Below are 144,179 nucleotides of genomic sequence, written 5' to 3' on the forward strand. Positions count from 1 at the left end.
TATCAGTTTAATATCTTCTATATGTGGCGACGCAGTGGCCCAGTAGGTAGTGCTGTCGCCTCACAGGAAGAATGTCACTGGTTTGAGCCTCGGCTGGGTCAGTTGCCGTTTCTGTGTGGAGTTTGCATGTTCTCACAGGGTTCGCGTGGGTTCCCTCCGGTTGCTCCGGTTTCCCCCACAGTCTAAAGACATGCGGTACAAGGTGAATTGGGTAGGCTAAATTGCCCGTAGTGTATGTGTGTGAATGAGTGTATGGATGTTTGCCAGTGATGGGTTGCAGATGGAAGGGTATCCGCTGCATAAAATAAATGCTGGATAAGTTGGCGGTTCATTCCGCTGTGGCAAATCAAATTCATTTTAATAAACTATTAGTATTACCATATTTTATCTATAACATACAGAAGAAAAATAGTAGTTAATACTAAAATACTTTTTTTAAATACATTTTAAAAAAACAACAGGCAAATAAAAAGCCATCAGCATTTTTTTTTCATTTGATTGCAACCCCTGTGGTGATTATATAATATTAAAGGCACAGCAATAGCGTCAGATGCAGAAGATTAATTTTTTGGCACCAGGTTAAACTTTTTGAGACCTTTACGGCACTCATATACAATAAAAATAAAGGCCACGACTGAATATGGAGGAAGATCTCAGAGTGAGGTTCAGATTATATGAAGAATAGACTTGGACCTATTGGTGTGTGCACTGTTGCATGCAAGTTTTGTATATTTATAACCGTTTCAGAGTAAATTGGGGGTCACGAGTCACTGGCATTGCTTTTTGGGGGCTGCAGGCTGAAAAGTTTGGGAACCTCTGATGTAGATGACTGGTTCTTTGGTAGAACAATAAAGAATATTTTGAGCTGAAACTGTGAAATCAAGTGCTACTGGCACTTTAGGAGTCGAAACATATGATATTCAGGCAAAATAAAATCAATACATTGACGTTTATTCACTGATGTTTTATAAAGTGAAATGTTCACCCTGTACAAGTTATATGTTAGGATTAGGCATATAGAATAAGATCATGCAGATTATGTACTTATAAGTACTAATTAAGTACTTATAAGCAGCCAATATCTAAATAATAGGCTGGCAATTAAAATAAAGTGTTACCAACAATTCTTATATTTATCAATTTTGACAGCTGAGCTGATTATTCATTTAATAGAACTTTTGTTTTGACCAACTTAAAGGGACAGTACACCCAAAATTGAAAATTCTGTCATAATTTACTCCCTTTTCACTTGTTTGATTTTCTTCCTTCAGTTAAACACAAAGCAAGATATTTTGAAGAATGTTGGAAATCTGTAACCATTGACTTCCATGGTGTTTGTTTTTCATACTATGGAAGTCAAGGGTTTCTTCAAAATACTAATAAGTAACATTTCATATTTGGCTGGACTATGCATTGTTTAATGCATTGTTCCTGATTATTATTAGTTTCTTTAAAATGATCTTTTGATAAATAGTGTACATTGTAAATGATCAAAAAGTAAAAAACAGCTTTTTTCACATCTATCTGTGCTCTCTTCATTTTTCCAGAATAACCCGAGCAACAAGTTGGTCAACAGTGGTACATTTGTGACAAAATCCCACATCAAGCGCTTCACTTTTGTTTGTCTGGCTCTTTCTATAACAGTAAGTTCATCCACAGTTTCAATCTTCAGCCTATGTCTGCTTTTAATCACACTTGTTTCATGTTGTGGAATGTCTGTTGTCTGCTGAAGTTCATGGAGTTTATAGGTGCAGTGGGAGTTTATTGTGATTGTGGGTTGCAGTTATATTGTTCCTGCAGCCAATCAGGAGAATGAGCTTCTATCTGTCATGGATAGCAGCCCATATATGGAAAAAGGGTGGAAGGAAATTAGTAATAAAAAGTGATTAGTTTGCCATTAATTTAAGATCTTTAATTCATTTATGCATCAAGCTACATTTTCAATCCAAAACTCACAGTTGGTTTATGGAGAGTCTATAATATAATAGGGTAAGTCTGGAAGAATCTGTCTAATCTTTGAATCTGTAACTCCAGAAATATTTTTTATGTTTCTTAAAATTCAATACTTCTCCTTATCGCAATTATCTGGTTAATGTTCATCAGTTTCATGCACATTCAAAGTAAGACAGTTAAACTTAAAAAATAAAACCATGTCTGTGTTGTTTTCAATTAGAATTACACTTCAGTTCCTATTAATTATCAGCTCTTCAGTGTTTGTTTTTCTCATGGACGTCTGGGTGGTATTTTGGTGGGAAAGCAAGGTTAATTTATCATCTGCTAAACCCTGAACTCTAGGTTGATGAAGCCTGTCTACTCCAGGTATGTCAGTTCAAAAACGCTCCTGAGAGCAAGTTCAATGAACTCAGAGTATAAGTAATCAAAGTACTAACCATTACACACACACACACACACACACACACACACACACACACACACACACACACACACACACACACACACACACACACACACTCACACACAAAACATTGTCAAAAGAAAGCCGAAATCAAGACTCACCACGGAAACAGATGCCAAAACATGTATTTTTCCTTCTTTTTAAGGGCGTGTTACATTCTTAAATCTTATCGCACCTTACTGATAGTTGTACAATTCATATTATTAATCATATTAATATTTATTTATTTGTATATTTTTATATATAATTTAGGTTTATTTGATTTTTTAAATACATTTTTATGTAAATGAGAATTATAATGTTTAAATTAATGATTAAATGTATTTATTAAAATTATATTATATATTTAATGTTTGGTTGGTTGGTTTTGCGTCCACATTTGTGAAATTTATTTATGTAATACAGTTGCATATGCAATACATTTTATTGAAAGCATCCTGTTACAAAACAATTGTTTTATTTATTATAAGGAATGCAGATCCACCGTGCAAATTAAGAATTAATTAAATAAATAACAGTACATATTAACCTTATTTTATAATAGAATTTTTTTAAGAACTTGCACACATTCTTAAACATAATACTTTTAATAACTCATTTCTAATAACTAATTAGTTTTGTCTTTGCCATGATGACAGTACATAATATTTTACTAGGTATTTTATTAGCAACATACCACTATTTAGCTTTAAGTTAAATTTAAAGGCTTAAAAAGGTTAAGTTAGTTAGGAAAATCATTGGACAACAGTTCTTTTTCTGTAGCCAGGCAAAAAAAAAGGCTAATAATATTGACCTTTGCAGTTTTTGCTTATGTTATAATTTTATACATTTGATTATTATTATTATTATTATTATTATTATTATTACCATTATTATTATTATTATTATTATTATTATTATTATTATTATTATTATTATTATTATTATTATTACCATTATTATTATTATTATTATTATTATTATTATTATTATTATTATTATTATTATTATTATTATTACTATTATTATATTTTTATTATAAATATATATACTGTATATACCTAGTTAACCTAATTAACCTAGTTAAGCCTTTAAATATCTAGTCAAATATTATTTACTGTCATCATGGCAAAGATAAAATAAACCAGTTATTAGAAATGAGTTATTAAAACTATTATGTTTAGAAATGTGTTGAAAATTTTCTTTGTTAAACAGAAATTGGAGAAGAAAAAATAATTCAGGAGAAAAAAACAAGACTTTCTTTAATTAAATAGGACATTCTATGAAAAACCAAATCCTTCCTTGGAAACATCACTTGGAGGGTTAATCATTTTGTCTTAAATGTATACATATAAACACTATTTTCTTTATATTTCAATAGTTATTCTTCCATATACAGCTTCTCAACACACCATGGTGAAGCCATAAGGAGATCATTAGGACAGCGTGTCTTGTTATTGTGAGTGCTTTTAGAGTCAGGCTAAATGATTAATTAATGCTCTGCCTCTGTATCAGGGTCACATCTTCCCTTCCTGACCTACATTAAAGCCTGCACTGTAGCATTACACTACATGATCATTTTCACCACTCTGTCAGTGATATGAAGGCAGAATCACATTTGAAGTGTTATTTATTTATGTATTTTAGCATCTAGATTCTGCTTTAAAATTTAGTGTAGTAAAAAATATCCCATTAGGAACTGATTGTAAATTAAATATAATAGATGTTAAAATGATGTTAATGGGTTGAGCCTTTTTGTCTGTGCTCATTCATATCTGTGCACAAACCTCCATTCCAGGGCTTTTATCCACATTTCACTGGCTCTTCTCCACCCAGATAGATCAACAGCTATGTGTAAATGATAGTGATTTGTTTGCTGTGTTAACAGGGTAAGTATAATATAGTTGCTTCCAGATGTGTGCTGGGTCTAAAATTAGCATGCAAACTGTTATATTATTTTCAACTATGAAATGAGTATTACCAGAGTGTCATTACAGATAAATAACCAGGAACTTTAATTTTATATTACTTCAATTTAATTTAATTTAATTTAATTTAATTTTATTTTATTTTATTTTATTTTATTTTATTTTATTTACATTTATTTTATTTTTTAGTTATTTTTTTCTTTTTTTATATGTTTTATTTTTGATTTCTTTTTATATATATATATATTTTTTTTTTAATTTAATTTTATTTGTATTCATTTTGTTGCTATTTTCTTTTATTTATATTGCATTTTATTTTTGACTTAGTTTATTTATGTTTAATCTTTATTGATACATGTCCTTTGTCATTGTCCTAATCTCATGTTACATTACTATGCGTGCTGTGGTCTGGACGGTTGCATTCAGGTAGTTTGTCTTTCTCTGTGCAGCTCTGTTTTATGGTGTTTTGGGCGCCACACATTTCCGAGAGCATCCTGGTGGACATCATAGGTGTTGATCATGCCTTTGCTGAGCTCTGTATCACCCCATTACGAATCTTCTCCTTCTTTCCTATTCCAGGTATCACACTTTCTGACACAAACGTTTTATGCAGTTTTGGATGCATGTCTGTATGCTGATTTTTATCATGCAGTAAAGTACAATTCTAAACAAATAGATTACTGCATTCTTATGAGTAGGTAAAATTATAATCAGAATACCCTAATTATTTAAGCACAGGACATATGCTGACGTTCACAAAATATTTAGTTTGTGAAAGACTGCATTTATTTTATCTATATAAAAATGTAGTTAAATCTGTAATCTTATGAAATAATACTACAATAATATAAATATTATTATCAGTAAATACCATGTTTATATTATCATTTTAACCTATCGTAACACATCATTTATGCCTGTCATGACAAAGCTGAATTTTCAGCAGCTATTACTTTCGTCTTCAGAGTCACGTTAACTCTTTGAAATCAGATTATTTATTTATTTATTTATTTATTTACTTACTTACTTATTTATTTATTTACTTATTTATTTATTTACTTATTTATTTATTTACTTATTTACTTACTTATTTATTTATTTATTTACTTATTTATTTATTTACTTACTTATTTACTTATTTATTTACTTATTTATTTACTTATTTATTTATTTATTTATTTACTTATTTATTTATTTACTTATTAATTTATTTACTTATTTACTTACTTATTTATTTACTTACTTATTTATTTACTTATTTATTTATTTACTTATTTATTTACTTGTTTATTTACTTATTTATTTATTTATTTATTTATTTATTTATTTATTTATTTATTTATTTATTTACTTATTTATTTATTTACTTACTTATTTATTTACTTACTTATTTATTTATTTATTTACTTACTTATTTATTTACTTACTTATTTATTTATTTATTTACTTATTTATTTACTTGTTTATTTACTTACTTATTTATTTATTTACTTATTTATTTATTTATTTATTTATTTATTTATTTATTTATTTATTTACTTATTTATTTATTTACTTATTTATTTATTTACTTATTTATTTATTTATTTACTTATTTACTTACTTTTTTATTTATTTATTTATTTACTTTTTTATTTATTTATTTGCTTATTTACTTACTTATTTATTTATTTATTTATTTTAATGAACTTATCACTTGAACTACCAAAATTATACTTCTAGAATGGCCATAGCAGTTTTTTCTGACCATTCTCAAATAAGACAACATATTATCACATTATATTTACATTCGAAGCTTTTACTGAGATATTAAAATTAAGCTTTGGGTGTCTGTCGTCATATTTACTGAATGCATTACTCTAAAAATACAACCTTTTCAGTAATACAGCCTATACATGTGTACGAGTATCTAGACCACCCACAAAGGTGCGTGACTCACTTTGTCTGGCAAGCAGGAGAGCAAGGTTTTTTCACCTCAATGAACATGTTGTTTTGAAAGGCATGTCTGAAGTACAGTTATGTTTTTGCTGTCAGAAGGTTATGTTTTTGTTAGCATATACTGGATAACTACATATGCATATTCAAAGGCTTGGGGAAAGAGTGGACACTGAAATGCATGTGATCAATTTGATGGCCATGGTAATTCAAGGTAGAAATACTCAAAACTGTCATTTGAAAGGGGGCCTACTATGCAAAAGTCACTATTATAAGGGGTTTAAACACAATTGTGTGACAATCTGTGAATATTACCAGTTTCTAATGGTAAATTTGTATTAATTATATTTATTATAATCACACTTGATAAAAACAGACTGCAAAAACACTTTGATTGACATTCTCCATTTGTACGTGTTATCAGAAGAGAAAAACCCCGCCCATTAGTGACCATCTCTCCCTCATTAGTATACGACGTTACTCTTGTTTTTGAATCTGTCACTATGCCGACACATAGGCATTTGAAGTTTCACCCCATTTTAAAAAGAGGGCTGGAAGCACAACCTCATTTGAATTTAAAGTGACAGTCACCAAAACGCCACAATTAGCATCAAAAGCCTAAAAGAGGCACTTTTAAAGAATTGTAAAAGATTATTTGTGGGGTATTTTGAGCTGAAACTTCACACACACACTTTAGGGACATCAGAGACGTATTTTACATCTTGTAAAAAAAGGCAAATAATAGACGTTGGTAGAACGTTGGTAGAATAAACGTTGGTAGAAAGAAATATACTTATATTTAGAACAAGTCAGGTTATTTTAGTTATATGGATTTCATTTAAATTACAAAATTTCAGAATGACCACCTCGATAGTTCTAGTGTTTATACATCCTTTCTCAATTTCAAATTAAAATATCTCTGAGCCCAGACATTTGAACAATAGTGTATTTTGAATAACGCATGTTCAAACTGTGTAAATCTGCTGAAGGTCTATAGCTGCAGATTCTCTGGAGGCTTTCTCATGACAAACTAAACCGCATGATCCGAGGTCTGATCTGCAGTGCATCATCAAATAGACAGGTGGTCTTAAGGGGACCAGTCGCTCTTTGAAAACGTCCATTTGAAAAGGCAAAGGTCAAGAGTGCTCATGCTTCAGTTACGATGCCTTTAGGCCTCAGAGAGAGAGAGGGAACTAGAATGAGAGCTCAAAGTACCATTGAATTTTATTGCACTTGACCTGATTTTTATGATGTAGCAATAGCGATAGCCTTGCAAGAATCAGCATGTAAAATATGATTGCCTCAGCTCTGACATCTGTTGTTTTGTTTATGATCAGTGACGATTCGCGCTCATCTGACTGGTTGGCTCATGACCCTGAAGAAGACCTTTGTTTTGGCGCCCAGCTCGGTCCTCCGCATCATTGTCCTCATTTCCAGCCTCATAGTGCTGCCTTACATGGGGTATGTCTGTGTGATTGGATTGATTGTGCTCAAATACCTTGTAGATGCTTAAATGTGCTCCTTATATGTTGAGGTCAAAAGTAGGATCATAAATTCATGGGTTTGTTTTTTATTTTGTGCTGACCAGAATAAGATATTTCACATAAAAGGTGTTTACATATAGTCTATAAATGTATATATTAAAAAAACAACCAAGTACAAAAGTTGACTTATACTTGATTGTTATTACAGGGTGTCCACAGGGTTTTAAAAGTCTTAAAGTGTCTTAAATTTCAAAACTAAATTTTAGGGCTTAAAAAGTCTTAAATTCACGAATGTGCTGTTACATTAGAGCATCTCAAAAATGGCATGGGAAGAGAATCTCGGAGCAGAAAATGAAACTGGCAATGGGAAGAAGCAGAAGAACAAGTTCATTCTAGTTCTGTGTGTATCAGGCATGGTTTAATACAATTTAAGATTCTGCATCGACTCCACTTGTCTAAATTAAACCTCCCTAAGATGTTCCCTTCCGTAGACCCACTGTTTGATAGATGCAGTTAAACCCTAGCATCGCTCGGTCACATGTTTTGGAGTTGTTCTAAAATAGTTAATTATTGGATTTTGGTTCTTCAATTAATATCAGAAGTGGTGGGAAACAAGTATACCCTGGGGCTAGTTTAGCTATATTTGGTGTCCGTGATGATGCTGAATTATCTAAAAAACAACATACAGCGATTAGATTTATAACCATTTTAGCATGTAAATTGCTTTTACTGAATTGTAAACTGAAAGATCCTCCACATTGCTCCATGTCTTGCCTGCAACTTGAGATGCTAAGACTTTCCCTTAAAAATAAACCGAAGAAATTCCATGTAATATGGAATCCGTTTATTGAGTACTTTAACAAGAGAGCAGTGATTGAACCCTAGTAGAAACACCTTAAATTCCCCCCTTAAATTCACAGAAATATTGTCTTGTAGGTCCTAAATAATTTTAACCCTTACAGTAATGTAAAAACAGTAATTATACAGAGTATTATTGATTTTATTTATTAAATTACCCATTAATTGTATTTTATTAACATCTATCCCAACCAAACCCTAAACCCAACCATCACAGTAATGAAAAAACAGTAATTATAATTTAGGGTTTAGGGTTTAGGGTTTGGTGGGGGTAGACATTAATAAAATACAATTAATGGGTAATTTAATTTATAATACAATTAAAATTTGGTATAATAACTGATTTTACATTACTGTAAGGGTTGAGTTTAGAGTTTGGTGGGGGTAGACATTAATAAAATACAATTAATGGGTAATTTAATTAATAATACAAATAAAATTCGGTATAATAACTGTTTTTACATTACTGTGAGGGTTTGTGGTAGGGTAGACGTTAATAAAACACAATTAATAAGTAATTTATAAAGTAATATAAATAATTCTTGTTAACTTCCGGTCGCAGCTGTATCCCTTCTGCAACAACCGCAACAGACCACTAGTAGTTGTAAATGAAAGTGTTGGACTGTGTTAGACCGCTCTCTGTGCTTGATTTGTGCAGGGTTCACGGGGCCACTCTTGGTGTTGGATCTCTGCTGGCTGGTTTCCTTGGGGAATCTGCCATGGTTGCGATTGCAGCTTGCTATGTGTATCGAAAACAGGTACAGTATTATTACTGTACACATGCAGGAAATACAGACTAGTTATTTCAATAACTACAGTATATAAGGTCTTGGGTCAAAAGTCAAGTTTCATAAAAGTATTTCCTCTGGAATTGCTTTTGTAAACTGGTTTCAAAGTTTAGGATTTTACAGCTGTAAACACAATAAAATGACACTACAATGTAAGTCAAGGGTTAACAATATCATATTCATAGTCTCTTTTGAATCGATCAGCTGATTTTTGCTCATTTGTATTTTAAACACAGAAAGCGCAAAGAAAGTTATAGAAGTCTGTGTACTGTGAAAGAAAAGTGTATTAATTGTTTTATTCAACTTTTTTTGTCAGTATTAGAAATAAAAGAGTATTAAGTGGTACATTTTGTATTATGAAACTTGACACTTGCCAATAGGAGTGGAGCTCGTATATAAAAAAATATATAAAGCTTATTAAAAATATAAATATATATAAACTTTTCATGCTAATGCAGTTTTCACATGATGCATTGAGTTTTAAGTTTTAATTGATGGTTGATTGAAGTTATAATAGGACGATTATTAAAATATGTAAGAAAGGAAAAATGTAGTTAATCACAAAAGTATAACTGTTTTCAGCATTGATAAAATGGACTTTCGGATAAGCACATCAGCATATTTGTATGATCGTACAACACTAACCCTTTAACTACTGCACCAAAAAAAAATCGATATTTTTTTCTAAACCAACAATGCTGTGTGTGTAAAGCATTACTTAAAACAGTCATTCTTTAAATGACTTTAACAATCATTATTTAAAATAGTCAAAATATGGTCAACCGTTTGGTAGAGGGCAGTCAAAGGGGTTAAAGACTGCACTATTTAATTGTAAAACCATTCTTAACTGTACATAACATGCCTTATGCCTTATTATTATTCAATATAACAAATCATAAAAGTATGATTTAATTGAATAATTTAACCCTTGTGTATTGTTCACATCTACACGTTTGTGGCTGTTTTTGCCCCATTAAAACCCTTTAACTGCCTGCTCTACCAAACGGTTCACCATGTTTTGACTGTTTTAAAGAATGACTGTTAAAATCATTTACACAACACAGCATTGTTGGTTTACAATGGTTTAAAAAAATCTAACTAACATAATCCTGTTGCACTACTAGACTTGATTTTGGTTTTATTGTAAAAAAACAAAACAAGAAAACATGTTACATGAGAATCTGAAGTATTTTATGATGTACTTTAAAAAATAAAGATGATTTAGTATTCAAAATGTTTTATTTTGATTATGATTTAAAATAAATTGGTCTTACACTTCATATTTTCAGATTTTTCATAGTATATGTATTCATTTTGGCATTTTTAGAGGTTGATATTTTAGAAATTATAGGAAGTGCATTGAGTGTGTTAACTAGCAGCGACATTAGGGGTTAAGAAATGCAATCAAAATTTTTTCTTGGTTGGGCAGTTGTTAAAATGCCATTTTTAATTGCAAAACCGACAGTATATAATCATGTATTTTTGATTGTTGGTGGTTTCCCTGTTGGGAAGAGGTAAAATTTCAAATTTTTACTGTTGATCATCACTAAGAACCATTAACCCTTTAGATAAGCCTGTGCAAAAAAAGGCACTATAATAATAATATATCATAATATGCGGCATGAACACACTTACTATGGTTACTCAGTTCTGAGATCTAAGAAGCTTATTTTGAAACACTATACTCCATTAAAAATCCAGAAACTAAGCTTTTTTTTAACTCTAAAATTTACAAGTTTTACCTCTTCTCAATAGCGAAAACCACCAACAATGAAGAATGCATGATTATATGGTGTCATGGCTTTGAAGTCAAAATATTTTGTTATTATGGAAGTCAATCGGGCACAAACAGCCACCAAAATAACGAAAGAGTAGAAAATATGGCCTTAAGTTTTTGAAAACTTTCAAAGCATTTTTCCAAAATATGTGTCAAAATTAGATTTGTCATTAAAAATCATCCTATTTGCTGAAACACAGAGAAAGTAGTGGTCAAATTAAGACTCAAAATCACCCCAGAGAGGATGAAAAATCTTCAACAGCACACAAGAGTTAAACAAATTAACTCTGCTCGTACTTCATCAATAAAACCCAGGCGCCGGGGAAATTGATTTGCATTTTTTTCTGCCTAGTTCAAGATGACAAAAGTTAATATAGCTATAGTGAAAGATTTAAACAAACACGGTCTGCTCATAACTCATCAACAAAAGCCAGTGCAGTGGAGGAAAATGCTCAACAGTTTCTTTCTGCATCCACAGAAGAAAAAGAAAGACTCTGATGAAGACATGACCATTGATGGGGAGGATTCAGCCCCTATGAATGAGGTCCGGTCCAGGGGCCGCATGGACGACATCGTGGAGCTGAGAGAAGAAGATGAAGAGGAGCTGGACGAAGACTAAGCAGGATGCATTGTGGAAATCAGGGCCTTGTTGCATTTTTCGGGCAGTGTTCTTCTTGCTTACTGTACCCTGCTGCCATGGCGAAAACTCAGCTCCCCTTTCTAGTGTGCACACGGTTGACATAAACACAGAGGAGCTGCAGCATATCTTTGTTACAGTCCACACGCGTCTTCCAGCTGCCCATGCAGGACAGTGAAGATACTGATTTGTACCAAAGCAATGTTGTGCATTAACTGCTGTTATTTTTCTTTTTCTCTATGCTGATCTTTAATGTGCTGCCGTCCTACATGTTTTGAATCTTCGGAGGAAAATGTAATTTGCTAAATGCAGTTACATCATCCGCTTGGAATGTATTTTCTTTTTTAATCTTTAATATTTAACAGAAGGGACAGACTTGATCAGATTTTTGAGGTCTGAGGACCAACAGCTTTTATCATTACAAGAAATGTCAACAGAGGATATAAGTATATATATATACAGAGAGAGAAAGATATCACAGATTTTTATTGGGATTGAGTATGAATTTGATGGACATCTTAGAAAATAAGTTTCCGAGTGACAAATGGTTGGGGTTTATGGGTCATCTAGAGGACCTATTTTTTTAAATATAACGTATGTTGTAGGTGTATAAAATATGAAACACTTTTTTGTATGGGTGATGTTGTGAACTCTGTACATTGTAGGGAATGAAAGAATCGGGACTGTGTTTTCATAACTTCGTCTATTGAAGTATTTTTATCTTAATTTATTTCAAGCATTTATTTTGTATCTCAGGATGTTTGTGATGGGAAAATATTAAAGTTATATAAAGTCTGATTAATTATCCCTCCCCCGTGAGCTGTTTTTCCACATTTCGCAATGATGCACAGATATTGAGGATGTCTTAAGCCGGTGTTTGTTTCATTTAGATTTAGACTATAGTGAAGTCTGGCTCGGCTTGTTCTGTATTTGAGATATTCTGGACAATGCAAAGTAACGATAGAAACATTTATTACGGTTTCACAAAGTCTTCAGTCCTCTCATTAAACAGTGAACTTGGTTTCAAGTGGTGACGTTCTTGTCTTCATTACAAGGAAGGAAATGTGTTTGTATTTTTACACAATGGCTACTACTCACAAAACGGAATATTATTCTCCTATATGTCATACACAGCTAGACTAGATGAAAGTAAACTAAAGGAGATCAATTTCGCACCTCATTTACAACATGACGGACGTAAACATGCAATTTACATTGACTTGATGATAGCGGTAAAAGGGCGCCCTCTTCTGTGGCAGTTTGTCACTGGCACCTGAACCCAAAAGCTGAAGGTGAGTGCTTCTCGGACGCCTTCACATTTGTTTTGTGCATTTATTTAGGCCTACTCACCCTCACGTGATTCCGATCTGTTATTACTTTCTTACATCTGTTGAAGACAAAAGAAAGTATTTTGAAAAATGTTGGAAACTGGTAGGCTTACAATTGACGTCCATATAAAAAACAAATATTAATATGAATAGTTACCGATTTTCAACACTTAAATGTGTTATTTGTCTTCAACAACCCTGGTGAAAAAACCAGCTGGGTGTTAGAGGGGGTTTGGCCATTTTCAAGCTGGTTTCCAGCCATTTCCAGCCTGGTCGTAGCTGGTCAGGCTGTAAAATGACCAGCTAAAACTCGCTAGACCAGGCTGGTTATAGCTGGATTTGTGCCAAGAGATTAGTAGATAAAGACAGAATTTTCAGTTTTGGTTGAACTATTTTATGACACTTAACAGGCCCTAAGCAAGCCTGGGGAAAGGGGTGGTTCGTTTTTCCTAAGCAGTGTACCTTTTGCAGTTATTCGCCTCATTTTCTATGTATTTATGAGGTTTAAATAGGTTGCGGTTTACAGATATTTTAAGCTCTATTCTTCGCTAGATATCAATTCATCAATTACATCATATCATTAGAAAATTAAGAAAATAGGAATCTGTTAAAGTTTTTAGTGAAAACTGTTGCCTATTGTTATTTAAATATCATTAATTTAAATAGCAAACTGGCCAGCACATTCAACTTTCCCCAGTCACACTGAAGCGACAGCCTACACATGATTCTGCTTGGTGTTTACAGTCTATGGTGTTAAAGCCTTTTTTTATTGATTATTTTCATAATTTACTAAAGCATAGCAGTCAAAATAGGACACATAAGCTCATGTATGTGACAAATTCTGGACCTTTGTCAGTGACGGGTGGGTCTTACGAACCACACAAACCCCTCCCTGGCTATGAGCCTGCTTAATGTATTACATTCAACAAAAGTGCTTATGAATGTTTTCGTAATATTAACATATAACAAGCATTATATGTGTTACAGTATTAATAGTTGTAAAGATTAATTTGTTAATAAAAAATATATAAAATTTATTTATAAGATATATATTTAAAATGTGTTCATAAGAGAATATATTTAGAGTAAAAAAATGATGAATAACAACATTTTTAAAACTTGTTAGAATAATGCTAAAATAAAAAATAAGATTAACCATAAAGATCTATTACAAAAAAACAAAAAAACAACAACAAAAAAAAAAAAAAACAGAATATTTTACCACTAGCAAAACACAATAATTACAAAAAAGATGAAGTTTCAAATAAATAAATTAGTCAATATTTGATTGAAAGAAATGAATGAACATTAGTTTAAAAGAAATACAAATTAATTATTAGAATAAGTGAAGGACAGGGGAAAGAGATAAATAATGACTAGAAAAATGTATTGATATAGTAATATTTTAAAATTATTACACTTTTGTATATACTGTATATGCTTATTTAATTCACGGGATCTTTATACAAGAAAAATTAGAAAAGCCTTTTGAATTTTAGAACGTGTCAACATTTTTAGAATGATCACATTTGGGAAGTCAGTGGCATTTAATCCCTGTTTAATGTGTTATTAACTAACTATAACTAATATTTAAAATATATTTTAAAATTATATATATATATATATATATATATATATATATATATATATATATATATATATATATATATATATATATATATATATATATATATATATAAATAAATATTTTTTCAAATGGCCGACTCAAAAAATAGTTGACTCAAATTTGAATATTCAGTCATCATTTACTCACCCTGGTGTTGTTCCAGTCATGTGTAGCCCAGTTTTTTTGCAAAACAAAACATGAGAAATTTTGTAGAGTGTTTTAGCTCTTCATGTCTATAGAGTCTAATGAAAGTCAGTGGGTTCCAAAAACAGTAGACACGTTCAACTTTTTTTACTTGTTATTTCTAGTTTTGGGGAAGCATTACAGATGCATTACAGTTTTAAAAAAGGAACTGAATGTATTACACAGTTACTTTTTTTTGGGAAGGTAATGTGTTAAATTACATTTGTGCCAGGTGTCCTTATTTGTCATAATATAATAACAAAATATTTCTATAAATAATATATAATAATAAATATATAAATAGAATGTATAAGGACCCATTACCAAAAGTAAAACGCAAAGTGAAAAAAAAATCAAGCTGAAGCAAATGTAAATTAATGTCTGTACAAATGAGAAGCTGTGCTGCATTTCTGGATTTCTAGATAAGAATAGGATGCATGAATACAGAAACACTTCTCAGAAATGAATATTCAGAGTTTGCCTTTCACTGTTTTTTATTCATTTTGATGGATACAGAATCTGTTTTTCAGCAAGTGAGATGACTAAATACATGTTCACATTTAAGCTAGAATTACAGTATCTTGTTTACACCATACAAGCACACCTGCTATTACTCACAATTTCTATCCATCAGTCAAACAAACAGGAAAACAAAGCAACTTAGGTTGTAAGTCAGATATTTTCTTGTAAATTTAAAAGTATTTACAAGATTATTTTAGTGTTATTTTTCATGCTGGGCAAGAATTAATTGCGATTTAATCACATCCAACTTAAAAGTTTTTTTTTTTTTATATGTGTTGTGTGTGTGTTATATTTATTTATTACAGTATGTTTATGTGATACATATACATACATAGAAACAAAACTATACAAAATAGTTTTGTTATATTTAAATATATATATCATTTGTACCATATACATATATATTTTAGATATAATTATAAATAAACATTTTCTCAAATATATGCACTGCATGCATGTGTGTATTTATACATAGATAATAAACATACACAGTACACACATTTAAATTTTGTCAAAACAAGCTGTTATTTTGGATAATTTGGATGTGATCGCCTTACAGCAAGAAGGTCACTGGTTTGAGTCTTGGCTGGGTCAGTTGGCGTTTCTGTGTGGAGTTTGCATGTTCTCCCGTGTTCGTGTGGGTTTCCTCGGGGTGCTCCGGTTTCCCCCACAATCCAAAGACATGCGGTACAGGTGAATTGAATAAGCTAAATTGTCTGTAGTGTATGTGTGTGAATGAGTGTGAATGGATGTTTCCCAGTGATGGGTTGCAGCAGGAAGGGCATCCGCTGCGTAAAACAAATACTGGATAAGTTGGCGGTTCATTCTGCTGTGGCGACCCCAGATTAATAAAGGGAGTAAGCTGAAAAGAAAATGATTGAATGAATTAATTGATGTGATTAATTACGCTTAATTTTTGTCCAGCACAAGTTACTTTATTACATTTACATTACATTTACATTTAGTCATTTAGCAGACGCTTTTATCCAAAGCGACTTACAAATGAGGACAAGGAAGCAATTTACACATCTATAAGAGCAACAGTGAATAATTGCTATAGACAAGTTTCAGGTGTGTAAAGTCTAAGAAGCAAAGCATTAGTAAAAATTTTTTTTTTTTTTTTTTTTTTTTTTTTTTTTTTTGGAGAGAGAGAGAGGGCACCATTAGTGGTATAGCCAGAGAGGCAGTTGAAGATTATGAAGGAAAGTGGAGACTAAACAGTTGCGTTTTTAGTCGTTTCTTGAAGACAGCAAGTGACTCTGCTGTTCTGATGTAGTTAGGGAGTTCATTCCACCAACTGGGCAGATTGAATGTGAGAGTTCGGGAAAGTGATTTCTTCCCTCTTTGGGATGGAACAACGAGGCGACGTTCATTCACAGAACGCAAGTTTCTGGAGGGCACATATATCTGCAGAAGTGAGAGCAGATATGAAGGAGCCAAGCTAACGGTCACTTTGTAAGCAAACATCAGAGCTTTGAATTTGATGCGGGCAGCAACTGGCAGCCAGTGCAAACGGGTGAGTAGCGGAGTGACATGTGCTCTTTTGGGTTCATCATAGACCACTCGTGCTGCTGCGTTCTGAAGCAGCTGAAGAGGTTTGATAGAACTAGCTGGTAGCCCGGCTAGCAGAGAGTTGCAATAGTCCAGTTTGGAGAGAACAAGAGCTTGAACAATGAGTTGAGCTGTATGTTCAGATAGGAAGGGTCGGACCTTTCTGATGTTATAGAGTGCGAATCTGCAAGATCGAGCAGTTCTAGAAATGTGGTCAGAGAAGTTCAGTTGGTCATCAATTGTTACTCCAAGGCTTTTTACCATTTTGGACACAGTGATGGTTGCTCCGTCCATCTGGATTGAAAAGTTATGGTGAAGAGTCGGGTTGGCAGAAACTTCAAGCATTTCCGTTTTCGTGAGGTTAAGCTGGAGATGATGAACTTTCATCCAGTGTGAAATGTCTGACAGGCAGGCTGAAATGCGAGCTGGAACCGAGGGATCGTCAGGGTGAAAAGAGAGGTATAGCTGGGTGTCATCAGCATAGCAGTGGTAGGAAAAACCATGTTTCTGGATGACTGTTCCTAAAGATGCCGTGTAGATAGAGAAGAGAAGTGGCCCAAGAACAGAGCCCTGAGGTACCCCAGTGTTTAGATGCTGTAGGTTGGACACTTCTCCCCTCCACGACACCCTGAATGACCTGTCCGAGAGGTAGGAACTGAACCATTGAATAACAGTGCCTGCGACGCCCTGTGACTCAAGCGTAGATAGCAGGATCTGGTGGTTTACAGTGTCAAAAGCAGCTGATAAATCCAGCAAGATGAGGACAGATGATTTAGAGTCTGCTTTAGCCAGTCTGAGATCCTCCACGACCGAGAGCAGGGCAGTCTCAGTTGAGTGGCCTTTCTTAAAGCCAGATTGCTTGTTGTCCATGAGGTTGTTTTGAGTAAGAAAGTCTAGGACTTGATTGAACACTACTTTCTCCAAAATCTTGGCCATGAATGGAAGCAGGGATACCGGTCGGTAGTTTTCAAGTAGCATTTGATCCAGGTTGGGTTTCTTTAGCAGTGGGGTTACCCTAGCCTGCTTAAATGAAGTAGGGAATAGACCAGAGTCAAGAGATGTGTTAATTATGTGAGTCAGTGTTGGTATGACTGCAGGAGAATTAGCTTGCAAGAGATGAGAGGGAATGGGATCAAGCGGACAGGTGGTTGCATGGCTTGATAGCACGAGATTGGACACCTCAGACTCAGAGAGCTGGGAAAAAGAGGTGAGTGTGTGTGGTGTTGGTGGTGTATCTTGCGTGTTTGTTGTAGGTGCAGCAAATTGAGCACTGATTTTTGCAGTTTTGGTCAAAGTCATCAGTAGTGAGTGTGGAGGATACTGGTAAAGGAGGAGGATAGAGGAGGAAGGAAAATGTTTTAAAAAGTAAGCGAGGATTGGTGGCACTGTTGACTTTCTGACGGAAGTATGTCTGCTTTGCAGAAGTAACCTCAGTCGAGAAAGAAGAGAGAAGAGTTTGGTATGTTATGAGCTGTTCAGGATTTTTAGTTTTTCGCCAAATTCTCTCAGCAGCCCGAAGTTTTGAGCGATGCTCACGGAGAACATCAGAGAGCCAGTTATTAGTTACTTGGAAAAAGTAATCTGATTGTGTGTTACTTTAATGCATTACTCCCAACACTGGTGTATTAATGGTGCCAGCAAGCTTTATTGTGTTTAAAAATAAATGTGAAATTGCCATCCAAACATGGCTAAAACAAGGCTACATTTGAGCTGTCATTTAAATCTAATAGACATCTAACAATAATCCAAAAATAGGCTATAGTCATCAAGTTGACAGCAATGTATGAACTTTGTCTAATCTGACTATTGATATATCTGTTTCACTGCAGCCCACATTTAGACTTGTTTTAGTTGAAATGTTTATATTTGTAAGTCTATTAAATTGTTTGGTTATGAGTTTTTTTCTGCAAAATATAAAAGTTGTTCAAATGTCAACACATTGCCTTTTTACAAGTAAATTAAATATTATCCCACTGTATAAACAGTATCACCGTTTGAGCTGTATTTTAACATGTTACCTGGCAAACACTGACAGACCTCTGAAGTGTGACTGTGATGAGGTCTCTGTACGGGACAGTGCAGTCATGGGTCAGGCTTTCCCTTCTACACACTTGGCTCTGAGACAAAAACCTTTAATAGTAACGTGCAGAAGGCCTGGCCTCAACCATCTCTCCTGTCATGCCTAAACATGGGCCTTTGACATTCTGTAAATTGCAGGAAGACAGGTTGCTAGTAAAGTAGAGCTGTGGTTTCGCAGAAGGAGAATTAATCTCTGCTTGGTCATTTATCACATGCCACTATGCTATGTTGAGTATGTCTTTGGAAATATCACAGAATATCAGCGCAAAAAGATTTATTTTTAGCAGAACGGGAAGAGCTGTCAGAGCAAGAGATTTTGTGCATAATGACAATATTTTTTTCTTTCTTCATCTGAAGTCAATCTATCAATACTAAGAAAACTTCTGTGCAACATTATGGGCTTTTAATATAATATAATATAATATAATATAATATAATATAATATAATATAATATAATATAATATAATATAATATAATATAATATAATATAATTAATATAATATAATATAATATAATGGGCTATTTAATATTTATTTATATAATATAATATAATATATCAACTATTATATATATTATATATTATAATATATATGTATATATAATATATAATGTCAACCTTGCCATAAAAAAATTAAGTTTTCAACCAAAATAGCAAAACCGTTTCTGCGTTTTTTTGTGTAGGCTTGTATTTTAGTGCTTTTAAAAATACTCAAAAATATCTGTCAGTGTTTTCAAACAAATATATTTAATTTACCAAAGTCACACAAGTGGCAATTTCACATCCGTCACATCCATAACAGAGAGATGTCACATCCATAATGAAGCTTTTCCCTCATAAATGCAATAATGTAAAATCAATCATGTTTGTTCTATAGTGATCCAACTCGTATCCTTTTGATTAGCGTCGTTTCTTTTGGGTTGTGCAGTTTAATTCACAGAATTTCTATAAAGTATGTAATATACAGCAAACTTGCAGACTTTTTTTTGCCACATCCATAATGTACGTTTATTTCCCCCATTTAAAATATAAAAATGTTTACAGATTGATGTTTTTCTGCTCCCACAACTAGTTGTTTTGAAAAATATAAAGAGATATTTCAATATAATGTTAACATATACTTCCTCTGTCAATTTATGTTATGAGATTTTACTGCAAATGTCACATCCATAACGCTGGAATTGCTTATATATATATATATATATATATATAAATAAATATATATATAAAGAGCTACAAAATATTATATTTGTGCAATATACATTAGATTAGTCATTACTGAAGCCAAATCTAAAGCTTATCTAACAAAATAACTTACAATAATTGTCCAAAAACTAGTACACCCAAATTTATTTATTGCAGAAAAATATTGAATACAAATTTAAAAAGAGGAAAAATCAAGAGAAGCAAAAAAAATTTGAAAAATTTAGTTGCAATTTTGTAGGCTGTAATTTTTGTTTAGCAATATTTTGCTTGAATTTATTTGTATTATCTTTCAATTTCTAAATATGTTTGGTGACTAAAATATTCTAAGGAGTATACCTATTTAATAAATCTGTTTTGTTTAAATGCACCAAAATACATTGCCTATATTCACTGAGAAAAGGATAAAAATATTCATTTTCAATAATTAAACATTTTGAATAATATAAAAGACAATTTATTTACTGCAGATAAACTCAAGATATTTAATCTAACTCAGTTTTTAGATCCAACCAGCAGAGGGAAGTACTAACCACGTCTGGAAGCAGAAACCTTGACAGGCTTGCTCCTTCATCAGGTCAAGATCAAACTCCACATCAGACTCATTCTGATGATAAGCAATAAAGCACACTCTAATATTGATTTGCTTTATAATTTAACATACATACGTGATATAAGGAGTAAATTAACATACAGTGGCAGCAATTGTTAAAAACAATACAATAGAAGAGTTTCTAATTCTAGAAAATGATGTTTTATTTAATCTTCAGAAGTCATTCATTAGATTTCTTTTGTTCGTTACATTAATATATATTGTGATTATTAAATATTACGTCATCCTTTCGACAGAGCTGTGTGTTGGGCTTGTCTCCGTGTAAATAAGATGTGCTGTGTGCGTTGCTGTACCGACTCAACTCCGTGGATTCTCGGAATCATCGTCAAGCACAGCTCAGTGTGCAGTGTTTTCATCTAAGCTCCGCCCCGCGGAAGAACACAAGTAGTTCCCTGTATAACTCGTCTTTATTAAACAAGCTCGCCTCTTAATGCGTTTTTCTTTATCTCTATATTCATGTCGATTTATGCTCTCACATGTCAATCAGTTATGCGTTTATAAAATAACTAATAAGAGACGCTGGCGTTGTGTTCGTCATTCTACGCCGTGAGCGTTTGGCGGGAACGGCGCATGGATATCAATACCATATCAATACCAGGGAGGGGAATAACAATCCGTTGTATTAAAACCCGCGGGAGCAGCTGTTCGAAATCTTGCAGTAAATGACAAGCAGCCGCACGGGTGCTGCAGAAGTGCGCAGGTTCAGCGGCGCGACCCACTCCCACTTTTGGACTTACTTTCACTTGATAGTTCACACTCACGCTGTCATCTGACCATATTGTCAGTTTTCATTCAGCTTTTACCACGGCTACGGTGAGTGCTCTGTTTATTTACCTACTTGTATCTGGCGGTTCAGATAAGTTTACGCGACTTGTCTGACGCATCATTAGTAAATCCAGGAGACGATTGCTTGAAGTTTTGTTTGGGATGATTAGTCACTATTTGTGTTAACATTTAAAAGGGCGAGACTTTAACCATGCTGTTTTCTTCACAGGCACTCATCATGCCGCTGAATTCAAGTAACGTTATGGCGTGTAAAAATTATGATTACGACTACGATTCCTACCAGCCCTATTTCTATTTTGACGACGAGGATTTCTATAACCATCAGCACGGACAGCCACCGGCGCCCAGTGAGGATATATGGAAGAAATTTGAACTGCTGCCCACCCCTCCGCTCTCCCCGAGCCGGCGACCCTCTCTGTCAGACCCCTTCCCGTCCACAGCCGACAAGCTCGAGATGGTGTCGGAGTTTCTGGGGGACGATGTGGTCAACCACAGCATTATTTGTGACGCGGACTACTCCCAGTCGTTTCTGAAATCGATTATCATCCAGGACTGTATGTGGAGCGGTTTCTCCGCAGCGGCTAAGCTGGAGAAGGTGGTGTCGGAGAGATTAGCGTCGCTCCAGGCGGCGAGGAAGGAGTCCTCCAGGACGGAGTCCGCGGAGGGCTGTCGGTCTGTCGGCTACCTCCAGGACATGAGCACCCCTGCCTCCCAGTGTATTGACCCGTCAGTGGTGTTTCCCTTTCCGCTGACAGACAGCACAAAGCCGTGCAAACCCGCGCCCACGCCGGCTCCCACAACACTTCCACTGGATACTCCGCCAAACAGTGGGAGTAGCAGCAGCAGCAGTGACAGCGAATCCGGTGAGTGTTATTTAACTGTGATTAAAACTATCAACTTGGTGGTTCAGATTGTATTTGTATAGTTTTTAATGTATGATACATAATTGCCATTTTACTCATGAAGTTGGTGGCGGTTAAAGCGTTAATTCATGACTGCAGCGTGAGGGGACGCTCCCGCCCACTGCACTTTCTTCTACGCTAGGTTGTCAAATTGACGCATTTTTTGCTTTTAAACCCTAACAGATGACGAAGATGATGATGATGACGACGAAGAGGAGGAAGAAATCGACGTGGTCACGGTGGAAAAGAGAAAGTCTGTGAAAAGGTCTGACGCGAACGCAACGCATCAAAGCCCGGTCGTCCTCAAGCGGTGTCACGTTAACATTCACCAACACAACTACGCCGCCCATCCGTCCACGCGGAACGAGCAGCCTGCAGTCAAGCGGATTAAATTCGAGAGCCACATCAGGGTGTTTAAACAAATTAGCCATAACCGAAAATGCGCGAGTCCCAGGACGTCGGACTCTGAGGATAACGATAAGCGGAGGACTCATAACGTGCTCGAGCGGCAGCGGCGGAACGAGCTCAAACTGAGCTTCTTCGCGCTGAGGGACGTCATTCCTGACGTGGCGAACAACGAGAAAGCGGCCAAAGTAGTGATCCTGAAGAAGGCGACGGAGTGCATAGCGAGCATGCAGGAGGATGAACAAAGACTGATCTCACTTAAGGAGCAGTTGAGGAGGAAATGTGAACATTTAAAACAGAGACTCGAGCAGTTGAGCAGTTCTTAAGCTGCTTGGACTTAATTTATGAACTTGTTTTATGCATCCTTGTATGGTTATGCCATGAGTCGATACAAGGTCTGGCGAGGGTGTGGCAAAGTAATGAACAATCTTACATTGATTTATACAATTCACACTGCCTCAATTTGAACAGGATAGAGGTTGAATTTATTTGTATTTAATTTTATTTTTAAGTAATAACATGGTCTATGGTTCCATTTTACTGTTGGCCTTAACTTAATGTTTTTTTTTGTAAGTTTTGTACATAATGCACATATGTATTCAAGATTCTGTTGATTTCTTAAATGTGTTTCTCTATAAAATTGTGTTTTGACTAATGCTGTCTTCATTGTGGACTCCTTTCTTTTGCTTTTTCCTGTCATCATGATGACCCCCTTCAAAGTCTTCGATTAGGTTATCCATTAAGACCACCACCCACTGAGGTAATGCTTAATTGATGTGATGGATTACAGCGTACATAAGACTTTGTTTTGCTCTACATTTATCTTGGCAACACCATCATCTGTTTGTCAACTTGGAGTGACTGATGCTTGAGTTACACCATTATAAGCATCAAAGCTTTTGCCTTTAATTCACTTGAGGTGAATCGCACTTATACGTATTGATATTGTTGTCATCAGCTGTGGCTCAAACTCAGCTTTGAGATCCACAGTGAGTGGAGTTTTGGCTAACTGCATAATCTATCTGAAAATAGAGATGATTTAATGCTTCTCTTCATCTTTCCCAAAATACATAATCTTTCATAGTATTTTGGTGTACCTGCTGGACAAAAAGATGTCTCCTTCCCTTCAGTGCAGCAGTTTTGAAGACCAGGCTGCAATGTGAAATCCCAGAGGGAAACCAGCTCAGTCTTGGCCTCGCCTTCAACTCACACGTGTTAAATTTGTGTTGTTTAGTAGAATGCAGTGGATTTCTCCCTTTCACAACCGGTTTAAAACTTCAATGTGATTAAGTCCTGTTATCTGGGTGTCAGATACTCCTATTTAGTGTATGTCAAAATCAAATACATGTAATGTTTACATATAAAGCACACATACGTTTGTCAGGCATTCCTAAATTAGTTTCCTACACATGTGGAGCATAAACATCTAACATAAACAAGTAAACAGGCCTACTGTCATGTCATTTGAGGATCTGCCATTGCACAAGACAGCTTGCATGGAGGTATTCTCATTCTGCATACCAAAATGATTTCTAACAAATATATTATTAGAGCAACACTCATTATGGTAAATAAATGTTTTTATGACCTACCCTGCATCTACTTAGAGCAATAATCCAAGAAATGTGCTAAGGAGCCAAATGAATGGCTTAAGATACTGTGCTTTCTGTCAGTGACAGGTTGTCAGACAAGATGAAAGTTTTAGTGTCAGTCATTATTGTGTTGTTTACGTTTAATATTACCACGATAATGAAACTAAATGGACAATGTGTGATTTATATATAAGCACTACCAGTTAGTTTAAAATTGTTTTTATTTTTTTTTGTAATTAAAGTTGAAGTTGTCGCACGGTGACGTCAAGCCCTGATCTGACTCTATGCAAAGTGCCCACGATGCGCGTGCTGCTGTGAGCACATGGAGGAGAGAGGACGTTCACTTAGCAGCCTGGCTAATGTAGCCCGTGGCTCGCAAAATATTACGAAATTAACAACATTTTTCACCTGGAAAGTGAACTGACTTGCCTGGGGCGTCCAAAAATGGTAAGATTGTATTTCCGTTGTCACGTTTGAGATGTATCCTGTTGTTGTGAAACAAAATCTTAGCTTTAGCAAAACAATGTGCTCATGATTTGTGCCACAGGTGTAAAGATTTAATTCTGCTTCTGCAGTAATAAGTGTGAAATGATTCGTGAAACTATTCAGTTTAAATCATTGTTGATGTTTGTCGTGACCATTTAGTTATATAATTGTACATTAATTTGAGCTTTGAACGTTGCACGTTTATGAGCTGTGATTTATTGTTCTGATTTGTCATAGCTTTGGCTCGTGATTTAACGCTACAAAACATGAAACGTTTTGTTAATACAAATCTCGATGTGATTATTGAGGTGAAGTTGGTTTTATATTCGCACCTTTGTTCAGTGGCAACTTGTGACAAGCTCACTATATTGTTTACCATGGTTCTTTGAATATTCGGTCTGAAATCACATGCAAGTATTCAGACTACAAAACAGCATTAGCACTATATTCGATTGTGAATATAGTTCCAGCACCAATATGAGTCCACCATTTAGACACTAAAGAATGCTTTTCTGAAATTAAATTAAGGAGAAAATCCAAATGTGTGAATATAAACCAACTTTACCTCAATGATGTGAGTCATCATTGTAACAGTTTTGGTGTTTGTCCATCGAAAACATTGCAGACTTCATATGGAGTTTGTTTAAAGCTGTCTTCTAGGACTGGTTATAAATGATACTAACGTTGCGGTGCACTCAGATTTTTATATTTCATAAGAAGAAACATAATTTTGCCTCAGTTATAAGTGGTTATCCTAATTGGAAGCTTTTTTTTGCTTTTGTGTAATACTTGTATTTTACGCACGATAGTTTTTTAATGCAAGTCAAGTAGGTTCATTGAGAATTCTATGATATGAAAAATTTAAAAGACATTTCCAGACATGTGTAACATAAAGTGTTGTCAGGTTTGATGATTTATTCTTAATTTGAAGACCTTGTCATTGTCACTGTAAGCGGTGCCTGTCATACCTCAGTAAAGTGTGTTGACAGAGTTCATAAATAATTTTTCGGAGCCTCTCAGTCTATCATTCGGTTTAGGATTCCCCTGTAAGAGATTTACAATTTGGAGGCTTGTCGTGGTCTACCTATTACTTCTGTAGGGGATTGAATAAGAAGATGGCCCATGAAGATTTCCTGCTTATTATCAAACTATTTTAATAATTATAAACTCTTTTAATGTATAGAAAGTTATTCTTACAACCTTTTACAATTCATTTATTGAACATATTTTGTCCTTTATTTGCTGGTATTCTTCACTGTCTATAAAAAACAAGAATTGTCTTCAAGGCATTGTTAATTTGTGTACAATTTTAGGAGTTTCCCTGTGAAGTCTTGCATACTATTACGAACAGCAGGTGTTGAGGATGGCATATAAAATACTAGGAGACAGCACACACCCCTTGAGCAGATATTTTGAGTGGATGCCCCTTGGGCCCCTTGACGTCAAAGGACAATAAGATGTTCCACAAATCGTTATGAATTTACTTTTGTGCCTGAAGCAATTTGGTTATGTAATAAATGTAGTTAGTCTATGGATTATTATTAGTTATTATTATCTATTATTATTATTGAATTCTTTAGTTTTTTCAGTTTTTTTTGTTTCTGTACTTGATGTTAAGTGTTGGTGTTTATTGTGTTAAGTGTGTCATTTTTGTAATGAAGCACCACCATGTCAGAATGAATTGCCCCAAGGGGATTAATAAAGTCTTAAACTAAACTAAACTATTTCATAACTGTAACGAGGCAAATCAATCATAACTTAATGTTAAAACAGCTGTCATACCATTATCAATAGTGGCTCCTTTTGGTTTTTTGGAAGCTATTGAAATTTAAAAATTAAAACAGGAAATGCATTGGGACCATTGTTTTTGTTTACATTCCTCAAAATGGTTTATAATACTAATAATACAGAGAAATACCTAGTGTTGATTATTCTCACCCTCATGTTATGACCATTAGCTGGATGTCTCATGTCGTCACACAAAGTGCAACTTCAGGATTTGAAAGCTGTCATCTCATTGGTGGATTTCTACAGGACTTTTGGGCGGTGTGTTGCATTCTTTACCTGGAAACAAAGTTCTTGTAATGCCAAACCCAAAACAAAGTCTTTGTGAGATGGCAAACCGATTGATGGAAGAAGAACGGTGTCGTGTTTACTGTTGAGACAATGAGTGCTTCATCAGGATCAGTTAAAGGCTGGCTTTTCAAAAGTTTGTGTGCATGGACTTTGTTGACTGAAAACGACTTTCTTGTATGGTTGATTGATTGTTGCGCACTGGTCTGTCATGCCCACAAAACATGAGGGTGAACAAAACAAACCATGATTGTTGCTTTACATGTCAGTCAGGTGCCCTCATGTTATGGCCTGTCTTGGACTAATGAAAGCTGCGATGGAGTCCAGACCTTCTGAAGAACACGAGTCTTCAATTAAGTGTTGATTGAGATTGATTACATGGGGAAAAAGCAGCTCAAGCACTCCAATGGCCCGTTTCCAACTGAGTGGTACGGTTCGGTTTGGTACGCTTTTATGGCCGTTTCCACTGTCAAAAGGCGCACTGTACCGTACCACTTTTCCGGCACCCTTTCAAAAGGGTACCAAACACGAGAAAGGGTACCAAAAGGCGGAGCTAGCAGAGCTGAACGCTATTGGTTTACAGAGTTTCGTCATTGGCTTGCGCAACAAGCCAGAATGAAAACAAAAAACCCGCTATGTTTGAAATAAACAGCGAGAGATTATAGCGGAATTCTATATACATATAATAACGAGCCATGGTCGATCCGGGCTCAAACAAACCTTGTTGTCGTCTTGATGAACAGCCACAAAACCATGGGGTAGAGCAGAATCTACCCTGTGCCTTGTAGTTTTTTTATGAGGCAGTCTGAAGTGCGAGCGGTTTCGCTTTCTTCCTTGCGTTCGCCGCGCGTCTATATCTGAAATACCAAACTTCTTGAGCTGCTGATAATAACGTGCGCTTGATTACTGACGTGCTTTTGAAACCCCTCTCGCGTCTGTCAGTGTCTGACAGGATCGGAAGCGCGAAAAAGCAAAGGAGAAGCCGGAAAAAATGGAGCACATTATTTTTCAGCAAACATGAATAAAATGCCATGTATAACTATTATCTTCATCTTTTGGACTAATATGAACTCAGAATGATGGAATTACTGTCTAACAGAGGCTACATGTGCTGCTAAAGATTACAGACACAGATGAGAGGTTTACACTGACTGTAGGCTATATTTTGTGTTGTTTTTGAAGCTTAATACGGACAAAATATATGCTGTGTGTAGTTCTTCTGTAGTTGGTAACATATCGGAGACTGTAAGGGTCTGTATGTGTTTATATGTTCATTTATTTTTTTTAAATATAATTACAGACGTTACAGTAGGCTATTTCGCACTGTCATTGATCTGCAGTTATAATCAACTCATGTTCATAGAAAAGTTAGTAATAAACATTTAAACACAAGTATTTATGTGTATAAAGCATCTGTTTTGTGAGAAGAGCTTCTCATATGATATGTGAGCGACCCGTACAGCTTAATTGTAGACAATTCCTCAAGCGAGAATGACGTCGACTGAAACTTTCTGTCATACACCACGTCCACCAAAAGGGTACCCTTGGTGGTGGAAACGCAAGCCTGATAAAGGTGACTCGTACCGACCCAAACCGTACCAGTCAGTGGAAACGAGCCACAAGATATTAGCTTGTGTTCTGCAAAAGATAGAAGTTTGGAATGACATGACACTTTTTTCTTTTTCAGGATGCAATTCCATTGGTCCTGTAGGTCTGCTGACTCTTTCAATGCATCTCATCACCCTTGCAGGTGCATCATACAAATTAATTACTTTTCAAAGCTGTTCCTTCGCTTTAACATGTCCCCCGAGAGTAGACTTGACTCAATCACAGAGCTTGGATTTCAGTCAGTTACGTTGCAGTTGAACGGTCATTGTGATTGAGTGCTCCATGCAAGGGCTTCTTTTTCAATGCAACTTAAATTTCCCGTTTAGGAGGATATCTGTAGCATACTACCTGCTGCCACAGGTCATCTGTGTTGACCTCAGGTCTAGTGCATGACCATATACGCAGGGAAGGTCTAAAATACACCACACCCTCAAGACTGTTGACATATCATTTGTCTCCCATATAAAGTATACTGCTGACTTCATTATTCAGTGGTCATGAAGCATGGATTCAAATGCACCTGGGGAGATGTAGCAGCTGGTGGAGCATGCAGAAATGATTGCTCCAGCAACATGGCTGAATTGGTTTTGATTAGATGAGCACGAATGTTGATCTGAATGCGCGGGATGGCACTTTGTTGAAGTTAATGATCCAGAAACAGAGCTGGCTGGTTCGTCTCCCATATGGGAGCCCAAGTTAGTGTTTACAGTTGGGTTTAGGGCAGTGGTCCCAACCTTTCTATCACTGTGGACCGGTCAAAGCTTGACAATTTTACTGCGGTCGGGGGGTCGTGTACGCAGATTAGGGTTGAGTTGATAGACGATGCCATCACCGATGGTCGATAGACATCACGATGCTGAGCCAGCATTGCGATCCTCCACCCCGCCCCCGTCGCAGCAGCAACCCACTCGCGAAAAATACACACTTGACATTTTAAAACGAAAACAATCCATGTCCACACTGACGTTTCATCTAGCATTCCTAAAAACATCTGTCCACACTATACTGCTGAAAATGCACATCATGTGACCACACACACACTCTGGCATGTGCTGCAGCATATGCGCACATCTGAGCTCCAGGCAGTCAGCGGGTGCTTTGAGCACAAAACCCCATAGAGCAGTACATGTCAGACAGTTTATCAAGGACGTATCGCTGGATCGCGTCTCATTACAGTTGTTAAATGTGATATTTAATTAATCTTGTCTCTATCTAACGACTCTTCGGTCTTTGAATCTATCTGGTAACTTGTCACAGCGTCAGTACACTATTTCAGTAGTTTCACGCTTGTACTTAGTAATTTTAGCAGAAACCTCAGATACGGTTGGTTGTGCACCTTTTTTACCAACCAAGTTTGTCGACGCTATTATAACGACACAGATCACTCTGCCTATGCATGCCAGAGTCCCGCAGAAAAAGTGATTGACCGGTGGTAATTTGTGTGTAACTTATTTTTATTTATTTATGATTTGCTCATGGCTAAAACAAAGACCATGCGGGTCAGGTTGTTTAAATGGTAGATAATTTGTTATGAATTAATTAATTGTTCATAATTAATTCACCATTGCCTACGATGACGATGCCATCCTCCATCGCGATGTTTCACATTAGACATTGTACGATGCCAAATTGGTCGACATCGCCCAACCTTAACGTAGATTGTTATCAATCGATTTACCATCAACCGTTTTCTCAGATGATGACAAGCTGACAAAACATTTCTGCAACTCTGATACAAGTTTTATTTATTGGGAAAATTAAAAAGCACTGCAGTGTTTGTCTGAGATAGTCTACAAAAATGTGTATATTACATACAAAATATGAAGCTGATTGGTCAGTTCTTGACACGTGACTCAAGGTGCGCTCGCAGCATTCTGAAGATGTTTTCACATGCATTCACCTAGGAGGCGCGAACATGTTGCGCCACTGGAGATTGCAAATGACAGCGGCCGTTCACATATTGCATCATTTCCGTACGCAAGTTTGTTATTTTCAAAGGAGCCACGATAACACGTGATATGTGAACGGTTGCTGTCATGTCTGATCTCCAGCAGTTGATTTTCTTCTTGCACCAACATGCTTGATTCACCTGAATGTTGACAAATGGGCTGCAAATCCTATCCTTGGCAGTTTGTGGGTCCTTCACTGGGCATTTTCCACTTCTCAAAGAAACTTTCCAAAGACGTCTGTTTCTTACTCATTTTGCTTCTTGTGGGTTAAATTTTGCCGCTTAAGTGACCTGATTTTTCTAAATTAAAAATTTTTCAGAAATAATTAATGATGTCTTATGCAGCCTGGTATTAATTGATTCACGGACCAGTACCTGTCCGCAGCCCAGAGGTTGGGGACCACTGGTTTAGGGCATCACCTTTCTACCAGATCCCGTTATATAGCCTTGTAAATGGATTTCCTGCTGTTGAATGGACATCGTCATATTGAATTTTTTTTTTAATGAGCTGAAACCCAGACCTTGCCTGGCAATAGTTGGTACTGAATTCAGACTGAATAGCGTCACGATTAGGTAAAGAAAGCTAATAAATAAGATGTAATGTATGAATAATATTGTAGATAAATATATGAGAGCCTAATGACTTCTATTAAATGACGCATCATATAATTATTAAGGAAAGATGTTTGTTGACTCATGGATTGAATATGCCCAAAGGATTAAAATATATAAAAATGAAAGGTTTTATTTTATAAGGTAAAAGATAAAGATTTGCTGTTCATTTACTCACATTCAGGCCATCCAGGATGTAGGTGACTTTATTTACTTCAGTTGAACAATATAACTGACGTTTTATCAGAAAGCAGACGTCTATTGTGACATCATAATGGAAACCTCTGTTGTGAAGGTCAGGCTGCGGTTAAGTTGATCACTCAGCCATAGGCTGAACTCATGTTCTCTTCATTTACATAACCAGAGACTGCGCATTTGTCTCAAAAACAAATCCCAGAGAAATCTTTATTTAAACTCTGTGCCCCTGCGGAGTGAATGAGTTGTAATTGTCTGTTGCGGACGGCCCAGTTTTTGGCTCTTAGCACTGAGTATTTAAAAGATGAGTGTGAGGCTGACATGGTGCTAATGTCACTGAGTCTCATCCTGTCCTCACACTGGGGTTCATTCGGGGCACTGGCAGCTTCCCAGATACTGAGAGAAGCAGCTCTGCTCTCTCTCTCTCTTTCTGTCTCTATTACTGCAGCATCCAGTGGCTCTTTAGGGAATGATATGAAACATAATCTTCAGTAGCAGCTTCCATAAGAGGTTGCGATATTTGTCCAAGTACTCAGCTGTTATGTTACGTGGTTTGTAAAAGATGTCAGAGACCCGAGCTGTGCTATCCTATTGCTCTTGCTCAACTGTCACCTAGTTCTGTGGTTCTCAGGTGAAAGTCATGATCTAAAAACGATCTGTCTGAGGGCAGAGAAACACAAACTATTGAAAGTCTATTCATCCAAGCCGCCTCTGATGTTTCAAAACTATTATGAATATGAGGTTTGAAGCAATGCCATAGAAGAACTGTTATTTCACTAAAGTACTTTTCAGTTATTTTTGTTTTCACCTGAAAGATATAAATGTTTTGGAGCAGTAAACATGTCAGGCCAAATAATTTAATTGAATCATTGCCTTCTGCTCTCTTCATTTGTTTCAAAAACACAGATTTCTTCACAATTTAAAATGGCATCTTTGGACTTCTTTTCTGCTGGAGATACTGTTGTCCTAAAAAACAAACAAAATGTAAATAAAAAAATCTTACACATACTTTAGTAGAAAATATTTGCAGTTTTAAAACCTTGACTTTTCCAAACCGAGGTATACCTTGAAAACGGTTATCGTCCCATGCCTAATGTGGAATAATGTTTTTAAACCAGGCTCATTGAAAATATATGCCTCAGCCTACATTTTTGCAAAGCATAAAATGCATTTTGTTGCACTTTTCATTTGAAAAGTCCACTAGGGCACTATGCTGATGTTTGGAAATCTGAAATGTGTTACTTGGGGTTACATTTTTGTATTTCTGTCTTGTACACATCCATGAGAAGGTGAGGCTTGTTGTTCAGATTAATAAGCAAACCACTGACCTAAATCCAACCAATAGTGTTTTTAAAAGCAAACGTAAGAGAAAAGTGCACTTTGATCACATAGCTTTGCCTTGATTTCACATTGCTTTTATCGCTGTTCTGGAACTGTGACTCGAACCTGAATGCTCTGCATCACAACTACAATGCAGAAAAGTTGTCCATAAGCAGATACTAAGTAAATGTCTTTGATTACAAACTATGGACTAGGGTTGGGGCGATGGCCGAAAGACGCAGCAGCAGCCCACTTGCAAAAAGTACATACTCAGGCCTCGTTTACACTAATACGTCTTAGTTTTAAAATGATATTTTAGAATGAAAACGATCCACACTGGCGTTTCATCTAGCATTTCTGGGAAGCCCTCCTTCCACACTATACCGCTGAAAACGTACATCACATGACCACACACACACACAAACTGTCATATGCTGCAGTGTATGCGCGCGTCTGAGCTCCAGTGGTCTTGAGCACAAAACTTCAGAAAGCAGTACACGTCAGACAGTTTATCAAGGATGTACTGCTGGATCGCGTCTCACTACAGTTGTTAAACGTGATGTTTAATTAATCTTGTCTCTGTCTAATGACTCTTCGGTCTTTTGAATTTATCAGGTAACGTGTCACACTGTCAGTTCACTGCTTCAATCTTTCGCTCTCCTGCTTGTACTAGGTAATTTTAGCGGTTGGTTGATTTGGTTGATTGGCAATTGAACACATCAAAACACATCAAAAGGGTTTGAATCAAACGTTTGTTTTGAAATAGCTCGATGTGTCGTTGGGGATTGTTCTATATTCCATGTTTGATGAAAAAACAAAACTAGGAGTGCCAATATACAAACTTGAATATCACTATTATTTCAGTCATCTGGAATAAACAAAGTACTGTTCTTAACATGCGTTTTGGAATGGCCAGCTAAAAAGATTAAATATTAGAGCATGTTTCAGTCTGTCTGTGGTACCGTCTTTACATCTTTGCTCACTTTTAGCTATTTATCTTTTATACTCAGTCACTGTTTTCAAAATGATCTCTCCTATTGAATTGAGCAAATTGATCCTAACGTCTTTTAGCTTCATGAAAATACCAGTAATAAAGTAGAATATTTGTTTCAGACAGGTTTTTCTAAATCTCTTTCTCACTCGCGTCATTCAGACAAACAGACCTGATCTCATGACCTGTCATTGGCTTTCTTAATGTTGTCTCTTTCCAATAAACTGAGATAAAAGGAACTATTACACATTTGACCTTAAGTTCTTGTTATAAATGTCTTGCACTCACATCTACACATTGCCCTGTCATAAAAGTGATTTCTGTATCACATTTTAGCTCGTTGTGAAAATGTAGGTGATCAAACTAGTTAATGCTGAAGCGTTCCTTGAAGGCAGGATGTGATCAGATGGCATATATTTGATCTCTCAGGCTTTTACGGGCATTTTATAGATCAGATAGCCATTCCTAGAGTCCAGGTTTGTTCGTCATGGCTGACTGAAGCTGTGGCAAAGTGAGCGGTCTTCCCTTTCATGTTATGGGATGAGTAGTTGAGGACTCAATGACTTGGGCTCTTCCGCACAAGCCCTGTATGTCCCCGGGGAGGTTAGAATTGCTCCGGCCGGCCTCTGTGTAAAGGAGAGGAGATAGCCGGCCATCTGGAGAATACGATACGATCACCATTGGTTCCTGCTATTTAAAGTGCTCCATCACCCCCCCTCCAGCATATCTCCCTTGGCTTTGACACATGCTTAATGGGATGTTAGTCATATATTTTATATGGCCTTATTTCCTTTTGTTAGTTTATACGTAGCTATTAAAATCATGCTCTAATGTGGACCGAGAGAGTTCAGTAATGTGTCCTCTGTGGGTTGTGTGTTATGTCAGTGCTCATGTTCTAGTGTTGTGGCTTTTGTGTGTTTGTAAGGAGTATCATGTTCTACTGACACACACACACACACACACACACACACACACACACACACACACGCAAAGATGTATAGACATATCACAGCCAAACACTATGAATTATTCAGTTGAGCTCGTAGTGTGCGCTGATTGGATGAGGTAAACGGAAGCCACACAACAGTTGTGAAACTTAATATTGAAAAAAACTTTTTGGTTTATAATCTAATCTCACTCTGTTTTTCAATTACATCTGAAGAAATTTGAGGAACCAACAAATGATACGAAAAGAAATGTTGTTGTTTGTTTTTGGTCTGTCAATATTGGGTGGATAGTGTGCCCAAAAAATGTAAACTACCTTATCATTTATCCTCACTTGTGTGGTTTTACGATTTTATATATTGATTTTCTACTTCTGAACACACAAAAAAAGATATTTTAAAGAATGCTGGTTGCTGGTACTCATATGCTTCCATAGGAGGATAGCAACAACCAGCTTTTTTGTGTATTCAACTTCTAGACTGTAAAAGATATGGACATAGTATCCGTGTCGTCACACATAGGTTTCTGAAGAGCGCAAATGAAGCTACAAGTAGGCTTGTCCAACCTTCGCCATTTTGTTCACGTGTCATCGTGCTGATCCAGGGTGACCAAAAAAGGAGGCGGAGCAACAGTACAGGTGCCTGCTAGCATTTTGCTTAGATGATTTTGCTTTGGGTGAAACGCTTAATACTTCATTACCAGCAACTCGTTTGTGTTCTGACCACATGCGCTTGATTGTATACCGTATCAATAAAGTGTTTAGTCTTTTAAAAACACTGTTGTAATACATTGAGCCATTATACATTATTCCTATGACATTTTTCTACAGGAGGAAAACACAAGTTACTTCCAAATACTTCAAATATAGTCCACTGGAGGCCACATAAATGGTTTGTGAACACTATTAAGTGCACACAGTAGGGCTGCACGATTCTGGCTAAAATGTGAATCACGATTTTTTTTGCCTAAAATCAAGATCACGATTCTTTCTCATGATTCTTTAGATGTAAAATAAAGATTAATATGAGTAGGCTATTATTATTGTTGATTCTCAAACATTTAGTCACCTTGGAACTATAAGGTTCTATCTGTATTCTGAATGATTTTGAGGTATTGAGCTTCGAAGTTTTTGCAATCCATATAGCAAACGGTATGTGTGTAACATTTTTTTTTTTAAGTCTTAAATTTTAAACAATAAATTGTCATATAATAAGAATATGTCAATAACTCAGTTTTTAAAAAAATGTCAGACAGAAGCTTATAATTTTAAAGTGACAATAAAACAATAATAATATTAGGCCTATGTGTAGGTCTACTGTTGCTTAAAATGCAAAATTTTGTACAGTCATTATGGTGGACTTGAACAGACTTTCAATATGTCCTGTTTGTTAATTCACAGCTAAATGATGACATACAACTATTCATAATTATAAAGTTGAATTATTATGTTTGAGACATATGCTTGTCACTTGTCATTGACAGCATTATTAGACCATTTGTTTTCACTGGTAAAATCAGACATTTGTCATTATCAGATTTTTTTTGCGTGTCTAACATGTCTAATGCTTGTCGTAATCATAACTGTAAAATGCGACGTGATCATTTAAATGATGCACGGCCAGTTTCATTTTCACTTCCTAGTGCAGCTCATGGCTGCCGTCACTGTGATAAAACACACACACATGCAAATAAATTTTTCAGCACTGCTCTCAAACGATCGCTCTGTGCAGCAAACTGAACGTTATTTACAACTTTATTACTTGTTATTAACAGCCAATGCAGGTTCTGTTCACTAAAGTAGCCATCATTGGCGTGCTATGTGCACTCATTAGCTCGCGGTCGGCTCACGTGTCATTTCGCGGCCGCGAATACATCATTACGTGAAGATAGAAATGACATTTCTGGGTGAATTATACCTTTTAAATAAAGTATGTGACACTCTTAACGCCATTTGAAGGTGTTCATGTTCCTGTGAAGACTTGTGCATCTGGCTTTTAAGCTTCTCTCCCGACCTTGAAAATATAATTGGCTGAATCGTAGAAAAGCTGAATTAAGATCGTGTGTAGGGCAGAATCGAGATCAAGATCTTTTTTTCGAATAATCATGCAGCCCTAGCACACAGCATGCCATATCATCTGATAATTGTAGGAAATAATTCCAAAAGGCAACTGACTGTGTAAAGCCATATAAAACAAAACAAAAAAACGATGAATATGCCGAGTTCAGTGGCTAATCAACCAGTATCAGCTGAGACGACGTGACTGCAACCAGCGAGACCTAGCTGTCACTCAAGTGACCGCGCCCTTAATGATGCAGACTTAATATAACTTAATATAAATGAAACGGGTGAGTTCCCCCCCCCCCAGTTTTCATGAAGGGTTAAATTGGCTATATGCATCAAAATCATCTTTTGTACCAGGCTGTAAACACATTTTTTTCTGCTGTAAAGTTGGCCATTTTAGCATTGGGGTCATTAAAAAAGTGCTCTATTTTGGAGCCAGGCCTAGCAGAATTTCCATGAATTGGAGTTTCAGTTACTTCTGTATCAGCTTCAGGAGGGAGAGCGTGATGTTGCTGCTTGGTTCAACTGAAGAAAGTAACCGAAATGAGTTTTGAACAAATGAAGAGTAAGGAAATGATGGGATATTTTTTTAGGTGATCTAACTCTTTAAGTTCTTTTAATTTCAGATTAATGGCCGATATTCAAGCTCTGGTATTTTAATAAATCAAAATTCAAAGTCTGAAATCAGTCAATTCAAATTTTCTGTTTTCTTTTTGGTAAACTTAGTTGATCTAACTTTACTTCAAGATTTAACTTTGTTCAGCTTATATTTTTATTGCGTTAAATGAACAAAAAAAACATACTTAAGAATAGGTTTTGTAGACTAATAACTGATATAACTTATGTCTACCATTAAGCTTGAAGTAGATGTTGACGAACATCTTGAGAAGTGTGCTAAACAAGAATGAGTGTCTCTTGGCTTGATTTACCTAGATGTCCTGCGGTGAACGGCGGGAGAGTTTGCAAAGTGTTAGTTTAACTGGCAGAGAGCTTTCCAGAACAGATGGGACAGTAGTTGGAGATGACATGTTCTACTACGGCAGTGCTAATGCCCTCATGAGTCTTATGATGTAATGGTGCTGAGCAGATGCCTCTACAGATCTTGGTGTAAGAAAAGAGCAGTGAAGTGCTTTCTCAGCGACCAAAGGTCAAGAGCTTACAGTGACATGAGTGGATGCTTGACTCACTAATACATTTACCCAAGAGTTTATCTGCAGAGTCTAAGTGTGTTGTAAGTATATAGAGGGAGTCTTTTTGAAATGTAATCCTAAATACAGGTTCTTGCATCGGTTGCTTGGTGATTAGTCATCCCCCCCCCACCCCCCGTGGCACAAAAGTGACACAATGAGGATGTTAAAACAATAAACTACAGGGCAATACAAAACAGCAGTAAAGGCTAACAGCTGGCCAAACATTTTCCTCTATTTCCTCTTAACCTGCGCAGGAGGAAATGTCCCATAGTTCCTGATATATTTGCATTGAACTTAAGGCTTTCAAGGTTGCGTAATTGCAAAGGTAAATGAAATTTGCATTATTTTTGAATAATGCACTAGTACGATAAAGAGTAAGCTGCCTTAGAAGTCATGTTTGAAAAAAATCTATATTTGATATCATCTGGCTATTGAATTACAGTTTGCATATGCTGTGTTTCTTCAAAGTAATGTTCAAATAGCTCTGGGCGATTAATTGAAATGAAATCACAAACATGATTGAGCAAAGTTACAATTGTCTACTGCAGGTTTTACTAGAGTCAATTTTAGGTCTTACATTTTGATCTGGCTTCGTCTAGAACACAAAATGAACCAAACCAAATCATTTTTTTTTTCGATAATCTCTCATATTTCTCAATACAAAAGATATTATCTGTTGCAACCTTTCATGACTTTAAATATATTGCTACATTCCTATATTTTGCTACACCCTTATGTGTTGGATGGCTGAAGAAGGAACTCAAGTCTTAAAGTCATAAAAAAGAAAGAATTCACTGTCAACTAATACCAATAAATCAGCCAATACCATTAGAGCCATATATGTACACTACCTGACAAAAGTCTTGTCGTCAGAAGTAGCAGAACAAAGATTTTTCCAATGAATCATCTGTTGAACTGCATCCCAATCATCACAAATACTGCAGAAGACCTATTGGAACCAGCATGGACCCATGATTCTCACAGAAATCAGTCAGGTTTGGTGAAGGAAAAGCCATGGTTTGGGGTTACATTCAGTATATCAGTGTTTCCCAACCCTGTTCCTGAAGGCACACCAACCGTACACATTTTCAGCCTCTCCCTAATCAAATACACCTGAATCAAATCAGCAGAACATTAGAAAAGACCCCAAAACCTGACACGAATGGGTCCGATAAGGGAGACATACAAAATATGTACTGTTGGTGTGACTCCAGGAACAGGGTTGGGAAACACTGCAGTATATGGTCATGCAAGAGATCTGCAGAGTTGATAGCAACATCAAAAGCCTGAGGTATCAAGACATTTGTGCTTCCCATTACTTTACAAACCACAGGAGAGGGCAAATTCTTTACCAGGATGGTGCTGCTTGTCATAATTCAGCCTCCAGATCAAAGATCCTGCAAGCAGAGAAGGTCAGGGTGCTCCAGGATTGGCCCGCCCAGTCACCAGAAATGAACATTATTGAGCATGTCTGGGGTAAGATGGAGGAGCCATTGAAGATAAATCCAAAGAATCTTGAGTCCTGCAAGAACGCTTTCTTTGCCATTCCAGATGACTTTATTAATGTTATTTGAGTCATAGCAGAGTTAATTGACAAGACTTTTGTCTAAGCAATGTCAGACCTTACTGTCCCAATTAAATTATTCAAAATCAAGGCATGATTGTATTTTCTTCTGGTGAATTAAGTGTAATCTTGCCTTTCATATAAGCCACTCCTGATACCAAATGATCAACTAGAAACTTGGATGGACGACAAGACTTTTGTCAGGTAGTGTAAACATAATTATGAATTTAATAGTTCTGTAAGTAGGTATTCTGTGTTTGCTGTGAAATCAGATTATCTTGGGTTACTAATTCTAATAGGTGGAGTTGGGTCCTTCTGAGCAAGCACCTGAAAGCATGGTGTATTTATGGTGTATTTTTTTTTAATTTTGTGGCTTGAACAGGAGGTAGGAGCACTGTTCATTGCTATGCCTTGAGGACTGATTCAACTTGACTGATGCAAGTCTTTTCTGTTGTTCAATTAGTCTGCATATGAGTCAATCTAAAAGGATGAGTTAAAGTGCTTCAAAAATGATTAAGAAAGCATTTTGCATGTGTTATGATTTTAATACAGCAGGCGTCATTCTCAAACAGCTGAGATGACTTTGGCTTTTCCAGTGAAGAGGGAACTTATTTGGAGTCATCTATTGCAGGTGCGGAATCTGTTTCATGTTGAGCTCACATCTTTGTGCATGATGAATCTGTCCTTCATTCCATGTACATTTTCACAGGCTGACTGCCTCAGCTGTCCTATGCAGATGTTTCTTGGAATGCAGACTTGAGGATTTCTTCCTTGAGCGTTCTTGGAATCAAACTTTTTTTTTTTATGCTTTTGGGAGTCTTGTTTCAGCCACGTGTCATAGACCTCCATGTCCTTGTGAAATATTTGGCTTTGAATTCATCCAATTATCCTTAGAACTGATATTGCTGCTGTCTTGGCCATCACCAAGCTTTCTGCATTTATGTTAAAGTTGAGGGAGATGTTTGTGCATTAAAATACACCAAGAGTCCATGGAGACTCCTCTGACTAGGTTCCTTAAAAAAAGCAGATATTTAAAAGAAAATGATGAAATCAGCTCAGATCTTCTAAGCTAATCCCTAGATGTAATTCCAGCTCCACTACTAAAAACTCTTCTTAGAAGTCATTGAGAACAGTGAAAGTTCATGTTGTATTACTCATTAGCAGATAAAATGGAAACAAAGTCCAAATATTGTGCTTATTGCTATGTTTTGTAACTTCTGGTTCATGCATTATTCAGCTAGATTTTTTTTCTTTTAGTGGTAGTTCCCCAAAATTAAAATCTGCAATTCATTCAATCACCCGGAGGCCATCAGATAGGGGTGACTTTTTTTGCTGAAACCATGGTTCTTGGTTATTCTTAAAACACAAGTCTATCAGAACCTCGGAAGTCAAAAATACAAAGAAAACATACAGGCAAACAAGATTACTACCAGTGGGAATTGATAATACATTGGTAATGCTTTTTAAAAATTTATTTATTTATTTATTTTTTTTTTTACAATTCCTAGAACTAAGACTGTAGATGTGTTCACCTTTTGGTGTGTTTGCCTGCAGAAATTGGTAGTGATTTTTAGTTCTTGGAACTTTATTTGGGAGACCTAAATTAGCACCTAGCGGGGTCTAAACCAGCACAATAGGAAATCTATGCTGATTGAGTGAGTGCATTGCATTTCAGACACTGACAGAGTTACAGTTAGGGCTGTGCGATTAATCGAATCGCAATTTGAAACATTGCGATGAGTTAATCGCAATAGGCTGCAATATGGAATATGTATATGTATTTGTTAATTTACCCCGCCCAGGGCAAATGTGTGACTGCCTTACAAGCCAGTTGAGTAAGCACACTTTTATTCTGCCCAGCAGAAAAGATCTTCAAAAATGCTGCTTTAAATTGTAATGAAATCAGTGTTTTTGAAACTAATAAAGACAGCAGAAGTGAATAATTCATTTTAATTATTTAGTCTGACATGTTTACTGCTCCAAAACATTTTAAATGTTTCTCAAAATCAATTATATTGTCTTCAAAGGGAAATTTATTTATTTATTTTTATCCAGACATTTAAAAAGAGCATATTTTATAGCAGTAATCACAATATCGTGAAACCGTGATATTTTTATATCCAAGGTTATAATACCGTCAGAATCTTAAACCAGCCCATGCCTAGACACCGTATTCTAAGGTGTGATGAGACATACACATACAGAAAGCTTATGTTCGCAGCATTTACCTGTTGCTTTTGTCTGTGGTATTCATTTTCAGCGATATCTGATAGCACTACAAGCTGTCTGTCATAGGTTATTTAGTACTGCTTTTGCTGTTTAATTAGCATGTTATGAAACCCTTATCACATACATGCTCCAGTTGTTGATTTTTCTTCAGTGCAGTGCTTTGTTTCTGTTAGAGTTGCCATGATACTGGAATTCGGTACCAAACGATACTTAAGTTTTAAAAACGTCCATTTCCCGCAAACATTTGAGTGCTACTGAGTAGGCGTGGGCTGGTATAAGATTCTGATAAAAATATTACGGTTTCACGGTATCATGATTACTGCTCTAAAATATATACTTTTTAAAATAAATTTTCCAAACTGCGGTACACCATGAAAACGGCTCATGCCTACTACTGGGTGCATTCTTACACACAGCTGATTTGCAATTGGGTTCACATGCTCAGCAGAAATGACTGTGATTGGCCGTGAAGTTCATCAATTCACCGAACTCACCGCTGTTTACCGAGTGTATCCACATCCAGATACAGGGACACTGGAGTGTTTCAAAGTCACGTTGATCAGCTGGTTTGTCTATAAGCTGACATACAAGAGATCTGCTGATGAATCGCAGCTTTAATACGCACCAGTGTCCCTGTATCTGTGTTTGCACTCAGTAAACAGCGGTGTGTTCTGTGAACTGATGATCTTCACGGCCAATCACAGTCATTTCTGTTGAGCATGTGAACAACATGGCAAATCAGCGCTGTTTAAGAATGTGCTCAATAGCGCTCAAATGTTAGCAGGAAATGGGCTTTTTTAAAACTTTCATATTGATTTGTATCAGATATTGTGTCAGATTTCAGTATCGTGCAACCTTAGTTTCTGTCATTAGGTTTCTGCTTCTGAAGCAAAACTATGGGCCTTAGTGAGAAAGTGACATTAGTCCACAACCTTGGTAAGCTTCCATTGCATTGAAGACATTGTCTAGTCTGAGTTTTTCATATAATAGGTGCATTTATATTTTAAGGAGGTCCTTCAATGTGTTTTATCATCATATTTATGGGTCTTTATTTTTGAAATGTCAGATTCAATGTAGTTAAATTTCACATACTGAGATAAATGGAAATAACAGGCTGCTCTCACCATGTTGCATGTTTTTTCCCCCGTACATCGTTTTTTTTTTTTTTTGTGGGTGGAAAGCCTGATCATCAGGCCTCACACAATATTGGCCCATTGTTAGGAAAGAGAAGGATCTTACAGTTTGGCCTCACTCCACTGTGCTTCCAGTAAACTCTGCATTTTTAGAGGGTCTTTATGACTGTGACAGCCGGCCACCCAAAACATAATAGAGTTATGACTTTGATTTAGTTAAATAACAGGAAAGAATGTCAAGAGGTATTGAGCATGTGTTATTTCAGTAACTGGGTGTTTGTCGTGATTTAACCATCATAGTCATGGCTGAACCCACAGCTCCATTTGGCTTTGTCAAAATTGGCTTGTTCAAAAAAGTCCCCCCGTATGTCCTGCACAGCAGTCTTGCTATGTTATATAATCTAATTGAAACCAGTTAGTGCTTAAAATAGCCACATGAGGCCAACGAAATAGAAACACCCTACAACCAGAAAAAAAAGGGACTTTCAATAGTTTTATGGCAGTGCCCTTTTCTATACTTACAGCTCTCCTGAGAGGTTCTTTGAAATGCCTACAAATAGATTTGTGTTTTTGTTGTTGGATTTTTGTCTGCAAAGTGTAAATCCAGCCCAGTTCTTTTTCTTGTTTTTTGTTAATTATGAATGAGCTGTCATTCTCCCGCTCACTCAGTTATTCTTTTCCACCATGACACAGTGATTTACTGATCTGCTCACTCATGTTCCCTCTCTTTTGCTGAGTCACGGTGTGTATTTAAAGAGCTGCAGTTGGAGACCAAAGAAGTATAAGAGGATTCGCTTACACCTTATGAAGCCACTTGCTGCAGTCATATTACAAGTGGAAGATCTAAAGCAGGACAAATGCTTGTTCATACTCTTCTTAGCATGTGGCAAAAACCAAAAAGACCAAACTAGGACAGAGTTGAGAGGCGAGCGGTTCCTATTTTAGATCTGCAGTCTGTAATGTACACACGTAAGCTGCCAGATCTCTTAAAATACTCCTGTTCTCAATCCAGTCCAGGAATTGGCTATCCTGCTCAGTGACCAGATATCATCTAGTCTAGCTCACACACTGATTCTGGTCAGAATGATGCCATTAAAATGACTCGGCCAGGACGAAGCTGACTGGTTCTGCCCTCCCCTTTCTTAGAAAAAAAAAAAAAAAAAACTTTAATACCTATTTCTTTAAACAATAGCATTTTCATTCTTGGCCTGCTTCCTGGAGAACCCCAGAGATGCCAAGGAGAGAGAGAGAGTGAGGGAGAGGAATGAAGATATGTGAAGGAAAAAATTGTAAACCTTCAAAATTTATAAGTAGATATTTTGTGTCTCCACCAAATGAAGACGCTTAAACAATCAAGGACTTTGATATTTTTTAGTCATGGTGAAAAAATTCCCAACTATGTCAGGTCCCAACCTAGAAGGACTCGTGCCAGTGCGGCTTAACACACGTTTACCGTAAACAGCCTGGAATGAACAATGCACTGACTTGGCTGCCAAAACCGTAACCCTGTGTTTATGACCAAACCCACTTCAGAAGCGAAGGCTTAGGATTGTGTAATAGCACGACTGGCTTTACAGCTGAGTAATTATGGAAGAACTTGGATAAAATTTACCTTTAAAACCCAGTGGCCTCTGAAGGATGGTTGACTGTTGATGTAGGATTCTTCTGCAGTGGTTAGTGAGGTCAGTCTGGACTGAGTAAGTGTACTGGGTTCTGCGAGGTATGTCAGGAACTCTGTTCTGCTCTGTCCAGTCAGTGTGGGAGTGATGATGCAGCAGGAGCTTTTACCCAATAATTTCATTCTTTTTTTTTCTGTAATTGTGCAACTTGCAATTTTAACCACATTAGTTGTATATCTTCTGTTTATATATATATATATATATATATATATATATATATATATATATATATATATATATATATATATATATATATATATATATATATATATATATATATATATATATATATATATATATATATATTCTAAAGGGCATTACTGCCTACAACAGCAAAAACCAAGAACGTAAATGATAGGGGTGTGAGCCTACACTGGTCTCACGGTTTATTTACGATTACCATGCCATCGACTTGGTTCAATTCAATATCGTGGTACATTGACGATGCTTTCCATACACAATTTTATATTTTGCTTCACAGCGTAAGAATTCTTTGATTGAAATGTATTTTTTATATTTATAACATTTTATATGTATTTGTATTACAATCTTGTCCTATAATACAAGCAGTCAGATATATGATCTATACCTTTTAATTTTATGTGCTCAAAGAAAACACTCTGCATCAGTGTTTCCGCTTGCTTTTTAAGCATTGTCGAGCGAGTTGTTAAACGCTGTTGATTGGTCATGCGCTCAACAGAAAGGGCTGTGATTGGCTCTAACGCTATGGTGCTGTTCATCGATAAGTGACACTGATAAACGAACGTGGCAATCACAGCTGATCCATGATAGACATGGTAGAGAAAACTCGTTCTGCAGACACGCTCGTGTCTGGATCCACAAGTATCAGTATAACAGCCAAGAGGAGAGGAAACATCGTGGCAGCAGGTCAAACGGGCCACATTGAGTGAGTGAGAGAGAAACGGGGTTTACTTTCATTTTCTCCACAGCAGTGAAATAGGGGCTTCTGCTATAACTTCAGTGTCAGTGAATGACTGTCCAGCAAACACACGCAGTGAATTGTCCAGAGTTTCTGCGTTTTAATTACTCCCTCGCCATATTATTCTACAGCGACATAGCGCATATGAGATAAATGTCGTCAGTAAATTACAACCAGTTAGGATTTATTACTGAACTGATACTAAATTATTTGCATCTGCATCGCGGTGCACCAACGAAGCAATTAATTTTGACACCCCTAGTAAATGACACAAAATAACTATGCGATAAACATCTAGCCATCCCATTCACTCATTCATCAATTCAAACTAATTTTCAGGATCTATTGCTAAACTTTTGTTTGCAGTCTGATTTTTAAAAGGAAATCTGAGGTATAAGCTAAGAATATCACGTTTTGTTGTAAAACTAGTTGCGTCTTTGTGTGTTTACATTTTCGCTGTTACATTATTTATTTTCATGTTTAATATTTGGTCATCGCACGGCATGCCTATGCATAATCAAGCATCTATCCTATTTGATTCACTATTTAAGAAGATCTGTAACAGTGTTACCTAAACTGTATAAAAGTAGAATCATGGATTGTCAGAATTTTTCATCAATGATGGAGCTGTTTTGTCTTTATAAATGGTGGAAAGTACTTGAGAGCACTGTAGGTGAATGCTTGCATTTTTTTTTTTTTGAAAACTAATGCTCACAGTACTTAATCTAAAGAAAATACTTGATGTGCATTATTTTTACTAACTCAACAATCGGAGCTGTGATATATTAAAGAAAAATGCAATATGTGACATGTGATTTATAAAATCATTTTAACCAACATTTTAGCAGCACTACAACTTCTGAAAGCGAACAGCCATGTTGCAGAAGCAAATTATATATTTTAACGATGTAAACAAGCTAAAATAAGTGGGGTTTATTCATAAACTAATTTCGAGAGGATCACGTGCTTATGATTTATCACAGCTGGTCACGTATTAAGCTAATCAGTATCATCCAATCATATGAGCCATAAGCTACTATAAATAACCACAGTCTTCAGTCCACTGTATCTTCGTTTGGAAGAAACCCCCCTTCCTCCCCATTCTCCTCCTTCATTATAGATTGGGCGCCACGGAGGCCCAGTGGTTAGCACTGTTAGCCCCACAGCAAGAACACTGCCAGCCCTGGTCCTGCCAGGTCGGTAGGTGTTTCTGTGAGGAGTTCGTATATTCTCCCCATGTCCGCGTGGGTTTCCCCCGGGTTCTCCGGTTTCCTCCCACCATCCAAATATATACATCATGCATAACAATCAAGCATTTGTCTAGCCCCCCTTTTTCCTCACGTGTTCCCTTAGCTACTGCAGACGGGGAGTTCTGAGATCCACCGAGCTCAGGCTCCCCTCTCGCTCTGCAAACGGGAGGAAGCCCCGGGCTTGAGGATCCCTTGAGCTCGGGGCTCTCTCCCGGGACAGCATGCCAAACAAGCTTTTGATGAATCATTGGCTAAGTGTGAACTCTTGAAAAAATATATAAAAATATCACCAATCCTTTGCTTCACTGGTATAGTTATATCTATCTGACAAAACTCAAGAACTAACAGGTAAACATGAACACTTGAAACAGAGTGGAGTTACCTACTTAACATGGCTTGACTGCTTGGTCAAACCAAATTTCAGCATCCATACTAAAATAAGTAGAGATTTTTGGACAAGAAAACCAGCATGTCCATTCTGCTTTGCTTTCAGAGATGTGCGTTGACATGTAACTACATTGCCTGACATGCTGAGAAGTCGCATTCAGAGGGTGTGCTAGTGACAGCCTCATCGATCATTTATCGCAAACCAAAAAAAAAAAATACATCGCGATATTGACATTTACGATATTTCGATAATTCCCGTCAACAATCTATTTTTCCATTACTCATCTCATCTTACTCATCACTTTAGACTGCAGTGGAACGATGAGTGGGAGTTCAAAGATTTGAGCTCTGATAAAGGGGTAGGCATCTGTAACTGGTGACTTTCCTGCAGGGGGTCACAGAGGTCTGACAGGCTGGAAAGATCATGACACTCTCGTCTTGTGCCGAGGGGCGTGACTGAAGGATGTGCCATCTGCTCCAGCCAATAGAAGAGGTGGTCAATTGCTTAAGGGCTAATTTTGTTGTTTGTAGCTCAGCATGCGAGTAACCAAGACCAAAGTGAAGAGCTGCACCGTCCCAACACCCCTTGGGGCCGACAGGGCACCTGTTGTGTGCCGGCAGTCCGTCAAGGTTTAATTTATGAAGCACAGCTGTGGTGACTTGTGTTGACCCCTCAGCTTTGCTGGACGGCTGTGTGCTCTGGACGCTTCTGTCACGGTGGGAAAGGAGTTCATGGTTCATTCGGGTTCTCGGTCATGTTACTTAGATTTCTAGTCTTATGTTACTTGTATTCCTGGTCATACCCCATTAGATGTCTTGTCACATGCTTCTTGACATTTGATTTCTCTAGTCACCAGTTAATTCTGATGATTTGTGTGGAAGCTAATATCATTTGTGTCATGTTGCGCTCCCTCTGCTTACTGTGAGCTAAACTGAAGCTTTGTAAGACATTCCCTGCACTGGTTTTGGGGAGTGTGCACATTTAAAAATGACCAAAAAGGTGAAGTCATCTTTGCTTATGTAGCACTTTATACACTACCAATGTCCCTTTCAAGGAAAGTCCATTCACTCGTTGGCCGTATTTGCCTCAAATAACGCCTCCGGGCAGTTAATCCAAGATCAAACTTACATCTGAATGAATAGGGAATGCTGAAATCTCAAACTACTCACTGAACTCCCAATTTAAATTACGTTTTAAAGCAGCAACAAAATCTGGAGGGACCTGTACCATTATAGTTGCTTAAGCACTATTTATTTATGTTTAATAACTGCCATTTTCAGCTACTGCCAGCTACTGCACATGCACAAAGATTCTCCAATCTTCATGGACACCAATCTTCATGGCAGTTTCAATGGTAATCAGAGAATTCCATTACAAACACTGGAAGAATAGACACACTACCGGGAGCAAAGACTGAAGGAAGGACACAATATGGGATGTGATGTCATTTCTCCTGTCAAAATCAATGCAGGCACACAGTAGTCACTGATCAACAGAGCTTGTCATAACAAAACAAGCTAATCTATACTTTTGGATTTATCTATTCACCTTATTCTTCGCTTACGAGCGGGTGCAGCTATTTGAATCTTTTTGGCTCGAGACTTTCAGTCTCATTCACTTCCATTCATTTTAGACATTAAAAACAGCTCGTTATGCTGCTTGATGTTACAAACTGATATTTTCTTATTGTACTATTCTGCTTTATCTGTATTGTCATGAACACACTTGTTTAGAGCAAGTAGTTTGACCGTTTTTTGCCGTTTATTAATCCTAGTCATTTCTCCCGTAGGCAGCTGAGTCGGAAGTTCTAAAACAATCGCAAAAACGAGCACATCCACATTAAAGAATAAGGCCAATAGTCATTGGCAGTACAGAGTTATGAGCAGTTCTACAAATTATGAACCAAAATATATATGAAGCTCTTCTGCAGAAAACAATAGTATTTTTACGCTTCTCTGTGTAGTCAATTTTACAGAGGTGTTAACTATGTAATATTTAATGGCTATTGAATCTGTAGTGTCACAGTAGTCATGATGGAAATAGGCTCTTGAGTAGACAACTGTAGTAGGATTTCATATTTTCCAAATTAGTAGAACAGGCTTTGGGCACAAATGCATTATTATCAATATGACTCTAATACCAGTGTTTTCCTAGGAAGTTTTTGCTCACTTTGCGTATGTAACTGGGAGTTTAATAAACTGGAATCACTATGATAAACCTCAAGTATTTAATCAGAGCCGGACTCCAGGGAAATGGTTGCATTTTGCGAGAAGGATTTGGTTTTGGGTACAGTAAGACTAATGAAAACCATTGGCAGAAATATGGAATGCTACTAATGTTTTAACTATATTAAAGGACTAATTTATTATACCTGAAGTCATGTTAATTATGTATTCGTATTAAATGTCTGTTTACTAAATGATTTTCATATCAAATCATAGTCAGAACATATCCTTTAACATCGGGAGCTTGTTATACAGTTTGGTTGTTGCAATTTTTACAGATGTTTTTTGCAATGAAAATAAATTTACAGCTCTAGAGCTAGTGTCAAAAGTTAAATCTTAAATTCTAATATTCCTAATATTACATATGCAGGCAAATTAGTTGTTATTGCCACCCTCTGGATAAAATGTTGGCTTGGAGCCCTCTGTATTGGAACTATTTAAGATCTGTTAGATCTATCACTACTGTAGAGACATAAACAGAGGGAAGGGTCTGCATCTCCAGTGTTCCTGCTTAAGAAATATTTGTTTTTATTTATTAACCTCTTTATTAACATAAATTTGCATAACCATGCAATAAATGTCTTTAACTGGCTTCTCAATTTGAGTTTAAAGACTAATTTTGGTGACTTCATCTCCGATTCCTCAGATCTGGTTGATTTCTTCAGATAAATCCCAATAGACGCACTGTTCTAGTCTATTTAGTGCAAAAACACAAATATAACATATACAGAGCGAGTCAAGGTTTAGCGTGGGGAAGTACGTGGGTAATTGAGTTTCCTTCCACTCTGCCCTGTTTGTAGAGGACTTTTTCCTCTATCATTTCTTGAAAAGACGTCTGTGTGGATTTGTGAGACATGGTGGAACAGAGATGTGATTGTATACAGGAAGGTTTGAGCGTTCTTTCTCCGCTAAAGCCAGCTAAGATGAATATTAGTATCCAGGAGCCAGCACACATCCACTCTGTTTATATAAACTCTCCGTTGTACTTCTGCTCTCTCTGTTCTTTCGCTAACCCGCACACAGAGGCTATTCATACAAGCCCTCACACGCACACAGATGCTATTTATACGAGCTCTCTAACACTTACGATACATGCACGTTTTTTGAAAACATCATAGTATCAGATGTTATCAGCAGCACCATTCAGAATTATATTGACTATTGTTTCAGTTCCTGAATTTAAATGCAGAAAGATGAAGCTTGGATGGAAAAGTAAAAAAATTAAGGAAGTAAAATTATATTAAGGAAAATTAGTCATTCATTGATGTTTATATGCATTTATTTACATTAAATTGACATGGCTTGTGGCGACGCAGTGGCGCAGTAGGAAGAGCTGTTGCCTCACAGCAAGAAGGTTGCTGGTTTCGAGCCTCGGCTGGGTCAGTTGGCGTTTCTGTGTGGAGTTTACATCCTCCGGGTGCTCCGGTTTCCCCCACAGTGTATGTGTGTGAATGAGTGTGTATGGATGTTTTCCAGAGCTCGGTTGCAGCTGGAAGGGCATCCGCTACATAAAACGTGCAGGATAAGTTGGCGGTTCATTCTGCTGTGGCGAATGAAGTTTGACTACAAGATTAAATCACAAATCAAATCACAATATCTGCCAAAAATATCGCAATTAGATAATTTCACCAAATCACACAGACCCAGACGGGATTAAACAAGATGATTAGACATTAAAAAAGCGAGCGTTTGGTCCATATTTTAAATTACACCAGGTCATGTTTTTGTCTTCAATTGGTCTCACGCAGTCACTTGATGCGATTTCGCAGGTCAGAGTTCACCAAGCTTAGACTTTGCAATGCAGCAGAAAGAGAAACTGTGGATGGATGGACCAGTGGTAGCTCAAAGGTGTTTAGGACCAAAATGAACTCCATAAGTAGTTCTTTTTTTTTTTGATTAGCTTCGTTTTGGCCAGATTTTGTTCGAAATTTTGGTTTCAGTTCTTTTTTTAGATGTTGTTGGAAGTATACTGGGGCATTAATGGTACACTCTCGGAAATAAAGGTACAGGAGCTGTCACTGGAGCAGTACCTTTTTAAAGGATACATATTTGTACCCAAATAGTCCACAGTGGTACCTAAAAGGTGCATATTAGTACCCAAATGTAACTAAAAAGTACCTTTGAGGTAATATTATGGACCCTTCAGGTACAAATATGAACCTTTCCAAAAGGTACTGCCCCAGTGACAGCTCCTGTACCTTTATTTCCGAGAGTGTAAGAATGTTGCTGAGTGTCACATTTATTACTTTTGATTTCTTTGAAGCACCATGGTCTATTTCTTTTGTTTTTGTTTTTTTGATAGTGGAAATAAAAACTTTTTCTTTTTATTATTTCAGCAAATAGGATTGTAAAACAATTATTTGTTATACCCTCTCATTCACTGTGCTCTTAAGTTTACCCAGCTGTGATAATTTCCGCTACTGATGACTTCGGAAATGTGAAAAGGGTCCATTTTTATAAAGAACATCAAGCCACAAATTTTAAGAATTACCAAATCAACAGAACTAAATCAAAGACTCTTAAGTAAAACTCTACCTTATATGCACAGTTGGCTGATGCAAAGGGAAAATTGCAATTATTTTGATTGTCATTAATGTTTTATTTGGATTTCTTTGATGCAATTTATTTGATAGTAATTCATTAATATATAATTTATTAATGGTTGTTGTTTCATTAATAATTAAAATATGTTTTTGTCTGTTATTTTTATTGATATTTTAGTTTGATTTAAAAAATATTCGGTCTGATTATTTTGGTTATTTACAAAATTAATTTATATTTACATTTATTACATTTATATTTAAACTGAATTTTGTTAGCAGTGCTACATGTCTTGTGCATAAGGAAATTAGGTTTTGGAGGTGTGTTTGTGTGTGAAGTGGTGGTGTGCATGTATCATGTTTCATGAGTGAAAGGCCAGCGGGTGGCTGCAGGGCTTGTAGCTCAGCTGCAGTGATATGTCAGTGGACTTCTGTCAGATCAGGTCTTTCCTCTCCACACCGGCGCCAGCCTGCCTTCCTGCACACTATAGAGCCACTCACTGGAAGAAAGAATGTTTAAATATTTGCCAAGGAAACATATAGGGTTATTGTCTGTGTCATGGGACATTGTGAACATTGAAACGCCGCATTATTTAAGTTATCCTTTATCAATCTTAAGGAAGTGAATTATGGCTTAAGGATTGTGCTAAACATTTACATGAGCACTCACAATGCATTGTCAAGAATCAGGCGATTGACTTTTTTTTACAATAGCTTGTGTTGGGAGAGTTTGTTTTTGTTTTTTGTCTGCAGCAGAAATATTTGTCTGTGCACCAGCATTTGAATGCATCAGAAATGTTCAATCTCATCTCTGGACTTAATGTTTTGAATTAGTGGCTTAATTTAAATGATCCCATTCGTACATTTAAGTAAGATTTGCTCATCCCCTAATCAAGGCTATGTTTCAGCGTGGAGTTTGGCGGCAAATCTCCTTTTAAAAAATTGTATATTTTTATATGAAATGAATCATACGCACACTTTTATGACAATATGTAAGGGTTCAATATGATCAGGGTTTAAATGTTAGTTAATGCATTACTGTTTGCCTCTTGACCTTTTCAACTGAAATTTGAAATGACATCCTTTTCACTTTTATATTGGGAAGAAATGTCCTCAGCAGTTATAATAAAACAAAAAAGGCATCTGGTTCCAGCACTAGAATTTTCAAGAGATTTGTTCCCCATAGCTGTATATTGTAAACATCAAATCTAAACAGACTGAATCTAGCGGGGTGTGAGAAGTACACTATACAATACATGACTCTGCTTTAAGGTAATTGCATTAAGTCACAGCACATTTCAGAATGATAAAAATCTGAATTCTCAACATGTTATGCCTCTTTGTTTAGTGTTTTGTTCAACACATTTAATCATTGTTTGGGTCAGTAGTCCAGAGGTCTGTTTTCGTCATGCTCCGGTGCCCCATTTACGTGTTGACCTGCGTATAAGGACCTCGTACATGACGTTAGACTTGACGGCCTGTTCTGATAGCAGTGAACTTGAGGAACAGGAGCTAGCGGATCGGTGTAACGTCAGCATCCTTCATTTAAAAAAAAAATTGTTTTATTTATTTTTTTTTTTTTGCATGCCTGGCGCAACCCATTGAAGCAATAAAATGTATAGAAATAAATCACAATTTAAATGAACAAATAATGGACTAGTAAAGAGACATATTAAAATGCGTTTATTTAAATTGTGTTTTTAAATGTCATTTAATTAAGCAGTAAACCATGCATTTAAAAATAACTTTTAAATATACAAATAGACAATTTTATAACTGTTTATTTAATTCATGTTTTAAAATGCTAATAAAAATAATGACATTTAAAAACGCAATTTAAATAAACACGTTTTAATATGTCCATTCATTTATCCAATTTTTTTTTCATTTAAATTGTGAAGTATCTTAGGTCTCTGGATATTGTGGGGGTGTCTTGGCTGATATGTCTCTACAACATCGCGAGGAAGTCGGGGACAGTACCTCTGGACTGGGCAATTGTGGTGGTGGTTCCCATTTTTAAAAAGGGGGACCGGAGGGTGTGCTTAAACTATAGGGGGGATCACACTCCTCAGCCTCTCTGGGAAAGACTATGCCAGGGTACTGGAGAGGAGGATTTGGCCAATGGTTGAACCTAGGATCCAGGAGGAGCAATGTGGTTTTTGTCCAGGCCGTGGTACACTGGACAAGCTCTATACCCTCACCAGGGTGCTCAAGGGTTCATGGGAGTATGCCCAACCAGTCCACATGCATTTTGTGGACTTGGAGAAGGCATTCAACTGTGTCCCTCGTGGCATTCTGTAGAGGGTGCTCTGGGAGTATGGGGTCAGAGGTACTCTGTTAAGGGCTGTTTTGTCCCTGTATAACCAGAGTAGGAGTTTGGTTTGCATTCCCGGAAATAAGTCAGACTTGTTTCCAATGCATGTTGGACACCGTCAGGGCTGCTCTTTGACACCAATTCTGTTCATAATTTTTATGGACAGAATTTCAAAGCACAGCCTTGGGCTGGAGGGGGTCCGGTTTGGGGACCACAGGATTTCATCTGTTATTAGCAGACGATGTTGTTCTGTCGGCTTCATAGAACATGGACCTTCAGCATGCACAGGGGCTGTTAGCTGCAGAGTGTGATGTGGCTGGGATGAGAATCAGCACCTCCAAGTCTGAGGCCTTGGTGCTCCACCGGAAAAGGGTGGTTTGCCATCTCCAGGTTGGAGGAAAGTCCTTACCCTAGATGGAGGAGTCCAAGTATCTTAGGGTTTTGTTCACGAGTGAGGGAAGGATGGAACGTGAAATTGACAGGCAGATTGGTGCAGCAGTAATGTGGTTGATGTACCGGTTGATTGTGGTAAAGGAGCTGAGGCGAAAGGCAAAGCTCTTGATTTACCAGTCAAACTACGTTCCTACTCTCACCTATGGTCTTGAGCATTAGGTCATGACCGAAAGGACAAGATCTCAGATACAAGCGGCTGAAATGAGTTTCCTTTGCAGAGTGGCAGGGCACACCCTTCTAGATAGGGTGTGGAGCTCTGTCACCTGGGAGGAGCTCGCAGTAGAGCCGCTACTCTTCCACATCGAGTGAAGTTAGCTGAGGTGGCTCGAGCATCTGTTTCAAATGCCTCCTGGACGCCTACCTAGGTAGGTGTTCCTGGCATGTCCCACTGGGGGGAGGCCTCGGGGAAGACCTAGGACACGGTGGAGGGACTATGTCTCTTGGCTGACCTGGGAATGTCTCTGGATCCCCCCGGAGGAGCTAAAAGAAGCGTCTGGGGAGAGGGAAGTCTTGGGTTCTCTCTTAAGACTGCTGCCCCCACGACCCGGCCCCTGAAAAGTGGATGAAAATGAGATGAGTATTTATATACATTTTTATGCTTCAATTATTAAATTAATAATTTGATTCTTCATCTTATTTCTAACTGGCATTCCTGGTCTTTCATAGCTTTGCTTGAATTAGGTGTGTAAACAAACAGTAAACAGTTTTTTTTTTTTTTGAGGTGACAATGAGGTGGCATTTTTTTCTTGCAGTCCATCAAAGTGTCTGTTGTCAAACTTCTTAGAATTACCTAATTATATTTTAACTGATCATGGATAGCCTAAAAAACTCTAGATTAATCTTTCTTCTGCATTATTATGTGCATGTTTAAAAGAAGACGAAAAAAAAAGTAAGAAATAGTCTGGATGAACAGAGCAGTGAACTTAAAAGAGCTTTGGCCACAGATATTCTTGTGATACTTTTGTCATTAAAATACTAAGCGTAGTGTTATTTTCATAAAGGACCAAATTAAATGCAGAAATTCCTGAAGTTCATTCTGCCCCGTGGTGTTACTTTTATCTCTCAGCGTACCACCATTTAAATGTGTTTTCCTGAAGCTGAGGCCCATGGGAACCGCTTTGCCCCTGCCATAGATCTGATAGCGAAGCTGGTTTTTGTAGCGCTGTTGCTCTTGGAGATTTGTTTCTATTAGCTGGAGGTGCTGCTCAGCTGAGAGAGTTAGCTGAGTACACACAGACAGGAAGATGTCAGATTCATCTCCATTACAGACAGCAGAGTCAGCTGAGAGAGCGCGATAGGGAGGGGGCGAGCAGCATAGGGGGTGGGGCCAGTGTAGGGGCTGGGTGAGGAGGAGGGGCAAAGTTTTTTCCAACATGGGTTGGAGAAGTTCATTGAGTTCACACTGAGTCATCATCACAGTGCAGATATCTCACTCTCGGAGGCTGTATAGCGGAAAGGAAACATCATAAATGTGCCAGATTTGCGGTGTTTAGGTTGTTGGAAATGTTTTAAGTTTAAAAAAAAAAAAAAAGATTCTGATTTTTAAATTTTTTTTTTTATTTATTAATTTTTTGAAATGCTGAAATTATTAAAACTGGAAAAAGGTAAAAAAAAAAAAAAACGAATAAAACTGCAAAGTGTGATTTCTAAAATTTCAAACAATTGTTATGACTTGTATGAATTTTAAAAATTAGATGAGCAAAAAAAATTATTTTGGTTAAAAAAAAAACAAATAAAAACCTTCAAATTAAACTAAAAGTTGCAGATAATACAAAGTTTGGTTTAAAATATAATTGCAAACAGTGGTTTTTACTGTAGTATTATTTTTCTTCTCTTGACAGAAACATTGTATGTTTTTGATTTGTGATTTAAAAATATTCAGTCAATATTGCATAATTATAGCATTATGTTGCAATAATTAAGTGCTAAAAAGATTAAATGTTATAATTCTATTTACAATATGACTAATTGTACATTTACATCTACTTCACTTCTAAGAACTCGCATTCATTTCACACTTTGGGGTGTGTGTCTTTATGAATATGATTAGCCAGACCATAAAACTATAGGTCTGTGACGCTTGTAATACATCTTAGTGTCTGTTAATCCTTGATCTCCTATTAACGTTTCCGCTTCATGGACCAATTAGTTGTAGTACTATAATGTGCATCATTTGCTTTCCCAGAAAGCTTGGAAAAAAAAACGCATTCAAGTTTCTGCATGTCTTATCATAGTTTAAACAGGCAGAATGACGCTTCGACCGTTAACATTTGCATTGCAAATCTCCCCTTCACTGACTTTTCCCATTACTACTGATTTTCATATTAACTGTTTCAAGTTTACAGGCTCATCAAAAACAGTTTGTGGTTTTTTTTTGTGTACAGTCTAGTAAACTGGAATGACTGTTTCACCTCTTCCTCCTCTGTTAACATTAGAGTTTATGAATGAATCACTAACTTTGACGTATCACTCACTCACTAGTAGTGAGATCTATAAAAAGAGATGTTGCTTGCTGATGGCAAACACATGCTTTACTGGCTCTAATTTGTTGGAAGGGGAAATATTAATAAAATATGGGAATTATGGTTTATTACAAAAAACAAACAAACATTTAACTGGCAGAATTCACTGCTTGACCGGCTGCCTAATATTATACTGACTGCATTGTTTTTATAATTCTCCTATTACAATGTACCCCGTTCATATTTTCCTGTGCCAATAAGAACTCCTCATCCTGACTCACATGCGCTCAGTGCTGTTGGCATTGTGGATTTCCTCTGATTCACTTGTTTTGGCTGGTTAATGCTTCCTCTTCTATCCTTTTGCTGTTACATGCCATTGTCTGAAGTGAAGAGACCGGAAAAAGAACATGTTGCTGTTGTGGAAGGAATTGAGACGTGGAATAGAATGGATTGTGTGTGTCTTTCATATGTAAATGTATATAAAAACAGGATCTCTTCAAGGATGGGGATAGTGGTCGTTTGTTATACGTGTTGGAATATGCATCAGTGAGACTGAGTTTGGTTTTCTGTTTGGGATTGTTGTATTGTAGGAGTTTGGTATAGATGTTGGCCTTTGTGAGTGTTTTATTGAAGCCTTTTCTTCAAAAGACATACTACATCATATATGCATTTCAGTGAACTCATCTCACCTCAACAGAAATATGTTTGAGGACATTTTTATTTTGGCTCTCAGTCAATAAGGTTACTCGGCTAATTCTTGCCTTTACCGTGTATTAAATGGCCAATTCATTCAGTACTTCTGTGGTATACAGTACACTGTTAACGAAAATTTAATGTTAAAATTATTTTCAGATTAAATTGTACAGTTTGTACATTTAACTAATACTTAAATTAAACTGTTAATCATTAAAAACTGTTTTTATTTATTTATTATTTGTTTATTTATATATTTATTATTGGTCTAGTGTGATTCTCACTTCGGGTGCAAGAAGTCCCATGTTCAAATCCTGGACGAGCCCCCACATGTAACCCACCAGTCATGCCACACCCAGCTTGCTCTGAGCTGGGATCAAACCGGCGATTCTTTGTATGGGAGTTGGTTGCTCTTAACAAGGAGGCTCAAGACCATGGCCTCCAGTGTCTGTTGCTAGAGCACCTTTTGAGGTCAGAGGAGTGCTATGTTTACCTGCATAACACTTTCCTAGCTAGCATCCTATAGGAGCTTATATTTATTTATTAAAAAATTATTTTTTGGTTTTAACCAGTAGTGGTGCATTAATTAATGACTTGTGTCATTTAAAATATTTTTTTCAATTATATTTGTCAAAAAAAGACATGGAAAAAAACATCTCCAACTGGAGTAATAACTGCTGAAAATCTGGCCCAGCCATCACATTTTCTTTGAACTATATAACATTTGTAGAAAGTATTTTATTTGAATATGTACACAATCTTTTATTGTGTTTTATAAAATTCAATGCAACCTTTGCACACAAGATTGAATCATATTCATTAAAAAAATCATACTTCCCTAACACTAATATTATATAGTATTATGTTTTTACCATTTCCCAGTGCTGGGTTGCAGCTGGAAGTGCATCCGCTGTGTAAAACATGTGCTGCATAAGTTGGCGGTTTATTCCGCTGTGGCGACCCCTGATTTATAAAGGGACTAAGCCGAAGGAAAACGTAAGAATTATGTTATTACCAGTGAAATATTACACTGCTGTTATAATTAATATCTTTAAACTCTACATCAGATTGGAAAATTGAACACCCAAACTGTCTGTTATAATATTGACGATAACCTACAGGAACCTGAGATATTTTTAAATGTTTATTATAGGGATGTCCTCTTTTTCATTTACACTCTTCCCTTCTGCTGTCTAGCCTCTGCTATGATAAAACATTAATCATGACATCCTAGTTAGTCATTTTCAACAATTTAGGCAGATTGTGAATCATGGCTTGCTTTGTTCCTCATTTTGAGTGAAAAACTTGGTTCTGATGTGCAGGTCAGTAGCACCCTGAAAGAGTAGTTCTAGATGCATAGGTAACAGATATGATTAGAGTCATGTATTCAAATGTGTGCAGAGTCTGAATGTTCCTTTCCGGGGGTTTGACGCATAAGGGGATTTTTGCTTTTTTCTGGTTCCTCTTTTCTGGTTTCTGCTCCTTTAATCGCAGCAGGTCTCTTACCTTTTTAAATCGGTCACGAAACCTCAAAGGAGACATCAGAGGTTAAAGCCTAAACTGACGTATGGTATGGAAGAAAGCAAAAGTTTCTCGTGTGACTTCCAGTGAGGCTCAGGTTCCTCCAGCAGGACTGATCAGTGTCACTACTTTTTCCTAGAGAACACTAAACGACGAGTCTCATTAATTATTAGATATGCACCTGTGTGTGAAATTTGAATGCAAGCGTTGTCTAACATTTTATTATCATTCATGTTGAATTATTTGAATCTGTATGATGATGGCATGTTTTGTGCAAATGAATATACTGCTGTCGCTTATTGAAAATGCACTGAATACACTACCTTTTGAATAAGGTGAACAAATTAATGTGTATAGTATGTGTATGTGATTCTAGTGATTTTCAAAATATGATTGACTCTATTTTGGTCAGAACTGCAGACATCAGTAGTCATATTTGAACTATACCATTAATTTGCCTTTTTGAAATGCTGATTCTGTGTGGATGTAAAGACTGAAGCTGTTCTGTAGTATTAGATGCCATCTGATTATCCGGTGTGATCTATGGTCTGAATGTCCTTTGTGATTATACTTGTCAATGGTGTAAGGAATAAAAATTCAAGGGTTATTGAATTAAATTTAGAAGTGAAACTAATTGACTTATAAAAAGTGTAAACTAGGGCTGCACGATATTGAAAAAATCTGACATTGCATTTTGTTTGCTGCGATTATATATTGTGATATGAATACAATATCTGTTTGGAAATATTTCATTAATTTAGATCAAGTCTTTTTCTGTGCAGTGCATCTGCTTAAATTTTAATAAATGACAAGCAAAAATAAATAAATAAACAGCACTTTATGGTTTTCTGGAAAGTCTAACAGTATTCAAGTACAGAAATTGAACAAGCAAATGTTAAATAGCATAATTATTGTTGTATAATTAATTAAAATAATATTCAGTAGTATCTTTTAATAAATTATTTCATCCTGCGATGTGACTATTGCGGTTACACACATTGCAGTATTGATGCTCAAACGATATATTGTTCAGCCCTAGTGTAAACACTTTGTTTGAAAAATGACTTGATCTAACAAGTGGTGTTTATTAGTGTTAGGGAAACCTGTTTGGAAATAATCATTATAATTTTAAAAATACATTGTTTTATACTCTAGAGATGAATGACTTCATGATGTATTGAGAGCCTTAAAACATTATAATAATGGCAAAAACAACGAATACTAGGTATAGTTATTAATTATTAAATGAATGCAGTACATGCTAATCTGTGATATGCAGTTGTTGACCTCAAGTTGTCCAGTTAATAGGTTACAAGCAGGTGATAAAGTGCACACTTTCTTCCCAGTGGGATATTATATGGACATACAGTATTGGTTACATTTGATTGCTGAAGATCGATTTGTCCAGCTCTTCTCTGGTTTTAGAGTTTGTCAATCATGTTTTTCTTCACTTGAGTGACCATTTTAGCGTGGGGTTTATGCTGAAGATAGCGGTGCGTTACTCACTCCTTCCTGAGAATGAGTAGGGACCCTCCCCATCTGATGGGCAACAGCCAAGAGTGTAACCCACATCTCTGCAGCATTTGAATACAGCACACTAATTTCCCCCACGTGCATCTTTCACCACAGGCAGCAAGACTCTTTTTAGCAGAAAGAGAAACTCGACCTTACTACAAGACAAAAATAGTCTGAAACAAAAAACCCAGACAATCATTCCTTCACCTTCTTGCCCCATTTTCATCATCCTCCCACCTATTTTTGATTTTCTATATTTTAGGTGTAAAACATTACGCTAGGATTTCACCTTAATTCATACGCCCACTCTTAGAGTTAGGTTTTAGACTCGCCCTTTTATAGATATTGTAATCCATATTTGGCTACTGTAAATATTGCAGCAGCTGCCTGTGTGCTTTTAGATTGGGATGTCTCACCTTACTGTAAAACACATTTTACTGGACTGTCCTGCTTTTAATGATTCTAGAAGACTTTTTTATGAAATGAACTCTCTTAAGGACATTTTTAACAAAGTGACACCAGAAAAGATTTTAGAATTCTTATTATATAGTAACACTAAACATCTTATTTAACTTGTGTATTCATTTGTTTGTTGTTCTTAATTGTTTATTTAAAAATAATTTAATATTGAAATGTTCTTGCCATGAAAATAGCCTTGGTTGCTGACATGGCAATAAATCAAAAATACAGTACATTAGATTAGGATGTAAAAGTGTGGTGCAATAATGGTTGATGAGTATAATGCATACAAATTGGGGTCAAAAATGAACAAACCCCCCAAAAATTTTATTTTAAAACTAATTTTGATTTGATTGGTTTGATTTCATTTATTTATTTCGAACAGAAAAATCATACACAAAACAATTCTTTAAACAAAACACATTTCAACATGGTCGAAATAGAGCGGGATGAAGCACAAGCTTATTATTTTCCCCACCCCATTATTACACACACCATTCGTTTATTACTTCAACTTATTTCTTTTTTTACTTATTTCTTCTTTTTACATGAGACGTATTCCATCCTTTTGGCATCTTTGATATATGTTTGATTCCAGTTGTACATTTACGTTTTATAACATAAGACCCAAAATATACATAGTATTGCAAACAGCCATTGATTGAAATTTCATCATACCTTTCTCATTTTGGTCTTTTTCATCACTTCTATTAATCATTATATTCCTTTAAATATATATATATATATATATATATATATATATATATATATATATATATATATATATATATAAATATAAATATAAATATAAATATATATAAATATAAATATAAATGAATATTTATACAACTTTTTGGTAACACTTTATTTTGAGGGTCCATTTGAATATTAGTGTCTGCTTAATATCTGTTGGTACTGCTCCTTCAACAGACATTTAACTGACTATAAGAAACTTTGCAAGTACATGTCAACCTACACTAACCCTAACCCCAACCTAACAGTCTACTTATTTATTGAGAGTCAGTTGACATATAAATTATATAGTTGACATATATAATTATATAAATTATAACTTAAATTTAACAAACAGACCCTCAAAATAAAGTGTGACCAACTTTTTAAATTAATTAAAATGCTGACATTGTTTGAGAATCTCTTCCAGACTGTTCCACAATTTCACATTTTGAAACCAATGATTGGGTTTGTCTGTATTTGACCTATAATTGAATTTTAGAACCTTCCTTTTTAGAAAGTGCTAGATTTTACATAAAAAATAAACAGTAAAAATGCTGCAATAAAAAAAATCTGTTACCCGTTTAAATGCAAGTTTCTTAAATATATACATTGAATAATCATCAATTGTATTTTCTTCTTTTGTGTTTAACAGATGAAAGAAACTCATAACCACTTGAGGGAGAGTAAAAGATGAGGTAAGTTAAATTTTTGTATTAACACTGTATAAAATTAATAAATTACAATAGTTTACTGGAATTTTTCTTTATTTTTTAAAGGGTTAAATACTTGCAGTCACAGCTGCATTTTTTTAACTTATTTGTTTTGTACAGTATGTCTTCTGTTTGCTTTCATTTTTAACCCTATTGTTGAAGTGTGATTTACTTATTCGCTAAATTGTATTCAAATAGTTTAATAGTACATAATCAGTTTCTGTGTCTCACTGCCGAGTGAAAGGCGACCGCTGACAGAGCGGAAATGAGTTGTGGAGTTTTGTTTTTTGATCAGCTGACTATGATTCAGCTCCATAATAATCAGTCGGGCTTCATTGGGAATCTGATTGTGATTCCAGGGATGTCATGTGAGCCCCGTGTGCTGATGTGGGTGACGTGCAGTTGCTGTGCTTTTTGGGTACGTCATTGCTGGACGCCAGCTACAGATTGTCACCCAGTCCCAAAATGGAGTTTTGGCAGTAGCGCGATCTGCTGCATTGGCCGTCTACTGGATGTGATCAAACAGGTGTTTTTCCCAACATGGGGAGAAAAAGGCCACACGTGAAGGGTGCTGTAACGCTGTAGCCTTCTGCAAGGATCAGGTCACCTGATCAGGCCTTGGATTGTGGCGAGCTCATTCTGGCCCTGGATGTGTCCTTATAAAGCTCAGGATGTTACTAACTTGGAATACATGAAGACAGCTTGCTGAATTTGAATGAAGGTCTTTCACATATAGATGTCACGTGCTCCCTTCATTCATGCTATGCTATTCTGTGAAGGTAAAATGCAGAGATTCTGAACGTTTAGTCAACAATGAATTTACACACATAAGGATTAGTATCTGTTTTCTCTGACAGTTTGGGCTTAATTATGCTAATTAAGTGTGAAAAATTATCTGAAAAATACTTCAGTTCTATTCAAAATGTAGTTATTTCTCACTGTTCCAATGAGTGTGCAGCAATTTTAAATATTTGAAGCTATTTCTAATTGTATAATGTTAATATTGGGGCAGGGCAATATTGCAAAAAATTATAACAATATCTTGTTTCATATCATTCGATATCAATAATTATTGAATATTTTAACAATCCATTTAGGAATATTAGGATCTTTTTAACTACTTTGTTTTAATTTAGCAACATTACTAAAGCAAATAGTAGATAGAGTAAAAATAGGTAGATCAACATCTGTATGGTGTCAATAATAATGATACAGTAAACCTCAAACTCTGTAAACAAAAATGATGATGATCAAATCTTAGCTTTCAAGTACCAGCCATCATTATTCAAATACATATTGCAACATTACAAATCGTGAAGTTGAATGACTATATTACCCCCTACGCTAAAAAATATTTCAGATAAGCTGCTAGTGACTGGGTTGAACAAGAAAAGAAACCAAAAAGCCACTCTTGAGACATCCTTGCATCCTTTTTTATTTACAATCTTCTCACTGCTGCTAACCACAACACTTGTTTTCGCATGTGTTGTTATTTTGACCTGAAGTGATAAGCACGCATATGTGATTTCTTTGACTGTTTACTATGGGCTTTCCGCTCCTCTCCCCTGGTGTCTTTCGTAACTAGGCGACCATCCACCGTTTTTTCAGAGGATGACAAACTGCAGCTCTGATGCAAGTGTATAAAGAAAAGTAAGCACTGCAGTGTTTGTACGCTCTGTGTACCGTTATTAAAATGTGTATATTTCATACAAAGTGTGAAGCAGATTGATAAGTTGTACTTAAATGAATCGCGGTGCGCTCGCGGCATTTGGAAAAGTTCAGTTTTCAACTAGATACGGCTGGAAAATATGCACGCATCACGTGCACGCTGCTTGCACAACTTGTGCTCGTTGCTCCCATGCGCACGGTATACAAGTTGCGCACCTTAGCTTACCTCACCCTAAGCTTATTGGCATTCCTTCCAAGGCGCATGCTCAGCAGCCACATTTTAATAAAACTATAGTGCTTCAAACAGAATCTTTTTTTTTTTTACAGATGTTTGGTGTTCAGTCAATAAACACCAATTTTTTATCGCCCTGCCCTCCATAGTTAAATATTATTTTTATTAGTATACTTGTTCGGTCACACTTTATATGAAGTGGCCTTTACTACATGTACTTGCATTCAAAATATAAATGCATGCAATCTACTTACTGTGTTCATTATGCACTGCAGAACCCTTTTGGTTTTATTGAGAGTAAGGTTAGAGACAGGTCTGTGGGTATGAGTAGGTTTAGGGATGTGTCGAAGTGTAAGGGACAGCCAGCAGTGTATTATGTATGTAATTACAGAAATTAATTACAATGTAATTACATGCATGTATTTAATAAAGAATAAGTACAATGTAAAAAATGTATTTACACAATAAGTACATTGTAACAAATGATAAATTTCTGTGTAATTACATAAGTTATAATCACTTATTATAAAGTGGGACTTAACTTTCTAACAGCAGTAATGGAGAAGACATGAAGATGTATAGTTTTAATTGTAAAATTAATGTAACAAAAATAGTATTTAAATTATATTAAATGGCCAATATGTAATTTTCTTATTATCGTCGATAATAATTATAGTTAATGCTAAGCTTATTATAATATTGATGATTGTTGTTTATAGATGTTTTTGTGATATATTAATAGATTGAAGTAAACTTTACAAGGATTCAAAACTACGATTAAAGCATAGTGTTAGGTCTTTTATTTAACACATTTCCCTGCTGATAAATGGGAAATGGGGCCTGCTTGACATGTTTGACCTCACTAGCGTGCCATTTTATCAATGAACATTGTGTGTGTGTGTGTGTGTGTGTGTGTGTGTGTGTGTGTGTGTGTGTGTGTGCGTGTGTGTGTGTGTGTGTGTGTGTGTGTGTGTGTGTGTATTATCAGCAAAAGGGATGTAATAGAGTGTGATGTTTGTAGTTTTAATCTGAAGTTGTATAAAAGTGTTACAAGGAAACTTAAGGGTGTGTCTGAGGTCAGTTCAGGTGAGCACAGTTTGAAGTGTCAACGAATTCCGCTTATTGACTTTCATTAAAAAAAAAAGTACAGCACCAGTTGACAAGGCATTGTTCTTTAGTCACTATTAGTCTAATATGATTTATCTAGTATAATCCCAGTCAAACACATTGTGGTTTTTACTTTGTGGTTTTTTTGACCTGTGTGATCAAACACAAGTTTTACCCTATGTCATTGTTGAATTAAACCAAAAGGTATGGTTGACAAAAGCAAACAACTCATCTGTTTACAGTACATGAAGTGTATTTGCTGAGGAAACTGAAGACGTGCTTTGTCCAATCAGCATTTTGAATTCTGTCTCCATTGTGTTATAGTGAATTTGTCATCTAGATCAAATCTGTCAGTGCTGTGAACACAAGGTGTTTCATGAGCAAATGAATCCTGCAAACTGGTGTGTTGTGTTGTTTTAATTCAGTTTGCTGCTGGAAAAGTTTCCTGAGATCCTGTCGTGTCCTCAGGTCTTTCTCACAGCTGGAATTCTGAATAAAAATGGTTCTTTTAGAGCGCTTCTTTCCTGCCGTATCAGGTCTTCCTGGGTTTTTAGTGTCTCCAGTGGGCGTCACGGAAGCTTTGAAGAGGCTTGAAGGTTTTCCTCATCAATCTGATGCTTTGCTGCGGTTTCTCTCATTGCCACCAGCAGCCTCTTTTTTTACATGCCGTTCCTCCATAGCACAAGACTCCCCACCGAATTCACCTTAAACCCTGAGCTATTCTGAGTGCCTGTCTTTATTCATTCTTTCCAGGATACTTTGTTTCACAGTCTTTATTTTATGATTCGGAAAAGAAAAATGTATTCATTTTGTACAGTTAGTTCCTGACACTTTTTGACATGTTGTTCCTGGGGAAAGGCTGGGAGAAATGGCAAAAAGGACTATAAATCATTTGTCAAGCATTTCCTGTATATTGCAAATTATTCAATGACAAAACTTTAACTAAAATTATAATGCAGTTCATTTACAACTCATTAGAATGTAATTCAGTCTATCATTAGTTAATTTAGAAAATAATTTTGTCAGCCATGTTGTGAAGATTTACCTCATTTGGTGATGTGTTAATATAAAGCACCAGTTGTCATTTACATTTTTTTTTGTCAATACAAATATTGGACATTTTACATTGATATACAGTGTTGGAGGTAAAGTAATATATTACAATTTTTAAAAAGTAGCTAAATGTATTACTTGGTTAACTTTTTAAGGAAATTGTGAAAGTTTAAGTATGTGTCGTGTTACTTTTTTATATATTAGTTTTAAGGAGTAAGATGGACTTAAAATTGTTGTTTTTACCCAACACTGATTACTGTAAATGTAAATGGAAAGTGTAACACCAATAGTAGGCTGTCAGTGAGACAAAATGTTTAGTAAAAGCACAAACATTTAATTACGGTCTTTATTATGCATACATGAATCTAACCTACACGGGTAATTCTTTATTGGCTTTCTACTGTGCTGCTTTTCTGTTGTTTTTTTTTTGTGTGTGTGTCTTTTGTAGCATCTCATTCATGAAACTTACAAAGCAATACTGAGATGCTCCAGTTAAAGAAGTTTACCTCACATCACATAACCTTGCATTTTTTGTTATTACTTTATTTTGATGGTCTCTATTGCACATTTTGTTAACTAAAAGTTGCATTGCACTACATGCCAATTAATTCTCGTTTGAGTATTAGTAGACTGTCTGCTGAATATCTACTGATACTGCTCCTTCAACAGACATTTAACTGACTATGAGAAACTTTGCAAGTACATGTCAACATGTCTTACTCTACACTAACCCCAACCTAACAGTTTACTTTAATCTATTGAGAATTAGTTGGCATGCAGATGCAATGTAACTTAAATTCAACAAAATGTGCTGTACAGTTTGTATGACTAGGCCTTTAGGATAAGTGAAATGTTCTGTTATGGTCATTCATAGAGCATGTCACGTGTGGCATACATTCAGATGTATTTTATAATACATGCCAACTTAATATGATTTGGTGTGAACGCACAGTTAGTTAAATCAAAGGCGACGAGAGCATCAAAGTTCACTCTGGCCGGCAACTGTGTCTGCCTTCACTGCTCTGCCAGTGAGAGCGTCAAAATTCGCTACATTGATCTCATGTTTAAAGGGTCTGCTGCTGCAAATTAGCAAATAAGTTACATTACCGCATAAAAACATGCTTTCTAGCTTGAATATGTTATTGATCAAATTCATTGAACTATGGAAGATCAAGTTGTTGCATATGCTGCGGTTTTGCTCCATTTATTCAATATAGGTCCATGTCTTAAATATTCTGAAGCAGCAATACTGTTTTGTACTGTCATAATATTTAGCATGAGATTCCTGCTTTTTAAAGAAAAGGTGAATAATAATGCACATCAACTCAGCAGTATCTTTTTTTTAATGTATGTCCCTGTAAGAAAACATTGTAAATAATTGGAAATCCAGCAACTGCAATTATCAAACCCAACTGTGGTCGGAACCAAAGTTCACAGTGACTGTGTTCTCTGTACTGCCCAAGCGGTGAACGTCTACATTTTGACTGGATGCCGCTGAACCGCGTCATATCTCATAAAGATGACATGATTTCGATGCTTTTCGATGCCCACAACGGCGAACAAGGACTGCTCCTCACAGCTTATGACCGCCGGCTCCTTTTGAAAATGATTGACTTCCAGCTACTTTGACGCTCTGGCTGCTTTTGGTGTGAACACACAGTAAGGCAGCAAGATTTTTTTTACAGTGCATGGGCTTCGAAGGAGCAGCATTTACTGCACACATTCATAGCTCACTGTCAAGCAATGTAAATTGCATTCATAATTGTAGATTTAATCGGGCAATTATGGAATTGAAGATAATAGTTCTGCAATAATAACAGCTGTTTTTGTAGCTTTTCAGTGAATTACGGCTCTGTGTTGCTGCTACATCTAAAAGCATGTAAAAAAAGTAACACTTGCATCATACAGTATCTTCAGTCAACTGTATGAAATGAATACCTCTGTTCGATGATTGTGTAGTTGTGTGTTTATTAGTCATGCTGAATTACAGTAAATGAAAGCAGTTTTGTTTATTTAACATCTGTTATGGGGATTTCCAGGTTTTCTTCATGGGTGTTTAAAATTTCCACACACCAAAACTTAATCTGGCTTTTGGAGTAGATTTACTACTGATCAAACACTCGTACTTAGATGACAACATGTGAAGGATGATCACTGCTTTTGATTTTTGAGATTTTATTTCGATTGATCATGCAGCCCAATTTGTCAATATGTCTAACATTTGATTATATTTTGATTTTATTGACAATCCCAGTGTCTTGATTAAAAAAAAGCTGCAAATGGTACGTTCGATTGATCAATATCAAAAAGATCTGCTCTATCCCAAGGTATAAATTTAGTTGTCAACAGAGTTCCTCTTGCTATTGTAAGACGGAGAGTTGAATGTCCTTGTGTGGCTGTGGCTGTTACTGTGGTGGCACTGAGAGGGGCCTCTGAGCGTTTTCCCCCGGCTGTGAGTGCAGCTGCGCCTCTAAAACCTCCGCAGTCAGCAGCTGATAGAGATCTGTGTTTGCAGTGCAGCATCTGCATAATCAGTATTCATGTCTGTGTTCTCAGGGTAAGCAAGTTCTCTTGTTCATACATGGTGGTAGAACTTTCTCTTGTTTTAGTGTACCCACATGCATTGGTCTGGCGCTTCTCCAAGGCTACTCGTGTCACCTTAGGACTGGTTTGGATGCTGTGCGTTTACAATCATTCTGAAAATAACACCAAATCCACTATAACCACTCATGCTTGAATGAACTTCAGTATGTGCTGACTGGGGCTTTTATTGTGTTAGAGGTTGAAATACCCTTGTTAGAGCCTATTTTGTGGCACTACAGCATCTCTTTGTGTAACCTGTGTCACGGGGTTTCTGCAAGGTCATGTAAGTTTTTTTTGTCATTAATAAGGCTGCGCGATATATATGAAAATGATTGAGATATTGCAATTGTGCACACCGCAGTAAATATGCTGCAATGGTTTGCAGTAAATGGGTGATTTAATACAAAAGTGTCTTTGTGTGTCTGCCACTGATGCAATGTGAAGAAAACAATAGCTGCGTCCCAAATCGCATACTTATGCACTATTTTAGTGCATTCACACTGAAAACTCTAAAAATAATAAGTGTACTTTAATTACCCGGATGATGCACTCATTCAGCCGGTAAAATGCAGTGTGGAATGTTGGACACTTCACACACTCAACGACCGCAGGTTTGCTCACATAGTGGAAGGGGCGGAGCTATAGGGGGCACATGTTGGAAAACTTTATTTATTTTGGATAGTGAAAGCAAAATTCTCCTACGAGAGTGATTTATAGCGCCTCCCGATGGTGAATGCGGTTATACTTATGGCAGGTATTAATTGATAGTTTGGTCATTTATTTCACTGATTTGGCAATCGTCAAACATCATTAGGGAAACGGTTTGAATTTCTGCTTAGTAAATTTACATTAGTGCTCCATTTGGGATGACACCCCATACTATGCTGTTGAGTGTGTAAGTGCATAATTGCATAGTGTATAGTGTGCCATTTGAGACGCAGCTATTAAGACGGTGAAGAGGTAACATCACTGACCACTCCACTTCAAATGTTTTTGTTTACCTGATTGCTCTGGATGTTTTCAGGTTGATATAATGATACTACTGGAGCAAATAGTTTTTATTTGTCATTTGTTTATTCAAATTTTTATTATCAGTTTTTTCTTCATTAACATATGCCCAATTTGCATACTTATGCTATGCTCTATAAGTATGTACTTTTTTTGTGAAGCAAGAGTATGCAAGCTTTGGGACACACTACTTCCTTGTTAGCAGATCGTTGCGTTGCTTAGTTACGTGCCCTGTCAATCATCCACATTTCTTTCGTATTTAAATTCTGCCATATTTATAATCTGCCATTCGCAAGTCTTTCATGCAGAGAAATCTCCCCAGTCTTTAGATATTTATGCATTCAGAAGTTAACGTCCAAACATATCTTGATATAAGTTCACGATGTTGTCGCTGATAAAATATATCACAGAAAACTTGATTTAAATATTTTCCAGTTGGCTAGATTATAAATAATAATAATTCAAACAACTTTTCTTAACCCTCTCTACTTGATGTTTGGCCTCGCGCATCTGCCATGTTTGTAGTTTATTTTCACTTTTTACCCGAGTTTGTAATTCTAATGAAATTTACGTCCAATGCACAATGTATTGTGGGCAATATTAGCAGTTAGTGCACAGACGGTTCTACTCGTAGAATTTTTACTGGAGATGGTAAACCATCTCCGAACCTTTGGCATACTCTTTTCAACATACTATGGTTTGAGACATACTGTATCTATTTTCTAATACTATTTAGGATGGATAGAATGTAAATTGGGACGCAGCAATACTTAACATGGCTTGTTTTGTGCAATGGCAAAACATGGCTGTTCTATTTTAGAAGTTCATGATGTTTCCTTTTCTGTGAAATATGTTATATATGTGGTCTTTTTATAAGGGTGTTCTCACCAGATGCGACAATCCTGAACAAATCCTGCTTAAATATAATCTATACATCTTGAGTTTACTTGCTTCATTCAAGAGTGAAATTCTCTTCACAATAGATGAGGCATCATTGGCAGGGCTTCTGTCTGCCTGGTGACTCTCTAGTTTTGTTGCTAAATGGCCACCTTGGTTTTTATTGAGATATTAGCTGTGCTTTGTGTTTTAGGAAGACTGAAAACCATCGTAGATTTGTTCGAGTCCACTAGATCCTTTTTGAGGTTCACCCAGCTCTGCGAGTTCATCAATTCCTCCAGAAACTATACCTGAAAGATGGAAACTTTCAGTACTGCTCCCGACTAAGCTAAGCCCATTGATGAGCTGTTCTCCCATGTCGGCAGGTGGTATTTCCCTCGGAACACCAACAACAGGCACCACGTCACGCCCCTACAAGAGCAAGGACCTGATTGGTTAAAGTTTCGATTTTTCAACTTGAGTGTGTCGTTCGACAAACATGCAAAATGTTCAATTCGTGCTGCTTCATTTGCACGAATAGCGGTGCAGGATGTCTACTTGCGACTTTGCATTGACTTAACATGTAAATCACTTGCGCTTGACTCTTCATCTGCGTCTGGTGTGCACACACCTCTTTTTTTTCTGCGTCCAGTATTACAAACTAATTAAGAAAATTAATTACTTTTGTACCAAAATCAGGCTTATGTCATTGGAAATAATTCACTGATAGTTCTAGGAACTATTAAAAAAGAAAAGGAGCACTTCCACTGGTGCAAAAAGAGTTTACCGTGTTTTTTAATTTGTTGTTTTCTGAATTTCTTGGTTTTATTTGTGACTTCAAATAGTGTTTAACAGTATTTATTTAGCAATGTCTGTTTGAAATCTGTATCTTGGAATCTTTCTGGTAGATTTCTCAATCATCTGATAGCGCCAAACAGTAAGCTGTTGATTCAGCTGGGTCATTTGTATGTTGCGGTTTGATTTGCTCATTGCCAACGTTGAGGCAAAGTGTTTTCTAAATGCCGCTCAATTGCTGAAAATGCTACGAGATAACAGAACAGTCATGACTTGACTCTTCAAACACACTTGCATAACATTTACTGTAAAGAAAAGAAAAAATCCACAGCACGTGCTTCTCAGTTCTTGACAGGGAAAGCGGTTTAAATTACCATCTCTTTCTGTTCCTCACCATGATAAATAATGCAGGAGGAGGATTCGCAGATCATAGCATCGCAGAGTAATTACTTTTAAAGCAAGCCTACAAATGGAGCAATTACAATATTTCACACCCCGCAGGGAGGCATTTATATTGGTGATCAAAAGGAAAGCGAATCTGGTAAACACAAACGATGTGAATCGTTATTTAAATATTCACATCAGATCCTTCTTCCGATCCCTAATTGCCCCCCTGAGCCAGATCTAACAGCTGATCTATTTGTCAATGACCCCTTACTAGAAAACAATGCGTATCCTTAGCAGTGAATCCGGGAAGACAGGATTTTCATGGCATTATGAGGATGAGTGTGACGTTCTCCGATTTCATGCAGTTATTCAACAGCAGGTGGGTCGATGCCAGCTTCGCATGCGTCACATGATCTGTAGTCACATGATCTGTGTGCCGGCATTGTTGGCGGCAGTTGCCTGAAGACTGACTGACATTTAACTGAAGGGAAAAACTGCCAGGCCAAATCATCTGTTTGCGCATTATGAGAACAATAAGTCCTCTGTATGTTCTGTTTGCTTTGAATAAACTGTTAGTCACATGAGCTTTTTCATGTTTGGCAGGGAGTCTTTTCCTCCTTGTGCTCTGGTTATTGAAAGCGTCTTGTTGATGACCTTGTTGACAGTTTGTACTGATTGACAGCCCTGTTATGGCGAATAATGTTTAGTTGTATGCTGACTTGTTGTAAAAGGGTTAACAGTTTTTCCCCGGGTGATGTTTGTTGCCTGCAGGCCTGAACTTTATTTTGGTCTGACCCCTGTTAAAGGATGAAAGAGATGTTTGACTTTCTGCAGCACTGCAACAAATTCCTCGAGATCAGTACAGACTGACAGTAAACCTTTATACATACTTCAGCCCTCATCTGGATTCTGCAGCTCCTGTAGCAACAACGATGTGTTTAAACAAGAATTAACAAGTGTTATATAGTCAATAAGATTACCAGGTTATTAACCTGGAGTGTAGTAAATGTGCAACCCTTAATCTTGTGTATGTGCTGTTGTGAGGCTTTGTTTTTGGATATTTGTTGATTTCTGTCTAGACAATGAAGCGAATGGGAATATGCGAACCTTTAATTGGCATAAATAAATCAAAATAAACATATGCGGTTAAATTTACTCACCTTCAGGCCAACCAAGATAACATTTTGATTTAATTCAATTCAGTTCAATTTGTTTATTGTCATGTGCACAGTAAGAAAACACGTTTATTTTTTAAATTCTTTTACACGTTTTATTTTTAAGCTAAAACTAGGGATGTGTAGAATTTTGGCCTGTTTCCACTGAGTTCAGTAGGCTTTTTTAAATTTATTTTTTCTGTACCACTTTTTGGATACCCTTTCCAAAGGGTACTTGGCACCACAAAAGGGTACCGAAAGGTGGAGCTAGATGCGCAGCTGAACAACATTGATTTACAGAAATCCGTCACCAGCGTGTACACAAGCAGGAGAATCAAAACAAAGGAAGCGCCATTTTTAAATACACAGCCGAGACATTACATCGTAATAATATATACAATTAATAACGAGCCATGGTCAACCTGAGCTTAAACAAACCTTGTCGTCATCTTGATGAACAGCCACAAAGCCAAGAAGAAGAGCAGAATCAACACTGTGCATCATAGTTGTTTACAAAGAGCCTAAAGCGAGAACGGATTCATTTCTCGCATACGCTCGCTGCGCGTCTATACTTGAAATAACAAACTTCTTGAGCTGATGATAATAATAACGTGCACGTGATTATTAAAGCACTCCTGACATCCGATCCTTTCAGAATTGACAAACACAAGAGTAATGCGCCAAAAAAGAAAGGAGAAACCCAACAAAACAAAGGAGCAAATGATTGTTTCAGCAACTTAAAGCATGAACAAACTGCCATGTTTACCTATTATCATCACCTTTTGGACTATTATGATCTCGGAATGACAGAATTAGTTTTTAGCAAAAGGTTACATTTGCTGGTGAAGATTATAGATACAGATGAGAGGTTTGCACTGATTATGGGCTATATGTTGTGTGTTTTTGAACCCAAATAAGGACTAAATGTATGCTGTGTGTTGTTTATCTGTAATTGATAGCATATCGGATACTGTAAGGGTCTGTATGTGTTCATATATGTTGCATTTATTTATTTTACGTAATCGCAGACATTACAGTAGGCTATTTTGCACTCATTGATCTGCAGTTGTAATCAAATCATGTTCATAGAAAGGTTAATGATGAACATTTATTTACAAGTATTTATGTGTATAAAGGATCTGTTTTGTGAGAAGTGCTTCTCATATGATATTATGTCAAATGATGTAAATTAAAACTGTCATACACCACGCCCACCAAAAGGGTACCATTGGTATGAGAATATGATAAGAGTACATTAATTTCAATAGCTTGCTTCTCACAACAAAAAAAAAGATGTGTTGCCATGTCTCCCAAACACAAGTGCAGCAGAGCACACTGTCAATTAGCTTTTGCTTATGCCATGGTCAGAGATCAAAATATATTAAATAATCTGCCCTGTGGATATTCCACTCATGTATACATCTATGCACGAACCGTAAATGCTCAGCGGAAAAGCAAAGTCTGCCCAAAAAATGCGCAGACATGAAATTTTGGCAGTAAACTTGTTTCTGCTGATTGCAATAGCACTACTATGCTGTCATGGCAATGCTCTGTAAAATTATGCCTTTCCACTTGTACACTTTTTTTTCTGGTGTTTAAAAAAATAAAAAACAAGTGTTCATCAAACTTTATAGGTCTTTATAGGTCAATATAATATTTATATTTATTTATATATATATATATATATATATATATATATATATATATATATATATATATATATATATATCTCAAATCTGATTTTAACAAAATGTATTTTTTCATTTATTATACACCGTTTTTTTTCTCCACTATTTACTTTTTTTCTGCGTTTTACTTTTATTCTATTTAGGAGCCATGAGCACCCACTGACAGGAAAAAATTGCTGCTGACGTTTTGTACAGTATTGCCAAAACATGTTACATATGCAGAAAATATGTAATATATCAACCTCAACAAATAAAAAAACAGCAAATGAGAAATAAATGACAAAGGATTAAAAACATATGGAATAAAAATCTCTAAAGTATAATAATTACAAGAATTAAAAGTGTTTTTTTTTAAATAAGGCAACTGAGGTAATTAACCATTTTTCACGATGTACAAACATTTTGCAGCTGGTTTAAATGTAATTTCGGTCTGAATAAATAGAAAGTTTATCCTGGTGATTTAGATCAAATAATTAATTTTATAATGTTTTGTGGCTGTGCATGCGCTGTCAGCTGTGAAACCAAACGAAAGCAAATCAGGCTTAAAATAAAAATGGCTATGGCTTGCAAAGCGCAAAAGCTGAATTTTAGAAGATTTAGAAACCCCAGACGGACGCATTTTTCAAGTCCCAAAAAGGCACGTCTCTGTAGGTCTTTGCAGAGCACATGAGATTTTCCTTGAGAATGTTGACAGTTCTCGCACACACAACGAGAAGTAGGAAACGTGTGGGGCAAGAGAAGATTTTTCTCTGTTTTCTGATGTTTGGCTATTTGGCAGATACAAATAAAGTGTAAAAGGAGGATAACAATTAAAAAATAAATGTCACCAAATATACTTGGGCTGCCGTTGATATACATGGGCGGCCAGGTATTTTAATATATTATTATATTTACAAATAAAGTAAAGATAAAATCTATGTGTGGGAAGCACTCGGCGAATATATCGGCTATCGACCTCCAAATCCAAAGATTTATCGGTTATCTGTATCAGCCCAAAAATCCATATCGGTGCGTCCCCAATACAACTAAACCTGAATTGAACTGAATAATGAAGGCTGAAGTAGTGACTGCTTTATCATGGGACTAAATTACACGTGGAAATATTTTAAAAACAGAAAACCTTGAGCCAGGGTTTGTGCGTGTATAGTGCCAACATATTTCATTATATGCATTTTCAAATAGCTCTATCTTTTTACAAATGATGTAGAACAAGCTTAAGTTCTTAAAACAATTAAGTTCTTAAAACAACCATTGCAAACAATTTGTACTTTTTCCTGAGCTATCAGAGCTCCTGACCTTTAATAGGAGCTGTACCAGTACTTTAGTTTCTTCCTAGTAGGTCTGTGCGCTTGTTTGAAAAACAGAAAGTAACATTTTGTGTGGAGAGTGACATGTTGGATTATCTTATCAGTGCACTGATAATGAGTTGAACATGCCCTGTACTGGTGGATCGCACCACCTCAAAGGATGCCGATCAGTCATGACGTGCACTAGATCTCTGGGAGGTTTGTAAACACACCCTGATAGCCAGCATGAATACACGATTTTGTCAATATGTGTCTTCAAACAGCAGTGTTGAGATTACACTCACTCACACACAATCTGACATAATGTGCCAAACCTTCACCATGGAGGCATTATGGATGCGATGGGAACCAACCAGACCTATTGTGAGGCAAACAAGGAGTCTCAGTGCATGAGGGCTCTAAAAATACTCCTCCTGCTGTCCTAGTTACTCTTGAGTCTTCCACCCAGCCACTTCTCTGGCATTGTTTCAATGTATTATAGCAACTTTTTAGAGCAAATTTAAAACCACACTATTGACTCTCCAGCAGAGTAATGGGCCATTGTGTTGGTCATGCTCTGTCAAAATGCCATAGTCAGGAAAGGATTACTGGGTTCAAAGGTCGACAAGAAAGGATGCATGGGTAATAAAATTGAACACCATTGACTTGGGTTTTATTGTACCATGTGTTCTGTCAGTGAATCATTGCGATTAGATATAACGCATGTGTTGTCATGTCAGTGGTAAAATCATTGCGTTTACATTGTTTGGTATGACATAGAATCCAAAATAAAGCTCGTGCCAGTCATGCAGAGATGCCTACATTTGTTTTAATGCAAAACAAACCTGCTGACAGTTCAATATTAGATAAAATCAACCTGCGTCTATGTGATGGTGGTGGATGATTGTTTGTGTTTGCGAGGGAAGCGATTTTCTTCAAACACACTTGAATGTTGATAATAAAATCTGGTTCCCCTGGTGTAGTTTTCAAACCCACAGAGCTCTTTAACTACACTTCTTTTATTAAGAAACCTGAGCACTTAATAAGTGAACTGCGCAATCCGTTTTAATAAGACCAATAAAACTTTATGGTTGTACTGTTTTGCTTTTTTCTGATTGCGGCTGCACTTTTACAGAGAGTGAAGTAATGCTGTTTTTGTAAATTTGATGACGGCGGCTTTTCATTATTGAGCAAGAACTGATGTGCTGCGGATGAATAATGCCATTGTGTTGATTGTGCTGCTTAAAGTGGTCCAATTTACTTCTATATATTAGCTATTGCAATTAGACAGTGTTAGATACTGTTTAGTTTATTTGAGCTGAATCTACTCACCTCAGTGTAAATTTACATAAATCAGTGTAAATCTTTTGTAATACAGCACAAAAATTTTTGCAATAATGTGGTATTTTAATCTATTGTTTACATTGCGTTGTGTAGTGTTACATCATAGGGCTTCACAATATTAATATATTATATTAATATTTAGTTTTTCTGCCATATGTATTTGGAAATGAATAATAATATGTGAGTCCAGAGTTCAACACTAAGGATTTTTTTTTCCACTGGCCCGATTGGTTTTTACTTGCCCTGCCAAAATTTTCACTAGCCCCACCAAAAAAACAAAACAAAAACAGAAGTTAATAACAATTTTTTAGCCACATATTTTAAATAATGTGTCAAAAGCCAAACATAATTGTTAGGCATGGGCTGGTATAAGATTCTGAAGGTATGGTAACCTTGGATAAAATATCACAGTTTCACGGTTTCGCGGTATTGGGATCACTGCTCTAAAATATATTCTTTTTAAATGTTTGGGTAAAAAACTGAAACTTTTTTTTTTCCTTTTTGAACACAAATTTTATTTTGAGAAACATTTAAAATATTTTGGAACAGTAAACATGTCAGGCTAAATGAATTATTGACTTGACTGCTGTCTTCATTTGTTTCAAAAACAGATTTTTTTTACAATTTAAAATGGCAATTCTCTCTTCATATAGCCGTATATATGGCTATTTCACAACCATAATACACTGTGATATAGCCTGGTTTGTTAGTTTGTTGGATCGTTTTGCTTTCTCACTACAATCGATCCGTTGCAGAGTTTGTTTCGATCGAGCCGAGACCACCTCATTCAGGCGATCTCAGACTGTTTGTTTTGGCGCAGTTCAGCCCGTGATTGCAGGATTTACATAAGCCAAACGAACCGTGCTAACTGGGCAAACAAGACTGGTTCTGAAACAAACACCTAGGTGTGAAAGCACCCTATTTGCACGCAGTTGACAAACATTCGCAGCCAAATTTAAGCCACTTTAGTGACCAGGTAGCGCTGGCCCGATCGGGCCATTAACAATCCTGTCTACTGTCCCGAGTGTCTCGCACGCTGGCCCGGGCCATCGGGTAGTCCTTATTGTTGAGCCCTGGAGTCACCAGATGACTTGAGTAGGTCTGTTTGGAAAGAGTTCAGAATATTAGATTGATTGGGTTGATTGTAGTTGAGAGCTGTTGTAATTGGAAATGATAAGGGTGAGAGCATTTGCATAAAATATAATAGATGCATTGCATGGATAAATGCATGAGCAAAGATACAAGTTAAATAATAAATAACTGTTAGACTACACAGAAAACTATAAAGCACTTAAGTAAAGAAATTGAATAATCGGATGTAAAAATAACACCATAAAGTCTTCATCACATAATTTAATACAATTCATTTTTGTTAAAGCTGCTAATGTTATCATTTCGTGTACCCGAATGTTTTAAGCTCACTTGAAATGCTAATACATAGGCCTTAAAAACTAATGCAAGTGATCAGCTTTTACTGTATTATGGCTAGAATTTGGCAATGACCTCACAAATCATGTGTTTTGAACTGTGGCTTCTGATCAGTTACAATCCTCACTCCACGTTGTGCATCTTGCGGCGTGACCATTGCGGATACGTGTAATGTGAGTACTAAGCCAAGTTGTAAATATGTGACAAATCATGACAGAATTTTTAAAATAACATCCCAGGCACATTTTTGCCAGTAAGCAGATGCCATATAATTGCCAAAACATTTTCCTCCCTATTTGTCTTTTTAATTCATCATCAGTCTGTTTTTTTTTCTTTGTTATTTTAATTACATTTTATTTTAATGAAGTTTCAGCTTCTACACCTCTACAATTGTGCAAACACCAGATGAGTAAACTTACAGGAGTTAACTCTACTAGTTTTCTTCAGAATATGTGCCATTCACCTTATGTGCACTGGGAACCCACTCTTGATTTCTGCTTATATTAGCGGCCATTTCACTTCTGCTCTCACATGAAAAAGCCCAGAGAACATAATCTCTCTTTCTCTCAAACTGACTCATCTGTTCCTCTGTAGAGCTCTTTCACACTCAGAGGTGACTCTTCAGTGGGCGTCTTCTGCAGCCCTGTGATCTTTCCTGCCCTCCTGACACCCTTGCCTGCCCCATATTCAATTCTCACTCTAAGTGAGAGATGCTTTGGTGCTGGCATCAACCAGGCCTCTTTGGCAGGATTCGGGCTAGTTGGCCTTGCCAGGCGTACTTGGCTGTGTGCGTCTGCTTTCCAGAAGGTTGCTAGTATTCTGGTCTGGCTCCGATTCCTTGTTCTCACAGGACTGTTTATTTTTGTGCCTGCCCCACTAGTCTGCTACCTGCGTGTTTTGAATAGATGTTGGATGAGTGTTGCAAGTTCATTTCAGAGCAGAAAAAAAGCCCTCTGTATTCCTAAGGCATTGTACACTGTTTCTGTGTCACATCCTATCTCTTGCTGTGAAAAAAACCTGCTGAGATTTCATATTTCATTTGATGATTTTGTTGCATAGATCACGCAAGCCTGAAATCTGCAGCTAATTTGCTCACCCTCAGGCCATACAAATTGTATGTGATTGTTTTTTTCTTCTTCTTCTTCTTCAGTAGGTTGTTGTCTTTTTGTCGTTATAAATTTTAATTATTATAGAAAAGTTTTATATATAAAATGTTAGTCATTTCTTTGTTTGTTTTTGCCAAGAAAAAGTGAATCTTGGTTGCTCACGAGGCAATAAACTCAGCATTCTCTGTATCTTTTTCAGTACAACATTTAGATTTTTTTTTGCTAATGATATGTGGTAATTCAGTCATTCTTTTCCTTTTCAGCTTATTCCCTTTATTAATCCGGGAAACACCCATACACTCTTGCATTCACTCTCTTATTCGATTCACCTATACTGCATGTCTTTGGACTGTGGGGAAAGCAGAGCACCTTTTTGGCACCAAGTCCGCCTGTGCTGAACTCATCATCCCTGTTTAAGCATTACAGTCTCCTGTTCTCGCGCTCTGCTTAGGCACGCTGCGTTATGATTGGTTCAGATAGCATATATCAGTAGATTTATGCTGTAAGGTGATTTAGAAATCGTGCATGTCCAAATTGTGGTTTTGATACGATTTCAATTAATCGTACAACCCTAGCTTGTGCTAAACGTGGATGCTACAAACTATATAAAAGTGAGATTTTTTTTTTTTTATGTGTTTTGTAGGGAATTTTCAGAGCTTTCTTTCCCTTATCTTTAAGAAATAGATGTGAATGCCCTAGGGGCCGCTGACAAGACCCTGATGTTGTAAATAATGTTTAGTTTTTTGCCCAAACCAGTCAAGTTATGTCATAAGACATTATTAGCTATGAGAAAACAGCTTAAAAAATAACATTTTATGTCCGTTTTGGAATAATGCATTCAAAAATGTTTAATGAAATGGCAAGATGTGCACACATTTTGAAAATGACATTAAAAACAAATGCGAATAGGATAAACTTTTAATCCGATAAGACAAAATCTGCATAAACTATGGGAAAAACACATTCCATTGAATAAATCCACTGAATAAATTTATTACGAGATTGTTTGTCATAATGAGTTTGCTGTTAGTAAATTGTTAATAATTGTTTATCTTCATCATTTGAGGTGCAAGTAATTCATTAACTAAAAAAAAAAAAATTGTAGTTTACAAGGAAAAAATGGCCCACACTGGCTTCTCCTACCACAGAATTTGTGCGTGTCTGTCAGGAAGTGATGATTTTGTTCTCTTTCACACATTTGATGGAAACAGTGCTTTATTCGCAAAGATTTTATGCAATATTCCAGTTTTGCACATAAATCTAGTTTGCACCTTTGGGTGTAAACCACAATTGGATTATCATAAGTATTTATTAAGTTTTGCCTGTATTTGTTTTTCTGACTGTCCGTAGCAGTTGACTTGCATCTTATGAATCATCAAGGACTTCGATTTTAGCTAAAACTCCTTTTATATACAACAAACTCTTCTGAATTTGGTTTCAGTCTCATAAGGCTCAGTCACAAGCTCTTTCATTGTCTGTGTGCAAGATGATTTTTATTTTTTTATTGTCTACAAGAAGAAATCGAATTGTTGTTTACAAACAGCTTCGAAACAATTTGCATATTTTGATTGTTAGTCGCATCTTGGCCGTAATCTCTCATTTTGTGATTTGCCATACACCATACACAATGCGGTTTTGATTATAAAAGCATAGTGATTTCAGTTTCATTATCACTTTTTTTGCTAATAGTTTTCCAGCTTTTTCTCTCTCATCATGTTACCCACCTAGAACTGTAATCTGATAGGCATATCTTAATTTTTTTTTGTTATTTAGTGTTTTATCTGTCTTTGAAAGGGAAAGATAGTGTTCATGTTAATATTTACTGAAATTTCTTATCTATTCAACCTTCAATAAAAGAATAAACGGTAGTGGATTTTCTTTGTTTACTGTGCACTTCTTCTATGACTGAGATTATCTTTGGTGTAAGGCTGATTATTATCGCTTATCATGGGTGTTTTAACCTTTAACTTGACCTGTGGTTCAGGTCATCAAATCTAACAGGTAAATTCCTCTTGTGGTTTTGTTTGGGATTTTTTTTTTTAACCAATACTAATATGGCTTGGATCTTGAGTAACCCATTGTTGGTTTCTTGGCAGTAGTGTCTTATAATCAGGAGGCATTTAATTAAATAAATGATGACAAAGAGAACAAGTGAAATTAAACTGTTGTGGGTTTTTAAGTGGTACGCAAGTAGTTGGCAGGTTGTATTTCCTGTGTGAGATCACTAAGCAACATCCCCTGACAGTGTGAGATCAATGAGTTCAGAGCTTTTTCCAACTTAAAGTTCTTTATAAAAAAGATTTAATAACAGCTGATTTATTTTTTCTTCTGTTGCATGACCAGAATTAAAATCTGCTTGACAACAATCCCTGTTTGTTTCTCTTCTTTGTAGGAGAAAGAAAAACATTGAAGATGTGAGCAGTCCCACAAAGAGGCTTGATCTTCAAAATGGTGGAGCTTGTTGTTTCCTGAGTCTGAGGTAAATTACCTGTCATAGACTATTGTTGTCATCTTGCTCTCTCGTCACAGAAAATGTTTATTTGTCATCTTATAAATTACAAGAAACCTCAGATGCTTCAAAGGAGAGATGAGAATCTAAGAGTGAAAGTATGATGTTGGAGAGATCAGGGGAAATCGCTGGGCCCCAGTTCTTCACAAAAAAAAAGAAACTGTTTCCTGTGTGCTGCTTCACACATTCAAAACACACGAACAATTCTGAGAAGTACCAACACATTTTTAAAAAGTAATTAACCCCTTTGTGACCTCATGAAAACCTAGGGGGTTCCTTATAGAGTGCTAATGTAGTGCTTATTAGAAAACTAACACTCATACAGTAATTTTATAATTTACCTGTTGATGGGTGGTTTTAAAAAAAAAAACAATTAATTAGTCCCATGGTTTGGATTTAAGTTAGTTCATGTTGATCTGTTCCTCACAATTTTTGAAGGTGTGTTCACACAGGATGCATTCTTGTTCAAAAACAGCCTGACGAGAAGCATAAAAGTGTACAAGAATGTGTATTTTTTTTTCTTTTTTATGTTTCTTTTTTACATTAGTTTTAAATTGACACTTTTTTTCTAAAATACAATTCACATGGCTTGAGGTGCCAAAAACATGTGCATGCTCATGTGAAATAAATAAATTTGGTATTTTAATGTAGTTTATTAATTATTTTTCCTTATTAAATGTAAAAAAAATATTGTTAAATATTTATAAAACAATTTAAATAACTGCTTTCTTATTGTATGTAATTTCAAATGAAATCATTACTCCAGTCATTATTGCTTTTATTACTATTACCATTAATATTAGTATTAATAAGAATAATTAATATTAGAGTGATTTCTGAAGGATCATGTGATTCTGAAGACTGGAGTAATGTAGCTGAAAATTCATCTTTAAAATCACTGGAATAAATTATTAAATTCAATTCTAAACTACTTTAAAAGAGTTATTTTATAGTGCAATAACATTTCACAATTGTACAATTTGTACTGTATTTTGATGAAATAAATGCAGCCTTGGTAAGCAGGATAAGCTTATTTTAAAACATTTGAAAATGTTACTGACCCCAAACTTTTGACCGGTAGTGTAGTTCCACAGAGGAGAAAAATGCCATCATAATTGTTTCACTTAGATTACTGGCATTACTCCTTATAAAAAAGCAAAAGCAAACACTCCTTTAAGCTTTTCTTTTATTATTACAGGATAATTCTGTGATCAAAATTAACATTGATAAGTACAATACTTAATTATAATTAAGTATTAGTAACGTTTTAAGGATTAGTCTGCGTTCTTGCGTGCTGCAAATGTTACAGAACATTAAAAAAAAACATAAAATTTTAAACAACAAATTGGAAACCGGATAACAAAAATGTATGTTTTTTTATTAATTTATTATTAATTACTCATTGAAATACTAATTCAGATACAAATTTGAAATAGTGACTTTTAACAGGTTCCAGTGGGGACATTTATCCTGAAGGTCAGAAGATGTTCCTTGTGTAAAATAAATATTAAAAGATCAATAAAAATAGATGAAACCGCACAAGGCTTGGTGTAAATAAGGCTGAAAAAGTACCCTACAGTAACAGACCTTACTAACCACCTTCTGACTCAAGTGTTTTTGTGCATCTTTTCTAACAGTCACAACTGAGTGGTGGATGGTTTGAGCTCTGTTGAAAGATTAAAAACAGGAAATGCTCCCCACCCAGATATGAAGAGTAAGGATAGGCAGAGATAGGTGAGACACAAGAGTTTTGTATGGATCTGTGTTTGAGTTATCTGTCCAACAGAAGCGCTTCTCTTTCTGATAGAGATGACAGGCCTGTAGTAATCTCAGTTGGACTGAGCCGCTGGGTAACAGCCATGGCTCGGTCCTTCCTGAGAAGCCAATCTCAGTGCTCCTCCCGCACAGACAAACCCAAATACCAGCAAACATTTGTGTTATCACTCAGCTCATGCAGGAATCTGTTGGGGAAATAACGGGCCCATGTTAAGAAATAACTGAAAGTCACTGCTTTGTTGAAGCTTAAGGGGTGATGGTGTTTTTTTTTGGAAGGATTTGCATATAGATGGTCTTCTTTGGTTCAACAAGACACATTTTATACTTTGTTTTACTAAACTGAGGTGTCTATAATATGTTATGTGACCCTGAGCCTCAAAACCAGTCATATTTGTCTGTTTTTGGAATCTGAAAGTTAATTAAATAAGCTTTCCATTGCATTTTTTCTGAAAAACAGCTATTTGCTGTTTTGAGTGTTCAAAAATGTCTAAATGCTGAGCAAATCACATTTTAAAGTCCAAATTAAGCCCTTATCAATGCAAATAACTAATCAAAAATTGAGTTTTATTATATTTACAGGAAATTTTACAAAATATCTTCATGAAACATGATTTTAACTTTTATTAAGTTATGATATACATTTTTATTTTATGCCAAAAATAATTAGGTTTAGAGTATTATCAATACATTTTTAACTATTGCCAATAATATACCCATGCAACAAAAGACAAAGGTTTTGTAGTCTAGGGCCACACATGCCAGTATTATAAAGGTAATAATGATCAGTTTATTGATCCAGGTCCTTGAACATCCCATTGTATACCTGGTTTGATTATTTTGGCATTGGGATATTACTCGTTTCCCACTTCCATTGTCACATAATGAGCGTTATTTGACCTCTCAGGGTCATTATCAGTCATTCTGCCTGCCTGACTTCCTGCCAGTTTTGTTGGTGTGCATCTGCTCCATAGATGACAGGGAAGGCCAAATTGAGCTTAGTGGGACCCGTACTCCGTGCAAGCCAAGGACAAAAGACAAGGTCACATTCCTTCTCAAGATTAAACACAGCATCAGCAGTGCAGGGCGCATGGGAACCAGGGTACAGTATTGTAAAGCAGGGCTGGAACAAATTGGACACTGAATGGAAACTTTCAGAGTCAGTCTATGGTTTCAGGAACTTTGCATCTTAGAGAGAAACCTTTAAATGCAAGATTAATGGAAAATGAAAAAAATTCTTTTTTTTTGTTCACAAAAAGTTTAGTTGTTCCACTCAGTTTTTTATGGTCTGGTTATGCCAAGTATATTAAGAATTACTACATAATCATACTATATCTGAGAGTTTTGGCGTAAAGAATAGTCCACACCACCTCTAATAATAATGACACAGGGTTTTTGTTAGTGACTTTCAGATTGAAGTTCCATCTGATGAACCATAAAAATGCTGACGGCAAATCAGAATTCACACACTGGAGTATTTAAAGTGGAAGATATCATGACTGCAGCACATGCTTACATTAAACAGAACATCTTGAGTAATATCTTTATTGTTCTTGATGTGAATGGACATTTATGCTCCAAAAAGGACAAAAAAATCTTATGAAACAGTCATCTAATAACTTAGTGTGAAGAAAAGACTCCAAATGACTAAATGAGAGATCTTGCTTGAGACTTATTTAAAGCTTGAATTGCCGGCACATCATTGCAAGAAACTGATAGTCTGTTGGCTTTATCCAGGTTTATTGCCAGTGGGGTAAAGTTATAAAAATCCTGCTGAAAATGATTATAAGTCAGCATGTATTTGTTTGTAATGAATTACAGCAATTTTACCATCTTTATTACCACAGCTGCTTGTCAGTATAGTTATAAAAGACAATGCTTCAATCCCAGTTTGTGGACGTTAAATCGGGTTTATTTTGTACATTAACATAATGGATAGCCATACAGCAGTGGATATGCATCATTGGACTCATCGTTGCAGAAAGGCTTGAATTAACTCCACAACAAATACATCAAATAATCATTGGGAAAGTTCTTACTGTAGTATTTCTCACAAACGCACGTGGGAACGGTGGGTGGGGGAAAACTAGCATTAAAGGCACAGGCAACAAAAACAGCTACAGAAAATTCCAATATTTTGAAAGGTATAATAAATAATCTGATGGGTATTTTGAGCTGAAGCAGGTGCCCTTTTAAGAAATTCTAAATCACCTTCCAACTTGTGTCGGAAATGTATTTTAGCCATTCTGCCAAACTTCACATTTTATTTTTTCAAAGAATTTTTCTCATATGGAGCTAACCTCTTGTCTTTATACAGTATGAAACTGCTTGCTTTAGAAGACTAAACATGCAGCACTTCTTGAGTTGAAATTACCTTCTCTCTCTCACAGTGTCTCTCTCAAGAGAGAGGAAGTCAATATTATGATAGGAACATATGTTTGGGTGTTTGGGTTTGGATGTGGTCAGACCTCTGTTGTTGTTTTTCTCCTGTGGGAAATCTCTCTCTCGTGCGCGCGATGGACACTGCTCTCTGAATGTTGTGGTTACGGCTGCATCTCTCCGTTTGTGAGGTGCAGGAAGGTTATGCAATCACTGATAAATGAAATTCCAGTTTAGCTGGAATGCTGAGAAGGCCCAGTACTTTCCTTGACAGTCACAATGACCTTGCTTGACAAAATGTTTGGAGAAAAAAAAGACACAAGCCACAAAATAGTTACATTATAAAATGCATGTCAGCACATACAGACTTGGGGAAAGTGGGAGTTGAAAGATAATTTTTTTGGATCGCGCATCCTTTACTAACTCGTTCCTGTCACTGCTTTCTCCCCCATTGTGGATTGTTGTTATGGGAACAACCAAATATTGCTTATGAAAGTGATAACTGCGTGTGTGGTTGTGAGTTATGTGCATTTTAATGATGTAAGACTATCTATTGCACACCATTTAACATTTAAGGGATTTCATGCAGCCTGATATATTTTCCAACCCAAAATCTTAAATGATTTGGCTGAGGCCGAAGAACTTAATTTAATAATAAGGATAAATGACTGTGGTGTCTGAGATGTAGTGATCCATAACTACACTTCTAAGCTGCTGAATCCATGTGAATCCCCCTCTCTGACGTAATTAGACCACTTTGAGCTTGTGCTCCCAGAGAATTTGAAGTCTACTGTAGGGAAATCTCCTGCTTTTACAGTGAAACTTGAGCAACGGTTTCTGCGCTACAGCTGTGCCGTAATACACTACAAAGTATTCTGTGGGGGTGGGGTATTTCAGGTCAGCGCTGCGATTAGCAAATAAACATGGAGTAATGTCTCAAGGCCGAAATGAAAATAAGCAGATGATCAGGATCGGTTACTGCAATCTCCACTCATTTTTTTTAATAGATACTTTGCCAACCAGACACTGCGGTCGATTGGACTTTCTGTACATTCTGTCAAATGACAAAGTGGAGTTCTAGGAAAAATCCTTCTAGGAAAAACCTTAAATACAGAGCACACCCTGCACTGCAAGGGAATGTTTATTCCCTCCTTTCTCTTTCCACTTCTATTTCTGCTCCTTCTCTTTTATGCAATAGTACAAACTGTATTGCAGGTTAGGACCGTATTTGTGGAATTTGAACAATAATGCTGTTTAGACTGGCTGAGGATCCTTAGATTTTTGTAGATGAGGTCATTTATAGCATTCATCAGTGAGACTAATACGAGGGGTTTGCTCAGGTTGTTTTCACATCTGTTAAATTTCTCCATTAGTTGTGATGGGTGCTTGTGTAATGTTAAATAAGCAGCGTCTCAATAAAGCCTATTGTAATGGTTGTGATAATTCCATGTGTTGGCCTCAGGCCAGCGCACTCATCATCTTAATTGAATTTCTCTCGTCAGCTAAATTAATGAATAAAATCAGCTTCACACATCCCTTAATGTTTCCATATTCATCTCAATGTGCCTTTTCCATCTTTTCAAGCATTTTGTCTTTATCATATACTGTATAGTAGATTTGTGACGTCACAATTTACAAAATAAAAACCAATTTACTCAAACTTTCATTCAGCCAAGCAGCGTCCTCATTGAGCATTTAAAGAGGTGCTCATAAAAATGTAGATTTTTTTTACATCGCTCAAACCATGGTCTGTTTGTTCTACTCCTGCCTATTTTATTGTGTATATTAACTACAAATTTACATTTTTGAGTGAACTAAACCTTTAAAGGGCACCTATAATGAAAATCCTCTTTAGAAAGCTGTGGGTAGATATAGTGTGTTCACAGTCATTTTGGGTGTTATAAAGACAATATGTCTCTCTTTTTTTTTTATAGTTTCCTGAAGTAAAAAATTGTATCCAAATCCCTCCCATTTTAAGGCCCAACGTGACGTAGGAGTGCGGTTCCCCACCCACCGTTTTGATTGACAGCCATGTAACATGTCTTCGTAGTAACGCATATAATCATATCAACAAGACAGAATGTGCGCAAAGCAACTGGGATTAAAAGATCTGTTCAGCTCTCTGTGATCATCAGTGATCCTCAAATGTGATCAAGAATGAGTTTCACAAGTTTAAAACGTTTTTAAAACAGAGCATGTTCGTAAAGAATTAAAGCAATTTACTTCAGCTTTACTTTTTCACCACAGCCGCATGTCAGTACAATTATAAAATAATACGCTTCAATCTCGGTGTGTGGACGTTAAATCAGGTTTATTTTGTACATTAACATAACGGATATCCATACAGCAGTGGATATTAACATGTATCCTGTCACATTTGCATCCAAATGCGTGTGTGTGCGCGCATGAACTTTGACTTGGGGCTTTGCAGAACGGCTTGAATTAACTCCCCAACAAATACATCAAATAATCATTGGGAAAGATCTTACTGTAGTATTGCTCACAAATGTTATGTAAGATCTTCTTCTTTTATGTCTGTCACTGTGCTATTTATCTGACGCAGTCAAAAACTGAGGCACACTCTGACAGGCACGTGGAAACAGTGGATGGGGAGAACTAGCATTAAAGGCACAGGCAACAAAAACAGCTACATGGTTGTTCGGAGCAGAAATCCCAATATTCTGAAAGGTGTAATAAATAATCTGATGGCTGAAACTTTACAGACACATTCTGGAGACACAAAAGACTTATTTTAAATCTTGAAAAAAGGGTAAAATAGGTGCCCTTTAAAGCAGCAATTGACAACTTTATTGTGCTTATAATAAACACAGTGTTATCATGTGTTGTTGTGAATGCTAATATAGTTATATTTGTAGTTGTTTACTCTAATTTGAGTGCATTTTTTGCACTGTAGAAATGTCTGATGTTTTGTTCTGCATTCTGACTGTAATCACATAAAGTGCAGCTTGTCATCCGTCATTGCTAAATTACATGATTCAGTATTAGGTTTTTTAATATGCAATCCTTTTTACAGGTCACGTTGTACTTTTAGGTCATGAACACACGCACACACATACACACACACGTTTACTGGTTTTGTCGAATTCACAGGGGTACTGAGGAATATGGTGAAGGGGTCGCCCTGTGTGATAAGAGCACACCGACGGGCAGCCTGACCTTCAGAGGTCTGGACTGAGCCTCAGTGAGGCAGCATGAAGCAGGAACATGAGGCTCTTACCTGAAAAAACATGATGAACTTGTGTGTCATGCTGCAGTGATGTCAGCAGAGATTATAAATTGGTCACGAGTACCTGGATGTGCCACCTACTGTTCTCAAAAGATGCATACATGTCAATTGGTAGTTGAAAGATGCATAACATCTTTGGCAATTGGCAACATGGCAATTGGTAGTTGAATTTAATGGTGGTAAAAGTCTCCTTAAAGGGGTCTGCCAAGTATTTTTGCTTTTGGCAAAAAAACAAAAGTATCTGGCTAGCACAAATGTGTGAACCCCCCATAAAATAAAATGAAAAAAAAAAAAAAATAAAAAATAAAATAAAATAAAATAAAATAAAATAAAATAAAAAATAAATAAATATAATAAAATAAAAATACAAAATATAATAAAAAATAAAATAGAAATGTATGAACTCCCTCATAAATAAAAAATATAAAATAAAATATAAAATAAAATAAATGTATGAACCCGCTATAAAGTAGAAAAAAATAAAATATAAAATAAAATATAATGAAATATTATTTATTATATATATTATATAATGAATATTATTCCTCCCTTATTGCATTTTAAAATAAATAAAACATAAAATAAATTAAAATATAAAATAAAATAGATAAATCCTTATTCCTCCCATTTAGCATTTTATACTTTCATATAAGTATTACTTATTATACTGTATGTGTATATAAATTTTATTTTAATGTACTTCATTTCATTCAACATTAAAGGACAAAAAAACATTTAAAACATGATTGTTACTCAGAGTAGTTAAAGTACACTGTACAGTCATATATACAGTGGGGAAAAAGAGTATTCAGCATGTCACTATTTTTCTTAGAAAACATATTTCTAAAGGTGATGTTTGACTTGAAATTTTCACCAGATGTTGATGAAAACCAAAGAAATACATATATGAAAAGAAAACAAATCTAATTACTTTACAAATTAAGTTATATGTAATAAAAATGAAATGACTCAGGAAAAAATGTATTGAACACATGAAGAAAGGGAGCTGTAAAAAGACAGTGATAACCCAGACAGACAGCAGCTGTAATCTCTGTAAAAGTAGATGTATTGATTTTAAATTTACAGTATTTTGAAAATCGTAAAAAATAATAACACCAATATACACTAAAGTGTTAAACACGTTACAATTATAATAATAATGCAAATATTAAAAGTCCAGTTAAAGCACAATGCACTAATAACATACTATACGTTATTAATACAGTGAATACTCCATATTTATATGTAGTCCTGGCTTTGTTTCTTTATCCACCAGATTTCTTTTTTTTTGTAATGAAAAGGGGTTAGTTAAGCACAGTATGGGCCGTTTAACCCCACAGTGACCCCAGTGTATTATAATATTAATATGCATATTAATCTGGAGTTCATCTAAAAAATCAATGATAATGTAAGCATGATGACACCCTTATGCTGTAATGATTAGGTGACTGTAGATGTATAATGAGATGCTTTAAGTGCAGCACTAGCTCATGGGCTGAGGATTTTCACATGGATCCTCAGTAAAGCTCAGGTTAATGGAATTGCTTCAGATGTGGTGTTGGGGATTGAGGAGCCTGTGTTTAGATTAATGGGAGAACGGGATGCCACACAGTGAGGGGGGTCAACGGAGGGTACGGCCAATCTGGCTAGACTGTTTCGTCAGTGGATTCTCTCCTAATCCTCTTTCTCCGACTGCCACCGTGACCATGTGATCGCCTCTGAAACAGAAAGCATGAATCTGAAGCCTCAAGCCTGATAAAAGGGCTTAATGAATTGTAAATAAACTAGCATGCATTATGAATGATGAAATCAATGCAGAACATAATCTGTGGATAAACCCCATTAAATGTTTGTCTTTCCAGGAAGGGCATTATCTAAATTTCACAAATAGTTCTCTTAAATATTTGCCCCCTCTTGTGTCATGTGCTTCCTCTTTTGCAGTGAAGAGGTTGTGTATCAGATAACCGTACCCTCTGTTGGCGGACTCAAATTGGACTGAATTCCTCAGTAAAGTGGTCTCTCATCTCTATCATGGGACGCGTTGTACTTCATGGTTACTGGGTGGTCCTGTCACAGAGGTATGGTTTTCAGCACTCGCTCCTGTAATGCCAACTTTCTCACAACTCATATTTCAGCAGTTAAACATTCTTTAATGGGGCTCCCGGATGCAGTTGTCTTGTATATTTGTTTTTGTGATATGCACGGTATGCTAAAAGGACAAGCTGCCATGTGAACATTGCTTAATTCTGGACTGTTCAGCACTCGTTTGACCATCACATCTTCTGTTTTTTTTTTTCTTATCACTTTTTCCTTTGATTTCGCTCCCCGCTTACTAACACTCTCTGTTCTTTATCTAAGGGCAGCAGGCCAGGCACACGTGTACCAGTGCTCTAAAGAAGGCCAGTTCAGTGGAAACTAGCAAGCAAACACTCCAAAAAGGACACGCGCTGCCTCAATGTCAGCAAATATTTGGTCACAACTTCAAAGAGCAGTGACAGCCATTTGAAACTGCGGATCGGCCTCGTGTTTGTCACTGTGAGAGCAGGTGGAATGTGTAAGTTTCTGGTTTAAAAACAATGTGATTTTATAATTGAATTGGGTTTTATCCTTAACATTTATTCTAATCTTTCCGACTAGTTAATTATTTTATTTATTTGCTTTATTATTGTAGGCCACGTGGCAACATGTTTTGGAGGCAGGCTGTGACGTAACAATACACTGCTGTCACCTGCATGTCCAGCTGTGCTGGTGGCTCAGAGAAGTGGACTAATGAGGGTCCTGAGGTGAATCTGATGGATTGAATGAAGTGTAATTAGAAAGATGGATTGTCACTTAAGTGTGACAGCCAGCTCATTCCGTCCCTGAAGTGGTCACAAATCTGCCTACTAGTTTATTAGGACTCTATGGCCAAAAAATATATAATGATATCATTAAAATAGGGTAAAATATTGAGGTCTACAACTTGTTCCCTCTAAGGGTTTGGATAATAAAGAACAGCTCACAAAGTATATTTATCTGGGTGTAGTCTGGCAGTTTATACAGGTGTGTATTATTTGTCTGTCTTTCTATATGATATATTCTGACTTTTTGACTTTTGAATGAAATTTTACCCTGTATTTCCTGTATGCAGATACATTGAAATGCATAATGTGTTTATCTGAGACAAAAGAGTTAAAGCACACAGCATAGATTCATATCTCAGCATGTCAATGTACAGTATTCTCATGAGTATTTGTATTCACATCAAATGTGGTTCTACCAAATATATTTACTGTACTTATTAAAAAGCACTGAAATATTGTCTTAACACATTGACACACACAATATTGTGGTATGGATAATATCTAAAATGCATTGTTTTTGTATGATCATGTCAATAAACTCACAAAAAATATCTTGATTATGTAGCGTAATGTAATTTGCTTCACCATTTCTCATTTAATTATTCTTTAGTTTGCCATGGAACACACAGTGTGTTTGTAAGTCATACTGTGACAGCAAAACAGCAACATAAAAACACAAAAGCAGTCAAATTTAAGCATGTGTTGTAATCCAGATCTTTAGAATCTGTGTGATTGTAAGGAACAGACTAAAACCTTTATTCAGCAGTTTATTCATTTCTATCTTCAACAATGACGCTCATTTGCAACTACAGTACCTGCTTCATCACAAAACTGCAACCTAACATTTAAAGGTGCCTCATACTGCATTGGTTTAATAAGTTAAATTGTTCTCTGATATTTACATAGTAGCTTTATGGTTTCGGTAGGTTAAAAAAACTCCAGAAATGGTTTAACAAGCTCCTGTATTACTCCATAAAATACTTCTAGAATCAGAAGGTCCATATATGGTCAAGGTTGACCATATATGGTTTGTGTCATGAATATTAATGAGCTCTGCACTGACGTGCTGCTCTTACAGACACACACACAGAGCACGGACAGATATAAACCCAACCAGAGTAACGTTAACCTATTTTGCTCATCATATTTGTTGTGGTTAAAGGCTAAACTATAATTAAACTTGAGAAAGGAGAGTAATAGAGATGTATCATTGTATTTTGAATCTGTAGTAAAAGAAAACAGCCAGGACATAATTTCAACTTCTGCATGAACAGATGACAGTTGAGTTGAGTGATTTGACAAGATTCAGCAGTGTTTGTTGAAACGTAGGCTTCAAATTTCACAATAGACATGATAAATTAACAAAAGATGCAACTAAACATACCTTATGCCTCTTAGGAGTGGAGATGAATAAATGTGTAATCTGTAAATCTTGCATTTTGAGTTCTGAAGCGATTTTGAACATGCCTCGTGCTGTCGTTTCCCTGTAATACATAGTAAACAATTTGGGGTGCTCATTTTCAAAATAAAAGTCCCACATACATAGTAAGTAAAATGTATGCTAAAATAACTAAGGGAGGCAAATTATCACCGTTGTATCACTAGAAAACGTTTGGCTCATCAAATAAAACCTGAGGCATGCATATAAATGATTTCTGAGCTTTTTTTTTTTTATGATCTCAGAACTGCATATGAGTTTGCGTACTCTTGGTGCAGCTGATGCAGCTGCTCGTCAGGTCGGGATGAATGACCTAATGTAGGCATACATGCAAATGCGGAGGGCATGGACCGTGAGTCTTGTCACAGTTTGTTTTGTCTTCTGATTGGCCTGTTGTCTACCGGAGTTTTAAACTCATAGAATTTACATGAGCACGAGGAAACAGTGATGAGCCTGGTCAGTACCTGTATGGGAGACCACATGGGAAAACTAGGTTGCTGTTGGAAGTGGTGTTAGTGAGGCCAGCAGGGGGCGCTCAACCTGTGGTCTGTGTGAGTGCTAATGCTCCAGTAAAAGTGAAGGGGATGCTATACTGTCAATGGGCGCAGTCTTTCGGATGAGACGTTAAAACCAAGGTCCTGACTCTCTGTGGTCATTAAAAATCCCATGGCACTTCTCGTAAAAAAGTATGGGTGTAACCCAGGTATTCTGGCTAATTTCCCTCCATTGGCCCTTACCGATCATGGCCTCCCAATCATCCCTATCCACCGAATTGGCTGTGTCACTGTCTCTCCACTCTACCAATAGCTGGTGTGTAGTGAGCGCACTGGCGCCATTGTCCTGTGGCTGCCGTCGCACCATCCAAGTGGATGCTGCACACTGGTGGTGGTGTGGAGAGACTCCCCTCATGATTGTGGAGCGCTTTGGGTGTATGGCCATACACAATAAATGTGCTATAAAAATACACATTAATTACTACTTACTTACTGATGTCTGTGGCTCACAGTATGTCCATTTCCATATACTGATCTTTTATTATTTTACTATGCCTTGGTATACCAAGATTTTCATTATGGGCACCTTTAAATGATTGCATGTTATTCTTTATATTGTGCATATTTTTAAGAAATGCATTGGGTTAGGTTAAGAAGTAGGAGTGTAATTTTGCTTTCACTATAGTAAATAGTGTTTGGGGTAGGGTTAGGGTAAATGTATATCATTTATTGGTAAAATAATAAGTGTATCTATACAACTGCTACAAATTTTAATGACATGAAAGATTTGTAAATATTTGTAACTTTATATCCACAGGTTTGTTTAAATATCAACAGTCTAAATTGTACCTTTCAGCATCAGTAAAATGTTACATTCTAACACACATTTATAGACATTATAGAGTTTTGATATTTACATAAATAATACAGCTAAATGTTACAATTGTTTTGTCACATTTAATGTGTTTTATTTGAACAAAAACACATTTTTGTTCATTTTAACAAAAATACAAAATAGTAAGATGTTATAATGAAATTAGTAACTCTTCACATACTTAATTCATAAATACATAAATAATTACATAATACATAAACTTAACACATAAATAATTCATTAAATGTTACAGTAAAACAATGACTTTACTTTTACAGTAAAGAAAATAATAACTTTCTCAACTTTCTATTTGGCAAAGAGGATCACATGACATTTAAACCAGGAGTAATGGCTTCTGAAAATTTCGTTTTGCATATGCAGTTAAAGGGAACAATTAGTACAAGATGTGTGTAAAATTTGATTCGCATTACAATTCACGAACCTGCAATGCACAAGCTCACATTTGTTTGCACAAACCCCATTTATCATGTTCCTCTGAGGCAATACATTGCTAAATATTTGCAATCCATAGCCAAGATTTTACTGAATGAGGGTTCATCAGAGGGTTAAGCGGGTGCCGCCACAGTCATGACTCTGTCCCTTTTTTTCTGGCAGCCTTGATCCCTCATGATTGCTTGACATTGCATCATTTATCTGTTCTGGTGTATTTAGCATAGTGAATGTGCGTCAGATTGAGCGAGAGCAAGGAAATCCCCTTCTGCCACGTGGGATATAAAAAAAAAGACTCCAGTTGGTCTCAAACTTTCTCTCTTTTTGCCTTGAGCAGTGAATGGACTCGCCACGCTCCACTGCCGGCATTTACACATCTCTCACCACACGCCTTCCCGTAGAGATTGGCTCACTTCATTTTCTTCATGATGAATGTCTTTCTGAACCTCTTGTGGCATTTGAGTGAACTGCCGCTATATTACAGGTTCCAACCCAGACATGATTCATCGAATAGAAACTACGGAGGAATTTGCTGCATCACAAAACACATACTCTGTTGAGGTTTTCATGTGTACACGGCATTCCTTTTTCGTGACCAACACAGTCTTAGGAAATATCCATTTATTTGTTCTCATTTAGTCTATTCTTCAGCTTCAACAGCCTCTCCAGCACTTTCATCTCAGTATAGAGAGAGGTTTGTATGAATAATAAATGCCACATTGCCTCGCCATCATTAAAGGTGACCTTGGTTAATTATTGATCGGGTCAGATGATTACAGTCCTGACCTCTGTATGTTCTCATCTACAACTCGGCTCGCTTTTCATGTCCACGTTCTTCCTTTCGTTATTCCTGGAGGCCCTGAGATGATGAATAACTGTCTGTTATTATTGTTGGGGAGAGTCGGCGCCTTTTCAGAGACACATTGAAAATGCAACCCCCTCAAGACTGTTACTTGTGTTTTAATGAAATATGTTAGGGGTAATGTACAGTCAGCTCACTAAATAGACCCTGACAGGGTGATCAGGTTGGGCCTGAAGGGGTTTTTTGTTGATACGGTGACCGGCTGACTCTAAAATGTCCTGCTTATGACCTCGAAACTTCTCGAATAAATGTATGTGATGATTTGAATTATTGTTTAGTTTTTTATTATGCTTTTTTATAAGAATACCCAATCGTAATACTGTTGAAAGGTTATGAATGTCTATTATTCAAACATGTTGATCACCAATCATAAGCAGAGAACTAACTAAAATACAGTTTAGTTAATTGCTACAGTATTTTCTAGAATTTGACGTGCACTCAATAGCCACTTTATCGAGAGGGGTCTGGCTGCAGACTCGGTGCAGGTGCAATCTGAGCTGCATCCAATACTTTTTAATGTGCTCACCTAACCCTACCCCTCACAGTGAAGTTACTAGCTCCATTGAGTGCATTTTGTCTGACATTGCATCTTTGAGCAATGCAATCTCAGCTTGCATCATAAAGGCTGCATCCAGATATATTGGCTTTATCTGGAACAACATTGTACCATGGCAGAAATTTTGGTCCATACTGACATAGTGCCATTTGTGTAGATTTTTGTTTGCCTACATATCCATGATGTGTATCTCCAGTTGAATCCCAAAGATGCTTTATTGGATTGAGATCTTGCGACTTGATGATATTTAAGTGTAGCAAACTAACTGTCATGTTGTAGAAACCAGTTTCAGATTAATTGAACTTCGTCACATGGTAAATTATCTTGCTGGAGCTACAGTAGCCATTACAAGATAAACACATTGGTCATAAATAGGTGTACATGGTCGGCAACAATATCGTGGCACTTATATGATGTTCAGCTGATACTCAGGGGCTCAAGTCTTTCAAACCAATGTACCACCATGCTTTCATGTTGTTGATTTTCAAATTCTGACACTACCATCCAAATATTGTTGTAGAAATCAAGACTTCTCAAAGCTATGGTGTCTTAATCAAACTTCTGTTCTTCGCTGACAGAGTGAGTTTTTTTCTGCTTTTGTAGCTCATCTGATTCAAGTTTTAATTGTGTAGCTCTTTTTCATTTCAGTTGAAATGCATTTTTTATGTGTTACTGTTGCCTTTCTATCAGCTCAAACCGGCTTGTGCTATTTGAACCGGGACTTTGTGGTCATATTTTATTCACTAATAATAATTTATATATTTGTTTTATTTCTGTAAACCACGTTTCAGAGTCAGACTGTGATGTAACAACACACTGCTGTCCACCTGCATGTCCAGCTGTGCACTTGGCACAGAGAAGTGGACTAATGAGGGTCCTGATGTGAATCTGATGGATTGAATGAAGTGTAATCAGAAAGATGGATTGTCACTTAAGCATTAGATAGCTTAAAGCACAATGTAGCATTAAATAGCTTCTGTTTGGCCCTTTCTGTCTCTGAAGTATTCTAAAATCATCCTTCCTGCATGGCTACTGTGTACGATACCTTTTAATGGGTCACAAATAACATAAATAGATGGTGAAATATAGTGGTGAACAACTTGTTCCCTCTGAGGGTTTAGATAATAGAGAACGCCGAGCACATTTATGGGGGTGTAGACAGGCAGTTTCTCTTCTGCATATTTTGATTGTAACAAGTGGTTATTTTAGATACTGTTGCCTTTCTATTAGCTTGAACTGGTTTGGTTAATCTCTGGTTTCTGACATCTACAAGGTGTTTCTGCATACAGAATCTCTGCTTACTGGTATTTTCTTTTTCTTAGATTTCACTATTCGGTTCCTGTAAACCCTAGAGATGGTTATGCATGAAAATTTCAGCATTTTCTGAAATATTTAGACCAGACTGTCTCACACCAACAATCCATGCCACATTCAAAGTCATTTAAAAGGATAGTTCGCCCAAAAATGTAATATCTGTCATAGTTTACTCTCTCTTCATTGATCCAAACCTGTTTCTTTCTTCTGTTGAACACAAAAGAAGATATTTTGATGCTGGAAACCTGTAACCATTGACTTCCATTGTACTATGGAGGTCATTAGTTACAGCCTTCTTCAAAATATCTCCTGTGTTCAACAGAATAATGAAACTCAAAGTTTTATAACCACTAGAGGGCAAATAAATAGAGTTTTTCATATTTTGGGTGAACTGTCTATTTAAATTAACATGAGCAGATCATCTTGACCTAAATGCATTTTCTGCCATGTGATTGGCTGTGATGGTCTTGCCCCTAAGGTAGTCTGTGAGTTGAGACATATATTCAGCAGTGATGGGGCAAAGGCTAGAGGGGCAGTTAGTGGCAGTTGTAGAATCCGCAGATGCAGAAGCACTGTGTGTCAGTCATCCTTTTCAGTTAAAGGTTCACATCTATGGAATGCCATGCCTGTTGATTTAAAGTTACAATCAGAACTACAAGTTATTTCAGTAAATGTCTGAAAGAATGGTTGAAATCTTTACAGCAATGTGAACATTAATAATAATAATGTATAAACTTTCATTTATATACAGTAGCGCATTTCTGGACACTCAAAGCGCTTTACACATTGGGGGAATTTCCTTATCCACCACCAGTGTGCAGCATCCACCTGGATGACGTGACAGCAGCCATATTGCGCCAGACCGCTCACCACACACCAGCTGATTGGTGGAGAGAAGACAGAGTGATGAAGCCAATTATAATATGGAGATGGTTAGGGGGCCATGATGGACAGAGGCCAGTGGACAAATTTGGCCAGGATGCTGGGGTTAAACCCCTACTCTTTTTTTTTTTTTTTTTTTTTTTGAAGGACATCCTGGGATTTTTAACAACCTCAGAGTCAGGACCTCGGTTTAACGTCTCATCCGAAAGTATCAAGTATGATTCGTTCAGGTTGGTCATGTTTACAGTTCTTTTTAGTATGCAGATTGACTTACAATTTCATGTTTGTGGCTCTGTATGTACTGTACATGCTTGTTGTATTGTTTTTATTGATCTTTATTATGATTGTTTTTTTGTGTAAAGCCTAACCAGTGACAAGGGCTGCCAGTTAGCTTCATGCTATATGCCCTATGTACGCAGCATCGGTTGGCTTTGTATAACAATGACAATTGTATTGTCCCTGTTAAATAAACAAACAAATAAAAAATAGATGTTCGTACTGTATTAACAAGCACATAATAAAGTGGCTGATTTGTTCTATTATTTTCATCCCTATCCCGGATAAATTTAAAGCATAAATTTGTGGAGCGAGGAATACTAAAATACTAATTTAAAATGTTTGCAAATGCTTTATGTACAGTAGTGCAATGGTCTCAAACTCAGTTCTTGGAGTACCGCAGCTCTGCATAGTTTAGTTCCAACCACCTCCAACTCAAACCTGCTTAATTGTCCATAGTAGTCTTGAACACCTTGATTAGCTGGATGATCTGTGATTAGGGTTGGAGCAAAACTGTGCAGAGCTGCGGCTCTCCAGGAATCCAGTTTGAGACCTTTAGATGTAGATGTAGAGCTTCCAATAGCCTACAGTATTTCACTGCATTTAGGAATTTAGTTATATGTTTTGACTTGTTCACCATTGCTATATTTCTCCATTTTTAAAATATTTTATTCTTTAGATGATGTAATTTTGACCGAGCACATAGTCAAGTGCAATAATATTACATCAGAAAGCGCTCTCCACATCAGACATGCAGAATGATGACCTGGTTCACCTCAGGACATTGAATGAGAGGGATGGCAGGAACGTCACCTTGACCTTTCGGAGGCATTCCCTCATCGCCATTCCCCTCGGGCCTGAATGCTTTTAAATAAACCCTTAATGTGTGTTAGTGTGCTGACTCAACAGCACTCGCTCTGAGTTTGATCAATCTGACCGAAGGTTGAGTCGGGTCAGCAGTAAAGCACCTGTCACCCGTGTGTGTACATGTATAATTTGTGAGTGAATGATGAATGTGACTAGCGGGACAGAATTAGCTCAGATTATGAGCTTGTAATGACCTCATGATTTACAATAGCTGTTTGTGTAGTGTTGTGTTACACTAACATGCTTGTTTGTGCTGTAAAGTTCACGCAGTGGTCAAACCGCAGCATCTCCACTGTTGTTAAAGCATTTGTGAGTGAAGTTACAGCAGCAGAGGGATGAGTTTATGTGTCTCTGAGTGCTCAGGTTTGGAGTGGAGAATGTGCTGACAGACACACACACTGACAGTGTCTCTGCTGAATCAGCTCCAGTCACTGTCCTGCTGCTCTCACTCACTGATGTCTGACTGCAGACACAGACAAGCTCAATACAAACATTTTCTTTTGTGAATGGCTTTTTTTTTCTAGGGAAATTTTCTTATAATTGGAAAAAAATACCATTGTGTAATAATTCTACTTCCAACCGTTTTTTTAAATAGTTTTTTAGGTTGTTTTAATAATTATTCTTAGTGGGTCTGAAATGTTTCATGTTAATATTTTATTTAACAATTATATTACTTTTAGTCTACGATATGAGTCTATTTTATCGAAAATTTTTTTGAAAAAAGTTTTATTTTCATGTTAGGGAAGCAAGTCTTTTGCCAGGTTAGCCAGAATACTCTTCAGTCTGAACTAAAAATGTCTGAGCTCATCCCAATTAAATCATTTCACTCTATCCTTTGTAACAAACAACAACAGTCTATTTCTCAGTGTATGTGTTTTTAACGTATTGTAATTTGGTATAGCTGAAGAACTAAACTATTAATTAATTTTTAAATTATTTTTTTTAAGTCTTCTGTTGCAGACCTCTTGGCCAGGTCACCCTTGTAAACGAGATCTTGATCTCAATGGGTTTTTTTATCTGGTTAAAGAAACATATATATTTAAAGTCTTAACTGCAATTTATTAAACTAACATTTTAGTTTTATAATTATTATAAAATTACAATGTAATAAAAATTATATTTAGGAAATTAAATAAATGTTTTAAAAATAAAAACTAGAAATGTAATGCAGTTAGTTGCTGTACCTGTATGTTTTAAATTCTGTTGTTGTTATTGCTCTTACTATTTTAACTTGCAAATTTATCTAACAAATTTATTATATAAATATTTATTTTTGTTATATAATTATTGTATAGTCTACTTAATGAAAATTTTTTTTAAAATGTAGAGCATTTATCTCCAACCACCCCCCCCCCCACCCACCACTTTTTTTTTCTAAAAGAACAATTTCATTTTATAAATGTAATGTTAATATAATACCTCCTGGGATATAAATAATTTCAGACTTGACTGTATAAGGTTGAACGCCAAATCTGAACGAAATGTACATTTATATTTTGTAATGCTATGTTTCTGTCACAAGCGTTTAGGTCACACTTTACAATAAGGTTCATAAGTTAATGTTAATTAATGCATTTACTAACATGAACAAACAATGAACAATACATTACTACAGTATTTGTTCATGTTAGGTAACGTTAGTTAATGAAAATACAGTTGTTCATTGTTAGTTCATGTTAACTCACGATGCATTAACTAATGTTAACAAGCATGGACTTCATGATTCATGTAGATTGTTTCATCCTACATACTCTTTAATAACTGGAGACAAAAAAAACGGAATACCTTTACCTCAGTGCAAGCACTTGGAATAAAAGCATCTGACGAGAATAAATGTAAACCTATGTTGCATGGAGGTGAATTTTTAAGAAAAACGGGATCAAAATGCTTGGACCTGAAACAAATCGATGAATCTGGTCCTTTGGTCCAGCAAATATCCCCACTCAATACCTCCAGATCTTAGCGTGCAGGTTCCACACAAGAACGTGCTAGATTAATGACTTTCTGATTGGCGTATTCCTTTAAGCTTTTTCACAGAATCACTGGAAGCTCCAAGCAGCTTCAGGATCACGCTTGAGATCAATATCAGATTCAGAGGCCAATCTTTGATCGCTGACCGCAGCTTGATTTCTATATAACGCCTGATAAAACCCTGTAGGACACGGTGATCTTCTATAGACTGCAAATCCTTGAGTTGCACCTGAGACTTTTGCTGACTGAATACTAATATGTTAAACACAGAGGTCATGCGGTCATTTGTATTCACCGGCGACTCTGATCGATAGCTTCGTAAACCCTCAGAACCAACGCTGCCCGTTTCAGGGGGAAAATAGGTCCATTTTTAAGTCTTCTGGAGGTCTTTAGGACACAAGGAGGTGACTTGTCAGATGGGCTATTACGTCCCCATGAGATCAGTAAAGAGGATTTATTAGCCCTGCTTTGAGTACAGCAGCCCTCAAAACTGGTTCACTGTTCTCAAGGTCATTTTATTCCTCCAGCCCTCGAGATTTTGTGTGCAGATCAGCTCAATAAAAAATGCAGCATCCCCAGCGTTGTCAAATCAGAATAAGGTTTATTAACGTGAACATCAGTAATCTGGTTATTTGCCGTAATATGAATTTGAAAATGTTTATATGAGTGGCTTTTCAGAATAGTCCTTTTATGTTCCCCTAATTTTCCCTCTGCATTTTCACTTATAAGCATACAGTTTGTCTATCGAATACAGTTTTAGTTCTTTTTTTTTTTTTTGCAGAAGTTTCAAATGCAGTTAATTACATAGCGACGCTATTTTATTTATTTATTTTTTGGTCAAAATATTGACCACTTTTGTCCCAGCCAAACAGTAAACATTACAGACAATACAAGTTCTAAATAGTTCCACTACAAATACGAGTAAAAATATTACAAAATACAATTTCATCAATTAAAGGGCACCTATTTTACCCCTTTTTCAAGATTTAAGATAATTATTTTGTGTCTTCAGAATGTGTCAGTTTCAGCTCAAAACACCCATCAAATTATGTATTACACCTTTCAGAAAATTGGAATTGCTGCTCTGAACAACCATGTAGCTGTTTTTGTTGCCTGTGCCTTTAATGCTGGTTCTCCCCACCCACTGTTCCCACGTGCCTGTCAGAGTGAGCCTCAATCTCCGGCTGCGTCAGATAAACAGCACAGTGACAGACATGAAGGAAGCAGATCTCACGTAACGTTTGTGAGAAATGTACAGTAAGAACTTTCCCAATGATTATTTGATGTATTTGTTGTGGAGTTCAAGCATTTCTGAAACGATGAGTCACACACAATGTCATTACAAAGGTCATGCACATGCAATTTTGCATGGCTAATGTGACAGGATACACAATCTCCACTGCTGTTTGGATATCCGTTATGTTAATGTACAAAATAAACCTGATTTAACGTCCACAAACCAGGATTGAAGCGTCTTTTTTTAATTGTACTTGCATGTGGTTGTGGTGATACAGACAGTAAAAACGCTGTAATACATTACAAACATACACCATTTTTAAAATGTTTTAAACTTGTAAAACTCATTCTTGATCTCATTTGATGCTGATTGATGATCACAGAGAGCTGAACAGATCTTTTAATCCCGGTTGCTTTGCGCACTTTCTGTCTTATGTTTATACGCTTTACTATGGAGACATGATAATACATGGCTGTCAATCAATTTGGTGGGCACGAAAATCACACTCCTACGTCACGTGGGCCTCAAAATGGGAGGGATTTGGGTCCTATTTTAACATCAGGAAATTTCAAAAAGAGACTTATTTTCTTTATATCACTCCAGTATGACTGTGAACATACTTTACCTGCACACAGTTCTGTCCAAACAGCTTACAAAAGATGATTTTTCATCTCAAGTGCCCTTTAACTCCAGCACATTCTAATGTCTTTAAGGACATATTCTATTAGGATTTGTTGGTTCTCGCATGCCATTAATGCAGTAAACCAATGTAACTTCCATTATAATCACTAAAACCCATTAAAGATTCAATGACGCTTTTATTATTTTGTTTTTCAGCAGGGGTATTTGTATCCTGTCGCAAACTGTGGTGAACAATGCGTATATGTCTATTCTCCACTTCTACAGTAAATTGAGACTAAAATAGTAAGTCTCCACATCTTCATTCAGTTAGTTTACTTTGAGTATGATTATAGCCAGATTAAATTAATCAGAATAATCAAAAAATATCTGTTTAATCCCCTGATGTTGCCATTTTTTGGGGCTCCAAGGTTTTGGTCGCAGTTTTGTCACAACTTGATATTTTGGTCTTTACCTCATTATTAGCTAGGCATCATATTCTACTTCACTGAAATCAAATAAGCCTCCAGCTACATCCCAATGTCTTGTAGATACTCTGCATCTTCTAAAGTTGGAAAAGGTTAGATGCTCTGGGAAAACTAATTAGTTTTAAAAGTGGAAATGTTTTATAACTTACTTTAACTCTCTTAACATCTTGCCTTCTATTTAATAGATGCACTCTCCTTTCTTTTTAATTAATTTCATAGTAATTTAATTTTGTATTTGTTTTTAACTATTATTATACTGTTTAATTGTAAATTAATGTAATTTCCTGTTCACTTTTATTACTCTTGTTTTCATCCCCCCCCCTTATTATTATTATTATTATTATTATTATTATTTGTTAGTTTTTTCCCATTTTTTTATTATTTTTTTCCTTTTCTTTTGTAAAAACAACAACAACAACAACAACAAAGATAACAATAAGTAACAATTTGTACAGAAATAGTGTTGTTCTATCAGAGTATTGTTGTCCATGTGAATGAACAGACTGTTGCTCCTTGAAATATCCCTCAAAATACTGAGAAATGGAAATGAGCGGTCACTAGGTGGTAAAGATCCTTCGGGACTCCAGTTTCTGAGCCTTTCGGCCTCGTGAGCCCATCATTTATCCAGTGTGTCTGTGAGGATGTGCAGCACCTGAGCCAGTTAGTCAGGATGTGATGGATCACCGCAGCTTCAGCCTCAGCTGTTTCCTGCTGATCCTCTGCCTGATTCCTCCCCCATTGCTCTCCATCTCTTCCTATCTCTCCATCTCGCCGGTGTTCCTATACACCCAGCTGGGACCGGCTCCTCCATCAAGCCCAATTGTCTTTCCAAGCTGACAGTTTCCTCCTCACACCCGCAGTTGACCTGCTCTTTATTTGCGTTTCCTAAAATAGTTGGGCTGTCAGTGTATCTGTGTCAGTGCGCGGGTATTAACTTTATCAAAGTCACTTGTAATGTCTCAGCGCTGCGCCAGTCTGCCAACAGGCATTTTGCTGCATGAACACGTCTGATGTCTCTCTGATGTGTGTGCCATCCTTAGTCTCGCTGGACAACTAAAAATACCTTGCAGAGTTTTCTCACACAGGTAAACGAATGAATTGATGTCAGTGTTTTTTTTTCTCCTTCACTGTAAGTCATTAAAACATTTTAGTACATAAAAGCAATTGGGATTTGTTTGAACTCTTAACAGGTTCTGTTCTTATTGTTGAAACTCCACTGAATTTGAATTTGTCTGTCACATTTTTTTTAACTTAGTTATGTTTGTTATTTAGCAAAGTGTATTATTTAAATATTCAAAGTTTGTATCTTTTCTACGAAAGATAATTGCTGTGATTGTTTCTCTCTCATTAAAGGTTTAAGACACCCTGGAATATTTTTTTGAAATGTTATCAGATTTGTGTGTGGATCATCAGTTAAGACAATGTTAGCACCTTTCAGCTTTAATTGTGAGGAAAACTGGATAATTTTGAGCTTTTGTCAGCCTATTTCATCTTTCGGATTCAAAGTAATTTTTGGGGCGAGATCAAAATCGGTGACATAGCGCGCATCCGCTATAGTGGAGTGATGACGCATTGGTTTCTTGTTATTATTCATAGCAAAATTTTCTTATTGTATGAGAAGACATTGCTTCTTAATTATTCATGAGAGCACATGCTTTCCGAACGCAAGGCAGACCTGCCAAGCTGTGAGACCTAATGACTGGGTAAGACTGCGTCTGCACACAGCACAGGTTGTATGTGTTTGTTTCCATGATCCATGGGGTTTGTTGCATGTTTTCCCCCATGATTCTGTCAGGGCTGATACAGCAAAGCTGTTGGTTTGCAGCAAGCATTTTGGTCGAGAGAGCTGTACGAGAATTGGAGAATGGCGGACTTTGTCTTTTATCAGTTGAGTTCATTACCATTCAGACACATCACCTATCGTCCAGATTAGCAGCAGGGCTGATGGTTGGAATAGACAGGGCAAGAGACCTGCTGCACTGTGTCTGCATTCAGACCCAAGGATTGAGGAGGAGAGAAGTTGTCCTCATTTATAGTGTTTATATAAACACAATTATCTTTTATAATGAAATAACAAATTGTGGTTGCGTATATGAAATTACAAATAGCATATAAAGCAGGGCATTAAGTTACTTAGAAAGAGGGAGGTTTCATGGCCCTTTAAATGATTAGTGACCATCATTTCAATCATAGGTGGTGCAGTGCACAGGTTTTTATTTCTTAGACATGTTGGAAAACACATGCCACAGTCATGTTTCTGGAAGTCAATGACGAGATTCAGTGGGCTTTGAATAAAAAAATAAATAAATAAAAGGTTTCATTTTCCACATATTGACTAGCAGTTCACCTGAATGAGATGTACTGGAGTAGATGCCTCAGGGACAGATGAGCTAGACCAAGCTGTACAATAAATACAAAATGCTTTTCAAGTGCTACAGTGTACGATGCAGGAGTTAGTTAAAAAAAGACTAAATGTATGATTTTTAGCCATGGCCACACTAAAATAACACACCAGACAATCATATCCTCACATGGTGTGCCAATAGAAAGAGTTAGCTCTTATAAATATCTAGGTATTTGGATTGACAAGAGATTAGCCCTTGATAGACACATTGACATAAAAAAAAGCTTAGGCTGAAATTAGGCTTCTTATACCTGTCAAAAAAAGTTTACTTGCAAAGTCCGTAAGAAATTAGTAGAGAGTACATTTTTGTCAATAACAACTGCATATCAGGAATGAAATTTCATGTATGAAGAATGATTCAAAGAACATGATGAAATGTTCAAGGTGTTGCTCTGATCCCCAGACTTCCCAGCAAACAATTTTGTGTTTAATAGATGTCTAATAGACATCTAAATGTAGACAACTTGGCTAAAAAAGGCTAAACTTAGGCTGTCAATGAAAATCTAATAGACAGCTAAGAATCGCCCAAAACTAGACTAGTTGTCAAATAGACAGATTAGACGGACTTTAAATGTGTAGTCATTCATTTCTGTTTATTTGATGACTAATCTAGTTATGGGCTATACTTAGAAGCCTATTAGATTTTCACTGACAGCCCAAATTTAGTCTTGTTTTAGCCAAGATGACTATGTTTAAACGTCTATTAGACATCTATTAGAGATCTTTTAAAAACAAAAAAGCTTGTTGAGTTCAGTTTAGTCAAAGCTCTTTTAAGGCAAGCCATTTCACTCAGTTGCCATCTTTTGCGCCTTTCGTGCAGTATGCTCAGGCATTCTGTCTGAATGGGTAAACATCAAATTTTTCAAAACTGTTTGCCAAGCTTACGATTACATATTTGAAATCACCAATAAACTCAAACAACTGCCTCATAAGTTTCGTTTCTAAACATCCAAATCAAACAAAGTCAGCATATTTTCATTTTGCCTGAACTAATGTGCATGCGCACTCAAAACGAGATAACGACACTAACCTCATTATGGCCGTTCTACACATTACTGTCCTACGGATAATGCTTCTTCTGATCGTGCTAGTCTTTAGAAGTAATTCACAACTTGCTCTTGATGACAAATCTCCTCCAGAATTGACAGCAACTCTTTGTTTACAAGTTTGTAGACATTTGAGTAATTGTTGTCATGTGATGTGTGTTTGACAGGATGGACTGTAACTTGCGTTTGTTCCAAAAATGCCAAAATAAACTTTTTTCAAGTGCATTTGGTTCATTTAAAAGTAGAGATTTCAAGCTTTATGTGGATATGTTTTATGTCCGTGAAGTAAGTATTCACGGAGATCACAGTGCGTTTGTTGACCACCAAACTGTCGTAAGGGCACACATCTGGTTTGAGCTTTTTCCCAGAGAAATGTCAGTCTATAGCAGAGATGCCCAAAGTTGACCCAGTCTAACCTTGGATTTGGCCCACCATTCCATTTCGGAAAAGAGGGAGAAAGATCCTTGACAAATATCGTAATTTCTAATGTAATGTAACCTTTTGTTTGTTTTGTAGTCTCTTTAGTTTTGTAAATTCGTCAGATTTAAAAAAAAATTGTAAATACTGTCACTCAACGGATATCAGGGAATGCACAAGACATCCGCGAGCAAATCAAGGCAAAGGCAGGTGCAGCTTAGTGTATTCAGCATTGAACTCCATTATATTAATGGGATTGTTTGTTTTTGCTGTACTAAATTCATTAAACATTTTTTAATACACTGCATTCGTTAATTTAATTATGGTGGCTTGAAAAGCCAGCATATTGTTATCTATCTTAAACTTATTCTTCTTCTTCTTCTTCTTCTTCTTCTTCTTCTGAGACTAATTTCTAAGTGTATCTCCTCCTAGGCCTTTCAAGCTACATACTTCAAACTTTCGTCAAACCTTCAAACTGGTCTGACTCGGGTTGCTATATCTTTTCTAACTGATCCGACCTTGGGTTTTCCGAAAAACGACCCAGAAAAAACCCAAAAGTCCCATTGACTTAACATTGGGTCAAACTTTGTGAGCTCATAACTCTGCATCAGACTGTCCTACAGACTTCTAACTGGACTCATTTAACTCAGTCTAGCCAGCAGCCAATAACTGATGACTTTTTAACTTACTAGCCACTCCCTAGCAACCACTTACAGCACCCTAGCAACTGTCCCATAGACTTCCATTGTAAAAGACTCCCATTGACTTAACATTGGATCAACCTTTGTGAGCTCATAACTCTGCATCAGACTGTCCTACAGACTAGAGTCTGGCCTCATTCAACTCAGTCTAGCCAGCAGCCAATCACTGATTACCTTTAAACTTACTAGCCACTCCCTAGCAACCAATTTCAGCACCCTAGCAACTGTCCCAGAGACTGTGACTAGCTATTCTAACACACGCTAACAGTTTTAACATCCTACTGACATGCTAATCTTGCTAGAAAGGTGCTAGCAACACGATAGTGACATGCTAGTCATGCTAGTAACATGCTAATTCATGCTAGAATCATGCTAACAACATGCTAATTCATGCTAGAAACAAGCTGACTCATGCTAGAATCATGCTAGTAACATGCTAGTTACATGCTAATTAATGCTAGAATCATGCTAGTTACATGCTAATTCATGCTAGAAACATGCTAATTCATGCTAGAATCATGCTAACAACATGCTAATTCATGCTATAAACATGCTAATAACATGCTAATAACATGCTAATTCATGCTAGAAACATGCTAGTAACATGCTAGAATCATGCTAGTAACATGCTAATTCATGCTAGAATCATGCTAATAACATGCTAATTCATGCTAGAATCATGCTAGTAACATGCTAATTCATGCTAGAATCATGCTAGTAACATGCTAATTCATGCTAGAAACATGCTAGTAACATGCTAATTCATGCTAGGATCATGCTAGTAACATGCTAATTCATGCTAGAAACATGCTAGTAACATGCTAATTCATGCTAGAAACATGCTAGTAACATGCTAATCCATGCTAGAATCATGCTAGTAACATGCTAATTCATGCTAGAATCATGCTAGTAAAATGCTAATTCATGCTAGAATCATGCTAGTAACATGCTAATTCATGCTAGAATCATGCTAGTAACATGCTAATTCATGCTAGAAACATGCTAGTAACATGCTAATTCATGCTAGAATCATGCTAGTAACATGCTAAATCATGCTAGAATCATGCTAATAACATGCTAATTCATGCTAGAAACATGCTAATTCATGCTAGAATCATGCTAATAACATGCTAATTCATGCTAGAAACATGCTAGTAACATGCTAATTAATGCTAGAAACATGCTAGTAACATGCTAATTCATGCTAGAATCATGCTAGTAACATGCTAATTCATGCTAGAAACATGCTAGTAACATGCTAATTCATGCTAGAATCATGCTAGTAACATGCTAATTCATGCTAGAATCATGCTAATAACATGCTAATTCATGCTAGAAACATGCTAGTAACATGGTAATTCATGCTAGAATCATGCTAGTTACATGCTAATCCATGCTAGAATCATGCTAGTAACATGCTAATTCATGCTAGAATCATGCTAGTAACATGCTAATTCATGCTAGAATCATGCTAGTAACATGCTAATTCATGCTAGAATCATGCTAATAACATGCTAATTCATGCTAGAATCATGCTAGTAACATGCTAACTCATGCTAGAATCATGCTAGTAACATGCTAATTCATGCTAGAAACATGCTAATTCATGCTAGAATCATGCTAGTAACATGCTAATTCATGCTAGAATCATGCTAATAACATGCTAATTCATGCTAGAAACATGCTAATTCATGCTAGAATCATGCTAATAACATGCTAAATCATGCTAGAAACATGCTAGTAACATGCCAATTCGTGCTAGAAACATGCTAGTAACATGCTAATTCATGCTAGAATCATGCTAGTAACATGCTAATTCATGCTAGAATCATGCTAGTAACATGCTAATTCATGCTAGAATCATGCTAATAACATGCTAATTCATGCTAGAAACATGCTAATTCATGCTAGAATCATGCTAATAACATGCTAGTAACATGCTAATTCATGCTAGAAACATGCTAGTAACATGCTAATTCATGCTAGAATCATGCTAGTAACATGCTAATTCATGCTAGAAACATGCTAGTAACATGCTAACTCATGCTAGAAACATGCTAGTAACATGCTAATTCATGCTAATTCATGCTAGAAACATGCTAGTAACATGCTAGTTCATGCTAGAATCATGCTAGTTACATGCTAATTTATGTTAGAATCATGCTAGTTACTTGCTAATTCATGCTAGTAACATGCTAATTCAGACTCGGCTTTTCAAGCCACCATAAAGTTTGTCCTCAAACTTTAATATCTAGTTTAAAGCATTGCTTTCTAGTTATATTTAAATATTAGGAAATAAATTAGGAGATTACTCATGGAAACTTTAATGCACATTGGGCTCACAGCTCTCAATTGAGATTGGTTTTTGGCCCTTCATAAGACAAAATTTGGGCACCCCTGGTCTATAGCGATCAATGATTGGCTCCTGTAATAGTAGGCGGGGCTTCATTTGTCATATTGACCGTTACACTTTTCCCCAATCAAAACTGTACGAGTGACATGCCTTATGTATTCTGTAGTCTTTGATCCAGTTGAGCAACTGTGAGATGTGCTGGACCAACAAGTTTGATTTATGGCAACTCATCTCACAACCTACAGGTCTTGAGAGATCTGCTGGTGATGATTTGGTGCCAGATACAACAGGACACCTTCAGTGGTCCAATCCATGGTGGGTCAGTGTTGAATTGGCAGCACGCAGAGGACCAACAGCATGTTGTTGGCAGATGGTCATAATGTTCTTGGCTCATCTCTATATGTTTGTATATATTTGTGTTGGTGAGTGTGTGTCTAAACACCCAAAACTGTTGGAAAACCAGGGTCAAATCCTTGAAATGAGCTTAAAATGAGCTTTGTCTACCTTCAGCTCCAGCTGCGAGAGCGTCAAAATTTGCTACATTGATCTCGTATTTACAGGGACCATTGCAGCATATCATATCAGTTACGTTCTTGCATAAAACAGGCTTTCTAGCGTGAAAATGTTGCACACTTTTTATCAAACTCATTTAACAATGGAAGATCAAGTTGTACGTGGTGTGGCTTTGCTCCACTTAATTATACAATATGTCCATATGTCTGAAATATCCAGAAGCAGCAATACTGTTTTGTACTGTCGCATGAGATTCCCGCTTTTTTAAAGAAAAATATATACAACATACAATATACAATGCATATCAGTAACTCGCCAGTAACTTCTTTAATGCATGTTCCTGTAAGAAAACATTGCAAATAATTGGAAATCCGGAGACCGCAGTAATCAAACCCTTGGAAACAACTGTGGTCCAAAGTTCACAGTGACTGCTCTCTGGACTCAAGCGGTGGACTTCTTCATTCCGATTGCTTGCCGCCGAACCGCGTCATAGTTCATTACCATAAAGTTAACTTGATTTCAACTCTCCTCGATGCCCACACAGGCGAAGATGCGCCGCGCTGCTCCTCGCCGCTTATCGCCACCGGCTCTCATTGAAAATGAATGATTTCCGGCTACTTTGACGCTCTCGCCGCTTTTGGTGTGAACGTACAGTTAGTTGTGTGCAGTAGTGATGGACAGAAATGATTAAGGAAAAGGATTTCAGATTATTCATAACATTCTGTCCAACCTCGTCTGATTGCTGTAGTCAGTTAACTATGCTTCTTCCTAATAATTTTAGCTTCAGTTTAGCCCCATTCTAATAATTCCCTTAGAGATTATACCATTTGGTGAGAGTAACATTTTAATTAGCACACTGGAAAAAAAATTGGTCCTACTGCTTATTAACATCTGGGCCCAAATTAATGATCTTTGCCACTTTGCTGCAGAAAATTGAGTTTTGCTTTAAGTGTTTAGGCTATGATGAATGGAAAAGAATCAAAGGTACACCAAGCTTGGGAGTAATGCACATCAATTTTGAGTTGTAATTGCTTAGTCTATCAGCAATACGATAAATGCTCTTTATTGGGCCACACAGGAGTTGGACTGATAAACTCAGCTCAGCTGATAGAAAAAGCTGCTGTTTCTTGGGCATCAAAAAGTCCTCTATTTCCATTCGGCTAGAGATTTGGCTGCTTAGAAAGACGTTATTTCTCCGTTTCTAAAGCTGTCCTGTTCACGGCCACTAAGCAGGTGCGCGTCAGCTGGACTTGCCCTGTTCTGCAGCCAAGACGAGGATAACAAATGGCTTGAGGGCAGTTGGAAAGAGAGAACGAGAGAGTGAAAGAAAGGAGCAAAACAAGAAAGCGGCACCATTCTTGCCCAAAAGGCCCTCATTAGGAGCAGAGAGGCATGTGAGGGAGTCAGCTGCTGGGGTGATAAAGGCAGCTGGAGGGAACCAGGGGGAAAAAAAAGCAGCACAGAGAGGCTTGTGTAGGACTGGACCCTGGCCAAACCCAGAGGCCCTCACTCACATTATATAACCCTACAGTGGAATGAAAACACAGCAACAGTACAGCTAGACGATATATGACCAGGAAAAGAGTATGCTTTGAATTATAAACAGCCAATTTTGTGAAAGGGGCAAAAGTGCTTTTTGCCCCAGGAAAGCTGTAAAACAAAGACGAGAATGGCTTTAATTGTTGTGGGCTGTGATGTTGCCCTAAATTACATTTTCCAAGTAATGAAAGTTTTAATAGTGTTTGTTTATCGAAAGGGGTTTAAACAATGTTCTTATTCTAGCCTAATGAACAGTGATGTTCATACTCTGACTTGCTGTTGGATAAAGATTCTTTTGACTGCTGCTGAAATTGCCTTGAATTTGACAGCGAAGGATCCTGTTGCTTTACGCTGGCCTTGAAATTATGTTTAGTGACAGTAAAACTGTGGCCAAGGTTGAATTCTTGCCTGCATGCCAGAGCTGTGCAGCATTCTGAGCTGTCTTTAAAAGTATTTATACAGAATTGAGAAAGCAGAAAAAATATGCAGACATTGATGAATTGAAGTTGGGCTGATAAATGAATGGCTGGAAGTATGGAAGGGTTTAAGACTAAAAGATATAGGCGTAGTATCCGTGACGTCATGCATGGGTTTCTCAACACTGCAAAAGAAGCTACTAGGCGTGGCCAACCGTCGCCGTTTTGTTAGAGCGTCATCGCACCGACCGAGGGATACCAAACAAGGGCAAAGAGGCAGAGCGTGAGCGGAGCTACAGACGCCTGCTACCATTTTGCTTAGATGGGCTTTTCTTTGGGAGTAATGTTTAAAACCTTATTACCTGTGACTCATTTGTGTTCTGACCACATGTGGTCGGTTGTATACTAAATAAATAAAGTGTTTAGTCTTTAAAAACACTGTTATAATACACTGAGCCACTAAGCTTTGTTCTTATGATGTTTTTCTACAGAAAGAACACGCAAATTACTTCCAAATACTTCAAATACAGTCTGTGTTAGTAAATGCAAGGATATTTATGAAATCAAGGCATTTCACTGTATGACAACGTTTCAGATGACTGTTCTAGAGCCTACAGCTTGTCAATCTGTCAGATTCTGGAGTGCATTACAGTTCTAAAGATAAATAAAAATGATGAATTATTTTAAAACAAATAAGATGGTATGTTATAGAAGTATAAAAGTTCAGTCACCTGGAAAATGGAGGCCACGTGAATGGTTTGTGAGCACAATTAAGTGCACACAGCATGCCATATCATCTGATAATTGCAGGAAATAATTCCAAAAGGCAACTGACTGTGTACAGAAATATTAAACAAAACAAAAATGCGATGTTTATGCCGAGTTAGATATATAGATAGATGGATGAATGGAAGTATGGATGGGTAGAGAAGAGTTATGTGAATGGATAGACATGGATAGATGGACAGATGGGTGTTGGATTGGTGAGCAAAAAGATAGATGAAGAAGGATGGATGGATGGATAGAAATTGGGCAGAGGTAGATAGACTGGATGAATGGATAGATGAAAGGATTAGTGAACAATGGCAGCAGATATGTAGATAGATGGATGAATGGAAGTATGAATAGGTAGAAAAGAGTTATGTGAATGGATGGACATGGACAGATGGGTGTTGGATTGATGGATGAAGAAGGTGGATGAAGAAGGATGGATGGATGGGTAGAAATTGGGCAAATAGATAGACTGATGGTTAAATGGATGGATGGATTAGTGAACAATGGTGCAGACATATAGATTAATGGGTTGTTGGAAGTATGGAGAGGTAGAAAAGAGTTATGTGAATGGATGGACATAGATAGATGGACAGATTGGTGTTGTATAGGTGGGCAAAAGGATGGATGAAGAAGGATGGATGGATGGATTGTGCGTGTGTGCAGGTGGGTGTTGGATGAATGGAGGGAAGAAAAGAAATGATAAGCCATGAGGAGAGGTGGAGGGATAGAAAAACAGTTGGATTAGTGGACAAAAGGATGGATGGATGAATGGTTGGATAAAAAATGGGCAGAAATAGATAGACATACTGATAGATAGATGGATACATGGATTGGTAGAGGATGGACAGACAGAGGAATGAATAAACATGGAAGGTGGGGAGACAGATACATGGATAGATGGTTGAAATAATACACTGGTAGAAAAACAACGTGAATAGATGGATGTATGGATAGATGGGCCAATGTGTGGGTGGGTGTTGGATGAATGGAGGGAAGTAAAGAAATGTTAGGGCATAAAGAGAGATGGAGGGATAGAAAAACGATTGGACTGGTGGGCAAAAGGATGCATGCAAGAATGGAAAAATGGATGTATGGATGCATGAAAAGGAATGGGGGATGGATCAATGTATGGTCAAAAAGACAGATAAACGGATGAATAGGATGAATCTTCTAGCCCTTCATCGTCTAGAAGTCACAGTCCACTTCTTTACATCAGTTGCACAGCAGCCTTTTGAACTCGTCCCATTCACTATAGTCCTACAGCACTCAATAAACAGTGAGCATTTAGAAAAAAGCAGGGATTCACATGCGTATTTAAGGGGACATTTCTGCTGAGCACATTCAGCCAGCCGTAGAATGACAATAGCGGGATTAGCATTAGCACCACCCCCACGTCACATCTCGCTCTGTCAGAATGCTGCGCTCATCACTATCCAGCACTGATCCAGGGCATGTCCAGCCTTGTCCCGTCACAGAACACAAAAACCTTACTTGGGCTCCCATGAGATGAAATTCCAGATTAAATGTGATATTCAGTCACATGTAAGAAGCAGATTTCCTTGTTTCTCATTTCTATAATGGCTCCCTACAGATTCATGGGGAATTGCCTTTGAAATATATGTGAGACGATAAACGGTGGCGTTATATCTCCTTTGTTTATTAGCTTTTACCTTGAAATGCTTGTTTTTCCAACTAATCTTTTTACATTTATTTTAATGTATTTATTTATAGTAGTAGATTATATGTAAAAATCCTAAATGCTCTTTAGCCGATGAGTAGGATGTTTCACAAGATAAGGGAAAAATCAAATCAATTCCTTTCCATTATTTTTCTTTTCTTTTTCTTTTTTGATTTCCCCAGTATCTACAGTATTTGTCTCCTGGAAGCTGCAGCTCTTCGCAGAAGCTGTGATTATTTGGGCTGGCTTGTCATCAATCAAACATCAGTAGACAGACACTAGTGACAGATAAAATCTCCGCTTTCCCTGTAGAGCTGAGACAGGCGTTCTCCACCGCAGGCAAACACAACGGCGGTTTTCGGTTTGGTATTAGCGCATTTCTCCTGATTTTCCTCTCAGGTTATTTTTGGGAAAGACTTTTTTTTTTTTTTTTGCTCTCTGCCACAAACACTGGCTTTCAAGACCGAGGTGGTGTCTCTTCAAGTTAGCATGTGTTTATTTTTTGGCAGGAAGCACAGCATTAAAGATGTTAGGTGTTAATAGTGTAGTGGATTTTAAAAGAAGTGTTTATGATGAATGCAGGAAGGCATGTGACCATATAAAAGTGATAGTTTACCCAAAAATCTGTCATCATTTTCTCACTCCTATTTTATTTTAATTCTCTAAGACTGACTTATAGCTATTCAACACAACAAATGCCTCTTGTGTTTTTTTGCTTTGCGTGTATTCATCTCGTGACATCATGTCCTGATTTTGTTTTATTTAGATGTATTTGGGCTTACAGAAATCAATGTTATGCAATTAAAGTAATTGGGCAAACAAAACTATAAACTGTAGTGAGTTGAATCTGTGATTTTATTACTGCAAGTGTCGAAATTTGAGAAAAAAATATCCCACTTTATATTTGAGTTGCCTTATCTACTATGTACTTGCATCAAAAAGTAAATATAATCTAGATAATGTGTTCATAATGTACTGCAGAACACTTCTGGTGCTCTTGAGGTGCACAGGAACAGGTTTGGTGGTATGGGTTGATTAAGGTGTAAGTGATGGCCAACAAAAAGCAGCGTTTCCACTATCGCGCCTAAAGCGAGCGAGCCAGGGCGAGCCAAGGCCAGTCGCGTTTCCACTGTCACTTCCAGGGCCTGATTGGGCCAAAGCGGGGCTTTCTCGGGGCCAGTGGCCGGCCTTTTTTGGCCTGCCGAATACCTTGGGTCAAAGAGGGCCAGCTAGGGCTTCGGGGCAGACTCGGCGGAATGAAAGGAGAGGCGGACTTTGCTTGAGTCTGTTAAAGATGGCATGAGGTCATTACACTAGTTTTCTGATCACACACGAGTACATGCAGCAAACAAATAAATAAATAGGGGAAAGAAAACATAGCCTAGCTGGTCAATTTAAGATATCTATTCCATAAAACACCTTACAGTCTTTTTGCTTATGATCGCCCTTATGTTTCCCTTTTAAATGTAAGGGTGTTGCATAAAATAATACATTTTCATTTATAAGTGTTTTTCTTTGCTGCTTCCTCCTTGATGTTTCAATAACGCATAATAACATTTACATCATAAAGACACAGCAGGCAGTAAAGATTGTCTAAAGTTTTTGTCAAGTTTAAAAGGTGTTTTTGTGTATAGCCTAGGAAAAAATAATAATATGTTAAAATAATATGTTTTAGTTCTCTCCGGAGCATTTGAGCAAAATGTTTGACGACGTCTATCAAAACGAGGATGTTACAAAATACATTTCATACAGAGTTATTACTGGAGAATTTCTGTGGTTTTATATTATGGATGGGTGCGCTCACTGCGCTGGGTCCCTCCGTTAGTGGTGAGACCTAGCAGTAGATGCACAATGCCAACAGTCGGTCGGTGATTAAACAAATATAATGAATGGAAATACATAGGCATGTGCGTGTAATGCTGTACAGTAACGTGTCATTTGTTTGTTTCGGTTGTCTTTATTTTAATCGTTTTGTGATAATGCGATGGTGTGCTTTATCTGCCTGATTCCCGCTGAAATGGGCGGGTTGTGTGACGTTTGATTTGGGGGACGTTCTGGGGTCAGGGTCTGCGTGACGCGCTGCGATCTACTAGCCCGACAGTGGAAACATGACATGATTTTGGCCTCACTACTCAACATCCCGGGCAATTGGCCTGGCCTGGCCCGGCCCGATAAAAGCTCTGGCTCACACTGTCCCGACAGTGGAAATGCGGCGAGTGTAATTAAAGATGGTGTTTTCACCCTATCAGAACCAAACTGGAAGGTTTTCTGGAAGCAGAATATAAAAAGTAACTGAAAAAGTGGATGGAGACACTTTTATTAAAACTGCTTTAACTCTTGTCCTCAATCTGAGGTCACACTAGAGAAAATGCTGTAACTATGCAACCGTTAATCAGATGAAAATTGGCATGTAGTGTCTCTGTTCAAGGTTCCACAATGAGGCCGGATGTGAAATTATGAACAAATGGTTGATTCATCAGACTAAAAGTCAGAGAGAAATGTTCTTAAAAACTCAAACTATTTGTTAAATATTTAAAAAGAATTATTTAAAAATAGAAATTTAGGTTCTACTCAACAAAACCAAACTGGTACAAATCTCTTGATAAGTAAGATTAATAGCAAAATAGTCATCTTGGAAATACAGGGTTCTATCTGCTTTTTAAATGATTTTGAGATATTGAGAGTCAAAGTTTTTGCATTCCATATAGCAAACAATATGGGTGTAGCAGTTCTCTTTCATACATTACATTTAGAGTACATTCAGCATCTATTGTATGTAAAGTATCAAAACTCTGTTAAATTTGCTAAATTTCAGAGCAAATGCAGACAGAACCTTCTAATTCTAAAAAGTCATTTTCCACGTGTAATTATAAGGTTTTATCTGGTAAATCATTAATTGAAGCATCATTTATTAAGAAACACAATCAGTCTGCTTATTAATTTAATAAAAATAACTTATGTTGTAACAATATGTTGATGTTTGAGAAAGTAACATTATAACTATTTATTTAATGTTTTAGGATGACTATTGTTTCTTGTTCAAATTAAGCGTACAAGGCTCTGCTAAATATTTTATCTAGTGCAGATGTTAATTTTATGTAATTAATATGGTCATATATATTGTTGTAATTAAGTTATGAATAAACCCCATAAATTAAATTATTTGCCCTTCAAGGCTTAATATCAAATTTAAAGACTTTAAAAGTAAACAATGACAATAAGCAAATGAGTTGTTTAACAAAGTTAGATTGGCTCACAGAAAGAACCTTATAGAGCCAAACTACTGTAGAGTTCAGCTTTGTAGATAAAACCTTTTTTGTTTTGTTTTTTTAAATAAAAGTCTTCAAATGTAAACGACTTGTATAAAAAAAAAACATACTTACTCCCAGAGCTGTTCATATCGAAGTTGATATTTAGCCGCACCATGTTGGTGTTTTGTAACATCTAATTTTCAAGAGGTGGGTCGTTAGCCCAATGCTCAACCACCAACCTGGAGGACCAGGACATTTACATACACTACAGACAATTTAGCTTACCCAATTCACCTACAGCGCATGTGTTTGAACTTGTGGTGGAAACCGAAGCACCTTGAGCAAACAAACGCTAACACGGACAGAACATGCAAACTCCACACAGAAATTACAACTGACACAGCCGGGACTCAAACCAGCGACGTTCTCGCTCCGAGGTGACAGCGCTACTCACTGCACCACCGTGTCACCCCTGCGTGTATATCAATTAAGAAAAATGTATATGAGCATTTAATTATATACTTACTAATTTAACTTTTCTCTTTCGTCAGATGGGTTCAGGTAGTGCATCCGTCCTGCTGCACTCAAGCAAGCATCACAAGCAAAATGACCACCTTGTGTCATATATATCGACCAATTAGCACGATTGTCAAGGCAGAACTTCAAGTCCGACCAATCATTTTAACCAGAGACATAGTGAATCATTTAAATAAATTTAAATGTTAAGTTCAGAGAACTTAAAATATTAATTAAGTTTTTTGCTGCCTAATGAGTAAGTTAAACACACCTGTTTTAGTTTTGATGTTTTAAGTTAATTAACTTAATATCTTTAGTAATGACAACAGCGGGGGTTTACAGTGTAAATAAATTGTCATTTAATAAGAATGTGAATGACTACATTTTGACAAAAATGTCAGATAGAACCTTATAAATGTGACGAAATGCTAAATATTTGTAACCGTATAGCAGGGTCATTTCAAAAATGGCTATTGCCAAACACATTTAAAAGCCTAATACATAAACCTAAAAAAAAACGTCATATGATACTATAGAAGAATGTAAACGTATAAGAAGATTAAATTGTTGTCAAAATGTGAATGTATCTAACTTAGAGGGATCGTTCACCAGAAATGAAAATCTACTCACTCTCAAGTGATGCCAAACCTTTATGAATTTCCTTTTTCTGTTGAACACAAAAACCATTGACTTTCATTGTAGGAAAAACAAATACTTTGATAGTCAATGGTTACAGGTTTCCAAAATATCTTTGTGTTCAACAGAATAAAGAAACTCAAACAGGTTTGTGACACATGACTGATCAATAAATCATGATTGAATTTTCATTTATGAGTGTTCACAAGTTTTTCAAATGATCTATCTGTTTTACGATTGCGCTTCAAGGCCTTCAACCCCATGCAGCTTGAAGCTATTTTTATTTTTATAATCGTGTAACATTTATCAGGACCAAAATATTCTATCCCAAATACAACACTGCGCTTTATTAGAGGACATTGTTTCCCGCCCTATAATAGCTCCGTTATTGAAAGTGTTTTTGGCCTGCAGTCATGGAGTAAGATTTGTGATTGTAAGGTCAGGAATGTTCTGTTAATCGAGCGTGAAGACCTTCTGTTTCTGTTAAATGGGCATAGTAGCTTGTGATTATATCAATGGGTGCTTCATGCCTGCAGCTTGTCATGTTTCTGTATAAAGAGGCGTCTGTATAATGTCTCTTTTGAAATGAACCGATTCGCCACATGATGTTCTTCTTAGACATGATGTTCACTGAGGGTGCAATTCATTGACGTCATCATCTATAGTAGCCATTCAACAATGCCATATATTTGACTGTTGTTCTCAATCTTTAAACTTATGGGCACTAAAGCGATTACTGCTGTGTGTTCAGTGTTTATTCCCTTTCAGCTGGTGCTTTGAGTTGACCCTAAATTAGATTTTTACACCCTTGAACTCCTAAGGGTACAGAGGAGTTTCCTTCAGAACAATAAGAGTCTTGATGTATAAAAAAGACTCCTGCTATCAGCTAATAAAGGGCCCTGAGGTGCATGGGACATTTTAGAACTGCAATCTTTTAAATGTCACTCGTTTAGTTTCCACAACAGTCTAAGATGCATAATGATAAATCCTGTATGTCTGACCGATTTGAAATGACACGTCTCAAAATATTTTAAAAAATGACAAATCCTGCTTCAGTATTAATATCAGGAAGTTTTCAGCATTTGAAAAACTTAAAAGATTTGAATGTGGTTACATTAGTGGAAGTCTTTGAAATTTACAAGATTCCAATGAGTAATAGAAATTTAATACATTTTTTACAGATAATTTCTGGTTTATAATATTTTTTTGGACTTGGCAGGAGCTTTTGTTTGTTTGTTCTTCAAAATACATTTACAATTGAACTCAGACTTATTAGCCCTCCTGAATTATTAGCCCCCTGTATATATTTTTACCTGCAGTTTTCATCCAGGTCATCTTCAGAGCTCTGCTCAGAAATATTCTCCTCGTCGCTTCAAACAATCTCTATCAAACACCCTTCAGCAGAGTAAAACTTTTGTTGATCCATTTTCTTTGTTTCCTAACCAGCCGCTTTGCCGTTAGCTTGAACTGTTAGCATAAAGCTATGCAGGGCAGGTGCAAATGTGTCACAGGTTGATTGAGCAATAGCTGTGCACAGAGAGCAATAAAACAACAATGTGTTCAATAGATGAATAAACGTCACCATATTTTAAAAGAATCATGCACCCATTAGCTAAATTCTTCATTACTCAAACTAGAAAGCAAATTACTGGATAAAAGTGGCTGACAGAAAGCATATGCAAAACCTCAAAATACTCGACTGCTTTTAGATTTTAGTCTCATTTTATCTGTAACACTGTAAGCTATGACATTGTCTCGCTTTTTACTACAAAGACGCCGTTTTCATGCGCAAGTAACATTGTAAACAATGTAAACAACATGTCTCCGCCAGAATTGGTGACATAAACAAATGAATAACCATCCATAATTCAACCCTATAATGTCAGTGGATTATATGTGTTCGATGGGATGTGGTTCTGTGGACTTTTAACTTTCAAAATAAACTGTGATGTACAGCAATAAATGCGTGTGTCTTATTATTATGATGATATTTACTTTATAGTGTTTTCAGTACAACTTACACAAACTTAGCAAGTACATTCTTTATAAGCTTCCCATTGAAAAAAACAACTAGGTACAATGGCTGCTTGAGGGTTGGAGCTTTAGTCTGTTGTATTGTTTGTCAAGATTACTAGTGTTTTTTTTCATTCATTCATTCATTTTCTTTTCGGCTTAGTCCCTTTATTAATCTGGGGTTGCCACAGCGGAATGAACCGCCAACTTATCCAGCACATGTTTTATGCAGCGGATGCCCTTCCAGCTGCAACCCATCACTGAGAAACATACACACTCATTCACACATAGACTACAGACAATTTAGCTTACCCAATTCACCTACTGCATGTCATTGGACTGTGGGGGAAACCGGAGCACCTGGAGGAAACCCATGCGAACACAGGGAGAACATGCAAACTCCACACAGAAACACCAACTGACCCAGCCGAGGCTCAAACCAGCGACTACTAGTGTTTTTTGATGTTATCTATTCGTTAACACTGACATTTGCAAAAACAGCATCTCAGTGCGTCCACGTCCTGACTCTGGCTAAGTGATTAGGGTACTATGCATGGTAGGGTAATTAGGCAAATCATTGGACAACGGTGATTTGTTAAAGACAATCGAAAACAAATATTGCTTGAAGTTAATTATAATGACCTTAAAATGTTTTTTGAAAAATTAAAAACAGCTTTTATTCTAGCTGAAACGAAACAAACAAGATTTTCTTAAGAAGAAAAAATATTATAGGAATTACTGTGAAAAATTCCTTGCTCTGAACATAATTTGGAAAATATTTGGAAAATTGCAGGAGGGCTAATAATTTTGACTTGTTAACTGTATATATTTGGATTTAAGCAACATTTTAATGATGCTCTAGTAGTGTGAGGGCTGCAAATAGAAATGTTTTGATTTATAGTCAATTTAAATAAACAGCTTCAATGATTCTGAAACCAGAAAAATGACAGATGCAAAATCCTGGAGGAACTGATAATAAAATGTATACAGTTTACCAGCTCCAAATTTCTGAGGCAGTTGTGACCTGCATGTTAACCATCCTCATAACACTTTCTCTGCATCTGATTTCCTGTGATGCTCCACTCATCATTGTTAATCACCAGGGAAATAAACCTTAAAATCTTGCACAGAAACACAGAACTGAAGTTTTCTTGGTCCGGCATCTGCCTCACTTTAATCGGAGCTGTTTAAAGACATAAAAGAAGCACGCTTAATTGCGGACTTGTTGACAGTGTTGGTGGTAAAAGAATGGCGAACAGAAGGACCTCACATCTGACAGCTGCGGGCCAAGACTAGCTTTACTTTGTGTCGTTTGGCGCCAAACTTTCTCCATCCAGAGCAACAGCAGCAGCACTGAGTGTGAATAAGAGTCATTTTATGCTGGTTCTCTGGCTCTGGCAGATTGGGGTTTGTTCATTCTCTGCCGTGGACACACAGTGCTTGACTCTCTGCAAGTCTGTTTGCCCATCTAGCAGCTGCTCTTCTGGCAGACTGGCGTTCTGCTCACCATGACCACCAGACTGCTGACCAGACTGGTCTTGGCACGTTGCCTGGATAATGAGGTGGCGCTGTCTCATTAGTTTTTTTACACTTATCATCTCTGTTGATTGAGTGGAAAGCACGGGTCCTTTAAAGTATAGTTCATCCAAAAATGAAAATTTCCTCATTCACTAACACTCAAGTGTTTTGGATGAATGTTTTTTTCTTCTTCTGTTGAACAGAAAAGAGGATATACTGAAGAATGTTGGGAAAAAACAACCATTGACATCCGTAGTAAGAACAAAACAGTCAATGGCTCTTTTTCAGCGTTCTACTGCTTATCTTTTTTGTGTTCAACAGAAGAAAGAAACTTAAGCAAGTTTGTAACAAGTGAAGGATGAACTGTCGCTGTTTAAAGCAAGAAACTGCAGGTGAACAGGGTAAAAAAATCAGTCATCACAATATTTTCACCAATTTATTTGTTTCATTAAGAATGGCAAATATTTTAGTTTTTTAAAACATTTGATAAGCTTTATATGCTCTATAGGTCAATATACAGTTGAAGTCTAGCCCCTAAGTGTCAGAGCTCCTCACCCTATCCATAAGAGTGCACCCTGCCGCCCTTCGAAGGAAACTCATTTAGCCTATCATTAATTCTGTTTATTTACTTGAGTAAATGTGTGTAAATCTATATTTATTCAGTTTTTTTATTAATTACAGTAATACTATTGACTAATATGAAAATGTTCATCTGATTTTTGTACAATGCCATTTGTAATGGAATATTTTCTGTCTTTCAGTAGATATATTATATGAGAGACTTGCTTTGTTTACCAAATAAAGTGAATCTAATTGGACTTGCATTTTAAACCTTAAATAAAAGTTAAAAAGATAAAATTTTATTTCACATATTAAGGTTTTAGTTATGATACTCCCAAAATAATTCCGCAGAAATCATGTAGATTTTAACCAAAAGTCTCCGCAGAAATAGCAAAAAATGTCCGCAGATTTCGTCTGGCCCGACTCATGACCATAGGTGAGAATAGGAACATGGATTGACTGGTAAACTAGGCAGGTTAGGGTAATTAGGCAGGTTATTGTATAAGGATGGTTTGTTCTGTAGACTATCGAAAAATATATAGCTTAAAGGGGCTAATAATTTTGACCTTAAAATGGCTTTCAAAAAATTAAAAAGAAAAATATATTGTTAGACATATGGTGAAAATTTCTTTGCTCTGTTAAACATCATTTGGGAAACATTTTAAAAAAAGAAAAAAAATTCAGATTTTTTTTTTTTTAAATAAAGGACCTCTGCATTTAATGACACACTGTATAACCTTCATTTGCCTTTTAAAAAAAAAACTAATTAAATAAAAATTAGAACATTGTTACCTTCTGAGAACTTCCTGACGCTACACGTGGCGTAAATATACAAATTAATGAAAGTTGAAAGTAATCTGTTTGCTAATTTTGTAATTTTGTCTTATTAATTCAGTAAAATCATTGTTCATGAAGACAACCCCTTTCTTCAGTGTGTTCAAAATAATGAGAATACTTCCATCACAGAAATGTAAGGCTCTGCCATCTTGGTTTCTGTCTGTTCCCGTGGGGAGCTCATTCACTCATTAAGTGTGAGTCAACGTGGTTACACTAATTTTAATTTAGCAAAAAAAACATTTTTAAAGCTAATGAATTATTCTAAAAAGTAACTTAAATATTATGGTAAAACTTTATTTTGATGGTCCATTTGAGTATTAGCAGACTGTCTGCTGAATATCTGTTGATATTGCTGCTAAACAGACATTTAACTGACTATAAGAAACTTTGCAAGAACACATCAACTTAAACTAACCCTAACCCCAACCCCAACCTAACAGTCTACTTATAATCTAATGAGAATTAGTTGGCATATAGATGCAATGTAACTTAAATTCAACAAACGGACCATCAAAATAAAGTGTGACCAATATTATTACTTAATTTTAAAAAGTAATGCATTACTTTACTCGTTATTCATAACTCTGGTTACTTGAAATGGGTTACCCCCAATACTGATTATTAGAAATTTTCTTACAAATTTTCATATTCTCAATTGAGCATGTTTGGGATGAGCATGTTCCAGTTTCTGCCAATATCCAGCAACATCTAACAACCATTTAAGAGGAGTTGACGAACATTGTACAGGCTACAGTCAACAACATGATCAACTCCATGCGAAGTAGATGTGTTTCAATCCGTGATGCAAATAATGGCCACCATTATATTAACAGCAGATTATGTCAGTTTCATAATCTTAATTTAATTTTATAATTATATATATATAATTATTGTTTTCGGGCCTCTCTTAAATAAATACTATATAGTATATAAACAGGTAAATTATGATTGAACATGAGAATGCGAATACAAAATTGACAGATGCATGCACGTTTTATCTGTAATTTCTCGCCTTAATCGGTGAAGGGCACGTTTAAGGAGTAAAAGCCATGCATCAAGCACAGTTAACTGCCCTGACCAGCTGTTTGTGAGTCTGTGCCAGCATTATCCAAGGCCTGGCTTTTTTGTGACGAGGCCTTTCCCTAGTTTTACCCTGTCAATATAATCGACTTCAGTTTTTCACTCCTAGATGTAGCCAAACTGACTTTCAGTGATTTTTCTGGCACTCAAGCAAAACTTCATTTCCTAGTTGAGGGTGACACTGTTTAGTGAGTGAGAAGGAGACTCTTCATCATCCTGCTAATTAATCCAATAGAGAGTCTGTCCATGTGGAATTGTGTCACATCTAATACAGCTTGATATTCTGCTTGATAACGATTGTCATGGTGAGTCATAATCACTCGTGACTTCATCACTGATCGCTGCTGACTCATTATGAGACTTGAATTTCTAGTCCTTGCATGGGCTCTGCATTGCTGATGGCTGCTAAAGACATATTACTTTATAAACTAAAAATACATCAAAATAAATGCGCGTATATGCTTGTATTTGAACTTATTTGTTTATGTTTTAATAATAAGTATTCTGATGTTTATATAATTACAATTCATTTAAAAAATGTGTATCTGTGTTCTTAGTTTTGATTACTTGTATTATTATTGATGTTTGTTTGCCTTTAAGCAAATTCCACTATTATTATTCTCCATACTTTATTATTATTCTTCTTCCATCTTCCGTGCACTTTTTGGGCACGTAACTTGTCCTGTGGTTTTTGCCCCAGATCCTTGAAAGTGGGGTCAAATCATGCAGATTTAACAGGAGTTTGCGGCTATGACTTTTATAAGGGGTCCAAAAACCCATAGACTTTACATTGAGCTGAAAATTGACGAGTCAGAGCACCCAGTGTGAATTTCATTGAAATTTGGGATTTAGAACATTTGAAAAGGGTTGCAGCCTGAGTAAGAGCATACCTCGCCAGGGGGTATAAGCTGTACCACTGGGGCACTAGGATGTCCCAAAGTGGTCCCATTGACTTAACATAGGGACGGGACAGCTATTTAAATATATTGATCTCAGTGACTTCCATTATAATTGTCACACATCAATAACATTACATAGGAGTATCACACAGACATGGGGGTGGGCTCATTTGACTCAGACCACCAATCAGCATCTCAATATGATAATGAAGCTCTCAAGTCATGCACTCTAAAACTATTTAAACACCATAAATAACTGATCCCATAGACTGCCATTATAATAGGCATAGATGCATATCTAGTCAAATAGTCTTGGGGGTGGACTCATTTGACTCAAGCAACTAATCAGGTTCTCAATATGATAATAATGCTTTCAAGCCATGCCCACTATACTATTTACAAACCCTTAACAGCTAATTCCATAGGCTTACCATTATAATAGATGCATATCTTTGCACAGCAGTGTCATACAAACATAGGGGTGGGCTCATTTGACTCAGGCTACCAATAATCATCTCAATATGATAATGAATCTTTCAAGCTATGCCCCAAAACAATGTTAACCCCTTTAGTAACTGATTCCATAGACTGCCATTATAACTGGCCTGGATGCATATCTTTGCATAGCAGTGTCATACAGACATGGGGTGGACTCAAGATCACTCTGCCACCACGTCCATAGCAACAAAATAGAGTACGCTAGTATCTGTTTATCAACAGCTTTATCTCAGCACGCGAGCGTTGTAGAGACATGCTGATTGGCTCGTTTGACTCACTTCCTATATGCTACACATGCTAGCAGTGACTAGCTACATGGTAAATCTTTTTTTTTTTTATTCATTTATCAGGATCATGATTGGCCACTACCAAGGTAGTGGCTATTCTTCCTGGGGTCCATCGAACACAACACAACATTACATTAATACATAACAACAAGACCAATAAAAACATTAAAATACAAAATTCATACATAACATCCAGATCAATAATCCACTTAATATTGTGCCATTAAATATTTCTTAAATGATTTTTAAACCTCGTTTTACTTGTTACAAAGCATGTAATGTCTGATGGCAATCCATTCCATGTTTTCATTCCTTTATACATAACAGTCTGTTGCTTTGCATTAGTTTTTGAAACAGGAAGCAAAAACAGGAAGTCCTTTTGATGCATGCCTGGTGTTAAAAATAATGATCAGCCAAGTGCTGTAACTTGAAATTTACGAAGTATAAAGATTTGATCAAACATGTATGTAAGGCTTGTCTAGTAACAACCCAGTGTACCATAGCAACTGCCCATCAACCACCTAGCAATTCCTTAGCATCCACTCAGAATACCAAAGCAACCACAGAGCAACACCTTAGCAACCATCTAGCAACAACTCAGAACACACTAGCAACCACCAAGCAATACCTTAGCAACCACTCAGAACGCTCTAGCAACTGCCAAACAATGCTTTTTTTAGGACAGTAGTCAGACAGGAAGCGAAGTTGGAGAGAAAGAAAGGGGATAGGGTCGGGAAATGTCCCCGAACCGGGATTCGAACTCAGGATACCCTGAAGTGCTACAGTACCTTATATCAGTGTGCTAACCACTAGACTATTGCGCCGACAACCAAGCAATGCTTTAGCAACCACCCTAGCAACCAATTAAAGTGCATTGTACTCCAGCGAATTGCCACAGCAAACCCCTCTCACATTTACTTTAGGAAATGTACAATTCTATTTATTATTGTTGTTATTATGCTATATAAACTTTGAAATAGTACAGTAAGTGTGTTGAGACTGTCTGACTGCAATTATGTATTATTTCATTTTAATGTATAGCTTAAATATTTGCTTGTCCTTTGCTTTTACCTTGTTGCAGAACGAAAAACTTTTAAAGACCCAATTTGCCACTTCATGCTATATTTATAGATTTTCTGAGAAGCAAACTTTCTTGCAAGTACTTCAGGGGATTATTGGGATTGAGCCAGTGACTATTCTAAACTTCATGTTGGTATTTTAGGATCGGCCTGTTCTGTTCTTACTCCTGAATGGGGCAGAGTGTAACACCAAGCGACTGGCAGCGGTCCCGAAGATTCCTCATGGGGGTTATGAAGGACACCGAGTGTCCCATTATAGGACAGAGGAGGAATAATATGCCAACACCTCAAGCACATCAATACATCAATGAGCTCACAACAGCAACATCTCTTTGTTTCACAGTTGCTCTCAATAATTCACATCTGCGCATTTGCCAAGATGTGATATCAGGTGAGAACAAGTTCCTGCACTTTGAATTTCTGCTGTCTCTGCTTTCTAGCTAACAAAAGATCACTGGAGAGGGAAACCTCCATAGACTCGAAGGCGTGTGGTTTTATTGTCAAACATGTATCCAGGTCTAAAAAAAACTCTCTGAACTGTAACAAGAAACACACACAAGCTTTTGTGGCTCTGCTGCAGACCGATGAAGCAGTGTGAGCTGTCAGATAAGGAAGCCTGCAGAGGAATTGAGAAGAACTTTCAGACACCTGAATACTATAAATATGACTGCTGGGTTTTTTTATCTGTTCGTGTGTATTAAAGTTAGGTTGCGGCTGATCTTGTCTAAGACAGACAGGTGAGAGATCTAGGAATATCATTCAGATGCACCCGTTATTCATAAAGTTTTTACCGAGAACCACAAAACGGTATTTCTTTCTCTGAATCAGGCTAAACGGTTACTGTGTAATGGGGCCAAAACTCGCTGGCAAAATAGAGGGATTTATATATAGATGTATACAGCCATGCAACATGCCTATCGATGGGCAAGGCAAGTGTTGGGGTTCATATGTCCATACTTAGAATGTATGCCGAAGATCTGTTTACGCTAGATACCTACAGTATATACTGCAATGACATGCTGATTGCTTCCTCCTATGAATTTGTTGGGGGGAAATGATTAATGGCTACTTTAAATAGGCTGAAAAACAGTGGTGAGGCTACATGAAGGCCAGGTTGGCACTGACCTACTCAGTCGCAGCTTGTCAGCCCAATTGAATAAGATGCAAAAAAATATTAATGGAAAAGAGAAAAAGCAGCATAGTAAATACGCAGAGAATGAGTAAGAAGTACTAATATCCTGGTAGATGCAGGAAATTGGAATAAAATCAGAATCGGGATTTTGCAAAAGCAGTAATTGTCGCACACATCTTGTCAGGGTTGCATAGTTCTCTGATCAGTATGAAATTTCCATCCGAAAGCCAGAAAGCTCTTTTGTACAGAAACTTCATATACGCCTTGGAGAAGAAAAACAGGTCATCCCTTTAAAGTTTACTAAATAAACCGATGATTTAACTTCTTTCCGTCTATGTATGGTTTACATTATTGCAAGTATACTATAATGCATTGCCTTTATCACTACTTAGAAAACTCTGAAATATGTTGTGTGCCTTATTCTGTGTGAGAAACCACATCATCTAACAGAAGGATTTATTTCAAACACTCTGAACACTCGGGCTGAAGTTATGAAGTGAGAAAAAACATTATTAAATATGGTATTTCACATGCTTTAAGATGTACACTGTAAAACCCATTAAGTTAAGGTAACTCAAACCGTTTGAGGAAACATTGCAACAAACCATTTAAGTTCAAAAACTAATCTTAATGAGTACTGTGAACTTAATCCATTTGAGTAAATGAAGCAATTTGAGCACTGTAAAACACAATAAATGAAGAGAACTTAAACCAATTGAGTACTGTAAAACCCAATAAATTAAGGCAGCTCAAACCGTTTAAGGAAACTGCTTGCTACAAACCATTTGAGTTAAAAAAAAAATCTATATGAGTATTGTGAACTTAATCCATTTAAGTTGAAGTAATGAGGTATTTAATTAACTCCTTACCTTCAACACTGAGTTCAAAACTCTTTCATTCAATTTCATTTGATAAAGTTGACTGTTGGGTTTTACAGTGTAATAGCATTTACGTCAAACAGCGGTAGTTTACTGAGACATTATGCTAAGGACTGTCATTATAGTAGAATGATTATCTTTGATTTATTATCATGCTGTTAAATGATGTGTGATATATTGCATTGCTTGTCAGTGAACTATAAATCTGTGTAGTAAATGCCGATCCATCTGACATCTCTTGCTGGAGTTACAGAACAGGCTTTACTGACAAATTGTGCATGACAATCGCCTTCAAGCGCTAAATGAGCACATACTGTATCGTCCAGTTGTGAGCTGATAATCTGTAGTGAATGGTAAGTAGTTTGATTATTTAGGATTGCTGAGGTGTCCATGGACATGCAGAATTTTGCTACTGGGGTGCCCCAGGGCTCAGGTCTTGGACAATTTCTCTTCTTTATCTACATGGGATTGCTAGGATCTGTCATAATAAACATGGCTTTTCTTATCACTGCTTTGCTGATGACAGTTAACTCTACCTCTCATTCCAACCTGATGATTTGACTATGGCTGATTACTTCACAGCTTGTCTGACAGGTATTTCTAACTGGATGAAAGACCAACACCTTCAGTTTGAAATTGCGAAGACAGCTAAAATGTGCTATTCCTCAAGTTGTTCCAAACCTGTAATGAAACCTGACTTTCTTTCTTTTGAACACAAGATAAAATATTTTGAGGATGTTGGTAACCAAACACTTGATGGTAGCTGTTGACTACCAAAGACTATAGCGCGATGTCAGTTCAGAGGAAGGATTTTTTTAGTTGTTATTTTTTCGAAGATGAGCCCTTCGAACTCCTCGCAGGCCGAACCAAGCATTTTTAATGAGCTGATCTAGCTGCCATTAATAAGCGGTAATAAAATTTGTAATTTTATTCACAGTGATTTTAAAACTTATTTTAAGCGATCTGAAGGCAAAGCAAGGTTTATCAAAGCTGTAAATATAATTCCTTAGTTTCATACATGTACACATAAAAATGTAAAGTGTCTATAAAATCACTTTTTAGAAAGACATGTCATACTCTTTGCTTTTAACGTGTTTAAATATCCAACTAAATTAAAACCTAATTCATACATTTAATTCAAAGTTTTCTTTTAAAAACCTCCTGCCGTTATCTGCACACAATAAATCTTGGTCAAAATCAACAAAAAAATAATTGAACTATCTGTGTTGCAGCCCCAAGGTTCTGGAACAATCTCCCTCTGAACATCAGGATTTCTCCTTCATTGGATGCCTTTAAATCTAATTTAAAGACTTATTTTACATCCTTACCTTTGAGTGACGCATGCATGTTATTTCTTATTTGTATTTTAGTATTACTTATATACATATGAATTTCCTTATATTTTTAATACCAGTTTTTATTTTTTATTTATTTTATTGTAAAGCATTTTGGATCAACCACGGTTGTGTAAAATTGTGCTCAATAAAGTTTGCCTTGCCTTGCCTTGTTCAAGGCTGTAAAGGATCCACAGGTTATGCCATTTAGTACCTGCGAAACAAAGGACACATTTTGAGACTGCATTTGAAGAAGGCCTTCGTCGCACGGCGATGACGCAGTCCCCTTCAATTGCATCCTTTTTAGGATGCAGCCTCTGAAATGAGAAACCGCTTATGTCAACTGTAGGTTACCATCATTTCTCAAAATATCTTCTCTTGTCTTCTGGCTCAAACCAAAGACAATAGAATATACAAGACATGTCACTCGCATAGTTTTGAATGGGGAAAAGTTGTGTAACAGTACATAAGCCGATCAGGGATGGGTATAGACTGAGGATTCGCCAGGGGAGGGGTTCGGACCAGACGTGAGTTTCGGCAAATTTTGTGTAATACGAACGTTTAGAAATTAAACTAAAAAGACTTGTTGTCTAAAGAGTCGTTTAATTTTATTGGTGATTCATAATATGAAATTGAATCGTAAGCTTGGCAGGAGGTTTTGGAGAATTTTATGTTTCCCCATTCAAACAGAATGCCCAAACATATTACCTGAGAGGCGTTTCAAAGATGGCTGCCGAGTAAAATGACTTGCCCTCAAGCATAGGTCTCAAACTTAATTCCTGGAGGGCCGCAACTCTGCACAGTTTTGCTCCAATCCTATCAAACACAGCTGATGCAAATAATCGAGGTGTTTAAAAGAGTCATGAACACCCTCAGTAGTTGGATCAGCTTTGTTTGATCAAAGCTGAAGCATAACTGGGCAGAGCTGAGGCCCTGACCTATAACTTAAAGGGACTTTGCTCAAACTTCATTCTGTTTGGAGCAAGGGTGGGCAAACGATGACAGATTGTTTTGTTTATGGTGAAATATGCCTTTAATCTTATAATTAATTTTACTTTAAATACCGTCATAAGGCCCTATCCATATTTTTGCCCCATCCTTTACCACAGGCGGTGTATGACAGGTCTGTTCATGCAGGGCTTTTATTTGACACAATCTTAAAGTGTCTGCCTATATAGAAAGCTGCCATTGATCTTTAAACTTCAGAGCGTTCTGATAAGATTGAACTTTTCAGCTGCTACTAAAGACCGTACACACAATGCTTTCCAAAAGCACTTCTCAAATCATCTGTCACTGCTTTGTACATACCTATGATTTACTGCTTACCATTCATATTACTAAAGAGAAATAAATGTGCATGCCAAAGACATTGCTTATACTGTGAATATTTGCACTGGCAGACATCCAGTGTGCCATCATATTACTCATGCAGAGACCTGCCCTATGAAGAGCATTCATTACATTCACACAGTGTTATATGTCAGCAGTGCATCCGAGCAGTTGCTTCACATGAAAGAGGCTGATTGGAAAGAATGCTGCCTTCTGGCACTATAATGCACATGGCATCGCCTACTCAGCACTTTGCCATTTGAAATAGTGTCGAGCTCGAGCAGGGAAAGGCAGTGTTACTTCTTATGTGCAAACAAGTCCCATCATGGATGTTTTCCCAATTTACCCAGGGTGTGCCTGACTCTGAATTGCATAATGTACCTGTGACAAATGACTGCTAAAGTGCTCAGTTCTCAGAGCTGATTTAACAAAAGCGCTGTATGCCAGAGGCAAAGAGCTGAGAAATCCATAAGGTTATTCCCAGGCTAAGTTCCAACTGCTGTCATTCATCTTTCATGCTCCTTTACGCAATTCCATGAAAACTGAGCAAGTGTTTTTCACCGCTTTCATGGACTGGAGTCTTACTAAGCTGACTTTAGGACAGCAATGGGATGCAGTTTTTTTGATGGCCCCCTTTAGATACTCCATTGGTTATATAAGTATCTTTGCTACTATGTCAGTGAACGTTCATTGTTTGGTAGCTTAGTTAGAACAACATACTTGCAAACTTGCTTATTTATAATCAGTAAAAAAAATCAGTCGAGAGACAAATTATCTAATGACTCCTTGTTGACTGCAATTGTTGACTGCAATGATAATATATGTAGTTAAAAAGGTCTAAAGAGGACCAACAATAGAAAGTATTATCTCCAAATGTTTGTGGCGCCTCATATACATGTCTACAGCAGGCTGGAGATGAAGCGGGGATCAAATCCTTTCACATGTGCTGTCAGACTCTGTGTATACAACGGCGTCTCTGCTGAAAGAGAAAGAGGCTTTGTCACTCACATTGTGCATGCGCCATTATGGAGTGTAATTGGATCCTTTGCAGTTTTAGTTGAATTAGCAATTCTGTTGTTCCTTTGGCTGTGTGTATTAAGCGTCTTTTTTTTTGGTCAGGATGGCCTTTGGTAATGTACAGTGACCCAAAAATCTGTTTGTATACTTAAAGAGTTAGGTGACCCAAAATGAAACATCTGCCTCATGTTGTTCCAAACCTGCATGACTTTCTTTCATCTGTGGAACATAAATTAAGATATTTTGAAGGGTATTTCAATTGCTTGGGTTCATATAATAAAATGTCTGTGGGGTTCGAAACATGTTAAACACCATTAACTTTCAGTGTATGGACACCGAGGCTTATTTTTCATCTTTATGTTTCTCGAAAGGATACAGATTTGGAACTACTTGAGAATGAGTAAATGATGGCAGATGTTTCGTTTTTGAGTGAACTTTTAAACTATGGTTTATTGTGTGAAACATTAGATTTGCTCAGCTATGCTCACATTGAAAAAAAAAAAAAACATATATAACTTAGCTTCAGTCTATGCATTACAGGCCTAACGATTCAGATACATTAATGGCCCCTTTCCACTGAATGATATGGTACAGCACGGTTTGGTACAATTTTATGGCCGTTTCAACTGTCAAAAGGTACCTAAAAGCAAACCATACCGTACCACTTTTTAAAAAAAAAAAGGGTACCTAGCACGACAAAAGGGTACCAAAAAGCAGAGGGAGATGCGCAGCTGAACGCTATTGGTTTACAGATTTACGTCACCAGCGCGTACACAAGCCAGGAGAATCAAAACAAGGGAAGCGCCATTTTTAAATACACAGCCAAGACATTACACCGTAGTAGTATATACATATAATAACGAGCCATGGTTGACCTGAGCTTAAACAAACCTTGTCGTCATCTTTATGAACAGCCACAAAGCCAAGAAGAAGATCTACACTGTGAACCATAGTTGTTTACAAGGCCGACCAAAAGCTTGAGCGGTTTCACTTTCTCGAGAGAGCTCGCTGCACGTCTATATTTAAAATAACAAATTTCTTGAGCTCTTATTAATAACATGCACGTGATTATTGAAGCGCTTCTGACATTCGATCCTTTCAGAAACAGACAAACACGAGTGTGAAGCACCAAAAAACAAAGGAGAAGCCCAAAAAAACAAATGAGCAAATGGTTCTTTCACCTAAAACATAAACAAACTGCAATGTTTAACTATTATCATCTTCTTTTGGACTATTATGAACTCTAAATTACTTTCTAACAAGAGGTTAGAAGTGCTGGTGAAGATTAAAGATACAGACCCAAATATGGACTAAATGTATGTTGTGTGTAGTTTTTCTGTAATTGGTAACATATCGGAGACTGTTAGTGTCTGTATGTGTTCATATATGTTGCAGTTATTTATTTCATGTAGTTGCAGATGTTACAGTAGGCTATTTCGCATTTGATCTGCAGTTGTGATCAAATCATGTTCATAGAAAGGTTAGTAATGAACATTTATACACTAGTATTTATGTGTATAAAGCATCTGTTTTGTGAGAAGTGCTTCTCATATGATATGTGAACGACTCGTACAGCTTTACTTTGACATTTCCTCAAGCGAAAATGACGTCAACTAAAACTTTCTGTTGTGCACCATGCCCACCATTGGTACCCATTTGGCAGTGGAACGCAATCCTGATAAAAGTGACCCATACTGACCCGTACTGTACTGTACCACTCAGTGGAAACGGGCCATAACTCAAGAGGTTATGGCTTTTCAGAAAGTCTCCAAATTATGGATCAGTCACTGTCTAAAATAGCATCAAGCCCAGCCTCTCATCAGTGGGCTTTACTGAAGGAGACAGACTGAGGCATCCGTTCACTCCACAGCACAGTCTAATGAGAACCAGCAAGCGACGTATAGCACCACCCTCGTCCCTAAATAAGCATTGTTTAAGGGACTCTAAATGATGTGGTTGGTTGTGAATAATGCACTTGGTGGTAGGATGTTTTCATTGAACGCAGATGGTCGGGATTTAGCCACAAAGCCACAGAAAAGGAGCCCTGTTAAGTGTTATACAGTGGTCGCCCATAATGGTTAAAGCTGCTTTTTTATTTTTACGCATGGAAGGGTTCAAATCAAGGTGTTGTAATTAGTGGTCGGTCAGCTCTTATATCACAGTCTTCACTAGCTGTTAACTATCTTGTCTCTTTGAGGAGGAGTTGAACTTGTGCCCAGACAACTGCAGTGACTATTGTAATTATGTGTCAGATGGGACGCCGACTGGGGCTCGCTAATTTGGGGGAGTGTGTTAAATGCCTCTGTGTGTGTGTGTGTGTCTGTTCTGCCTGGACACAGAGTGCTCTTTCAGGCTTAATGTCAGTGTTGGCTCAGGCTGCCTTTCCATACATCTCTCCAAACTGCCTCCAGACGCTACAACAACAAAGGAAATGTGGAGACAATGGAGGTTTTTATAGCATCCGGGGCTGTCAAGGCTCAAATGTACAAACATGTGAGAGTGTGTGATGTATAAAAGAGCTTATAAATCAGGACTTGTGGGGTCTCTAAATGTTAGTAGTGATATACAAATTTACAATGAATGCACAGCGGTATAGAGGATCAAATGTGGATCGCAAGGAGATACTGCAATCTGGGCTCATCCTGCTGAGCCACTTCATCAGTCAGGAGATTGTTGAGGTGATGATTGTTGATGGCTCTGGGCCAAAAACTTCAGCTAACTGTATATACTGAAGGTTGTATTTTAAAAAAAGCTTCTCATGTGGTTTATTTTTAAAGCTAGCAGCATCTATATGAAGATATGTGAGCTTCGGGAGAACAGTGGATGTTTAGAGCTCATGTACTCCACCAAATTCAGCAGTACCATTTCTCTGAAATATGCCACAGACTCAGGTGTGCTGTATGTTTAAACATAAGAAATCATTTATTTTGAGTGTATCTAAGCAAGTTTATTATAGTTATGGAAAAGAACAAAAAAAAAATGAAAACTAGAAAACACTTTTGTTAACTGAAATAAAAATAAAAACGAGAGTTTTTAAAAAAACTAGAGCTAACTGAAACTGTATTGTGTACGTACAAAACTAACTGAAACTCACTAAAATTACCGCAAAAACGTTCTTTGTTTTCGTCTTTGTAAATGTATTTAATACATGCTGTAATGCCTTGTAGAAGTAAAGTTATTTACTTCGCACTTCAGGTGTTTGACTCGTACTTCACCTCAGAATCTGTAATCCTGAAGCTTTTGGCTAGATCATGCCGGTTCTTCTCCAGTTATCCTCGCTGTTGCTCCCGCGACAAAAACAACGGCTGGGCATGACAGCAGCATGGTGACAGCATTAAATACGACCTGAGCCGACACTTAAGAGTAATAATTTGTGCCCAATTAAGGGTTTTATCTCTGTATTAGTGATTGCGATCGTGAACAAATCGTTCTTTTTAAACAGAATTATTAAGTGAACCGGTTGAACTAATTCACCAAATCAAACTGAATCATTTGAAACGATTCACGTCTCCAGTAATGTTAAGCACTTATCCACAAATGACTTTCTTTTTATCATGCCTAATACCCCCTCTGACTCGAAATAAACCAGTATATAGTGGGTAATTCAGTTATTAGAACAGTACACTGAGATCAGATTTGAGAAGCGGTGAACCAATAATACTGCGCATGCGTGGTTTAAGGAATCGAACACAAACAGTACACGACAGCCTGCTGTGACTGAGCTAAACTTCAGTTAAACTAAACTAAACAACTGCAGCGTGAGTAAACTGAGAGCTTAAAGGAGATGATGTGGCGAAATGCAAGTTTATTTCATAACAGAAAGTCTTAATAGAATTTAAATAAGTGAATGCTTTAGTTGGGTTGCAAAACTTAATTGTAAGAAACCTTTCAGATCATGGTGATGTTTTAACTGACTAAAGCTATGATCGCTGACTACATATTTTTGATATGTTGAGTCCAAACTCGGGAAGATTGTCAACTTTCCATCACTACTGACTGAGTATCTAACCTCAGTAGCAGCCTTGCACATATATTTTATTGAAGGCTGCTCTGTTGTATTTGAATTTGAGGATGGTAGATGCTTGTGGTAGATTGTATTGTGTTCTTGTGTCAAAAAAGTAGCCTATCTTTGGTTGAGTTTTTATTAAACTATATTTATTCTGATGATTTTTAAATCTTGCAGCTATCCTACAAAAAAGCAACGAACAAAAAAACTAAAACTAATACTGAAACTAATAAAAACTAAACTAAAACTAATTTTAAAATATAAAAACTAATAAAAAATAAGAACTAAATGTACCTTTAAAAATGAATTAAATTACTAACTGACTTTGAAAACAAAAAGTCAAAATGAAATAAGAACTAAAATTAATGAAAAATGCAAAACTATTATAACCTTGTATCTAAGGTGAAGTCTTTGCTGTTATTAATCTGTTTGTTATATGAAATAATAAGCAAATGTGATTGGCCTGAATAATGAATGCAAATGCAGGTAATTACAATAAAGTAATTCCGCATTCATCATGTTTTCCGACTCTATATATTGGAATATACTATATACATTATTGTACACAATCCACTTTAAATAAATCACATAGCTTTTCCATTCCCACAGATGATTCTGTCATTACCCCCTCCCTTCAGGTTAAGAGTCTGGGGGTCATCTTCGATAGCACCCTTTCATTCACTGCACATGTTAATAATGTCACCCGATCCGCTTATTTCCACCTTCGAAATATAAATCGTTTACGTCCTTCCCTCACACCTCATTCAGCTGCCATTCTTGTTCATAGTTTAGTCACATCCCGTTTAGATTACTGTAATTCCCTTCTGTTTGGCCTCCCTAAAAAAACTCTTCATAAATTACAACTGGTACAAAACGCTGCAGCCCGTATTATCACAAAAAACCCCTCTATCTGCCACATCACACCCATTCTACAGCAGCTTCACTGGCTTCCCATATCTTTTAGAATTAATTATAAAATACTTCTTCTCACTTTTAAAGCCATCCACAATCTCGCTCCTCCATACCTTGCTGATCTTGTTCATATCGCCACACCTTCTCGAACACTCAGGTCTTCTTCTTCCATTCACCTCACTGTTCCCTCTGTCCGCCTTGTCACCATGGGGAACAGAGCCTTCAGCCACTCTGCTCCTCAACTTTGGAATTCACTTCCTCCTGATCTCCGTAACTTAGACTCTCTTTCACAATTTAAATCCAAACTCAAAACACATCTGTTTAGAACAGCTTATACTCTTTAACCCGACTGCATTTTTAAAAAAGTTTGTATTGTATTTTATTGATTTTATTGTGTTTTTATTTGAACTGATTGTTCTAGCTGCTCTGTACGGTGACCTTGAGTGTCATGAAAGGCGCCTTAAATAAAATGCATTATTATTATTATTATTATTATTTACTTGCATCTCTTCAAACCCTCTGGGACATTCGGCCCAATCTCAGGAAGAAACTAATTCTAGGCTAATTCCTACAAATTCATTTCTATGAAAATGCCTTCAAGCCCCACTCCCAAACCTACCCCTCATTGGGTATGAGCAAATCATACTAAAATGTATGCATAAGATTGTTAGCCACTAAATCTTAAAAAAAAAAAAGCTTGCTGTGAGATAGCGTTGGCACATAAGGCTTCAATGAGCTCTCTCCATCGCATGCGGTCTTTGGCAGCATGTTGTGCTTCTCCACAGGAAATGTTCATCTTTTGAAGCTCTCGTCCCATAGCTCCCCTCCAGGTGTTTTTGTGTCTCCTAGGTTTTCTTTTGCCAGTTGGTCTCTATCTTAAGGCAACTCTTAAGATGTGGTCTTGCTCCATCCTTAACACATGTCCAAGCTATTTTAAACTTTTTAATGTGATGTCCTTGGTAGTACTTTTACTGCTGGTTTTCTTGTACATTTGTTGGTTGGATATTTTGCTGGGCCAAAAGATCTGGCAAATTGGCTTGAGGCGTCTCTTATGGAAGTCCTTGTGTCTTTACTGACCACACGCTAACACTTTGAACCAAACAGAAGTACAGACTTGACATTGCTATTGTACTGGAGAATCTTTGTTTTGAGGTTGTATTGTTAAATCTACAAATGGAGTGGAGTTGGGAGAAGAAATACTAAGTATTTCCTAGCCTTGTTCTCGTGTCTATCATATGTTTCAATACATACTTTTGTTTGGCAAAAAGTAATATTTAACAAAACATAGGATTTCTTTGGCAGAGGCGCCTCGTCTGTGGCTTGAATCGAAAGTTTGTAGATCCAGCTGTGACTGCCAAGAACGAAGGCAGGGACAAAACTTTCCCCACTGGGCAGGGTCAACCTGGTGTTGGTGGGGAGAATGGTGGGTGAACGTTTGCGTCTGTATCTGCAACCAATGAATGAAATGAATGAACAGCTTATATATTCCTTGAGTCTCGTGGCTATTGGTTGGAACTGATTGTGATGAGTGACGTGACTTTCGATCTTCCTGGTAGAACTAGTGCTAAAAGCTACATTTCTGAAAAGATGGAATGTTTTATATTGACCTATTGTCAAGTAATAACAATCTTATTTTCTGAATGAAAATATTAATAATAAAAACTAAAGAAGACTCATAAATATAAACAAACTAAAACTCTCACTGTGCTGGGATTTAACACTTTTAAAAAGAAATATCAGAATATCTGTTTTCTGGCATAAGCTGAGATCTTTGCACATTTACAATGTCCCCTGTTGATGAGAAAACTCTTTCACTTCTATATTTCAACGAAACCTGATGATATGTCTGAACTGTCTATACTAACTGAGTGTATTAAAGATGTTAAAGACTGGATGACTAATAATTTTCTTCTCTTAAATTCAGACAAATCAGAATTATCATTTATTGGGCCTAAATCCTGGACACAGCAGATCTCACAACTCGACCTGCAATTAGAGGGATACAAAGTTAGCGTTAGCTTTACTGTAAAAGATCTGGGTGTTATATTAGACAGCAACTTAACATTTGAAAATCATATCTCCCATGTCACAAAAACCTGAAAAAACATCTTCACACGTTCACTATGAAAACACTGATGCATCGTTTAATCTCTGTAGCACTTGTCGGAGCAAATCATCTGGCCTGGTTTGGCTTATTAATATATATATATTTTTTGTGTATAGACGTCTGTGACTGTAGTTTGTCACTGTGCTGACGGTTTATGTGCGTCATATTCGTTCTTTTGTTAGTGTATGTAACGTCTTTTTGCAATATTTGCACACAGTTTGCCCCTCTGTATCGCGATTCATTCAACATTTCAACCGCTTTGAATCGTCACATATTTGAATCGATTTTCAACCGACTCACAGTGAATCATTACATCCCTACTAATAATTTAATAGTAAAAGTAAGTTAGTGGGGAAAATAGTTTGTAATTTAACCCTTTAATTTGTCATATTTGTTAGTTTGGTCTTTATGGGTTTTGGTTCTCCAGCTGTTGCAATTTAATAATAAAAAAAAGATGCTATAAGAAAGGAAAAGAATGCTAGACTTCTTCAGTAGTCTACAAGTGATAAAAACTGTCTAATTCACTCAACCCCACATAATTCCAATCACATTTACTACATTTTTTCCACATTCTGCTTATTTCTTCACAGAAGAAACCAAAGCTTACAGCTTTGTAATGACATGAGGGTGAATAAATAATGTCAGAATTGTCATCTTGGGGTGAACTATCCCTTTAAGCTATGTGTCAAATGCCTGTGACACACTCCTTTGCTGTGGGCCAAGCCAACTAATTCCCCTCAGCTGCTGACTTCTACACAATGAGCCATTCGTGACACATCTTGTTACGTGTAAAGCAGAAGAGGGAAGGATAAGGAGTAAGAAG

General features: G+C 36.6%; 2 protein-coding genes and 1 long non-coding RNA gene across 6 annotated transcripts in view; all 3 read left to right on the forward strand.

Moving 5' to 3' along the window:
- ankhb (ANKH inorganic pyrophosphate transport regulator b) overlaps nt 1-12,829 on the forward strand; it is a 71,521-nt gene extending 58,692 nt beyond the window's left edge. The window contains exons 11-15 of the mRNA XM_056465262.1: nt 1,548-1,643; nt 4,773-4,902; nt 7,596-7,719; nt 9,259-9,358; nt 11,644-12,829. Of these exons, the coding sequence (XP_056321237.1) occupies nt 1,548-1,643; nt 4,773-4,902; nt 7,596-7,719; nt 9,259-9,358; nt 11,644-11,784 (591 nt within the window). The 3' untranslated portion in view covers nt 11,785-12,829. The remainder of the gene's footprint in view (nt 1-1,547; nt 1,644-4,772; nt 4,903-7,595; nt 7,720-9,258; nt 9,359-11,643) is intronic.
- An 8,711-nt stretch (nt 12,830-21,540) lies between these two features.
- On the forward strand, nt 21,541-23,655 carry mycb (MYC proto-oncogene, bHLH transcription factor b). The gene is made up of 3 exons (XM_056477343.1): nt 21,541-21,720; nt 21,902-22,556; nt 22,779-23,655. The coding sequence occupies exons 2-3, from the start codon at nt 21,911-21,913 to the stop codon at nt 23,324-23,326; spliced, it is 1,194 nt and encodes a 397-aa protein (XP_056333318.1). The 5' UTR covers nt 21,541-21,720; nt 21,902-21,910; the 3' UTR covers nt 23,327-23,655.
- A 1,257-nt stretch (nt 23,656-24,912) lies between these two features.
- Nucleotides 24,913-93,847, forward strand: LOC130244812 (uncharacterized). 4 transcript variants are annotated; one of them, XR_008839256.1, is made up of 7 exons: nt 24,913-25,039; nt 62,775-62,817; nt 69,674-69,753; nt 82,940-83,026; nt 92,397-92,533; nt 92,814-93,009; nt 93,127-93,847. It is a non-coding gene; the product is annotated as an uncharacterized LOC130244812 (long non-coding RNA). The 4 variants fall into 4 exon arrangements; XR_008839259.1 differs by lacking the exon at nt 24,913-25,039 and adding an exon at nt 28,858-28,901; XR_008839255.1 differs by lacking the exon at nt 69,674-69,753.
- The last annotated feature ends 50,332 nt before the right edge of the window (nt 93,848-144,179 follow it).

The sequence above is a fragment of the Danio aesculapii genome, chromosome 2, assembly GCF_903798145.1.
Source record: "Danio aesculapii chromosome 2, fDanAes4.1, whole genome shotgun sequence".
In the NCBI taxonomy this organism is placed as follows: domain Eukaryota; kingdom Metazoa; phylum Chordata; class Actinopteri; order Cypriniformes; family Danionidae; genus Danio; species Danio aesculapii.

Bases quoted from the DNA above. Each gene is read 5' to 3' on its own strand.
- mycb (XM_056477343.1), top strand. From the start codon at position 21,911: ATGCCGCTGAATTCAAGTAACGTTATGGCGTGTAAAAATTATGATTAC. The intron at 22,557-22,778 runs GTGAGTGTTATT...AAACCCTAACAG, and splicing joins CAGCAGTGACAGCGAATCCG to ATGACGAAGATGATGATGAT.